This window comes from Podarcis erhardii (genome assembly GCF_964252035.2).
Source record: "Podarcis erhardii genome assembly, chromosome: 9".
NCBI classification, from domain to species: Eukaryota; Metazoa; Chordata; class Lepidosauria; order Squamata; family Lacertidae; genus Podarcis; species Podarcis erhardii.
This window is the reverse complement of record NC_138512.1, coordinates 20552856-20697034: the sequence shown is the minus strand read 5'-3', so window position 1 is coordinate 20697034 and position 144179 is coordinate 20552856. Positions and strand designations below refer to the sequence as shown.

Below are 144179 nucleotides of genomic sequence, written 5' to 3'. Positions count from 1 at the left end.
TAAGTTAGTTCTTGGTATGAGCTTTCATGTGCATGCACACTTCTTCAGATGAGTGTATCTGAAGAAGTGTGCATGCACACGAAAGCTCATACCAAGAACTAACTTAGTTGGTCTTTAAGGTGCTACTGGAAGGAATTTTTTTATTTTGTTTTGACTATGGCAGACCAACCCGGCTACCTACCTGTAACTTGTTTATATCATGTGAGTGTCTGAGAGCGTGAGACAGGAAGTCTCCATACTGTTGGGAAAGTTAGTTTCACTTCTGTGTGTGATGCTTTTTCTGTGCTGATGCTGAGAGAGCACAGACCTGCTGATGGATTCTTTGTATATAGACTGTAAAATAAAGTACAGTGGTACCTCGGGTTAAGTACTTAATTCATTCCAGAGGTCCATTCTTAACCTGAAACTGTTCTTAACCTGAAGCACCACTTTATTTATTTTTTTTATAATTTTTTTTATTGATTTTCAATTTTAAAAACAAACAAAACATCAACAAACAAAAACATACAAACAAGTGTAATTTCATATCCTCATTTTCATAAACCTTCTTTCCCCGACTTCCCCATACCTCACCCTCTCTGCATCCTTGTTTTACAGTTTTTCAGCAACCCCTTAGTCCAATTATATTTATAACTTATTCTTTCTCTATTTCATCTTAATTCATCAAGTAATTTCCGCTGCAATTCTGCATCTTCCTTTCCCTTGGCATTTTAGCATTCATCAATTTTACAACAGTTCTTAAGATAAACTTTAAATTTCTTCCAATCTTCCTCCACCGTCTCTTTTTCTTGGTCACGGATTCTGCCGGTCATTTCTGCCAATCCCACTGAAGCACCACTTTAGCTCATGTTGCCTCCTGCTGTCGCTGCGCCACCGGAGCATGATTTCTGTTCTCATCCTGAAGCAAAGTTCTTAACCTGAGGCACTGTTTATGGGTTAGCGCAGTCTGTAACCTGAAACGTATGTAACCTGAAGCGTATGTAACCTGAAGCGTATGTAACTCGAGGTACCACTGTAGTTTAGAGCTACTGATTGACTCTTTCTTCTGCTATCAGATGCAAGAAGACAAGCGTGCTCCTCTCAGGAGGGAGGAGTCACTTATCACCAGCTTCTCTGGACTGAGGAAGATTTACAGCCAGAGAGTGACCACCAGAGAGACGCCCCGGTGTCTTGGGAAGTTGGTGGTCTTCCTGGGCATTTCCCCCAACAATGAATTCATATAATCTTAGAACTGGAAGGCACCCCAAGTGTCATGTAGTCCAACGCCCTGCAATGCAGGAATCTCAGCTAAAGCATCCATAACAGATAGCCATCCAACCTCTGCTTTAAAAACTTTAAGGTAAGGAATGAGAGTCCCCAATCTCCTGAGGGAGACCGTTCCACTGTCAAACAGCTCTCACTGTCTGAAAGTTTTTCCATCTGTTTAGTCAGAATTTCCTTTCTTGTAACTTGAAGCCGTTGATTTGAGTCCTACTCTCCATAGGATTTAGTTCATAGGCCCACATAGGTATGCACTGTAAAGGGCATATACTGTAGTACAAAACCTCAAGGACCTACTCACTCATCATTATACAGTTCTATCATTTTGCAAACTTTGATATAAAGAATTGGGGGAGGGGAAGTTGAATAATTGGCTTGATCAAACAGATGGGGAATAGGCTGCTAGTTTTCTCTCCTTGGGCTTTTCCACACTTCTGCTCGTCGCATGCCTATGATGCACAGGTCTGAGCAGTGTTCAGTTTCTCACATGATTTCTAGGCAGTTTTGCACCTGCCCCACAGCTTTCCCCTGGAAAACACACTCTTTGCAGCTGAATCAGAACAAACAGCAGTCTCCATAAAACTGGATTGTTTTGATTCAGGGGTAAAAAGTGTGTTTTCCCTGGGTGAAAGCGGCAGGGCAAACTGAGGTGTGGATGAGACATCTCTCTCTCTCTCTCTCTCTCTCTCTCTCTCACACACACACACACACACACACACCCGGGAAGAGAGAGAGATGTTAAAGTGGTTTTCTTCCATGTCGTCTGGTAACAAGGCTGATTTTAGACACAACTTGCATATTTTTATTAAAAGTTCAATTTTTTCCCTTTCAAGCTGAGACAGGTTGATGGTGCCTGATTTAGGTATTTGAACTGTGAACGTGATATTGGACAGTATTCCAACAGCTGGAATGCTGTGGCATTTCATATTTAATGGTATTGACCATTTAATGTTTGATAGCCACTGACGATCAAAAGAATAACCAGATGCCAACAAGAACTCACATTTGGAGATAAGATTTCATATTCATAATATAAATTCAGATTTTAAAATTCACATTCAAAACCAGAATGGCAAAACTGGGGAGTCAGGCAATGTTTGAAGAGTCCTAGATCATTGTTTCAGCTCTAGAAAAGAAGTACACAGATTACCCTTCTGATGTTTTTCTAGGAGAACCTGTGGCTCTTCAAATGTTGTTGGACTCCAACTTTAATCATCAACCTCAGCTAGAATAGCAAAGAGTCAGGGATGATGGGATCTGTACTCTTAGCAACATCTGGAAGATCATGAGCTCCTCAATGCTGTTCTAAGATTTCAATCACAAACCTTCTTTCCCAGCCTTGTCACCTTAGATCCCTAAAATAGGAAAACCAGGAACTGAACCATAGGGCTTTATGATGCAAAACATGTGCTCTACAACCAGAAGACAAGTATGAAATGATGCTATGAAATTCTTTGCTCCTGTTTCTCCTTCCAAATAGGGAAGCTTTTGTGGCACAACACATTTTGTTTTTTGTTTCCCCATATTTCTACATTCAAAATGTTGTCACATTCTTGTATAAACTCTCTTCAGCAAATCCTTAGAGAACCAAACACCTTTTTGCAGTTGAAACCATGCCCAGAATTTCTTCCTCTTTATATTCAGAGCAATGTAATGTTTCCATTTCCCCAAGAATGCTGTACATAATTACACCTGGATTATTTGTATGCCATGAAGATTTTTATAAAGCTTCATTTGCTAGGGTTACCAACCAATGCCCTTGTGTATTTCATCCATCTACTCCCACTGTCCTGGAGCTATTCATAAAAGTGATGGCATTTCTCATGGCCTTTGTGATTCCTGATAGAACCACATTGTAGGAAGGTGAAGCTGGTGAGAATGGAAGAGGAATTTCTGGAGAGTCTTGGGGCCAAACAACACTTGACATGGAATGCAAAGCTTGCACTTGTGTCGAGAAGCAGCAGCAACAGCTACCTGAGATGCCCAGTCTTGATTATGACCATGGCAGGGGTGTGTTTAAGAAAAATCCTGGTCAGCTGCTGTTTGCTTGATTCAAACATATTTGGATATCCAACAAGGGTGTAAGGGATAGGACTAGATTTTGTTCAATACTCCAGGTTCAGTGTCATACTTGCAGATGTGAGGGTATTGGCGGCGAGCCTTTGGCTCGAGTGGTTGTTGTTGTTTAGTCGTTTAGTCGTGTCCGACTCTTCATGACCCCATGGACCAGAGCACACCAGGCACTCCTGTCTTCCACTGCCTCCTGAAGTTTGGTCAAACTCATGCTGGTAGCTTCAACAACACTGCCCAACCATCTCGTCCTCTGTCGTCCCCTTCTCCTTGTGCCCTCAATCTTTCCCAACATTGGGGTCTCTTCCAGGGAGTCTTCTCTTCTCATGAGGTGGCCAAAGTACTGGAGCCTCAGCTTCACGATCTGTCCTTCCAGTGAGCACTCAGGGCTGATTTCCTTCAGAATGGAGAGGTTTGATCTTCTTGCAGTCCATGGGACTCTCAAGAGTCTCCTCCAGCACCATAATACAAAAGCATCAATTTTTCGGCGATCAGCCTTCTTTATGGTCCAGAACCTTGTTTGGGGGATGGGAGGTGTGGCCATCACCTGCCCCTCCATACTAAAGGGTATTCTGTTAAAGCAGGCATGACCAAACTTGGCCCCCCAGCTGTTTGGGGACTAAAATTTCCATCACCCCTGACCACTGGTCCTGTTAGCTAGGGATGATGGGAGTTGTAGTCCCAAAACAGCTGGAGGGCCAAGTTTGGCCATGCCTGTGTGAAAGGAATCCCGGGGTTGTGGTTCCTGTCTGAAGCCCGGGTGGAGGCTAGGGCCATGGCACGACCTTCCGGTGACCCGGGGGGGGGGGAGCTCCGAGTTGATGTGCATCAACAAGGCTCCCCCTACTGGTGGTTAACCCTTGTGAGACTTCCTGCAGGTGGGCAGGAGTCAGATATAATCAGTTCAATTCCAGTGCCTAAGCCAATACCGCTCATATTCTGTAATAAATAAAGTTGTGGCCTAAATTTTGCCCATTTACCTAAAATATGGTGTCCACGTGTTATTATTCAACATAAGGGGGAGGCTTCGGGGTCTTGACACGCAATAGTAGTAGCCCTTGCAGCTGGCTGTGCAGGGCTCCAACTGCTGGGCACAGTGAAATTGTTTCACCTGTGCCTTGACGAAGGGGAGCCATTCCGGGCCACAACCACTACCCACCTGGAATACCAGTGCGTGGTCCCAATGTGAAAGGGCTGCCCACGGTTTCTGGTGTTTTTAAAAAAGGTAAAGCTAAAGGGACCCCTGACCATTAGGTCCAGTCGTGACCGACTCTGGGGTTGCGACACTCATCTCGCTTTATTCGCCAAGGGAGCCAGCGTACAGCTTCCGGGTCATGTGCCCAGCATGACTAAGCTGCTTCTGGCGAACCAGAGCAGTGCACGGAAACGCCGTTTACCTTCCCGCCGGAGCGGTACCTATTTATCTATTTGCACTTTGAAGTGCTTTCAAACTGCTAGGTTGGCAGGAGCAGGGACCGAGCAACGGGAGCTCACCCTGTCGCGGGGATTCGAACCACCGACCTTCTGATTGGCAAGTCCTAGGCTCTGTGGTTTAACCCACAGCACCACCCGCATCCCACAATGTTTTTTTTTAAATGCACAAAAATGACACAATGGAAAGCCACACGTTTCAAATGATGTAAAATGCCTCTCCAAAATGCCTCTTGTTCGACATAGAAGAAAAACTGCTTTAGTAGCACTCATTTGTGCATGTGATTCATGCAATCCATCTGGGGAAATGCACACAGAAGCCTTGTCTTGCACCCATCAGGCTCCACAATGGCCATTTTTTAAAGCTGCCTTTGAACAAAAGGCTTCAGACAACAACAGCTACTATTATTTATTGCAATTTGTTTCTATGAGCAAATTATCTGCGTTACACATTGTCTCATCTCCTTGTCAAATAGCACAATCCAATATACCCGGGGGGAATATAAGGAAGACCTAACCTAATTCTGAGCACATTTACTTGGAAGCGAAGCTCATTAATTTCATTAGACCTTACAATGAAAGGCTTATACCAGGCACTTGCATTGGAGATCAAAGCCCTGTCTGAGAAAAGAGAGTCGCCACTCATGCAAATGGCAAATGTAGCCTTAATAAGAATAAGAACACACAAATTATTCCCCAGTAACTTTTCAGGTAAACCTTGTTTTCTGGGTGTCTTGAATTCCTTTGGTGATGAGCTGAAATCCAGCAGAATAAAGGTTGTTCCCATTACTGCAATTGTTCCCAGGAAGAGGCCAACTGTTGCATCGTTCCTTGGTCCTGAGTTCCCTGGTCCTGAATGGGGTAACTGTGCCCCTGAAGGACCAGGTGCGCAGCCTGGGAGTCATTTTGGACTCACAGCTGTCCATGGAGGCGCAGGTTAATTCTGTGTCCAGGGCAGCTGTCTACCAGCTCCACCTGGTACACAGGCTAAGACCCTATCTGCCCGCGGACTGTCTTGCTAGAGTGGTGCATGCTCTAGTTATCTCCTGCTTGGACTACTGCAATGCGCTCTACGGGGGGGGGGGGTACCTTTGAAGGTGACCCGGAAACTGCAATTAATCCAGAATGCGGCAGCTAGACTGGTGACTAGGAGTGGCCGCCGGGACCACATAACACCGGTTCTGAGAGATCTGCATTGGCTCCTAGTACATTTCAGAGCACAATTCAAAGTATTGGTGCTGACCTTTAAAGCCCTAAACGGCCTCGGTCCTGTATACCTGAAGGAGCGTCTCCACCCCCATCGTTCAGCCCGGACACTGAGATCCAGCGGTGAAGGCCTTCTGGCAGTTCCCTCATTGCGAGAAGTGAGATTACAGGGAACCAGACAGAGGGCCTTCTCGGTAGTGGCGCCTGCCCTGTGGAACGCCCTCCCTTCAGATGTGAAGGAAATAAGCAGCTATCCTATCTTTAAAAGACATCTGAAGGCAGCCCTGTTCAGGGAAGTTTTTAATATTTAAAAAAAAAAATTATTATTATTATTATTATTATTATTATTATTATTATTCCTTTTCACTCAGCTATTTATGGAAGAGGAGCCCTGCTGGTGGAATAGCTGGCAACCCTTGTTGTTTTGTGAACAAATAAGCTATAAGGATTCCTGTACAATTGAAGGCTTGCTGAGATTCACTAAGCAGGCAAAGGTGAAATGGAAGGAATAAATTGATTCTACTCAATGCAGAATCAATTTTCTACATCGGTTTTCTTGTTAACCGAGTTTTTAGCAGCAAGAAAGCCGAAAGAAGAAAAAACGGAAATAGGAAATTTTAATCTGAGTTTATTACAGATATATTAAGCAGAGAACACTAAGCCTTTGAAAAAGTACCAAAAATAATTCCTTTTTTATACAGAAAAAAGCACCTCTCTTTCCTCCCCCAACATCGTTCCCACTTCATTATATAAAACACTTTGCATTGGATTATGCACCATTTTTGGTGGTGAAAGTACTGCCAAGCACACCAGGAGACATTTTCCTCTGATTAGTGTGATAGGGGAGGGTGGGGTGGGGAGAATATCTGTTTCCATAGCAAATACTAAACTTGCTGCACTGCTGTACCATTCTGTCAGTATTGGGATTATATAAGAACCTGAAGCATAAAGGTTGAGCAATACACTGGAATCATTAAACCCTGTCTGAGAATTGGAATAATGATGGCTTTTTGTCATTATGGAATTTAAGTTGCGCAAACCCCCTTCGTAAGGAGTTGACATCGCACGGTAAAGCTATTCCAGGCCTCAACTGCTTCAAATTACAGCTGTTGGTCGGGGTTCTTTATAGTAGTATTGTTTCAGTCTTCTATGGAAAAAAACCTCCCTGTATATTGAAAACTAGTATTTTGGGGGAGCAACCTAGCCTAGGTTACTGCCCCTTCCCTTGATACCAAGTTTCTCTCTCTCTCTGTCTCTCTCTCTCTCTCTCTCTCTCTCTCTCTCTCACTCACACACACACACACACACACACACACACATATCCCTGCTTTCTTTCAGTTTTCTTTTAAAAACTGCATTACTGTATTCAGACAGGCCATTCAAACCACATCTATGGTGCTGGTGCTGTCCATATTTCAAGTGCTGAAAAACTGTGGTAAACTGCTGCAACTCAGTGCATCATAAATCTGCCCTGCTTTTAAAAAAGGCTGGAAGACAGAACACCCTTTATGTCAGCAGATATTGGTCATAGTTCTTAAGTGCAAGTATTACCAACACAGCACCCACAGAGGCCTTCCTCAGTGCCCAGAGGGTCCCCATTCCCTTGGTTGTGGTGATCAGGACAGGTGAGTTTGAAAATATGCCCGCACGTCCCAAAAAAGTAGGCAACCCTTGCTTTAGTATGTTGGCTTTCATTTCTGGATGTAAATCGAGAAGCTTTTCAAAACAAAACAAAAAACTGTGCTGTGCATTGTTGAAAAGAAAAAGCATGTGCAAGTCACACACTTAACTACAGTGGTACCTCGGGTTAAGTACTTAATTCATTCCAGAGGTCCGTTCTTAACCTGAAACTAATCTTAACCTGAAGCACCACTTTAGCTAATGGGGCCTCCCGCTGCTGCCTCTGTGCCGCAGCACGATTTCTGTTCTCATCCTGAAGCAAAGTTCTTAACCCGAGGTACTATTTCTGGGTTAGCAGAGTCTGTAACCTGAAGCGTAGTTAACCTGAAACGTATGTAACCCGAGGTACCACTGTATATTACATAAGTAGAGTTGCCCTTTAACAGATTCGTGCCAGGAATTACCGTACTTTTCCGTGTATAAGACTATTTTTTTTCTTTAAAAATCATGCTAAAAAGTGGGGGTCGTCTTATACATGGGTAGTGCATAGGGTGAACGTTTGATTGGTTGCTGCCGAGGCTGTCAATGGCTATTGTGCATGTTATTGGTTGCTTCATCAATGGGTGGTGTTGATTGGCTGATGCTCCGGCAGTTGGGCGGGCAATTGGCAGCTTCTGCCGGCAATGAGACAGGCGGGAGGTGGATTATGTGACACGTGTGGGTGAGCGATTTTCGGCAATCCCCCCTAAAAAAGCTCAAGTAACCCTGAGTAATCCCCCCAAAAAAGCTCCACAACTCTGTGTCATCTCCCCCCCCTTTTCTTAAATCTGAGTCCCCCAAAATAGGGGGTGTCCTATACATGGGGGCATCTTATAGATGGAAAAATACGGTAAGCAGGTGAAGTGCAGCTGTAAGAAAAGTTTTGGATTAGACTGAATGGCTTGGCATGTAGGTTTCCAGAGATCAGCTTCTTATGTTGTTCACTTACTTCACTACATTCCTGGCAGCAGCACCTTAACTCTTTATGTACAATGTGTTACTATAAGTACTATAAGTAAGACAACACCTCGTTGGACTATATAACACATCACATGACGATCTGACCTATATAACACATAAAGTGATGCTCCATGGCTTGTTGTTCCTCCCAAACTGTAGTGACACTTGTGCTGTTGTATAATGCCTTTTTTGTGGGCTTTGAACAGGCTGTTTCCCTTGCACAAACCAGGGGTGCCAGTTCCTAGGGGCAGAGGTATGTTTGGCCCCCTCAGTATCTGCTGGCAGAGGACTGGGTTCCCTCAAGGTTGAGGGGGGCAGAGGAGGTCAAACGTGGAGCTGAGTGTGGTGCAGTTCAGTGATTGGCTCCTGGGCGCATGACATCGCACACGTCATACGTCGCGCACATGACATACATGCTGGGCCTCCCCCCCCCCCAAAAAAAATCTTGGCCACAATACAGCGCTTCTGTAGACAACTTACATGGACAATAGGCTATGTCCATTCTTTATTGACCAATTGCACTAATTAGTTTGTGCAGAGGTTATACAACATCGTGATTTGCTTGGGCAGCATTCATCTTCCCATTAACCATCCACCCACCCACCCCATGTTATTCAGTGCTTTTCCCTGTAACATTCCTAACTGCAAAACGTCTTTTTTGAAAAGTAAATTGGTTGTGCTAAGGGTGACAGGACACCTTAACCCATTTTCATTGTGCAAACTTAAAATTTCGGTGTGCATATGAGCCCCTCCTACAAAAGAATGATAGCCTGGAGGCCACCAAGTCTTCCATTCAAAGGTTTGTCTGCTGATTGCCAATAAAAATGTGAACATCGGCCAGCCTCTGACACTCACTCACTCATATGTACTTCGCCTCTCTGCCCAGTGTCCATAGATTTTGTGCCTGAAATTGCATTTCCTTCCACATGCATAAGCCCTTCCCTTCCTCACCTGAAACCATATTTCCCTCCTGCTTCCTGTTAAGGTCATGTTACCACAATAGGCACAATAACTACCAGCATTACTCTCAGCAGAGGTCAATAACTAAGCACAACAGCTCATTTTTTTAAGCAGAACTGTTTCTCAGTCAGAGTTGCACTGTGTCCCAGTCACTTCACACGTATGTGTGAAAGAACGAGAGAGTAGAAGCATAATGCGTTGCGACTGGAGAATACTTTGAAGCATCACAATGACCACACAAGACACAAAGTAGTCTGCTACCAACTTTTTGCTTCTTTAGAAACATCTCGCTTTTTAAAGGAAGCCCCCTCCCCTTCACCTCTTTTTAATAACATTTATCTACACCAAGGAAAATTTACTTTTATCTACAAACACTGGACGAACAGGACAATTGACTTAGCACAAAGCAAGATCTCCTACTACATTCTTGCTTGGTCACTGACATTAATGCAAATGTGTGTGTGTGTGTGTTTTGCCATGCCATCTAATTTGTGTGGAAAGCTGGAAACTGATAGAGTAGTAAGCCTCCCCCCCCCCATCACAATTTGGTAAAGTATTACTAATGAAATTCACAGCTGATGACAGTTAGTGGGGGACCCAGTACTCCACAAACAACATAATGTTTTGGTTAGACCAAGTCTTTTAAGGAACTGCTTGTATTTTCCTCTCTGTCATTTTTAGACCTTAAGTTCAGATTTCTGTTTCAGGTATGGTTAGTGCTGTTTAGGAAAAATAATAATATTTGCAGTTATTTTTGAGGCATTTTTATTATTTCAGTGTGCTATTGTGTTGTTGTGCTTGAAGGTTTTTTTTTTATAGCAAGAAACTATAGCCTTTTTAATGAAAAGGTGAGATAGAAATACACTTAATAATCCTTGGTGATGTCAGTCTAAGTCCATTGATTTCAATGGGCAGTGTGATTCCAATTTATGATTGATATTGGATTAGTGATGGTGGTGGTGACAACAGCGACGGGAAACAGAGTTGTGATAACACACTGCAGCAACGGAGGAATAAGAAGGCCGTCATTCCATAGCAACAAAACTGATCAGTAACTAAGGATGCAGCAAAAGCAAGCACGACATCACTTGAAGCCAGCCACAGTTATCTCTATTACTGCACCTTATCGTACCTTTAAGAAGCAGACAAATTTCCTCATATTCCCCACATATTTGGACAGCCCAATACATTTTGCCAGATGAAGAGAAAGAGAAGATGGTACCTCCCCCATTCCAGACACAGAACCAACTGAACTAGCAGCTGAATTTTATTTTAGACAACATCCCCTACCTGAGGGTAGCTGGCTAGCCTAGGGCGTGAAGAATAGGCCGCCTGCCTGCTTAAACTGCCCCGGACAGTGCCAAAACAGTCCTAAAGGCAAGCAAAATCTGGTGAGCTGCTAAGTTCTGATCCACATATTAGCCCGAGAACAGCAAATCAGTTTGCTTTTCTATAAGAATTCGGAATTCAGTTTGCAAATCAGTTTGCTTTTCTATAAGAAATTGGAATTCCTCCAGCATTCTTCCTCCTAATCCTTCATTATCTAGGCTGTGGCTTAAATGGTTACTTGTGGCTATAACAAGACCTTTCTGCAACACACTGAATTTCAAAAATATTCTGAGGGAGTTTTTTTTTTTTGAGGGGGGTGGCAGTGATTTTCTTTCTGGCTCCCTCATCACCTTTGGCTGCCCAGTTTCATTTGTCATTTTCACCTTTCTCCAGGCAAAGTTGGACGAAGAAGAACTTAAGTAATACAGGAAAGGTCTCCCCTGCCGTCCAGTCAGAAATAGAAAGTATCAGAAGTATCGCCAGAGAGACTCCCATTAGTCTCCATCACAGAACTATTAAGTCTGTGCAGCTCGTGGAATTCAGATGGTCTGCCTTTTCTGAACTTTCCCTCGCTTAGAAATGGATGTGCAGGACAATGTTGAAGGTCAAGACCGAAGCACACAGTGACTGAGAAAATAGGCAGGTAGCAAAAACCTGCATCACTATAGCTGCACCAGAGAAGCTGGGAGAGGATGGATGAAGTGCTCCTTGTGTAACCCCATCGACATTGCCTTTACATAAGCACTTGGAGACCTGATTGACCTTCTTACTTATATCCTGACTCCTGAATCAGCCGCCAGCAACATCTGTGGAAACCTTTTAAGGACCTGAGAGTTGAGGGTGCAGGGAGGGCGCTGAGAAATCGCCAAGAGCAGAGAAGTATTATAAAATATTTAGTGTTTCTAAATTAGTCTTGAGGGTGTTCCTGGGGCCAGGAAGGGACAAGATGAACTTACTGAAGTCACGATCTCAGCAATTCATATCTACTGGTTCTCCAAGTGACCCTATTTACCTCTAAAGTCACTATTTTTCTGGAAACTGACCTGGTTATGAGTCGGGGAGATTTTGGAGGCATCATTGTTGTTTTTCTATTTAAAAACATCATTTTAGTGTATGTACCAGAGTTGTCAGTTTTCAGGTTCCATTCACTTCCCATCTCTAGAGCAGGGGTAGCTAACCTCACCTCAGGGGCTTGATCTGCCCACCTACCCATTTGTTCTGCCCTTTCCAGACTCCACCAATTTTGGCAAAAAGAAAGAAAGAAAATAATAATAATAATAATAATAATAATAATAATAATAATAATAATAATAATTTATTATTTATATGCCACCCTTCCAATTGTGTTACCCCAGCAATGCCAGGCAGCTTCCAACAAATTAAAACACAGGAAGACATCAAACATTAAAAACCTCCCTATGTAGGGCTGCCTTCTAAAAGTCGTTTATTTCCTTGACATCTGGTGGGAGGGTGTTCCACAGGGCGGGTGCCACTACCGAGAAGGCCCTCTGCCTGATTCCCTGTAACCTCACTTCTCACAGTGAGGGAACTGCCAGAAGGCCCTTGGAGCTGGACCTCAGTGTCTGGGCTGAACGATGGGGATGGAGACGCTCCTTCGGGTATACTGGGCCGAGGCTGTTTAGGGCTTTAGAGGTCAGCACCAACACTTTGAATTGTGCTTGGAAGCATACTGGGAGCCAATGTAGATCCAATGTACTGTAAACACAACTGTGGGTTGGGTGAAAAGATTTAAATCTCTCCACTGGATGTAAACTGCCCTCTCCTCCCCCTCCCCCCCATCAAGAGATCAGTCATTGGTTGATAAGAGAACAGGTGATAAATGCCATCTGTATGCCTACCACATATGGAAATGGATCGCTAAGTGGGAGTGTCTGTCCTCTGTTAAACTGGGTCTCTGGCTCTTGCTAAATTATCTTGGATGTTACCAGTATAAATAGTAGTGCTCATCTTAGACTTGACCTCTTTAACATTCACTGCAGTTCCGAATAAAGTAGTTGCTTCCTTGTTCCAAGGCAACGGAGTCATGACCATGTTTACAACCACAGTAAAATGCACCGAATGCTAAACTGCTGGCAGGATGTCTTCTGTTTTACAGAGGATTTCAGGGACAGAACAGTCGGAGTTCAGTGCTGTCATGCTTTAAACTAGTCCGGCTTGTGTGTCTTTAATGGCGGCCTGATTTAATAGCAGGAATTTAAGAGACAAAAGTTCTTTTCTTGGCATGATGGAGGTGATTAATTTCAAGGAGCAGGGTGCTGTAAAAGACCCAGGAGTGAGACCGTTGAAAAGAAATGGCATCGTAGATAAGGCAGGTGGGAATCAGAGAGGACCTTAGCAGATAACTTCATTTGTAGGTGAATATTTGGGAGAATATGTGATGTATGAGCCAGAGACAACTGGAACCCTAAAACACAATTCAGCCTACGTCCCCACCTCCTTTTAGTATGCCTCTGTGGCCGTCTTTTCATGTTACATTAGACTTACTTTTTCGTCTTCATTTTTACCAGGCCCTCTTTCCTCCCAAAAAATAAATAAAAGGAAAGCAATGCAGCTCTCAGAAATAAACATTAAAAACAAAGATAACAACATGGATAAAACAACCTAAAATGCGTAATTAATATAGGTGTATAAAAAACAGATCTGACTCCATGCACTCCCAGTGCCCAGAAGTGGAGATTTTGAGTTATATCCAGTGTCAGTCCTACCCAGAGTAGACCTATTGAAGTTAAGTGATGTGAATAACTTGGATCCATTAATTTCGATAAGTTGACTCAGAAAAGGACATAGCTGAATTCAACTCTTTCTTCCCTTCTCTCCTTGTAGCAACTGCATGTAAGTGGGTGGTACTACTCACACCTAAATCTCTTTCTCTCTCTTTTGCCCATGGAGGACCTCCACCTGCTATATTGTGACCTTTCAGATATTTAAATAATCTCCAGATCTGAGATGATAGAAATGCATCTGCTCAACCTGCTCCTGTTATGCAAAACATTTCGCACATCTGGACCTCAAAAGCATCCTTAAATGAGATTGGCACTAGAGGGAGTAGTAGCTACAATTTTTATATCATTTAACTTTTAAATTTCCCCCTCATCCTTCTCTGTGTCACAGCTCGCTCTTGTTCTGTCACATGCACACATTCTCTGTCTCTCTGTCTGTCTGTCTGCCACTCATTCACACACACACCCCCCACCCCCACAATGTAACCAAGCTATCAGACTAGCAAACAAACCACAGATCTTTCCATTCAACGGATAGCCGCAGCTTCAATGCCACTTCTGACAGCTTAATTGCAGGCTTTAACTAAGCAACCTCTGGGCACTTGAAGTAAGTCCTGCAGCTAGGGCTGGATATTGACGTTTTTAATCTATAAGGATTTCTCACTATTGCACAAATATGGCAATCAGTTAATGAGTTGTGTGTCGTTGCTCTTTCTGGAATAGCCAGAATAAATTACTGTTATGTCTACGACACCATTTGCCTTGCAGCAGTGGTAAATTGAAATAACAATTAATGCGCAAGGGGAGCGATTTGGTTGGTCTTCTTTTAAAATATCAGCCTTTTGAAAAGCCAGGAAATGGAGAGCCTGGTCGATGTAGGGATGCCCCTAAAAATGGCACAAAGGTTCAAAGGGGAGGAGCTAAAAAAATCAAATCCTTCCCCTCGCTCAAATGAAAACTGGCTTCAACCCTGGACTGGTTGTAAATTAAGAAGAGAAGAAGAGTTTGGATTTGATATCCCGCTTTATCACTACCAGGAGGAGTCTCTAAGAGGCTAATAATCTCCTTTCCCCTCCTCCCCCACAACAAACACTCTGTGAGATGAGTGGGGCTGAGAGACTTCAAAGAAGTGTGACTCGCCCAAGGTCACCCAGCAGCTGCATGTGGAGGAGCGGAGACGCAAACCCGGTTCACCAGATTATGAGTCTACCGCTCTTAACCACTACACCACAGCAGGTTGGGGGGTTGACTGAGGGCAAACTGAGGTTGGTGGTGCCCCTATGGACCAGCCTCTATTGACTTCTGCTACTATCAACCTTCCTTTGGGGGGGGGGGAAGCCTTATCTTTAGGATGGGGGATAATTTCAATTCAGTTGGCATTCTTACTTCGTAAACCAATACACAAACTGGAACATAAAGGGTAAAGGTAAAGGACCCCTGACAGTTAAGTCCAGTCACAGACGACTCTGGGGTTGCAGCACTCATCTCACTTTACAGGACGAGGGAGCCGGCATTTGTCTGCAGACAGTTTTTCCGGGGCATGTGGCCAGCATGACTAAGCCGCTTCTGGTGCAACGGAACACCAAAATCAGAGCAGCGCACGGAAATGCCGTTTAACTTCCCGCCAGAGTGCTACCTATTTATCTACTTGCACAGGTGTGCTTTTGAACTGCTAGTTTGGCAGGAGCTGGGACTGAGCAACGGGAGCTCACCTCATCACGGGGATTCGAACCGGCGACCTTCTGATCGGCAAGCCCAAGAGGCTCAGTGGTTTAGACCACAGCGTCACACAGCTACCCTTTTAAACTCCCACTTCTGTGAATTTTGCAACGTAATTCTCCAGCCAAGTAATGAGTACAAACATGCACATACCGGAGGAAAGTGTGTGTGAAAATGCATTATCTTAGAGGAAGTTGCTCTGCAGAAATGTTATGTCGGGCAAAATTGCATACAAAAAAATAATAATCTGTGTATATTAGGAGAAATTCATACAAAGCAGCTGTTGAATTTTCAGGAGAAATGCTTTCATATTGCGAAGAATGAACTGTTTCTGTTGCATCACAGAACAGACGTCTATGCAAGTTTTGTCTCTGGTGACCACAGAATTTTATTTTTCAGTGCTGTTCACCCACTGGGTCTGTTTTACATAGTATGCCTTCATTAGCCCCTAACCCTGCCCCATGCTGCCCTTTGCTTATTTTCACTTTAAGCTGTTCTGCTTTGTTTAAAACTGTTGCTGGGAGGGAAATCCCTTTTCCTCCCCTATGACAGGAAAGTAATTGGCATGCCAAGGAAGATAGATGCAATGGCCAAGGGCAGGAACAGAAAAGATCCCACCATGGATGCTAAGAGGAAATGGACTGCGCTGCAGAACTAACACTATCAGGGCAACAAATTTCACCAGAGACCAACTCTGACATTAGTTTCTTGAGTTTCTCCCCAGTTGTGCAGCATGTCCGATTGACTAGAACTGGGGTAGCCAATGGGGTGCCTTCTAGAGATTACATTCCAACTCCCATTAGCCCCAGTCAGCATGACCGATGGTCAGAGATTATGGGAGTCCAATAACATCTGAGCAGAGCACTGTGTTGGCTGCTCCTGGACTAGAATGAATACTTGATTTTACAGTGACTCTTCCACTTCCAATCCTGCACAGATAATATTCATGTGAAATGTATCCTTATTGTTTGTGAAAAACCCTGTAGGCTGATGGCTTTCAACTGGTAGGTGGGTCATGACAGTGGCACTGCAAACGTTTTCTTTTGCGGTGATGTTGCTTAGATTTTTTAAGAGGAGGAGAAAGGAGGGAAGAAAAGAAAAAAACACCAAGAGAAGGGGAATAATAGTCGTTAAAGCGAGAGAGTACTTATGGCAACCAATGATAAGTGGATTCACCATTGGAACTTGGGGTTAAACATGGGCTCCAGATATGAAAAACTTGACACTTATAAAGGACTAAAGTTTCATGGCAACAACAGTGATTCTTGGATATCTGACAAGCCAGGCATTTAAAATATAGCCTTCCAAAATTCTGCATTCAGTTGATGAGTGGCACAATCAGAGAGGAGTGGATTTGGTCAAATATCCTTGGGGAGAACTTCCCACCATCTCCCAAGAAAATTATCTTCTGGGAAATTTCTGCTCACATTAGAAATGAATGAACCTCTACTTCACATTGGTGGATGAAGGAAGGAATGGACTAAGGAGGAAAGGATATGCAGTTGCACCCAAAATTCATGAATGCAGAAAATGGGGAGACCATTTCACTGAATATTCTTCAGAGAAGGCCTGAGATTCCCCAACAGTTCTGGAAGAGCTCAAAAAAAGAAAGAAAAAGAAAAACCAGCATAAAACATGGGAGGAGGGAGAATCTAAAATTCATTCACATTTTTTAAAGGCATGATTAAAGCATCCCACCCATTGAAAGAGTCCACAGTTGACTCAGAAATATTATCATTACCATTATTTATATTTACAAGCCAACTTCCAATCTGAAGGTTTTCAGGGTGGTCTACAACACTTAATTAAAATGCAACACCAGAAACACCATTAAGGCAATAAACAGCAGTTCTTTGGCTGTTGTTTGATGTAAAAGGAGCTCTTCATAGTTCCAAAGGGACTGTTCATAATGGATGTCAAACATCAGTTGCAACAAAGGGGGCATTTTGTTATAGGTTGCAATAGGGTGACGGATTTCCTAATTAAGCAATATAATTCATTACAGATGTGTCTCAAACACACACACACACCCCAAGAGCCTTGCTGGAGTTCCTGCGTTTCTCCTGGCTAAACTCCCTGTGAATTTAATTGGAGCCTCAGTTGCAGACAACAAATCAGGATGATGATCCCCGGGAAAAGAACAAAAGATGAATTATAGGGAAAAACCAAAGCCAGCTTTCATCGGAGAAAACTGAAGTGCCAGGCACATTAATTGAGACAAATACAAGCTGTGGCATCATCAAGCATTTTGAGTAGACAAGAGCGTTCAGGTAAGAGTGCCAAAAACATCCCCATATGTAACTTTCTTAACCAAGCTATGGACAAGTACAGAACTGAAGGCTTTCCTCAAAATTGCTAGAGGGGAAAACAAGAATAACTCTTTATGCAGCAGACGTGTGAAGTTGTTATCTATTTACATCCATAGTAGCCGTAGTCATAGGAGTAGTAACTCTGGCTGTTCAAAATGCTTTACACCAGGGGTCAGCAAACTTTTTCATCAGGGGGCCGGTCCACTGTCCCTCAGACCTTGTGGGGGGCCGGACTATATTTTGAAGGGAAAAAAATTAACGAATTCCTATACCCACAAATAACCCAGAGATGCATTTTAAATAAAAGGACACATTCTACTCATGTAAAAACACACTGATTCCCAGACTGACTGTCTGCGGGCCAGATTTAGAAGGTGATTGGGCCGGATCTGGCCCCCGGGCCTTAGTTTGCCTACCCATGCTTTACACACATTATTTTCTGGTGAGTCTTACGATGACTCTGCAGAGCAAGTGAACCTTTTCCATCCTCTTGTGGGGGAGCTTCTGTGGGGGACCACTTGCGTATAAGGGACAGGGCCAGAGACAAAAGTGGGTGGAGCAATGGATGTGGCTCCTGTCTCTGTTGAATAGGCAATACTACAGCAGAGGGAGGGAGGTTTCTGTGCAAACTCCTGTCTCCATCCAGACAAGCAAAAGGCATTCACCAATCCAGGAGACCTTGCAGCTAGACCAAAATGTGCAAGGGAGCTTGGGAGCAGGTCCAGTGAGGCCTTGGGCCTTGGGAGAGTCTGGGAGGGGCAGACAGAGATACCTGGAGATGGAGATTCCCCATCACTGCTGTGAAGTATGTTAGTACAGGTATGTCCCGACTTGCACGCATTGTATTTGTGTGTGATCGCGTATACACATGGTGCCAAGAAATCAATCAATCAATTCAAACCCGGAAATAGCAGGAGAGAGTGGGAGAGTCCTTGTGGCTCGCGAGGAGACTCTCCTGGGAGTCCAAAGAGGACATCAGTGAGGTCGGAGGAAGCTAAGGCACCATGGAGCTTTGTTTAGACTGCTCCATTTCCCTGCCTAACAGCTGGCACACAGGGTAGCACAGCAGCAGATGACAACAACACTTTCCCACATGTCCTCAAGCCTCCAGCCAGCCCCAGAGCTTCAACTGTAGATATTTTGGTCTGGATTGGAGAGAGAGCTGGAGAGCAGGGGGAAATAGGCATTTAGAGGCTTTTCAGAGGGTACTCCCAACTTTATGCCATTTCACTTATGGGTGTAGAGTCCCAGAATGTAGCCCTTGTTTAAGTGGGGGGCACACATGTACTGTTATTCTCATTTTACAGATGGTGGACTAAGGTGACTTATCTACTGAATTCAGGGTAGAGATGAGAGTTGAAGGTGGACCTGTTATACTTTAAGTCATGGACGGCTAACCTGTGGCTTTGCGAATGTTACTAGACTGCAGTCTGGCTAGTGTACAAGCTGGATACAGCATCTAGCTCTAGCAGGTACGTTCTGGTTACCCGTAATCCAAGTGATCAGGAGACAGCCCAAGGGAGAGAGAGAGAGAGAGAGACTGCACTTTGTGCCTTTAACATCAGTCTGACATGCAGAAACCACCAGGGGAAGCTTTTCATTGCATGGCTATCAATGTTATCACCGGCTCAAATGGCACTTAAAAGACTAACAGATAAATTGTGGTATCAGCTTTCTTGGTTGAAGTCAGCTTTTGGTGCATGGAAGTTTATTACCTAGCTTTTTAAAGGCGCCACAAAGCTCCTTGTTTTGCCCGCATACTGCCCACATGTTGGAGGAAGCTCAGAAGTGGGGAAGCGTTCTGAATGTGCAGAGTTCCACCGCATGGAGACAGTCTGTGTGTATTCAGTAGACTTATCCGCTTCTGACCTTTTTCCTGATGCAGGGGCAGCGTGGAGGTGGGGCCAGCAGTGTGAGTGCAGTCTCACTCTTCCTTAATCAATCCTCTTTCTTTCCAACTACAATTGGAAAGCAAATGACTCACCATTCTACAGTTATACAGATGTCCTGGCCAACATGTTAGAATGTGATGCTGATAACGCCAAGGCTGCAGGTTTGATCCTCCTAAGGGACAGCTGCATATTCTTGCACTGCAGGTGATTGGACTAGAATCTGTGGTGTCCAAGCTTTTTTCAAAGAGGGCCAGATTTGAGGAAGTGAAGGGCCGTGAGGGCCAACCAAAGGGCCGACCAAAGTTGTTAAGGATTGAAGTTGTTGAGCTTTTTTATGATTTTACCCCAAAATAGTTGAGCTTTTTTGGGGGGATTGAAGTTGTTGAAGTTTTGGGGGGATTTTACCCCAGGAAATGAACTGCCACAGGGGCCAGATTAAACTGACTGGCGGGCTGGATTAGGCCCCCGAAACGGACTTTGGACATGCCTGGACTAGATGACCCTCAGGTCCCTTCCAACTCTATGATTCTGTGTGCAGCAGGACTGTGGATGGAGCGGTGGCCCTGGGGGAGAGATGTCAGGATCGCTCAGGAGGCTTGTCTTTCTTTGAAACTGGTAATTCTGATCCAAACAGAAGCTACATTATGATAACAAGGAACCATCAGGGTACGATGGATCTTTACCAAGGGAGTGTTCAGGAAATTTGCTAAGAACAGCAATCACTTCAGGGTGAGTGTGTGTGTTTCTTTTTCTTCCCCAAGATTCTGCATTGCAGTAGATTTTTGGCTTTGAAAATCCCGGGGAGGCGAACTTGCAACTGATGAGCATTCAGCATTAGATAACCTGCATGTGTCCTTTCAGAGCGACTCTGAATTGTTGTTAGCTTTTGTACTCCCGCTGGCTGGGCGACAAAGGCAGCGATGTCATTGTCAGATGTAGAAGAAAACGGAGAACAAAGTAAAGGCGGCAGGAAACGTAATTGAACAAAAGAGGCGTTTGACTAGAGAGGAATCAGGTATAAGTGGCTATCCATTTGCACAAATGAAGTAAAGGAGAAAGGAAAGGTAAACAAGGAAGTGGACCAGAATCCTTAGATATTTAAGCTTCCCCTCTTGCAGCCCCCCACCCTTCCATCTGGCCATGAAGCATGTCAGGCTTCTGGCAACAGCAAGAGAGGGCCATTGCTCTCATGAGCTTCTTTGAGCTTGCAAGAGACATCTGGTTGGCTAATGTAGGAATTAGACTGCTATGGCAGTCAGATGCAAAAGAGGGAGCTGCTGCATCTTTAATAGCTGTGTCAAATTTCAGCACCTTGCAACCCCATTCAACTCAGAGGAGGAGGAAGAAATTCCAGCAGCACGTTGGCATGCTTTTGAACTCCAAGGAGGAAGAAATTCCAGCAAGTTCTGAAGTTCCCTCTTCTACACAACATCGTATTGGGCCACAGTCTGAGAAAAGATATGATGCAAGAAAACAAAACAAAAAAGAATGCCTCCCAAGTTTATATGTTTAATGCTGTTATGTACTGAGTTGAATAGGATTCAGAATGCAGCAGTCTGATTGGTCCTAGAACAATGCAGCAGTATGATTGGTCTGCAGGAGCCACCCAATCTGGCTCCAGATGAAAGTGAATCCACAACCTGATTGGCCTACAGGAGAATTCCGGAATTAGCCAATCACGGTCAGCCCATTGTGTAAATAATGTATATAAAGCAGATACTTTGAGCGGACTTTCATTCCTCCTCACCACTATGAGCTGAATAAAGAGCATGAAATCTACTCTCGACTCTGAGTATATTTCAAATGTGCTCCAGATAAAGTTTTCCTTCTTCAGAGCAATCTAAAACCCATGCAAACACCATTACTAGGATTGTTCTGTAGCGTTGTAACATAAAGAGTAAGCAGGCTGTGAAGTATTTCTTTTGCTCTCCACTCCCTTTTTTGTTGCTTTCTGAGAAAGCATATTTGTAGTTCCTGACATAAGGGGCTTCATTAAGACTTAATAGGTTTGATTTATGCCAGCAATGGCTTTCTGTTTCACAGTTGTGAGTGAGAAAGCGGTGCAAGGTTTCACAGGCTGGTCTAAATTGCATTTGTTCATTAAGAGGTTTTCTAAAAGTTTTTGAGACATTCCAATTTTTAAAAGAAATTTCACTTTATCATACAAAATGAGCACAATAATATCAAACAGCAATCAACAGCACATTGTACAATGGTGACTCTTGGGGTTGGGAGAAATAATGAACAGCATATGCAAATGTAGCCAGTCGTACCTTGGAAGTCAAACGGAATCCGTTCTGGAAGTCCGTTTGACTTCCAAAACGTTCGAAAACCAAAGCGTGTAACCTCCTGCAGCCAATCAGAAGCCGCAGAAGCCCTGCTGGACATTTGGCTTCCAAAAATAGTTCACAAACCAGAACACTCACTTCCAGGTTTGCGATGTTCAAAAGCCAAAACATTCGGGAAATAAGGTGTTCGACTTCCAAGATACGACATTAATGGTCACATGGAAAACAAAATAGATTAGGATTGGCAATTTATGAAGTTCTTTCTACTCAGAAGAACAATACACAAGATTAAAATTAATTACGACTCGTTAAATTGGCCTACCTAAACACCACTAAGGGACACGGGTGGCACTGTGGATTAAACCACAGAGCCTAGGATTGCCAATCAGAAGGTCGGCGGTTCAAATCCCCGCGACAGGGTGAGCTCCTGTTGCTCGGTCCCAGCTCCTGCCAACCTAGCAGTTCGAAAGCACATCAAAGTACAAGCAGATAAATAGGTACCGCTCCGGCAGGAAGGTAAACGGCATTTCCGTGTGCTGCTCTGGTTAGCCAGAAGTGGCTTAGTCATGCTGGCCACATGACCCGGAAGCTGTACGCTGGCTCCCTCAGCCAATAAAGCGAGATGAGCGCTGCAACCCCAGAGTCGGTCACGACTGGACCTAATGGTCAGTGGTCCCTTTACCTTTACCTTTACCTTTACCTTTAAACTCCACTAGCCCTCAGGTTAAAGCTCACTACGTTATCCCACCCAAGGCCTTTTAGTCTAAGAGAAGGACACACCTACCAATCCAGAGAAGTCCAACAACATCTGGAAAGCTGCAGGAACAGCTTTCATATGCACACTCATCCCAGGTTGACAATGCAAATATATTCCTACCAACTTCAGAGTCTGAGAAAGATCTGTTTTTCTTTGTAGGTTCAGAAACAGATTTCTCTTTGTATCTCTCTCCTGCTGACTCCATTTCCATTTGCCAGAACACACCAAATCTGCACTCGGTTGGAAACCTAATTGTGTTGTGTTTCTCTCCCTGTTTCCTTATAATCAGTCAAATATGTACAGCTGGTTTTTTATCAGTGATAAATTTATTGTCACTTCCACAAGGTCCCTATTTTATTTTATTTTGTTTTATTAAATCTGATTTCAGTGTAGCCCCAGTAGGCTGTGAAAATGGTAGGATTTTCTGGGAGAGCAGAGAGTGTGCAAAAACTGGTAAAAGATAGTGATTTTCAGCTTTCTGACGATCCCTGGCAAGGGATTTGTCAGATTCCCCAAAGAGCAGCATAAAATGAAATGGATGGATGGATGGATGGCATCCATCCTCAGGTGGCAGGATCCACAGGGATAGCAGATCCCGATGTGAATCTTCATTCTCTCCTTATTCCTGATTTGACTCTTCACTCATCTCTCCTTCTGTATGTACGTATGTATGTATGTATGTCAGAGCTGCCTCTAGGTCCCAGCTCACAGAGGACCAACGCCCGGTTGATGTAATGTACAAGAGTCTTTATTGAAGTTTAGTTTCCATTTCAAACCCCAGAGCGTGCAGCCCTACGTCTTGGCCCTAGACCGGCGAAGTCCCCTCTGAGTCACTACCCCTTCCGCACCAGCTTAAGATCCTAGCCCGGCTCCACCTCCTGCGCTGTTCCTTCCTCCTCTGGGTCCTTCTGCCCCCTGGGGTTTCCTCCCTCCTGGACTCTTCTGATGCTGACCCCCCTGAGTCTTGCCCTTCCTTCCGGCGGGCTTTAGGACCTCGCTCCCTATCCGGGCTACCTGCTGTGCCGCTCGCCTGTACATTTGAACTTGGCGCGCGCGCCCAGCCGGTGACTTTCCTCTTGACCGTTTCCCCGCTCTCCGATGGAGGCGTGGCCAATCCTGACTCATCTCCTCCCTCTGGTGGTGAGAAGACTGGTCCCGATGCCTGGGACTCCTCCCCCCCACTGCGCTCTGGTGGGGACGCTGGTCCTGATTTCCAACTGCTGCTCAGGGAGTCCCCGCTGGCCCCTTCCTTCTGGGGTTTCCCTCTTGGCACCCCCCTTGCCCTGGCCATCGGCGCTCCTCTCTGTGAATCTTCCAATTCGCTGGAGAGACTCGTGGAATCTCTCTGACCACTGTCACTGCCTACACCTCCCTCGGATTCCTCCTCCTCACTCTCCATTTGCTCCTTCTCCTGTGTCTCTGCTCCTGAACCCCTGACAATGTATGTATGTATGTATGTTGTTTGGTAATTTAATGTTGTGAACTGCCCTGAAATCTATGGGTATAAGGCGGTATACAGATTATTGAATATTACGTGGATTATTGAATATTATTTTATTTGATATAAGTTGTTTATTTTAAGGTTATATTTTTATTATATTTTTGTATTGGATCAGATAGTTACAAGGTGTGCAATCTTTGTTGTTTCTTCAGCTGGTAAACCCTCTTGTGCACAGAAATACAGAAAGGTGGTATACAAATTAAAAGTGAAGTGCAACGAAATGAAATTGTAATAATAATAATAATTTTGTAGTTCGCCTCAGGTGCCAAAATATCTTGGGCTGGCTCTGGGTGCACAGAACATCAATTTCATACTGGGGATTCTGGGGCTTCTCATCAGAAGAAAAGACACTCGGCTGTAGACTAATCTACATTGGTGAGTTATAACTTTAAAAATGTGTTATAAAAATGTGACACCAGTGCAGCAATCCATCGCCAATAGAAACTGCACTGAGAGCTATATTTTTAATAGCGTTTTTTATAGCGTGTTTCAGATCAGTGTAGATCCAGCCATCACAACTTGCCAGGGCTGGTTTAGCTACAGGTCAGCATGAAGATTCAGAAACGAGCAGTAAAGTTGAATCCTTATTCATGGAAGTGGAATACAAACAGAAAAACCTGCAGACAAGACTGGCCTGCAGTAAAATAGTTACCAGAACTGACGATCTGGGCCTCCCACTTCCCTCTGCATCTCCTAATTGTCCGGATGTTTTCCAAGCAGTCTTAAACTCCTTTGAGGAAAGGGCCCCTGTGCTCTCCATGCTCTTTGTTCTGCTACATGCTAGGCCCTCTGTGACTTTAGAGACAAGGAAGGAGGGGAGCTGAATATTACCCTTCTCTGCCTGAAAGTTGAGTTTTGGGGATCTTGGGGCAGGGGAAGAGAGAGGGTGCAACAACTTACAGAGCTGAAGTCAGCACAATCATGCTTCCAGCATGCTTCAGGCACCGCTGGGTTTGCAACCGTTCATCTATGTGTGCACCCCTGCTCAGACACTCACAGCACCTTCTGCTTTCTCTTTAAAGATTAAAAAAAGGGGGATAGATTTTCTAGCTGTAAAGATAGACTTGAAAGCAGACAGGCAATGGTTGCTGAATTCTCAGAAGTCAGAGGAGCAATAATAACTGCAGAAGCTAAGCTTTTTAGTAGTGGGGTCCAAGGCTTCAGTGCTCTTCATAACCCTTTGCCCATCTCCATGACTACAAAATGCAGAACAAATGCATTCATAATAATACAAGAAATTATAATTTCACATCCACTCTGTGTCCGTCTGTTCCATATTTAATGCTGCGTTGCCCTGCCAACAAGGGTATACTTTTATTGTTTCATTTAAATAACATGTAGCCAAAATGATTGCCACATTAAGCATGACTCATCCACAAAGGCAGGGCCAGCTCTGTAATGTAGCAAAGTGAAGTGGCCACCTCAGATGATCAATTGCAATATTATTAGGATTTCTTTACCATAGGATCCCAGGGTGGGTTTAAAGAATATAAAAATATAATATTTCAAACAGATATTGGACATCAGCAAATGGTAGAAAATTTGCTTTTGCATTGTTGTTTTTAACCAAAAATAATAATTTTGGCATACAGTGGTACCTCGGGTTAAGAACTTAATTCGTTCTGGAAGTCCATTCTTAACCTGAAACTGTTCTTAACCTGAAGCACCACTTTAGCTAATGGGGCCTCCCGCTGCTGCCACGCCACCACCGCACGATTTTTGTTCTCATCCTGAAGCAAAGTTCTTAACTTGAGGTACTATTTCTGGGTTAGTGGAGTCTGTAACCTGAAGCGTCTGTAACCTGAAGTGTCTGTAACCTAAGGTACCACTGTATTTGTGCACGTATGTGAACCTAAAGGTATTTTCTTTGATGCCTTTCAAGCATTTTCATCCCCAGCTCTCCTACACACAATATTAAATAGTGGTGCTGTAGTAAAATTAAATAATAAATACCCCATGTCTGTTCTGGGTTTTCTCCAACTCTCCTGAGCAGATTGGGGACAGGGGTGGGGGAGGGAAAGTTCCTTTGCAGAAGCGAAAGTTCTTGCACAACTGGTACAACTGTCCGCTTTCATGGTAAGGCGTTGCATCCCTTTCACAACAGCATATCAGAGTCCATTCATTTGGTAATTCATTGCCTTACCTAGGCAGCTAGAAATGCTAGCCATTTAGGTTACTCCTCTGTTGCTTAAAAAAAAAAAAGTTTCAGGGGCTTCAGATCTCACCAGAAATTGTACGAGAGCACACAAGCTCTCACATGACTTTGGGCAAGATCTCACCCAAAACTGTCACAAATCAGTGCCGATAGTGGTGCCACGTCTCCACCAGCAATGGATGCAGCCGGGTTTATGGCGGCTACAGGAGCAGGCAGGCGGGGGTAGCAGAGGCAGCAGAGACAGGGCAAAGCAACACTTCCTGTTTCCTCATTGTGGGAATGTTCAGGGAAGCAGGAGAGGATATATTGGTTATTCATATCCTTCCTAACTTGCGCTGGCAAGTTCCTTTACTTAGCAGAGTTTCACATTTCCCTTTTAAACGCACAGCGGGTAGCTGGTTGCAGGCTTGTGTAAGCCTCTCAATACAGTGGTACCTCGGGTTAAGTACTTAATTCGTTCCAGAGGTCCGTTCTTAACCTGAAACTGTTCTTAACCTGAAGCACCACTTTAGCTAATGGGGCCTCCTGCTGCTGCTGCGCCGCCAGAGCACTATTTTTGTTCTCATCCTGAAGCAAAGTTCTTAACCCGAGGTACTATTTCTGGGTTAGCGGAGTCTGTAACCTGAAACGTATGTAACCCGAGGTACTACTATATCAAGTTCCTTGTAAGTTCCTTTATATCCCTCTTAAAAGAATCAACACGACATAAAGTATATAAAAGTAGTTTACTCACATTCAGTTCACAGATGGATCCCTGAAGGCAGACTTAGTTACAAAGTACATACATGTGGAGCTATCCCATATGGGGATAACCCCAGTGTCCTCTGGAAGCCAACAGAGCATCTCTAGCGAAAAGCTGCTCCAACGACAGAGGAAGTCATAAAGAGGGAAAGTGCTGTGTGCCTTGTCCCTTTTGTTACCTCTAGTCACATGCAAAGGAAGTATGTCCCAGCCAAGAGGAAACAGGAAGTTTTTGACTGGCTAGACCAAACATTCCCCCGCATGTCCACTCTAGGAAAACAAGGAATGTTGTACTTGACTGCTACTTATGTATCACATCCCACAGTCACAAGCACTGAAATGGAACACACCTCCTTTGCAGAGCCCTACCAGGCAGGTTGTGAGATGAGCCCCCTCCCTCAGAGCCCCCACTTGCAGAAGTGATTCCTCATCCAGCTGTGAATGTGTGTGGACGCTTGCATACCCTCTAACATTTCTCTGTTGAAAATATGGATGTCCTGTTTAATAATAATAACAATTTTACTATTTATACCCCACCCATCTGACTGGGTTGTGAGAGCCACTCTGGGCAGCTTCCAACATATATAAAAACATAATAATACATTAAACATTAAACAACTTCTCTATACAGGGCTGCCTTCAGGTGTCTTCTAAAGGTTGTATGGTTTAGGGCTGCCATATTCCGGGGATCAAAAACCCAGACATCCACACACACACCATCAGGACATACACCCCACCATCCCTCATCTCCCCCGTTTGCCCCCTCCCTGCCGCTAACCCCTTCCTTGCCCTTTTGCCCCCCACTTCCTTCCCCTCTCTTACCTTTGCTGCCTTCAGCCTTCTGCTCACAATGGAAGGCTGAGCAGCCCTGGGGACATTGCGCAAGGCTTGGTGACGGCCGGGAGTGGCCCAGGGCCCAGCATGGCCCCAGGAAAGCCATGCCAGGTTTCGCAGCCACCGGGAGCAGTGCAGGGCCTAGCACGGCCGCAGGAAGGCTGCTTCAGGTCACCCAAAGCCCGCTTCCTGTTCCGGGGCACAGCGCCTTCTGAGCATGTGAATTAAAAAAAACATAAACATAAAAAAAACCAAACCCAGACATTTATTCCAAAATGCAAAAATCCACCCGGATGCAGGTGCTGCCCCCCACAAACCGGACATGTCCGGGAAATCCCAGACATATGGTCACCCTAGTATAGTTACTTTTCTCCTTTGTTCAGGGGCTGCATAACTCCATACCCTCCAACATTTTTCCAATGAAAATGGGGACGTCCTAAGGAAAAGCGGGACATTCCGGGATCAAACCAGAAAATGGGACAGGTTCTGTAAATCCGGAACTGTCCCTGGAAAATAGGGAGACTTGGAGGGTCTGTGATTCTACTGGTCCTTGCCTATCTTCCAACTTTCTTACTTCCCGTCTCTCTTTTGCTTCTCCATCTCAGTTTGGTTTGACTCTCTTTAAGAATGTTCCAGCAGTGCCCCTTTTGCAGCCTTTTGTTTTACCTCCCCACGGCCACACCTGCATCTCATTTTTGCGGCACAATCACTAAAATAAGGCATAGCATTAGTTGGTTGACATCTGTCATCATCCCTGGGCTTCTTTGCTCATCATTATATTTCTTAGGTAATTGCTTCAGAATATTTCTGCTCCCAGAATAGTCCTGCTATTCATATTTGTTCCTGAATGCTGCGTACCGATTTAGAAGGGTCTATTTTCAGCTCGCATTACTTTGTCATCATGTGTCAGCCATGTCAGGATCCCCCTCAAAAGATAAGGCTTCTGAATGATTCAGTGCATGGTGGTGGTAGAGGAGGAGTGGGACTGGAAAAGAACTCAGCCCCTTTAATTACCCCCGTTTTTTTGGGGGGGGGGAGTGTATACAGTTCTGAATTTCCTGAAATGACAATCCTTGCTGTCACTAAGTCATTCCTTGGTAGTTGCAAACAAATATGAAACTTATGTGATATTTCTTGGCCTGTTGCATCTCAGCAAGAATATGTGGGATGACTTTGGAAGCCGTGGGGAGTGGAGAGGGTGAGCTGAAGAAGCAAGGTTGCCTTCCTCTATTCTTCTTCCCCAGAAAGATTCAGGGCAAGCAAAAGGAAGGACTTCTTCACACCATGCCTAGCTAAACAACAGCATTTGATCCTACAGGATATAGTGATGGTCGCCAACTTAGATGGCTTTAAAACATGATTAGACAGATTCACTAAGGATCAGGCTAGCGATGGCTACTACATAAAACACTCTAGCTTGCAAAATATCAACAGAAGCCAAATGTGTTTTGACATTGGCGTTTCCTCTGTGGTTTCTGTTGTGTCTATGTAAATGTTACTTGGCATGAAAGCAAATGTAAATGTACAAATACGAAAACAAATTAGATAGATAGGCAGAAAAGGTGTACCCCAACCATTCTGAAATTGGAGGCAAACTAGAAATTATATGTGTGTGTGTGTAGTTAGATAAATAGATAGATGAGAGAGAGAGAGAGAGAGAGAGATGATAGATGATAGATAGATAGATGGTAGATAGATAGATAGATAGATAGATGATAGATAGATGATAGATAGAGATGATAGATAGATAATGATGATAGATAGATATAGATAGATATAGATAGATGATAGATAGATAGATAGATACATAGATAGATAGATAGATAGATAGATAGATGATAGATAGATGATAGATGATAGATGATAGATAGATAGATAGATAGATAGATAGATAGATAGATAGATAGATATAGATAGATAGATGATAGATATAGATAGATGATAGATAGATAGATAGATAGATAGATAGATGATAGATAGATAGATAGATAGATAGATAGATGATAGATAGATGATAGAGATAGATAGATAGATAGATAGATAGATGATAGATAGATAGATAGATAGATAGATAGATAGATATAGATGATAGATAGATAGATGATAGATAGATAGATAGATAGATAGATAGATAGATAGATAGAGGTAGGTAGGTAGGTAGGTAGGTAGGTAGGTAGGTAGGTAGATACATAGATATAGATACACACACATACACACATCAAAAGCAACACCACTTGCAAATGCAAAATATAATGGTTAAGATATGGTTGAACATTTAAAACGACACTCTGGTTTAAAATAGACAAGTATTCAAATTTAAAGTTCTGTAAGATAGTTCAGAAGTCAAATCCTGCTGATTTTAGTGGTGCTTTTGCGCAGTTCCAGGTTCCTTTTTGCTCTCTATTAATAATATATATTTTCCTACCTGATTCTAGCCTGGTTTTCTCCAAAGTACATTCCACTGATTTCAACGGGACTCACTTCTGAGCAAGTTTGCATTGGATTGCATCCTTAGTAATAATTCAAAAATTCCTGAGGACCTTGTTCAGAGGCATTCTATACAAAACAAAAATGAGCATGGAATGGCTTTTGAGGGAAAGGTACTGTACTGCTGTTTTATCAGCCCCACTGCAGAAAACAAATACCCACTACTGGAAAAGGACTGACAAGAAGGAAGAAATTAAGAGAAATGAGGTGTCTGCCTACCTGTGAAAACCGCTATTAGGAAAACTGACCCAGAAGGATAACCCGATGGAACTGTTGCCTTGATTTGAGTTTATTTACTGTAAACTGAATCACAGTCTGTAGTGCCCATTTCCTGCCATAGGGTTTTATCTCGTACATATGACCTTGTCTCCACTAAATACAAAATTATGGGCAATATGTTGTTTGGTCTAGCTATAAACAGCTGACTTCTATGACTTCTTGTTCTACCAAGTTAAGTCTTCATGCTAGGAGTATATCATGTTCCGTGAAAATGTACACATCAGCCACCCTCTCTGTCCAACTCCTGCTTTTGAATCACTTTTTTGGTAGGGCTGGGAAAGAGACCCTCAGAAAGATGTGAGGCTGTGCTTGGGGGACCTGCCAAATTTCACTAGGAAGAAACTCCGCCCCCCCAAAAAACCCTATTCCTCTTAGAAATAGGGAAATATCACTGCTTCCCCATCCTTAAGGACGACACTAGTGCCATTGTGACATCAGGAGCCATTCTACCAATCCCCACCCTCATCTCTGACCTATTTGCATGCCTACAAGGCTACACACCTCAGACAGAAGCTGTGCACGTGTTAGCAGCTTAAAATGTAGCAAGCCCCCCCCCCATGGCATTTCAAATAACATTTGCACATTGCTGTACACATCAGTAGTTTGATGTGTTTGCAGTTTGCCCGCAATCTGTCCAAACCACTGGGTGGAGACAAGGTGTGGATGTATTTGTGTTGTTTTCATTGTCATATCAGATCAAAGCTGGTTTGAGGGGAAAGGCGTGAAGATGCAGTATTTCTCAAGGAACTACAGGAAATATGGGACTTGCAGCTAACTTGGTGCGCACGCTGCTTCACAAACTAGCAGCAGGAGTGCGCCGGAGGCAGAGTAAACAGGGGTGTGTATACAGCCTTAGGGTAAAGCAGGTGTAACGTTAAGCATGCTTTTGATCATATGCTTCTGAGTGGCCAGATCTTCTTCTTCTACTTTTTAAAAATGTAGATTTTCTTGATTTACAAATGTATGTGCAATGTCTCTCTCTCATTTTTTCCCCCTTCCATGTAACATTTTTACAAATCAGTTTCATTTGTTGAGACATTAGGAAGAAAAGGAGGAAAGAGGTGGGGGGAAGGATGGGTGGAGTCGGGTGACGATGTTCCTATTTTACTTAATATATGTAGAGTTTACACATTGCTTGTGCAGGTTCTTTGCTGTTCACTTGTGTTCCTTTGGTGGTGAGAGAGGTTGGGGTTGGACTAGGGTGTGGTTGTTCATTTGTGGTTGGCTGTGGTGGTCTTTGTTTTCATGTGTGAGTGGGGTGAGTGGGTGTTTTGGATCAGGTTAGCCATATTGATTTGTATGCTGTGGGTGGATTTTTGTCATTGTCTTGTTGGGCTGTGTGTGTGATAAAGGGGAGCCATACTGGGGTGAAGGCGTCTTCTTTTATTTGTTCCCGTGTCAATTTCAGTTTATTGGTTAGTTTTTCTAGTAAGGCTGTTTCCCATACTATTTGGTACCATTGGTCCATGCTTACTCCTGACAGGTCTCTCCAGTGTCTGGCTATGATGTTTCTGGCTGCTGAAAGTAGGTGGATTACGGGTTCTTTTTTTTTACGCAGGGTCCCCTGATCCACAGCTCACATCTCCCACCCACCCACACCCTGGCATCCTAGGTTTGTTAGCTTTTAATGGGGCATATATATTATCTATCATTTTCACTTTATCACCGTGTGTCAAATTATAAGAGGATATACTGCTGGTATTTTTAACTCCACAGCAGTTTGCAAATATTGATCCTATTATAAGGATCTACATGTATTTAGCCAGGTTAGGTTCTTCCTTGAGCCTCTCTAATATCAGGAACAATGCCGAAGTCTAGGTATGAGGCAGTGGTGTGTTGTCACTGAACTAGGGGGACCAGGCTGATCCCCTAAATATTCCTGGTAAATTAGAGTATTAAAGTAGTAAAGCTAGGTGCCTCCTTCCCAAGGCCTGGGAAGCTTCTGTCCATCTTAGGAGGGAAGTGTGATTCTCCGACAGGGTCCAAGAGCCCTTCTGCCACCTTCCCAAAGTTTTGGGAATGAGGCAGGAGGGCTCCAGCATTCTTTTTTTTAAAAAAAAAAATATTTTAATTAAGCAATATCAACATAACAAATTGTCAAACCATATAATCCCATACATTATTTTTTCCCTTTTTTCCAACCCCCCCCCTTCAATCCCTTCCTCCCCCCTCCCCCCAAGGACTTCCCTCAGCTCCTCTCTCTGATTTCTCTGCACATATTATTCTCTGCATGTTATAAAATTGTACATATCCTTACCTTATCTATCTATCTATCTATCTATCTATCTATCATGTTCTCAACCAATAAATTTGTGTATGTTTATTCAAAACCTGCCAAGGAGTCCAGTTCATTTTGTTGTCTTTTTAGATCATTTGTAAAAAGCTCCCATTCTTCCTTAAAGTCACCATTGTCCTTGTCCCGCAGTTTGTATGTCAGTTTGGCCAATTCTGCATAGCTCATCCATTTTTCTTGCCACTGTTCTTTCCCTGGGATTTCCTCATTCTTCCATCCTTGTGCTATCAAGACTCTTGCCGCTGTTGTAGCATACATAAATAAGTTCTTTGTTTTTCTTGGCAGGTCTTGTCCTACAATCCCTAACAAGGTGTGCTCCAGCAGCCTTCCCAAAGCCTGGGAAGCTTCTGCCCAGTTTAGTGAGGAGGCAAGATGCTCACATGCATGACATCATGATGTTGCCCCCACCCCCAATTACCCTTGCAAGCTGGCACCTCTGGCCTTACTGTTCCCCTACACACACACACACACCATGATCACTGCAGATGGTGACAGCAGCCACGAAATTAAAAGACGCCTGCTTCTTGGGAGAAAAGCAATGACAAACCTAGACAGCATCTTAAAAAGCAGAGACATCACCTTGACAACAAAGGTCCGTATAGTTAAAGCTATGGTTTTCCCAGTAGTGATGTATGGAAGTGAGAGCTGGACCATCAAGAAGGCTGATTGCTGAAGAATTGATAGTTTTGAATTATGGTGCTGGAGGAGACTCTTGAGAGTCCCATGGACTGCAAGAAGATCAAACCTAAGGAAATCAGCCCTGGGTGCTCACTGGAAGGACAGATCGTGAAGCTGAGACTCCAATACTTTGGCCACCTCATGAGAAGAGAAGACTCCCTGGAAAAGACCCTGATGTTGGGAAAGATGGAGGGCACAAGGAGAAGGGGACGACAGAGGACGAGATGGTTGGATAGTGTTCTCGAAGCTACCAGCATGAGTTTGACCAAACTGTGGGAGGCAGTGGAAGACAGGAGTGCCTGGCGTGCTCTGGTCCATGGGGTCATGAAGAGTCGGACACGACTAAACGACTAAACAACAACAACACACACACAAAATCACCACACTCCACTGGTATGAGGAATTCTTCCAGATTCTTTTCTGTCCAGTTCCTATTCTAAGACAGCAAGTTATTCAACTGGGCTGTTAAAAATCACATCAAATTTCATGCTTACATTTATTTCAATTGAGCCATGCCATCTCAATTGACATTCACAGCTCTCATGATTTCCAATGGGCCTTCAGATAAAGACTCATTGTTTTCAACGGGCATTCTTGCCATTTGCTGTAGTATGTCCCCTGTCTGTGCGGTGCTGAATATGGTATATTTTCGAGAGCGAAGTGTGAAAAGGGCATTGTGGGGCAGTTGAGTTTACTGAGAAGGGCACAGGATGTGACAGATGGGCAGAGAAGCAAAAGGACCCATGTCCTCATACTCAAGAAGGAAACCGAGTTAACTGGAAATGACACTTTACTGGTGCGGAAGTTTGAGTTCACTGGTGGGGAATTCATGAGGGCTGGCAGGGAATTTTCTCCACTACTTAATATATTTTATATATTTTTAAAATTCTTATAGATTCTTTGAAAACTGAACCGTGACTAAAACATTCTATTTTAGCTAGAAACTTAAGAACAGGGGGAAATGTTATTTGACACCACATGATGCACACTAATAATGCCCACTGATGAAAGTGTGGTTTAACGAAATATGGTATGTCACTATGATGTCCAAGCTTACAGGATTTGTACAGCTTAAGATATAGGAAAGAGAACCATTTGAAACATGTTGGTCCTCCTCTATTACTTATATAAAACAAAGGTTTTACTGGGAGCTTTCTCACTACTGAAGCAATATAGTAGATAAAAGAATGTATTATGGTAACATAAGAGAAGATATATGTTTCTGTTTTCTAGGGACAGTCCTGGATTTACAGAAGCTGTCCTGGTTTTTTATTTGATCCTGGAATGTCCTGCTTGGCCTTAGGACGTCCATATTTTCATCAGGGCAATGCTGGAGGGTATGGTAAGACGTCCCTATTTTCATTGGGAAAATGTTGGAGGATATGGAGTTATGCGACCCCTGAGCCAAGGAAATAAATAACTATATAACCTTTAGAAGACATCTAAAGGCAGCCCTGTATAGGGAAGTTATATTAATGTTTAATGTTTTATTATGTTTTTCTATATGTTGGAAGCTGCCCAGAGTGGCTGGGACAACCCAGTCAGATGGGCAGGGTAATAATAATAATAATAATAATAATAATAATAATAATAATAATGGAATGGGACATCCCAATTTTCATTGCAGAAATGTTGGAGGGTATGGGAAATTGGTGAACATAGCTCCAGGAAGAATTTTAGCAGAGAACAGCATGGGAGAAAGGATTAAATCCCCCTTCCCACCTGTGCCACAGTTTCAGTTTAGTTCAAGACTACTTCGAAGGGAGGAGGAGACATGGGACTCATCTATACAGCTGCAAATAAAACGTTTTAAATGTGTTGTAAAGTGCAATAGGATTGCCCAGCGTGCACTGGTCCATGGGGTCACGAGGAGTCGGACACGACTAAATGGCTAAACAACAACAACCAAGTACAATATACAAATGAGACACTAGATGGCAACAGTGAGCTATGCAAAATTAAACTTGTTTTTTTAAAAAAAAAATTTTCAAAGAATAGCATTTTCACAGCGTTCTTTTATATGTGTGTAGATTCCACCATGGTCTAATAAGCATGATTTTTTAAAAAAATGCTTAAGGCCATACCTGGTGTGACCCTAAATAAAGGCTAAAAGAATGGAATGGAATAACTGAGAATGCTGGAACAGTAGCAAAAGAGATAAGGAAAACTATAGGCATCTGTAGCAGTCAATGTGGTGGGACAAAGCTGCCAGCTCCCTTCCCAACACATTCATGAAGGACTGGATTGGGGCAGTGTAATGAACACACTGGTGGGTCAATCTGGTGGGTCCACCTGGTACTCTTGACTGTGCAGCCACAACCTCACTCTACTCCAGTCACAATGATAAGAGTCACAATGTCCAACCCAAATTTTGTTTGTTTGTTTGCTGACAAGTCTGTGCCTTCACTGCAATATTCAATCTGCTTCCATCGTTTTGTGCTTCTCCCGCCACTAGAGGACATAATAAGCATTATAAAACAGGGGACATTTGACAAAGCATCGCCTCTGACAGGAATAACTTCAGCAACACTAATCACTGTTTTGCTTCAAATGTGAGGTATTATTTCTCCATTCTTTGCTCTGTAAATCAGGCTGAAAAGGTGTACCCCAATCATTCTGAAACTGGAGGCAAACTAGAAATTGTGTGTGTGTGTGTGTGGATAGATAAATAGATAGATGAGAGAGAGAGAGAGAGAGAGAGAGAGAGAAAGAGAGAGAGATGATAGATAGATAGATGATAGATAGATAGATAGATAGATAGATAGATAGATAGATAATGATGATAGATGATAGATAGATGATAGATAGATAGATAGATAGATAGATAGATAGATGATAGATGATGATAGATAGATGATAGATAGATGATAGATGATAGATAGATAGATAGATAGATAGATAGATAGATAGATGATAGATAGATAATGATAGAGATGATAGATAGATAGATAGATAGATAGATAGATAGATAGATAGATAGATGATAGATAGATAGATAGATAGATAGATGATATATAGATAGATGATAGATAGATGATAGATTAGATAGATAGATGATAGATAGATAGATAGATAGATAGATAGATAGATAGATAGATGATAGATAGATACATGATAGATAGATAGATAGATAGATAGATAGATAGATAGATAGATAGACAGATAGATAGATAGATAGATAGATAGATAGATAGATAGATGATAGATATAGATATAGATAGATGATAGATGATAGATAGACAGACAGATAAATGATAGATGCAATAGCCTATGTTGCATACCAGAAAAACAAAGTCAAATAATGTGTTCACTTTGAATGTTTACACATTTTTTGTGTGTGGATGCAACTTTACTAAACAAGGTATACTCCCTCCCTTCACTTCTCCCAATTTACATTTCCTGATCTTGATTCTGCTTCCACCAACCAAATCTCTATAGTCAATGCATGTAAGAATTTATTTTTTTAATGTACACAACCAGTGTGTCCCACTGAAATAAATGAAGCTGGTGTCTGGTTCATGCACACATGGTGACCACTTAATAATTTGCAGGTGAGAATGGGCAATCACAGTTGGCATACCACAGACAGATATTCTTTAATGTCCTCTCTCAGACACAGTGCTCAGTTCATTTACAGTCACTTGCTAGTCATCAAATGCATAGAAATGAAGTGGTATATGTACATGTGTGTACCAGAGTTAACTATATTAGTACATGTTAGCAAAAACTATTTGGGTATCAAAGTGGAAGGGTTAATAGGTGAAAAGGCGTGGGAATCTATATGGCATAATCCATCTCTAAAAACAATTTTGGCTCACCCCCAGGAAATTACCCTTAAAATGATCTTTCAGTAGCATTAGAATCCCACATGCCTTGCAACTCCACCCTTAAATCTAAAGAATGAATTTCTTTCCTGTTCACAGCAGCTAGCCTACTTATTGCCCAACGATGGAAGGACACCTCTAATATACCAACAGAGGCTTGGGTTAATAATATCTGGAGTATTGCTGTATCAGAACGCCTCGCATACCATTGGCGACTAATCAAAGGCATCTCCAAAAAATATACCTTTGATACAATCTGGTCTCCCTTTTTCTCTTTCATTGAAGAAAGGCAGGATATTTTAATGCCATCATCACCAGAGAGGTGTCTGTGGAGGGGATATATTCATTGAAAATGTTACCTTTTGTTTCCTTTCCTCTTTTAAAAAAGGAACCTACCTGTTAAGTCTGGCTCCAGAGGTCCTTCTCTAAACATCCTTGCCACTCTGTAGGCTTTCTTAATAATAATTACCATCATTTATATGCCACCAGGGTTGCCTGGAGAGCCATGTGTGTTGTTGTTGTTTTTTTAAAAAAAAGATTGCCCAGGATTTAAACTGATTTTATATATATTGCTTTTTTATTTTCACTGTTGCTATGATAACTGCTTTTGTTTCTGAAGTTTCTGATCTGTTTTATATTTGTTTTATGGTTCTCTTTTGTAGGCTATCTTGAAAACCTAGAAGAAAAAGAAGAAGAAGAAGAAATTAAGGGTATCAAAGCAGAAGGGTCGATATTCTGTCAACTGAAAAAGGTAGGTGTAGATGATATGACATGCTACTGGACAAAAAAATTACACAAATTTGCCACAGTTTTACCTGAAGCAAAATAATCTGAGGGGTAAATTGGTAGTTCCTGTTTCAGCAAAATATTTGAAGCAATTTCCAGAGAAACTGGTTTTGGTAAGCTTAGGAACAAATGGGAGGGGTCTGAGTATCTTGACACATGACTGTGCCCATGTCTGCAAGCTTCCAGTCAAGAGGTTTGTCTAAGCTCACAAGATGCCTCCCAGATGGAAGAGAGAATCAGAGAACTTAACTGTCATCTTGTCTCCTTGATGGCCTAACTCTGAGAGAGGCATAGACTATGGCCCTATTGCCTGAAGTGTCAATTCAGCTTTATTTTATAATTCTTGATTCGTTTCACACATAATGCATTCCTTCTCTTTCCCTCTCACATAAGCCCCCTTATGTGAGAGAGCCACTATTTAAATGATACAAAGAGTTATTTTTAACCTGAATTGGCTGCTTTCAAGGCACTCTAAAATTAGACCTATTTGTAGGGATAATGCACGTCTGCCGAGCAATGAAAGCGGACAGAACCTGGAAGTAGAAAAAGGCAACGGAAGTCTCTTTTGCTAGATCAATGTTTTTCAAACTGTGTTTTGGAGAATGCTGGAGTTATTTAGAACCTTCTCAATGTTCTTCTGTGAGAAGACACACCACTATGGGGCATAGATTGCCACAGCAGAGTGTTGGATAAGTTGTTGGACATACCCTGAATTTTTAAAAATATAATTTAAAATATAATTTCCATTTAACATTATACATTCACATCATCTTTTTCCATTATACCTTCTTGGCTCTTAGAGCCTATCGAATTCCTTCCCTCCCGCCTCATGGCTTTCAAAATTAACCTTTATATCTTTGCAATCTATACATTTTCCAATTCTAATTACACTCACTACAGAAAATCTTTAAAAATTAAATAAATAAATATGGAAAGATAGAAAATTTCTCCTCACATGTCTTCAGACAACCCTGCTAGCAATGTTAATTGCTTACAATGATCTTTCAGATATCATATAAATTTACTCCAGTCTTTTTGGAAATACTTGATCTTGCTGGTTTCGGATTTTTCCTGTCAGCTTCGCCCGTTCTGCAACTCTTCTTCTGCCACTCTTCTTTCGTTGGTACTTTTAAAATTATTATTGGCTTAAAAAAAATTATACAGACAGCAAAACAAAGAAGTCTAAATTAACATTGCCTTCTATCGATAAGAAATAATAATAACTATTACAATAATGAAAATACTAAAAGTACATTTACTTCCCCTTTTAAACTTCTGTTCTGGTTACAATATATTACTATTCTATAAGAATCTATTATGAAGAAGAAGAGTTTGGATTTGATATCCCGCTTTATCACTACCCGAAGGAGTCTCAAAGCGGCTAACAATCTCCTTTCCCTTCCTCCCCCACAACAAACACTCTGTGAGGTGAGTGGGGCTGAGAGACTTCAGAGAAGTGTGACTGACCCAAGGTCACCCAGCAGCTGCATGTGGAGGAGCGGAGACGCAAACCCGGTTCACCAGATTACAAGTCCACCACTCCTAACCACTACACCACTGCTGTCCCAGATATTATTTTATTTCCCAAATTCAACCTAACCCTCCCCTCCTCCCCACTGCTTCCCTTCACCTGTGTGAGATCTTCCCATCATAGTATTTATTTTCTAGTTGCTTTGATAAAATAGAATAACATGAAAACTGTTAAATTATAATTACTTCTTTTGTCCTTACACGCTTAACAATTGCCTATTAAGAGTTCTGCTTTAACACCGTATTTCTTCATGTATTCCCCTATGCATTCCCATTCTGTATAGAATTTTTGATTGGAGCAGCCCCTGATTGCTGCAGTCGTTTTTGCCATCTTTCGTTGGTACTTCTTGTTGTTTCCATTTTGGGGCTAAAAGAATTCTTGCCTCAGTTGTTGCATAGGACGTACACTGAATTTACATGGGAAGGATCAGGCCAATGGCCCATCTAGGTCAGCATCCTGTTCTCAAATGGCGAACCAGATTCCAAATGGGATGCTCGTGAGCAGAACCTGAGCTCAAGAGCAGTCTCTGTTGGGAAACTATGTACGTGCAGCTACTCACACAGAGTCAATGAAGGTTTGGCAGACAGCCAGAAGGTCACGTGAAGGAGTAAGTCTGCCTGGTTATAACAGAGACATGGAGACCGCTCCCTGATTGGTCAAGCTCTCTCAAGGGAGTGATAATTAATGGCCTACTAACTGGTAGTTCGTGAGTTCAGAAATTCAGTGCTTCAGTGTGTCAGTGTAGGAGTTGTGAGTCGTGTCAGAGAGAGCTAGCTAAAGATCTGTGTTCTGTTCCTGTAAATAGTCCACTGTATATAATAAACACCTAACTACAAGTTCCTGATTCCTGCTTCATCTATCCTGTTTGCAGCCAAGTCGCCAATTGCTTCCGTGGATTCTGCGTTGACTCTGCTAGGTCTGGCTAAGGTCCTGCAACTAGTCAGAAAGTTGCGAAACACCAAATAGGTTTTACCAATAGTCTCTCCATCACAACACAATTAAAATAATCAAATACAATACATAACAACCAAGAGGTCAAAAAACCCCTAGAGTTCTATAGTGGCAGGCATCAACAGCCAGCCCAAGACATGGTGAACAGAGATGTTTTCAGCCTGCACCTGAATTGCCCTTGTTGGTGCATGCCTTATTTTCAGAGGAAGACTATTCTAGAATTGTCTTGAATTATTTTCTTCATCACAACCTTGATGGCAGAAAATGAGGAGGATTGAAAGAACCTTTTATTGAGGATGAAAGAGGAGAGCGCAAAATATGGTCTGAAACTGAACATCAAAAAACAAAGATCATGGCCACTGGTCCCATCACCTCCTGGCAAATAGATGGGGAGGAAATGGAGGCAGTGAGAGATTTTACTTTCTTGGGCTCCATGATCACTGCAGATGGTGACAGCAGCCACGAAATTGAAAGACGCCTGCTTCTTGGGAGAAAAGCAATGACAAACCTAGACAGCATCTTAAAAAGCAGAGACATCGCCTTGCCAACAAAGGTCTGTATAGTAAAAGCTATGGTTTTCCCAGTAGTGATGTATGGAAGTGAAAGCTGGACCATAAAGAAGGCTGATTGCTGAAGAATTGATGCTTTTGTATTATGGTGCTGGAGGAGACTCTTGAGAGTCCCATGGACTGCAAGAAGATCAAACCAAACCATTCTTAAGGAAATCAGCCCTGAGTGCTCACTGGAAGGACAGATCGTGAAGCTGAGGCTCCAGTACTTTGGCCACCTCATGAGAAGAGAAGACTCCCTGGAAAAGACCCTGATGTTGGGAAAGATGGAGGGCACAAGGAGAAGGGAATGACAGAGGACGAGATGGTTGGACAGTGTTCTCGAAGCTACCAGCATGAGTTTGACCAAACTGCGGGAGGCAGTGGAAGACAGGAGTGTCTGGCGTGCTCTGGTCAATGGGGTCACGAAGAGTCAGACATGACTAAATGACTAAACAACAACAACATTTTCTTCATAGGTTTCATCATGCTGGATTTTATATGGAAGACGGTAAATCCATTAATTTTATAAATGTACTTCAGGCAGCCTTGGCTTGCTTGATCTTTTGTTTTTAAGCAATGAGAGGTTCAAAGGAGGAGGCACTTGTAATGATTGCCCACCTAGGTCGTACATATTTCTACCCACAATGTTAACCAGGCCAGTGCTGTTCAGCCTGATTTCAATTGCAAAATATCTTAGTAAGGAAACAACTGTCAAGCAAGATTTAATAAACAGGCTCCTTGGTGACTGTGGTTATAAATCTGAAAGACAGCTTGCCTTTGAGAGAGGAACCCTTAAATATTCTACCAAAACTGGGACCTAAAATAAGATTTACATTTATTTATGTGTTTTTTTTGTTGAAAGAGAGGCTGGAGAAATCTTCCCGGGAAGAAAGAAGCATTAATGAGTCAGTCAAGAATGAAACTTATCTAGTAGTTTAGAACTTGACCTATTTAAGCTTTCTGGCTGGATGAATGAAAAAAAGCACTATAACTGCAAACTTCAAACAAGAAGTAGCAAGATAGCAGCTAATTAAATGACTACAATAGATGGATAAAGATGCAAACTCCTGCTGAGATGGCAGCTGGCAGTGGGGAAGGAGAGAGAGCCCAGGATACAGGCAGTAAAACTATCAGTGCAATCCTAGGCATGTCTGAGTTGCGTGGGGCTCACTCCTAGGCAAGTGTGCATAAGATTGCAAGCTAACTAATCTTAAAGTACACAGTGTGGATATGACAGGTGTGTTAAAATGGTGGGCACTATTTTCTCAATAGGCAAATTTTGAAGAGCAAAATATAGGACACACTTGCCAACATCTACTTTTAACTATGGATCGCTATGGCGCCTTTCATTTTACATACCCATGAAAAAGAGGACGCGTCCTAGAAAAAGAGGACATATGGCAACCTGCCTGTGAATACTTTACTGCAGGGACGGCCAACTTCCAAGAAACTGCAATCTACTCACACAATTAAAACTGGCAGTGATCCACCCCTTTTGGGGGGGTTCAGGTCAAAGTTGTTCAGCTTTTTTGAGGAAGGAACGTCACGTTTTGGGAGGGTTGAGGTCAACGTTGTTGAGCTTTCTTTAGGGAACAAAATCAGGAATCTGGAAGAATGGAGAATTTTAAAAAGTCGCTCACCAAGAGAACGCTAATGATACACCAAGCCTCTCAACGAGAGCTCCGTCTTTTGGTATAGTGATCTAGAGGGTGGGGCCAGGGGCCAGGGCCGGTTGGAGGAGCTGGCGGTTGGCCGCAATCTACCAGAGCCTTCCAGGGATTGACCAGTAGATCACGAATGACCTGTTGGAAAATGTGTGAGTTTGTGTGTGTGTGTGTGTGTGTGTGTGTGTGTGTGTGTGTGTCACATACTAGTGAGAGACAAATGAATAGAGAAATGTGGTCATTTAGATGGCTCTATAGTCAAGAAGAAGGGTGAATGTCAGTGGCAGTTACTCCACCTTTGCCCAGACCTCTCCCTCTCTATATCCAATGAGACCATGTTTGTAGGTGTTCTCGATGTTTTTAGGTGCTCTAAATGTTTTCAAGTGATATTAAAACAGTTTAAATATATATTTATTTTAAATTGTATTGTTTTAACATTTTTATGTTTGGTGCCCTCTTTGGGCTCTTTGAGAGGAACATCAAAGTACAAATTAAAGGAATGAATGAATGAAACAATTCAGCCTCTTGCCTCTTAATGTGAAATGAACTATGTTAACAGGCATGCAAATAGTTCCAAGGTGAGGGTCAGCCTTGGAATAATGGCTGCTGCCATCACAAAAGTGCTGATATCAAAACAAAACATAGTATTCTTCTAGGAAACAGAGGTGGCACAGTTCTGTCCCAGAAGAATGGATTACAGGTTCCTCAAACACTCTTTGTTGACAGGCCTAAGGTTTCCCAGCCCTGCATTAAGGGGAGCAGGAGACCTTCAAATGGCTGAGGTTGGTGGAGCTTGAGGACTGAAGGAGCTGGAGGGCCACAGGACGCATGTGCAAGAATACAGAGCATATAGAGAATACAGGGCTAGAGTGGGGATTTAAGAAGGAGCACCATGTGGCCAGATTGTGGTGATGAGAAAGATGAATGAATGGTGTGACAGGGTTCCACAGAGGTGAAGGAAGTGAGAAGAGACAATGGGAGTCTGCAAAGGAACGAAATTGCGGTAATGAAGGTGAGAGATGAACAGTGGCTGAACCAGAGTTTCCATCAACAGGGTGGAGAGAGTGTGCTGTAGCTTTGGAGTGTTGTAAATGGAAAAGCAACATGACTTGGCAATTGCCTGGGAACTGAAGGGAGAGAAGAGAGTCAGGAATAAAGCCAAGGCTTTAAGAATATATAACAGAATGGAGTGCCGCATTTTCAATGGATATGAAGAACATAAGGTGAGAAGGGCCCGAGAGAAAAGATGAGATGTGGACTTAAACATATCGACTCTGAGAGTAGAATTGATAAAGAAATCAAGTTTTATCTGCCATGCTGTATTAACACCTCTCAAGCATCAGCATGCGCTGCTGAAAGGGAGAGCAAATCAGCCATTTTACTCATAAATAACTACCATGATTATCTGACAGAGCAGTAGTTTGGAGAGGAGCTGGCTAGATCTCTAGTAGATCTGTAGTAAAGTGCTTCATTTAGAATTGCTATTTGTGTCTCTGTTATGACTGAAAATGGTGCAAAGTGTAGGAATCCACATCCTGAGATTGGCTGGTCACAAAAGTGTTCCAATCACTGCATTGGCAAAGATCAAGGTGTTGGTTTCAATCTGTTAGCACATTCCCCCTATTCTAAGGGCATTGGGTTTTTAAGGGTCCAGGGTGTCGCTGTTTGCTCATCCTTCAACTGTTAAGCAAGGACAGCAGGGTTTGGATCGATCATTCCTTGCCCTGATCTGGATGCACAGGCAAAGAGGAAAGTATCAGCACCATGGATAGCTCCTAAAACTGATGATAGACCTCCAAGGTCCTAGTAACTACACATGTTTGGAAGCCACCAATGCAGGGAGTAGCTTCCAGGTGCGTGACTGGGAGATCAGAAGAAAATAAAGAAAGAGTTTAACACCCTTGCTCTTGTCACTTTTCTGCTCCTAATCGTCCCATCCCCAAGGTACATTTGCTTACAAAAGTGATGGCTGGGAGTTGAAAAATGTAAATAGACTTCCGCTACTTCAGAATATCTATTCAGTGGCCTGTGACCACGTGGCCCTTGTCTAGAAGGGAATGGGCCAAAAAGGATGATGCAAGCAAAGAATAGTGTTTTCTGGCTCAAAGTGATGAACGTCTACAAAATATAGTTGCTAAATTCCACACATCAGGGCTTTTGTTTCTGACCCATGGCAGAACCTGGACCACAGCGATGGGTAATCTGTAGCCCTCCAGATGTTGTCAAACTCAACTCCAAATGGTCAGGTATTATAGACACTGTGTAGATCAACAGCATCTGGAGGGCAAGGGGCTCAGCCAAACTTGCTGTACTGAGTCATTTTGAAGATGAAATATAGGTCCTTTCTAGTTCTGGTTCCAAACTTATTATCTTGGACATTCTGAGCTGAACGTTTGAACTAAACTCTAAGCATCACAACAGGTTGCTTCAGCAAAACAGGGAGAGAATAGAATCCTTACAAAGAATGTAAACAAGATTATTTGAAGGCTACTCCTATGGTGGTGGTTGTTTTAAGATTTATATTTCAAAAACTTGTCATTGTAGCAGCAGCTAAAATGGAATATTTTATAAAATAAAGGAGGGAAATTAAATAATCAAAATAATAACACTGGATGCGGCAAGCAAGCTGTCTCCAGTCCTGTCAGTATTACTTTAGATGATGTCATTCCAGACAGAATGTAGCTATCACTGGGGGAAATAGAAGGTTTGCTTATATTTGTGTCGCTTAAACTTTGCTGTTGGTAGGCATTACTTAGATGTGCAGCTTTTAACCTCTGTTTTGAATAGGTATAAAGAGGTGATGTTGGAAAGCTTACAGGAGCTCTATGCATTCATCAAAACATGTACTTTCCGGCTAAAGTTGTGTATATAAAATGGTTGTTTATCATTCTTGTCATCAATTTGAATGCATCTCTCTGTTTCAAAAGGTTGGCTGTGAGTGTTAACATGTATAAGGGTGCATGGAAGTTGCTGTGCTCCAGAATTAAGTGATGGGTTATGGGAATGCAACTCTGTTGTGTCAAATGAAGAGGCGACCCCTCTTTGTTCAGCTTAATTGCTTGCTTTAAAAGCCATTGGCAGCTGAGAACCTGAAAGTCACACCCACCAGGCAGGATGATGGGGGGGGGGATCTGCTTCCTGTATGTGTCTGTGTGCCATAGGAAAAACAGTTTGTGTTTAGGCAGTGAGAGAAGACAACCCAAGTTTTACAAACAGTGGGCAAGAAGCAAATTTGGGAAGTTGTTTGTTGTTTAGTCATTTAGTCATGTCCGACTCTTGGTTACCCCATGGACCAGAGCACGCCAGGCACTCCTGTCTTCCACTGCCTCCCGCAGTTTGGTCAAACTCATGCTGGTAGCTTCAACAACACTGTCCAACCATCTCGTCCTCTGTCGTCCCCTTCTCCTTGTGCCCTCCATCTTTCCCAACATCGGGGTCTCTCCCAGGGAGTCTTCTCTTCTCATGAGGTGGCCAAAGTACTGGAGCCTCAGCTTCACGATCTGTCCTTCCAGTGAGCACTCAGGGCTGATTTCCTTAAGAATGGTTTGGTTTGATCTTCTTGCAGTCCATGGGACTCTCAAGAGTCTCCTCCAGCACCAGAATTCAACAGCATCAGTTCTTCGGCGATCAGCCTTCTTTATGGTCCAGCTCTCACTTCCATACATCGCTACTGGGAAAACCATAGCTTTAACTATACGGACCTTTGTTGGCAAGGTGATGTCTCTGCTTTTTAAGATGCTTTTTAAGATGCTGTCTAGGTTTGTCACTGTCACTGCCTTGCCGTGGCAAAGGGGCTTGAATAACTCGGAGAAGCTATGAGCTATGCCGTGCAGGGCCACCCAAGATGGACATGTCATAGTGGAGAGTTTTGACCAAACATGATCCACCTGGAGCAGGAACCGGAAAGCCACTCCAGTATCCCTGCCAAGAAAACTCCATGGACAAAGACAACAGGCATATAAAATTTGGGAAGAGTTGCAAGTAAATGCTGTTGCTTTTGGGGAAACAAATGCTGCTGCCTCCAGACTGAGATGATATACCTCTGAACTGCTGGCAGCCACAAATGGGTTTCACTCAGATCATCCCTGCAGACTTTCCATAAGCATCAAATTAGCCACTGTGAGAACAGGATGCTGGACCTGATTGCCTTAATCCAGCAGAGCTCTTTTTATGCTCTTCACTAGCATTGTCTCTCACAGTCTTGGCTTGTCCCCCCAGCTCAGCCTCTATATGCAAAATAAACAGCTCTCACATAGCAGTACAAGCTTGCCAAGGGGACTGTCCCCGCTAAAGTGTGCCCCAAAATGTCTTGTTAGTCGAGGAAGTGGAGAATGCAGTAAATAAACCAGTCAGTATATGCTGTGGTTGATGATTTATGTGTTAATACTGAATTGGGGGGATCGAGCCAACCTCACATAAAGACATTATTATTATTATTATTATTATTATTATTATTATTATTCCCCACTTTCCCCCCTCAATTGAACCCAAGGCAGTTTACAGAAAAAATAAGAAGAGGTAAAACACAGAAAAATAACAATTAAAAAAACAATTAAACATTGATCAAATATATACATATACCTATATTCTATTTAAAACATATATATAATTACAATAGGAACAGCATGGCACCAGCCCTTTCATTAACAGCAGTCACTCCCCCAAAGCCTGCTGGTACAAGAAATTCTTCAACTGTAAAGGAAGGACAACAAGGAGGGAGCCAGTCTGACTTCTCTAGGGACAGGGTTCCAAAATCTGGAAGCAGTGTAACTTTGGAATATACTTGGGTCTGCATATTCAGTAAATATGTTGCAGTAAACCTTGCAGTGGATCAATTGGATGGCACTTTGGTTCAACAGACCTCTTTTTGTTTCTGGCTCATGCCCAATTCTACTCAAATAGGTCATATTTATTGGTGAGCAACAGTGTAGCGCTGTTTGCCGGCACCCAGGGCAGGAGTGTGTGTGCTTGCACCCATAGGCGCCGACTCCATGGGGCCTGAGGGGGCCCAAGCCCCCTCAAAAATTCGTTTGGGGGGCTCCGCCCCCCCAATAATTTAAAAAAATTATTAGTTATATTATGCTTTGTAAAATCACAAAATTATGTTGGTATTTTTTATTTTCCTTGTTTGACGATAGTTACCTTTTAAAATACATTCAGTAATGAGTTAAAACAAAGCCACTCCCGATCTAGAGAGGGGGTGGGGTTGCGGGCTCTCGACCCATCAACAATCTCGCGGGGCTGGCGTCAGCCCCGCGAGAAGCGGGGATTCCCCCCAGCTCATTAATATTCACCGCCCACGGCGGCAGCCGATCGGCTGCCGCAAAGGGCGGGCCCTCACAGGTTCACTTAAGGTCGGGGCAGCCAGGGGCTCACCCCTTTCGTTCCCCCAGCAGCAGCGGTTTGGAGGTCTTGGGCCCCCCCAATATTTTTTATAAGTCGGTATGGGCCCCCGCCCCCCCCCGATATTTTTTATAAGTCGGCGCCCCTGCTTGCACCCCCCCCAGCAGGGCAGAGGGCGCTAAGCTAGCCCCCACCGCTTCCGCTGCCTGGCAGCAGCAGGCCTTAAAGGATACTCTTCACCCTCCGCAGGAGCAGGGCAGGGCATTGCACTCACCCAGACTCACTGCTGATGGGTAGGCGGTCTCACTCTGGTGCCCGGTTCACCCGCCCCCCCCCATTCTGCACCCGGGGCCATGGCCCCCCTGAGTCCCCACGCTACAGCAGTGGCTGTGAGCCCCCCCTCCTTTCCACATTATTATTACTAAAGTGGGTGACCTGGAAACTACAACTAATCCAGAATGCGGCAGCTAGACTGGTGACTGGGAGCAGCCGCCGAGACCACATAACACTGGTCCTGAAAGACCTACACTGGCTCCCAGTACGTTTCCAAGCACCATTCAAAATGTTGGTGCTGACCTTTAAAGCCCTAAACGGCCTCGGTCCAGTATACCTGAAGGAGCATCTCCATCCCCATCATTCTACCTGGACACTGAGGTCCAGCGCCGAGGGCCTTCTGGTGGTTCCCAGCCGGTTCCCAGCTTCCCTAAACAGGGCTGCCTTCAGATGTCTTCCAAATGTCAGGTAGTTGTTTATCTCTTTGACATCTGATGGGAGGGCGCCACTACCGAGAAGGCCTTCTGCCTGGTTCCCTATAGCTTTGCTTCTCTCAGTGAGGGAACCGCCAGAAGGCCTTTGGCGCTAGACCTCAGTATCTGGGCAGAACTATAGGGGTGGAGACGCTCCTTCAGGTATACTGGGCCGAGGCCGATTAGTGCTTTAAAGGTCAACACCAACACTTTGAATTGTGCTCGGAAACGTACTGGGAGCCAATGTAGGTCTTTCAAGACCGGTGTTATGTGGTTTCGGTGGCTGCCCTCAGTCACGAGTCTAGCTGCCGCATTCTGGATTAGTTGTAGTTTCCGGCTCACCTTCAAAGGTAGCCCCATGTAGAGCCCCACAAAGGCTCCAGGCTAGTCTCCCTGGGAAGAACATTCCACAAGTGAGGAGCCATCACAGAAAAGGCCTGTTATTGTGTTGCCACCCTCCAGACCTCTCATGGACATGGCACACAAAGAAGGACCTCAGGTGATGATTGCAGGGCCTGGGTAGGTTCATATGGTGAGATGCAGTACTTGAGGTATTGTCCTTCTGAACCATTTAAGGTTTTATGGGTAAAAATCATCACTTCCCATGGGCGTAGTGATTCCCTCGAGATGGAAAAGATTAGCCAAGCCTGCGAATTCTGGAGGGAGCTCAGTGTCAGAACACTGGAGTCTATTTTGCTTCACAGCTAAATTTGCAAAAGCAGCTGTGGTAAAAACAGATGCAAAGCAGTCTAAAATTAATGGACTGCTTTTCAAGGGTAGTCTTTCTGGGGGGAAATAAAAAACCCAAATCCTTATGTTTTTCATCCTGCCTCTCATATTACAAATTCTGGTGACAGTCAGGATTGAAAACATCAGGATTTGAATTTTTAAAGATTACCCTTGCAAAAGAGTAATAGGATTCAGAATGTATCTAGGGCATTTTAACTTAGGTCTTATGTCATAATGTATCACACCTCTGAAAGCCTGTCCATCTCATCCTCTCAAAGTGTTTTTCAGGTGTGGATAGAAGAGGCATTGTCTGAAAGTTGAGAATGGGAAGAAGGTAAAGGTCTGGATTTTGAGAATTCTCAGTCTTTCGCTTTGCCAAGAGCACCTCAAGTGCTATTTTTCTTGAAAAAGAGGTGTCAGAATTCAACCCAAATGCCTCCCTTGTTCTCTTATAATGGCAACGGCGCCCACCAGAGAGGTGCCAAAACTGAGCACCACTGAGTTCAGGCTGGAAAAAAAGCCCTGGCCCTCCCCCACTAAGATTTGCTTTGGAAATTGCACTGTTTTCCTCTTTTAAGGGAAACACCAACCCCTTTTATGATATCGGCAGCCATTATACCAACCACTCACCTCCTCTCAAACTTATTTGCATGCCTAGCAATCAGCATACTTCATGTTAAAGAATGGAGCTAGCAAGTAACACATTCTGCAAGGCTTCGACAATTAGGGTGGGTGAAATATACTCGGAGTCGAGAGTGGATTTCATGCTCTTTATTCAGCTCATAGTGGTGAGGAGGAATGGAAGTTCCCCCAGAATGTCTGCTTTATATGCATCATTTACACAATGGGCCCCACGTGATTGGCTAATTCAGGGATTCACCTGTAGGCCAATCAGGTTGTGGATTCACTTCCACCTGGAGCTGGATTGGGTGGCTCCTGTGGACCAATCAGACTGCTGCATTCTGGACCCTATTGTTCTAGGACCAATCAGACTGCTTCATTCTGAATCCTATTGTTCTAGGACCAATCAGACTGCTGCCTTTTGGATCCTATTCAACTCAGTACATAACAGTGGGCATCTTGTGAGACAGATGGCCACAGAGCTGGGTTGAATAGGACTGAACTGAAAAAGAAGAAGGAAGGATGCAGATGAGGCAAGAATGGAAGAGGGCCCCAGTGGACTGAAATAGTGGACAGTGGGAAGGAAACTGAGGCCAAGCTGCCTGGGAACAGAAGCCGGGCCGCATCTTATCTCCATTATCTATAGTTACCTTTATTATTTTCTGCCATCTTCTTCCAACAAGCTTTTAAATGGAGGTTTTAACCCTGGTCTTTCATCTGCATTGGACTAGAAAATGCGTTTGTGTTTTTACTGCTGATGTTTTTACTGTTAATTGCTTTGGGATGCATGATGCCAAACAATTCGCAAATGAAATAAATAATACAAATAATTCATGCTTTAGTGGAGTACTATGAAGTCAGGTCAATCTTTTAAATGCCAGGAATAGTTGGCTATTTTAGCATAACACCTAGAAATGGCAGGGGAAGGGAGAGGATGTGAAAATATTTTGTCGGGTCTGGTGGGGTGAAAACAAAGAATGTGGAAGAAAATCTTTCTGATACAATTTCATAGTTCCTAGCTTTACGGTGCAAGCCAGTGCATGTCAGTTCTGAAGTAAGCCCCAATGAGTTCAATGGGACTTACTCCACTGTAAGTATGTATAGGATTGTGGCCCAAGTTGCACTGCTGTCATTTTGGCAGCCCCTATCAGGGGCAAGAATTACTCAGCTCAGGAGGGTGACTAGAAAGAAGCAAAGCCAGAGTTTTGAATCCTGCAAAGATGCAGTGATCAGCCTTATCTGTCGGTTGAACTTTGGGCTGATTGGAGCCGTTAATATTTCTTGCAGCGGTTCCATCACAGAACACAAGTATGCCTGGCACACAGTTTGGGGATTCCTATGAGAAGATTAATCAGGAGGATGTCCTGACCATGTTGATGTTGGGAGGCAATTCTCAGGGCCACCTGGTGACATTTAAGAGAGAAAGCATTGAGACCAAATGTGTGTTCTGCCTCTGTCCCTGCTCTCCATTCTCCTGAGAGTTGCATCTCGGTTGGGATTACCAATTTCTTCCATATCTCTCCACTCCCAAAATGGCATATCCATTTGTCCAGGAACTAACATGACTAATTTCTCTTTCACACACATTTCATACGGTGCTATTTGTCTAGAAAAAGAGGTGCCAGAACTCACCATGAATGCCTCCCTTGTTTCCTCATAATGGCAATAGCGTCCACCTAAGAATTGCCAGCACTGAGTCCCAGAAAGTTCCAGCTGAAAAAAATTAACTCTGATTTTATAATTTGTAATCTCTGGCTAAGACAAAACGGCCTCGGCCCAGTATACCTGAAGGAGCGTCTCCACCCCCATCGTTCTGCCCGGACGCTGAGGTCCAGTGCCGAGGGCCTTCTGGCGGTTCCCTCATTGCGAGAAGCAAAGCTACAGGGAACCAGGCAGAGGGCTTTCTCGGTAGTGGTGCCCGCCCTGTGGAATGCCCTCCCACCGGATATCAAAGAGATAAACAACTACCTGACATTCAGAAGACATCTGAAGGCAGCCCTGTTCAGGGAAGTTTTTAATGTGTGACATTTTAGTGTATTTTTGGTCTTTGTTGGAAGCCAACCAGAGTGGCTGGGGAAACCCAGCCAGATGGGCAGGGTACAAATAATAAATTATTATTATTATTATTATTCATCTTCTTTTATGGATATTTTTAGTGATGCTAAATAATGCCTCCTTTCCTTAGTGCTTTGGAGGGGAGGGGTTGATGCTCCTTTAAACAATATTATTTATTTAAACTGCCCTCAGTTACCATTCCTTCCCCCATCATTCCACAGCCAAATCTGATTTCATTTCCTCCACTGCGGACAATTGCCTTCAACTGGGTGATATTCTGTGAATTCTGATTGGGTGGGATAGTCCATGTGACCATAATTCTTAAAAAGAGTAGAGGAGGGAAAACAGGACCAAAATGGCAGAGAGGGTTACAGTGGCATTGAGCAGATTTGGGGCAGAGGGAGGGTGAATATCCAAACACCGTTGCACAGGAGGAATTCTACATCAAAACTGCAGCATTAAAAGCTAAAACTCAAGTGAATATTTAGCACAGATCTAGGAAATTTGCATAGGAGCATTGATCGTGAACTAGTTTCAAGCTGAGAGGCAGTATCCTGAGACAACTCAGACAGAGATATTGGTTTACTCATACTGCTGTTTCCTGAAGACATTTTCAGATTGCGGCACATTATTTTCCTTCTCCTTCTGAGGGACTCTGTCCTGTAAGGAAGACAAACTGTAATAATACTTTCTGCCTAAGGGATTTGTTCTACCATCGTATGGAGCTACCAAATAATTTTAGCCCACCAGAGTTCATATCCATAGCCAACTTTTATGTCCACATTACAGATAAAGAAGGGAAATTACAATAAAAGGAGGCTGTACAATCATTGCTTATTTCAATTTACAGGAAGGAAGATATATTAATACTATATTTTCACACCCAGTTTTAAGGCTACTATGTTTTCTTGATCAGCTGTGCCTCACAGCTCCATCCACTGCTAGAGGACTTGGAGAAGCCAAGTGTAATTGACGCTTCATTCCAAAACTGGTCATTTCTTTGACCAAAGCAGACTCCTAATTTGACCTTCTGCATCTGGATTTAACTCTGAACTGATGCCTTTGGAAACAACAGGATATGGCAAGTATCACATATTTCAAATTCACAAACTCAGTACAGTTTGTGCACAGTTTGTACACAGTTTGTACACTTTCAGGAGGTGATGGAACAAAGTCAGTGTGGTGCAGGAAGAGTCCCAAATGTCAAACAGAGAGACCTAGATCTATGATGGACTGGGCGAAGGGAGGAGGCAATGAGTTTTCTTCTCTCTTTAATTCTTTTAAAGCTTCACCTGGCATCTACAGGTCATGACCCCACACCCCAAAAACTGCATACTCTGTTCACATACTGTTTCCACTGTTTCCAAGTGGCCAGACCAGGAAGTGAGACAATGAAATGACCAAAGGGAGCTTGTTTGAAATTAACATGCATTCCGGCGAGGACATCAAATTTCTCCTAATTAGCTTGCATATAGAGAGGATAGAACACATCTTAAAAGAACACCCATCACACCTCCCTTAAAAGCTCTGAACAGAAAATGAACTTCTTAAAAATAATTGGGAGAGGGCAGAGAAGAATGCAATTAGTGCCCTCACATTAGAGACTCCACCTCAATTAATACAAAACTAGAATTATCAGTCTGGTTTGGCGGCAACAAAAAGCCCCGAAGAACAATGTGCCACCTTAAAGACTGTTAAATGTATTGTGGGATAAGCTTTCAAGAGTCAGATCTCACTTAAACTAAAGCAGGGATGGGAAATCTATACTCCTGGGGGTGTCCTTATCCCCAGTCATCTTAAATAGATATCACTTGCCAAAATGGCTTCTAAGCAGGTAAATAGATAAGGGTAAATGACCCCTGGACGGTTAAGTCCAGTCAAAGGCGACTATGGGGTGCGGTACTCATCTCACTTCAGGCCGAGGGAGCCAGAGTTTGTCCACAGACAGCTTTCCGGGTGCGGTGCTCATCTCACTTCAGGCCGAGGGAGCCAGAGTTTGTCCACAGACAGCTTTCCGGGTCATGTGACCAGCATGACTAAACCACTTCTGGCACAACGGGACACCATGATGGAAGCCAGAGAACACGGAAACACTGTTTACCTTCCCACCGCAGTGGTACCTATTTATCTACTTGCACTGGTGTGCTTTTGAACTGCTAGGTTGGCAGGAGCTGGGACAGAGCAATGGGAGCTCACCGCCGTTGCATGGATTCAAACCGTTGACCTTCCGATCAGCAAGCCCCAGAGGCTCAGTGGTTTAGACCACAGCGCCACTCGTGTCCCTCATGGTGGTCTGGGGAGGGGTATACATACAGAGAGAGAACCAGAAGGCCGGATCACATTATTATGTGATCAGTTTCATTCTGAAGAACTTCATTGCCCAATGTTGTGACCTGCCAAGTGTAAGGCACCATGACCCACCAGTCATAATGACGTCCTATGTTCCTGAAAGCTCCTCTTCCCAGTTTTACAGTTCCCAACTAAAAATGAAAAACTGGAGGCTTATGGAGCCATTGGTGAACCACCGCACACGGCTAGTGTGTTGCTTTTACCCTGTGCATCACAGGATATGCAGGCTTGCTGCAGAACAATATGAAATGATAGTAACTCATGCATCTAATTTGTGGACAATTGGCACTCAATGGGACATGGATGTTGTGAAAGGAAACAACAGCCCATAGCCACAAATCTATCAAGCAGGCAGGGTATCATCTATATTGAACACTAATTAGCATCAGGGTGAGAGAGAACATATTGATCCTGAAGCAAACAACAGCGAGGGGTGTTCAGTAGCATTTCTAATTGTTTGGCTTACCATTTTTCATGCTGGCTGGCCTTGAGTGTACCAAAGAAACTTCTTTGTTTCTTTATTTGTAAGATTTCTACCCTGCCCTACTGGATCATGCCAGAGACCCATCTAGAAAAGCACTCTGATCTCACAGAGGCCAACAAGAGGCCCATGGGAAGCCCATATGCAGGACACAAGTGAAGTGTAACTGCACACTCACATAATTGTGTCCTCTGGTATACAGAGGCATACTGCCTCCAACTAAGTATTAGCTCATTTCCTGTGCTCCTATGACATCAGAACACATAGCAAATTGCACTACACATTAAAGGTAAAGGTAAAGGGACCCCTGACCATTAGGTCCAGTCGTGGCCGACTCTGGGGTTGCGACACTCATCTCGCTTTACTGACCGAGGGAGCCGGCGTACAGCTTCAGGGTCATGTGGCCAGCATGACTAAGCCGCTTCTGGTGAACCAGACCAGCGCATGGAAACGCCGTTTACCTTCCCGCCGGAGCGGTACCTATTTATCTACTTGCACTTTGACATGCTTTCGAACTGCTAGGTTGGCAGGAGCAGGGACTGAGCAACGGGAGCTCACCCCGTCGCAGGGATTCGAACCGCCAGCCTTCTGATCGGCAAGTCCTAGGCTCTGTGGTTTAACCCACAGCGCCACCCGTGTCCCGCACTACACATTACAGAGGCAGAAATCAATATTGGGCTGCTACATTCGGTAGTAGCATGGAGCATGCACAGAATAATAATAATAATAATAATAATAATAATAATAATAATAATAATAATAGAAGAAGTAAAAAACATCGAAGTATAAAGCATCATTTTCAAATTTCCACATATTGTTTTAAGGCAAAGAATGTATAAATGAGGGATGTGGAGAGAGAATGAAAACAACAATAACAGGAAATGTATTTTTTTCAGAACGATGTTGAAAATGCACATTTAGTGGTTTCAACTGCAGGCATAGAATTAGCTTAATTTGTTTTGCTTTTAGCTGATTAATGGACCGAGCTGCATCTTGACAATAATATTAGGATGCTCGCCAGCTTCTGTGCCACTTCAATAAATTATACAGCACTTTAACATTCATCATCTCACTGATGAAGCCCATCCTCTTACCTGTCCATCTGCAACATCTTAGTGATAAATCAGTGGGGTGTAGGATTTAACATGACTACAAAAAGGAGCTCTGAGTCCCATGGTTACAGAAGTTTGAGCAAAAAATGTATCCTTATGAAGAGAAAAGAGATACTGCAAGAAGACAAATTGCACCCCTAGACGGATCCTATCGTTGTAGGCTTTGTCTCTGTCCTGATGCTGATCTCCAGAGCAGATGTTGGTGGTGATTTTCCATAGGACAGAATAGCACCAATTCCCTTACATGGGGAAAAATAAAAGGATGTACTCTGAACAGAACTGCACAACTTGTGTCTCCCCAAGCCAAAAACATGCACACACCAGAAGGGGCCCTTTGATACAAGCTCCCTGGAACTGCAGACTCACAAAGTGCCCCTATTTTCCAAGGACAGTCCTGGATTTACAGAAGCTGTCCCCGTTTCTGATTTGATCCCAGAATGTCCCACTTTTCCTTAGGATGTCCCTATTTTCATGGGAGAAATGTTGCAGGATATGGAATAGGACATCCCTAGGGCTTTTATCCCAGCCAGAACTCACCAGAACTCAGTCCCAGCACCTCTCGGGTGGGCACCATTGCCATTCTAAGAGAAAGAGGGATGTGTTCATGGTGAGTTCCAGCACCTCTTTTTCTGGGAAAAAAAAAGAGCCCTGGGGCTGTATCTAGACACATCGAAGAAGTATTACACGCATTGTAAATTTAAACAGAGAAAACAGGTAGGGACAAACAGGACTCCATTGCGCCATCTGATGGCACAATGTTATATTGCATATACAACGCATATAAATTGCTTTTTCTTTGCCAATCTAGCTGTCCTGGGTGTCCCTATTTTCATCAGAGAAATGTTGGAGGGTATGGCCATAGGATGTCCTTTTCATTGGAGAAATGTTGAAGGGTATGGAACTGCCGCAGTGAGGGGGTGGACTCATTTGGGGAGAAGGTCCCATGGAAGATGTCTTGACCAAGGGCCCTCCAGAATCTGGAGCCGACACTGGTTAAGAACTCTCACAATATAGTATTTTATTGACATCAGCAGCATACATTGGAATATAATAGGAACAGTTTTGCACAACCTCTCCCTTTTCAAGATGGATTTCTTTTTTTTTTTTTTCAAAAGACACAGATGTTCATAATACAGGTAAGGTAACAATTAAGCTGCACAATACCAAAAACAAGTTTACAGTTATTTTCACCACTCTAGATTTTTGTGGTTCAGGTCAGGTGACCGAGACTGAATGTATACATTCAGATTCAATCATTAGCTGGGTTATTTTATCATCATTGTTATTATTTACTCATTAATCCTCTAGGCACATTGCTTTACCATGCAATCCTACACTCGGATCAACTCAAACATTTGTCCCACTGAGTTCAATGGGCCTTACTCACCAGTAAACAGGTATAGGATTGCACATGTACAGTGCAAATCTATACATGTCCACACAAAAGTAAACCCCATTTGGTTCAACGGGACTTATAGGAAAGTGCGTATAGAATTGCAGCTTGTGATGAATGGACTGGGACACTTTTGGACTTGATGACTCAGATGAATGTGCTGTGTCCATTTCAAACAGCCCCCAAACTCCATTTTAAGAATCATCCCAGCTTGAAACTAGCACAACCAAACTAGACTGTGCAGAAGTTCGATTTCCTCTGTATAATTCAGTGCTGGGTGGACCTGTCACATCTTTCTTCTTGATCAAGTTATTTCTAGAATGTGGTTGTGTATTGTCTGCCTACCAGTCTCTGTGTTTTCTCCCTTTTAAATGGAAAACAGCCTTGGTTAGCAAGCTGAGATTCAGGTATCCAACTTAATGTCATGTCTTAAGCTGCTCTGATTGGCTTTTCACAAGCCCTAGAATCTTCACACACTTGAATAGGCATGAAGAAGAAGAAAAAGAAGAGTTTGGTTTTGATATCCCGCCTTTCACTCCCCTTCAGGAGTCTCAAAGCGGCTAACATTCTCCTTTCCCTTCCTCCCCGACAACAAACACTCTGTGAAGTGAGTGAGGCTGAGAGACTTCAGAGAAGTGTGACTAGCCCAAGGTCACCCAGCAGCTGCATGTGGAGGAGCGGGGAAGTGAAACCGGTTCACCAGATTACGACTCCACCGCTCTTAACCACTACACCACTCTGACTCTCTTTACATGACAGTAAACAGGGCTCTCTTTTTGCTAATTGTGAAGATTTTCCTTGTCATGAAGCAAGATTCAAGTGCCTGAGAAATTCAGAGTTCATATCCAGATAAAGTTTGGAGTTTGGTGACGCCATGGGGTACAATGGTACCTCGGTTTATGAACAACCCTGTTTACGAATTATTCGGTTTACAAACTCCGCAAAACCAGAAGTAGTATTCTGGTTTGCGAACTTTACCTCGGTCTACAAATGGAAGTTGAATGGTGGAAGGGCACCAGCAGCAAGAGCCCTCATTAGGGAAAGTGTGCCTCGGTTTAAGAACAGATTTGGTTTAAGAACGGACTTCAGGAACGGATTAAGTTCATAAACCGAGGTACCACTGTAATTTCTTGCAGGGCTGGGCCTACCATCCTCCAGAGTGAGATTTGTCAATGTGGCTGCTGAAAGTGCTATAAAATGGCAAATATTAGAAACCTCAGCTGTGGCCTTCCGTTTTTGATAACTCCTCTTTAACTCTGCCACAGTTCCAGGTCTACTTTCTCCACCCCGTCTAACATTTCAGCATCTAGTTTTGTGTGTATAACATCACTGGAACTTCCAGTTCATGGCTGTTTCAACATACAGCTTCTTGTGTACAAGATCCCAAATTCAGTTACTGGCATCTCCCGTTGAAGAGGCCTGATCTAAGGGGTTAAGATAAGATGGCAGATTCCGGAAATGGTAGAGTGAACCAAACCACTATAGGTAATCATTGCCACTTTGAATGGTCTCCCACACTAAACAACAACACCTTACATATACAAAACTATCACAGCAGGGAGAATGTTGCGACACAGCCCATTCCTACGGTGCTAATTCTCTAGCTGTGCAAGGTGCTTTTTTCTATGCAGGGCGCACACCAAAATGTGGCCTTCTCTGCCTGCAATGCAGTGCATCTTTCCCATCGTGCCACAGATTCTGCTGCACATGTAAACCAGACTTCAGATAGTAGAGCAGGGAATGGCTTCGGCCTGAGCCCATCAAGAGCCGCTGGAGCCAGTCCACATCAATGTGCTACTTGAGGCATTGGTCTGAGTTAGTGTTAAGAAGCACCTTTTACCTCTATTTAAAATACACATTGAGTTGTTTTTTTTGCTATTGATTCCAGCAGGCATGTAACTGGGCATAGGATGGCTCTTTTCTTCTGACAGTCAACACAATCCACCCTGTGGAACACCCTCCCATCAGATGTCAAGTAAATAAGCAGCTATCCCATTTTTAAAGGACATCTGAAGGCAGCCCTGTACAGGGAAGTTTTTAATATTTAATGCAGTATTGTTTTTAATACTCGATTGGGAGCCGCCCAGAGTGGCTGGGGAAACTCAGCCAGATGGGCAGGGGTATAAATAATAAATTATTATTATTATTATTATTATTATTATTATTATTATTATTATTTAAAAAATTAGTATTATTATCATGCCACCTGTGCAGGTTCAATGGGAATAAATGGGTGAATTGTATTAAAATGCTACAGTACTCTCGCCCAGGAGTTGTTCCTAATGAACATGGTACAAATATCTAGTTGCACACATTTGCAACTTGTTCATACAAGTTGTTTACTGGCTTTAAAACTAAATCCATGATAGTGTAGGTGAACCACATTTGTGATGTACTGGTGATATGCAGAAATCCCGCAGGTTGTGTGGATCACGCTGAACGTTTTTGCTGGGCGGGGGGGAAGAGGGGAGGTAAAAGTGTTTTCTATGGACAGGATTCAACCAATGAGTCCTGTCAATGGAAGTCCTACAGAAGGGTTTCTGCTAGGACAAGGGGCCTTTTCCACCTTGACTCATCCTGCACCCCTCAAAATTGACTCAAGGGTCAAGAGAACCACTGGAACAGCAAACAGGGAAAGGGGTGGGAGATTGTTCCATCTGGCAAGCCAAAATGTTTTCCCTGATGGAAGGATCACCTTAGGGCAATGTTGAATTCCTCCTTCCATCTTCAGTATAACAACCGTTTAACAGTGTGGGATATAACAAGGAAACATTGGCTGTGCCTGTCCTCAATGGACTACCACCACAGCAAGATGGAAGCAACACCAGCTGATGTCTAAGAATGAGACCAAACACTTTGAATAACTATAAACTAAGTCCTATTTTTAAAAGTTTTTTTAGTGCTTCAAAACCCTGCAAAACCATTAAAGATTATCTACAGAAATATTGTAAAATTAAGGAATGTTAGAAAGATGTTGGAATGAAGCTACATGGCTTTAGCAGAAATGTTATAAAGAATTAAGTATAATAGATTGTAATTGGATTAAAGGAAAAAATAATGTTAGAATTTGTTAAGTTAAATGATAGGACAGAAGTTTGAGGAAGATGGAAAGGATTTGCTGAAACAATTAATCAAAGTGGAATACAAAAAAACGGGGGGGTGAGGAGGTCGCTGAAACAAGTAAAAGAAAGTTAATAACATTGAAAGTATAGGTTGTGTTTCTTTTTCTTTTTTTAAAATTGTTTTTGTTGTATTTTTGTTATGTATATGTAATATTTTTGTTTTTGTATTGTATGGTTTTGTTATGTTTAATTCTTTTTCTTTTTCCTTTCTGTAACTTTCAAAACTTTAATAAATATTATAAAATAAAAAAAACAACCTGCAAAACCAGTTGGGCCAGAGGCAACAAGGAGAGAAAAGAAACCACAAATGCCTCTGTCATACTACTGTCAGCTCCTAAAACGCTCTTGTCTCCAATATTTCCAACCCTAGATTTGAAAGAAACAGCAGCAACAACAAAATCACCCCAGACAATAAGATTGTCTCTCTTCCAATTCAACCTAAACAATGAAGCACATACATAGTCATCTTTTCCCTTCTGAAAATACATTATTCATGGTTCCTCTTGCCATGAAAGTGAATAAGCTCCGAGCTGCTGGGGAGGGAGACTCTGACATTAATTGGCGCAGTGATGAGGTTTATAAGCTCCTTCAGCTGAAATGTGGAAGAAAGGAAAATATTCATGATTTCCAAGCTCCCTGGTTTCTTATGTTCTCACATAAGAGGACAACAAGCTGTCATAATTAAGAGTCAACAAGCCAAGCTACAATATTTTAACACGTAAAGTGACTGAGTTTGTGAGTCCTGTTGAGCAATTCATGCAGATTTCTGCCTTCTCCATCAATCTCCATTCCACCTCTTTTTTTTTAATAATAATAAAAAAAACCAATAAACATGCTTATAAATAACAGTGACTTGAAAAGAAACACCTTTTGTTCTGTATGACAACCACAGTTATACAGTCCTTGTTTCTTTGTAGAATAAAACAGTGGCTTTTGATAAGTCACTCCAGAAGACAATGTGGATACAGAATTTTGTTAAGTGTATAGCAAGCATGCTGAAACCAGATAATCGAAAACAAGTTAAAAAAAAAATCAGAGTAGATCAACAAACTAATCAAAGTTAATTATAGCAGTACACATAATACACATTAGTTCTCTTGTCTCATTATCCTCCACTTCTCAATGCCTGCAAGACATTTGATGTTGCAAATAGAAGTGTGGGGGGTGGGGAACAAAAGGAACCAATTGCAAATGAGCTTTGCTTGCTAAGATGTACAACTTGTGGGTGTGCACACAATTTGTAACTCTACGTATTGGGAGAAAGATAGTTGTACTTAGGTGCATTGAAACCAGTGGGGGAACTAACTCAGTGCTCATTCCTTTCAATAGGATTTAAGCATGGCAAACCTTCTTGGGCTCCAGGCCTGCTAAAGACTATGAGTTGGATCTTGCCCTCTTGAAATGTTTGGGATAGGTGCTGCTGCTTGGAGGAAACTTTCCTTCCATGAACTTCCTTAAGTTAATTTAGGAGCCAGTCTTGGTCTGAGGTGTTTCCTCCCTCTCTCACCTGTCCTCCCCTCACATCGTTTTGGAAGACACCCACCCACCTACCCCCAGCTGCAGGGAGAAAGAAGGGATGGGAGATTTGTCTTCAATTCAATCAACTTATTTTAGGGTCCAAGCCAATGGCCCTAATCCAACTCCTATTAGTAAGGACTAAGCCCCATTAAAAGCAACCATCCTTGAGTTAGTCACTACTATCTTGTTCCATTGATTTCAAGGGGAGTAAGTCCTAACTAGCAATCTACAGCTGGACTGAGAGCACTGTTGATGAAACATCCTACATTGGGCTGATCCCAGATATTTAGGCCCAGTTCTGTAGGCAGAGGGAGGATTCACTAGGTAATTCTGGTTGTGATGAAATTAATTAATTCATTTATTGTTGTTGTATTTCTACTCCCAAGAAGAGGTGCTAGTGAGATTTTTCCCCCTCAAGTGCTGAAATAACTTGGCCACACTTGGGCTGGATCTACATTGATCCGTAAAAACATTATTAAAAATAATGTTATATAAAGCTTGGTGCATTTTTCCATTGCTGATGGATCACTGCTCTGTAGCACCCTCAGGCGTCACATTTCTAACATTATACCCAATGGGTGTAGATGAGTCCTTAGATTCTATGCAACGTGACTTGCTCTGGCCAGGACATTTGCTGTGAAGGCAGCAAAGTGTATTTGTCAGGGCCCTGGTGATAGCCCCTACCCCTTGTGGAAGCTGCTCTCAAGAAGCATCATGAGAAGGCACCATTTGTGAGAACCAGCAGTGCCCTGTTGTGTGCTCTTTGTGCAGCTGGAATTGGAAAAACCACACAAAACATGCTAAGCACATACACTGGAGGCTGGTCCACTTGTCAAAGAGGTACTGAGTCACCAACCTCACTTTGTTCTCAGCCAGCCCTCTACCTACTTACTAGAGGCTGGGGGCGGATACTGTCTTTCAGCTTCCTTCTCCTTCTCCTTTCCCATGCCTCAAAAGGGAGGGAAATGGGGACAAAAGATGAATTAGTTAGCCCTGTCTGTTGATGTGCCTCCACCTACTGTTGGTCTCCCTACCTTCTGCCCTAACATTCCCATTGAGCACAGGGCATCACTGATCCTATACTGAACGCCTATGTGAAAGTACCAGTCCTCACAAAAGATGCCTTTTTATGGATGGAACCCACTGGATGACCCCTTCATGTTCCCAAGGGACTCTTGATAACAAGGAGCTCTAGTTTATATAAGTCATATGTTTGATTAAAAAAAAAAATTCACAGTTTCACACTGCCCTTTGAAGAATCTATGTCTGGATTTGAGAAGTTTTCTGAAGCCACCTTCACAGAATTGCATCTGTTCTTGATGCATTTGCTGATTTACAAAGGAAAAGAAGCTAATTTACAAAGGAAAGCTAATTTACCAATTAAAAAGGAGGATTCTCTCATTGCCTTCTTCAAAAGGATTGAAGACACAATTCGACTTCAAATTTTACATTCCAATAGACCGATTTGCTTTGAAAATCCTTATAATGCAAGAACACAGAAAGATGTCCCCCAAAAGTAAATCAAATTACATATTACAAAGCAACACAATAGAAAATATTTTTTAAAGCATATCTGTTGCATCAGCAGATTCAGTACTGGAAACCAAACATGCTCAGCTGGCGGTGCTTATACATCAACCAAAAAAATACATTTTGCTTCTCAGAGACTTAAGCTCGAAACACTTAAAAAAACACTGTATAAAAATGATAAGGATGATTGTTACTTCTTGACTTGGAATAGAATTATCTTTATCTGTGTTTTTTGGATGTAAGCACACAGGTGTTTAGAGGTATTTATATGATCCCTTGTAAAATTACAGATTAAAAGGGGAAAGATTTGAAAATAGCCTCAGAAACTTTCTTAAAGAGGGAAAGGAAATCTTGCTCTGTATTCAAATCTATAAGGGGCTACTTCCATTCTCAAGTTGTACAATCCCAGGGAGATATTGGTTGTCCTATTACTTTGCCACTTCCTGGACACTACTGTGTTTGATCCCAGAGTTGGGAGGTGGGGAACTGTAAGGAATCTGGGGCTTCACTCATGATTTCCCAGCATTTTTTTAAAATGGCCATTGGTGAAGAATGACAGCATGAAAGGACAATCACCATTCAAATGAAGAAAGAAGTACAAGAGGGAGGGCACATGTCAGATGAGGGAAGAATGTAGATTGGTGATGAAAGCAACAACAGCAATATTGCAGGCTTCTGAGGCACCCAGAAAATCTGTGTCTCCTATGACTAGAAACTACTTCAATGAAGCCCAGGTCATCTCAAACAGAGGGGAAGCAAGCAATTTTGCATGCTTTATTGGAGTAACCAGTAAACAAGTTGTATTTGTGGGTTGTGACTCTGCCTGGATAGCTGAAAGAAGGAGATTTGATTGTGAGTTATTAACTACAGTGGGCCCAGCTATTTGTGGGGCTGAAGACAGATATGGTGCAAGAAGTGTGAAGAAGTCAAGAAATATGGCACCCATGGTGGGAGCATGGAGTGTAAGAGGCTGGGGCCTACTTCACATGAACAAACTATTCTTTTTCCACACACAGCCATGTACTTGAGTGCCTGGCCATGTAAAGAAACTTCAGTGTGAACCTGCTGCTTACTCAAGGACAGCTGCAGCCATTTTGATGAGTGAATATAAGCAATTAGTTGACTCTCAAGAGAGGCCTGCACAACTCGTGACCCACCAAGCCAAACACAGCCCACCAGTCATGCACTGTGGCCTGCCAGATAGCTGCCAGCATACTACAAAAAATGATAATTTATCAAGCCCCTGGTAGCCCACTAACCATGGCTAGCAGACTATATACAGCTTGTTTGCTTAGTCATTGTACAGGCCCAACTCCCAAGATGGCATGGAGGAAATGAACAATGTGATTTCATAAAGGCAGAGAAACAATAATGTAACCCAGCCAAAAAGCTTTTACTATATACTGCTCGTAGGTCTTTGAAATCTTTGAATCCTTGTGGTGTACTTTCAGCACAGTCCAAAATTCACAAGGCATGACAGAGAAAAAGGCCTCTGTGAGTGCCATCTGTAATGCATTGATTTCCTCTGATTTCCCCAGTCTTTGCTTCATAAATGTACTACATGACTCAAAATAAATACAAAACATTCCAACTGGACAGCTACAATATTGAAATTCCCAGAATATGGAGGTGGACACAGACACATATTTTACCGTGAATCTGCACCTGAATGATTCAAACAAGTTTGCCTCAGAGTGAGAGGACTCATTTAAGGACAATTTGATCACCTGTATGGGCTCAGGCTTAACTCCAATTACCACCCGCCCCCTCTCAGAATCTAACTTAGATATGGGGCAATAATAAAGCCATTAATTCATTTCACTAGTTCCACCATCCATGGAATTCTAATAACATTGGGCTTACCAGTTGTAGAGTCTGTTAAGCAAGAAAGGTGTCATTTAAAGATAGTATTCTAGCTAGCTGCCATGCCATCTGTACCACAGTCGGAGTTGCTGTCATGAAGGTCACCCAGTCACACCTTTAGCTCTGCCTATTTTATTGTGCTGTTCCTTTTGACTGTTCTTCTGTTTGGCTACTACTTCTGAAATGAGGCACCTCCTATACTCACAGAGATGCCCCACATGTTTTAAAACCCTGGAAGATCAGGATTCACAAATGCATGGGGAGCCTCCATTAGAACAGGAGACCCCCCCCCCATTTCAGAAGTAGAATTATTATTATTATTTATTATTATTTATACCCCACCCACACAATAAAAGATCAGACACAAAAAACTTCCCTAAACAGGGCTGGCTTCAGGTGTCTTCTAAAAGTCAGATAGTTGTTTATTTCCTTGACATCTGATGGGAAGGCGTTCCACATTGCGGGTGCCACTACCGAGAAGGTCCACTGCCTGGTTCCCTGTAACCTTACTTCTCACAGTGGGGGAACCGCCAGAAGGCCCTCGGAGCTAGAACTCAGTGTCTGGGCTGAACGATGGAGGTGGAGATGCTCCTTCAGGTATATTGGGCCAAGGCCGTAAGAATGCAAGTAACTTTAATATCAGACCAAGCACCCATCTAGTCTAGCATCCTGTTCTTTCAGGTGTGGTTGGCCACTATAAGAACTGCAGAGAATGTGAATTGAAACAAGTTTTCCTCCCTTTCTCATGAAAAAACTAGAAGTTGGGGTCCTCCAATGAAGCTGAAAGTTGGAAGATTCAGGACAGAGAAGTGTGACAACACTCTTCTCTGTCCTGAATCTTCCAACTTTCAGCTTCATTGGAGGACCCCAACTTCTAGTTTTTTTATGGGAAAGGGAGGAAAACTTGTTTCAATTCACATTCTCTGCACTATGCATAATCGAAAACAGTCAAGAGTCACGCAGTGATGGGCAGTGCTTCTTCATGGCACTGTAGAAGGCTCTTTTTAGAACTGTATGAAACCAGGTGAACTATAAGAAGAAAACTTGGAAACAGGCTTCTTTTTAAGGGATTTTGTCCATATATCTTGAGAAAACATGGGCAATAACAGCTGTCTGCTTTTAAAGGCACTGAAGACACTACTAGAGAGAACGCAGAAGTACAGTGGTACCTCGGGTTACAAACTTAATTCATTCCAGAGGTCCGTTCTTAACCCGAAACCTTTCTTAACCTGAGGCGCACTTTCGCTAATGGCGCCTCCCACTGCCACTGCACCACTGGCCTGTGATTTCCTTTCTCATCCCGGGGCAAAGTTCGCAACCCGGAGCAACTACTTCCGGGCTAGCGGAGTTCGTAACGTGAAGCATTTGTAACCCAAGGTACCACTGTAGTGTTCTAGGGGTGACCCTAGCAGGTTATTCATTCACCTGAACCTTCACAGCTTGCATTACAGACAGACATACCAAAATGTTGAAGGAAGTATTCATAGTTACTTCCCGTGCCAATGTGCTGGCCTACCCCTCTTGTAACATATTGGCTGTCTGCCTTTTGGTGAAATATTGAATCCAGGGAGTGGGGAGACTCGTGGACAGATAAAGAAGAAATGCACAAATGAGGAGAGACATGAGGAGAGATACAATTTTGATGGAAACAATACTTTCCGAGCTTGATCTTTCTTTTCTTTTCAGAGTTGTGTCAAGAAAAACACAAACGGTTCTCCAAAGCAATCCTGTAGGACTAGCTCACAGAAGTCGTAAATGTTTGCTCCAGTGCAATGTTATCATGATGTTGCCGCAGTGCTGCCAAAATTTAACATTTGTAGTTTGTAACTGTCACTAATCCACATTCTAAATATTTATGGGTTGGTGCTGCAGGTTGTACAATTCAGCTAAACCAGTAAAGTGCTTAAAACACGGTACTCTCAGAGTTGGCTCATTTCTTATGTTCTGACACTGGTATGGGAATCGCTTTGCCATGACCCAGTTCCATGGTCAGACAGAGGCTGTTCAACATTCATGTGGGAAACATAGGTTCCTACATACAAATGTCACAGAAGTACCTAGGTTAAAATCCACAGGAAGCAGCCCCAGTGCCACAGTGGAGACACCTGAAGTTACTGTGACTAAGGCCACTGAAACAGGAACAACAACCAGGCCCTGGTTCAATATTCACGTATTCATACTAAGATGTACTAGAAATGTAAGCTAAAAACATCAAAGCAAGTGAAGAGGAGAAACATCCTGGCAAGGGAGGGAAGGAAAAACAAAAATATCATGGAAAGTAGAGGGGCAAATCCATCCATTTGGTACTCCTTTTCTATAAAACAACTGTTGAAGGGTAAACATTAAGTGAACTTGAACCTAACATAGCTTAAATGGAAGAATGATGCTTAAATGATTTATGGAGGATGCACATGAAATGCAGGGCAATGCAACTAGCAAGTTGATTTAAATGAGACGAGTTCCAGTTTAATTAGACAGGTTATACAATCCAATTCAAGCCTAGCACTATTGTGTCCCATTCATATTAGTGAAACTGACTTAAATTGGGCTTGGTCGTGACCCTAATTTGCCAGCCAAAAAGATTTTGTGCAAGTGTTTTACCTTAAGACCCACCCAAGCTTAGTTCAAAAACATAATTGCCTGTGCATTTTGTTTAGTGGAAATTATCTACCCCCTTATTTGCATAGCTCTTTTCTCCTAAAGCTTCCCCACGTACAACATTTTTTTTTTGCTTTGCTTTCCACTACATGAATGCATGTTTATTTTTCAGGGTGTGTCTTTACCAGCGAAGGTATGAATAACCTCCAATTCACAGCCATCTCAACTCACAGGAGAGAATACTGTCCTGCAGCTATGCCATGAAAACATCAGCTTCTACTTACTGGTGCACACTTTCGGGAAAGCCAGACCACATTTATTGTATACATGTATCAGTATATCACTATAATATATTTGCTGTTCTTCCCAATGGCCCCATGCATTTTTGTTCAAACAGAACACCATTTCAAAAAGGCCTGGAAGACAGTGTCCATACTCCCTGCCCCTCCATTTTGCTGCGTTAATTTACCTAATAATACCTGCCCTTTACCATGGGAAAACGAGCACAGAGCTTTTTCTCTCTCTTTTTTTTATAAAATAAGCATTAAAGGTTCCTTTTTTAAAAAATAGCTTTAAAAGAAGAAACTCTGCATTCAAATGTGTGTAGAATAAATTTCAGGAAAAAACCTACTACATAGCAGCAAGACTACATTAGACTTTTCGATTTCTCCATCGTGTCCTTGGATAGATACACCACCCAGTAGACCATATTAAATGCTCCAAAGGTGACGGGGAACAAAATGCGTGCATATTTGTCTATCTTACTGGTGCCAGAGCTTGAGGGTGGGGGAGGAGGAGGAGGAGGAGCGACGACTGACGACTTTGAAGGCGCCCCCAAAGTATTTGCTGTAGTCTGAATCTGCTCCAGTCTAGATCCAAGTAAACGATGAATGGTTGGAGATCCAGCCGTGGCTTGCTGGGGTATATATCCTGTTAAAACTGGGGTAGAGGGAGGAGCTGAAGGAGTAGCTCTTGCAGAAGCCAGTGTTTCAGATATGCTAATTCGGCTGAAGGGGTTCGGACTTGATGCTGAGGGAGATCGGGGCATAACGTCCGAAGGCCCCTGAGTTACCGTTGAAGGTGGCATGGAACTGTTCCCTGTATCAATTCTCCTGACGCTCTCCGTGTCCGCCTGTACGGTGGTATTAGTTCTTTTTCTCACATTTGAATTCGAGTCCGTACTCTGCAATATGAAAAAGAACAACATCAGAAAATATCGTGAGCAGATGAAATCGCGAGCAGGATTTGAAATATGAGCAGCAGTAGAAAATTTGGTAATATATGAAATCGAAGAGAATGTCCTAGGCGAAAAGTTTTTTTAAATGCAATATGTAAATGGGATGGGATTAAGAACAGCACGGAGGGGAAAGCAGGAGGTCAAATTTTAAAGAGAAATGTATAACAAATTTGGGATTTGGAATTTATATCTAAAGATTTTAAAGTTTAATAAAAAAATGACACAAAAAGAACATCTGCAGCTTTAGAAAGAATTTTGCATGAGCAAAATCCTGAAATTTAGGAATGTGGCTAGGGCATTCAGTGCAAATTTGTTGGTCAACATGAAATCTCTTATTCCCATTACATAGCAACATATTCATATGGTCAGTTAGACAATCACAGTTAGAAAACTATCTCACTGAATTTTCATTGTGATTTGGCAATGTAGACACTAGACAGCTATTTTGGTTGGGTTGCTGACGATTGAGAAGCTATTCGGCATATTACATAAAGTTATATCACGGTAGAATTCCAGACTGTAGCACTTCATACTGCAGAGTACAGGGAGTTATATGCTCCCTTACATAAAGACCTTCTAAAATGTAATAAATCAGTCGATCAAGGTCATGCTAAAACTTTCAGCCTGAAGAGCTACTTCATAGAGTAGACAGAGGTTACATACAATTGATAAACCTCTCAATGTAATGTGAGGGAACATTCCAATGTGTAGTCAGAAGTGGTACAGTCCATTATTCTGCACTTCTTTCTACAACCTCATTCTTGTAATATGTTGACCCTGACAACAGGGACAATATCCATGGGAAAGATCCATGTAATGCAAGCCACATTGATATTTCTGGAAATAACCCAGGTACTCAGCTGTGTCCTAGCACAACTCTATGCCCATTTTAATCAAGCCCCGGGTGGGAAATGTTTTCAGCACACTGTAGTTTGCATAGTTCATGCGGACTGAATTTCAAATCTGGATGTAAAGCTTGTTCATAGAGATTGAACGTGCCAATCTTTCCTCTGGCAGCGCTTGTATGCTTAGCCCAGTGTGAAATGGTGCAGTGTGACTGACCTTAATACTCACAGCTATGGCTAAATGTGGCTCCAATTTTCAGGGAGTAAAATAAAAATAAAAATCTTAATTGAATAAACGCCAATGATGTAACTCATTTGAGCATTCTTTCTTCCTGACAAAATAAATCTCGACCCAAAGTAATGCTCTCTCTTGCAGTACCAAAGAACATAAGAATTTGATAAGTCTGTGAAATTTCTTGAACACTGTGGCTATCTTTTTGTATCCAGCATTGCTTCTGATGATAAATGGTTTTACAGCAGAATTCTGTATGTGCCTACTCAGAATTAAGTGTCTCTGAGTTGAAAGGAACTTACTTTCAGGTAAATGGGTACAGGTTTGTAGTCTTTGACGGGACATGGGTGGCGCTATGGGTTAAACCACAGAGTCTAAGGCTTGCCGATCAGAAGGTCAGCAGTTCGAATCCCCATGACGAGGTGAGCTCCTGTTCCTCAGTCCCTACTCCTGCCCACCTAGCAGTTTGAAAGCACATCAAAGTGCAAGTAGATAAATAGGTACCGCTCTGGCGGGAAGGTAAACAGCATTTCCGTGCACTGCTCTGGTTCGCCAGAAGCAGCTTAGTCATGCTGGCCACATGACTTGGAAGCTGTACGCCAGCTCCCTCGGCCAATAAAGCGAGATGAGCACCGCAACCCCAGAGTCCTAATGGTCAGGGGTCCCTTTACCTTTACCTTGTAGTCTTTGGTTGCAGCCATGCATACATTTAAGTCCATACGCACTGCCCAGGCCTGCAGCCACAGCAGGCGCTGTGATTCTCCATCGGTTTGACTTCACCCCCAGAGGTGCACTCCATTGTCTTGTGAGACAAAAGGATGCCACCAGCCCTCTGCACGTACAAACATGCAGTTTGATGTATAAATCCACCTCCATTTTTCCAATGCACTGATTTGTTAAGGCATTCGTGGGCATTTTAACCAGGAAAAGGAGCTGTAAACGCTCTCGTTGTGAGCTGAGTGTTGATACAGTTGTGTCTGGAAGCAGGTGCTGCAGGTAATGGTTTCGCAATGGGACAGGGAATGACAGTGGCTAGAGCAGGGGGGGCAATATGATGCTCTCTCCAGATGCTGTTAGACTACAACTCCCATCACCCACTGATCATTAGCCATCCTGGCTGGGGCTGATGGGAGCTGGAGTCCATCAACATCCCAAGTACCACATTGGTTATGCCTTGGCTTGAGTAAGTGGAATGGGGAGGGGAAATAAGCATAGGCAACGTTGAGGAGAGTTAAAAGAATGGCATGCCTGCAGAATGGCATACACTTAGTAGAGTCCCTTTGTTACACGTACAACCTAACATGTGGCAGGAAATACACGTACACAACTGAGCTTCACAATTCTTTTATCTCGAAAAGGGGGGGAAGAGCAATGTATCATGTGGACGTACACACAGGTTGTGTAATTGTGCATAGAAGTTTATAACACTCTGAGAGCAGAGCATTCACTGCTACTTAAGAAATTCTTGACAATACAGTGGTACCTCAGGTTACATACGCTTCAGGTTACAGACTCTGCTAACCCAGAAACAGTACCTCGGGTTAAGTACTTTGCTTCAGGATGAGAACAGAAATCGTGCTCCAGCAGCACGGCAGCAGCAGCAGGAGGCCCCATTAGCTAAAGTGGTGCTTCAGGTTAAGAACAGCTTCAGGTTAAGAATGGACCGCCAGAACAAATTAAGTACTTAACCCGAGGTACCACTGTAAAGCCTTTAATCCTTCAAACATGCAGAGAAATCCAATGGCACTGTTCACATCTTTGAAAACACAGAGTAATTAAATGGTAAGAAAACTTGGTTAGGCCATCGAGCGCTCTACATGATGGCACAATGGGGGTGGGGATATGTTAGGAAGGAAACATAATTTGTTTCCCGCACAAATCATTTACATTTGAAGAGGAACCCAAAAATATGATTGTGTGCAGCCACAATAATGTATAATAAACAGGAAGAACTCTTGCATGTGGTCTTTTGAACCCTGCTGCTATTTAGCCTACTGCCAGCTATTCTGCCACTTGAGAATGGACTGCATGAAGAGACAGAAGAAGAATAACAGTGAAAAATAAAACCGTTAAAAGATAAAGGTTTGTTTCTAGGACCTCTGCCTGATATGTTATTATTGTTTATTTACTAGAGTGGTGATTATGCAGGGTTGGGGTGTTGTTTTGATGAACAGGATGGTGTGTTTTTTTTATGAACAGGGTAACCTTTGATACTGTTCCCCACAGAAACTGATACAAAATACATTGAAATGCAAATGCTTTCCTTTCGAAATGGAATCCGAAGCACCTTATTGTGAAAAAAAAGAGAGTTTAATTTTCCTCAGAGGTGTTCTCTGTTATGCATTCAGCTGACATTTTGTTCCTGGCCTTTACTTCAGGTAGACCAAAAACTTGCAGTATTAAGCAGAATTTACTTCTCAGATCGCCCCTTCCAGAAGCATTTAGTCATTACCTATCCAACACAATGTTCTTTGTTTTGAAAAGGGGTGGGTGTGTGTGTGTGTGTGTGTGTGTGTGTGTGTGTGTGTGTTTGACAGCCAGAAACAGCAGAGTTTTAACTTTTTTGATTTCTCCCAAGGGCTCGCACAAGATGCTCTTTTCATCAATACAGTCACTTGTGGAAATCTTACCAGCTCTATTTGGCACAAAGGTATGATAACTAGCCAAACTTCCTTGCAGGCATGTATAAATATTGTAATTAATGCTGCAGCCGTCTCTTTCCAAATGGAAGCACATTTAATTGACCGTGTGTAATGCAATGGAGTATGCCGTTGGCATAATTTGCTGCAAATCTGTCTAATCTATTGTTAAACATTATGGCAGCTCTGTTCAATAAGATTGTGTGTCTCACCTTATGGTTCAAAATCCATCTTGATACAATAAGGGGCGGCGAGGGGTGGGGGGGGAGAGGAGCTACTAATCTCTGTTTGCAAAAACAACTCACAGATCCTCCGCTGCTTCCTCTTCACCAACTAAACTCTCTAGGTGTGACCGCTTGTTATCAAGCAAACGTGGTGCTCAAGTACAAGCCAATCCATGCTCTTTGATTTTTAACAAGGTTTGCCCATTAGAAACAGCTGTTCACCTGCAGTGCAAATTTTGAAGAAGAAGAAAATCCTCTGAGCCACCATAATCCTCCACTTGAGCCAGAAAAAGAAGTATTATATTGTTTTGCTCGGATTAGCAGCTTATGACAAGCAAGCCAATTTTGCACTCCAGTGAAGTCAGATTGCAAATTTAGCATGAGCTGAAACTGTGCATCCCGGCAAAAGCTGAGATTACAAAAGCGGAGATTTGCAGCAGGTAGCTCACCTGCCTATTAATCAGCACCACAAAAATTACAAACAAAAATTACAAACAATGGAACCAAATGAACAAGTAAAAAGCATATCACAGTAGATTTAGAGAGCAAGACACAGAATTCCAGAATATCATGGAGATGGTATATCTAAATGCTTCCTCATATGTGATGGCTTACAATGTGTAGGAAATATTTTACATGGAGGAGCATGAAACATAAAACCATAGATTTAGAGGTATCTCCTCCAACCTTCTGTTCAGTGCAGAAAACCCAAAGCTGAATCATGCCCAACTGATGACTAGCCTGCTTTGAAGTCCTTCAGCAAGGGAAAGCCTCCTCTCAACCCTCTAAATCAGGGTTTCCCAGACTTGTGTCTCCAGCTGTTTTTGGACTACAACTCCCATGACCCTTAGCTAGCCAGTGGTCAGGGATGATGGAAACTGTAGTCCCAAAACGGCTGGAGACACAAGTTTGGGAAACCCTGCTCTAAATCAAAGATGAGTGTTGTCATCCAAAAACATCTGGAGGGCCACTGCTTCCCCATCTCTCCTCTAAGTAATCGGTTCCATTGCTGAACTGCTCTAACCACCAAAAGGTTTCTCCTAATGTTCAACTGAAATGTCCCCTCCAGTATATGGGACACTGATTCCCCCCCCCCCATGTTTGAGTAATGGCTTCAAGTTACAAGAAAGGAGATTGTCAGGAAAAACTTTCTGACAATAAGAGCTGTTCAACGGTTTGGAGGTTTTTAAGCAGAGGTTGGCTGGCCATCTGTCATGGATGCTTTAGATGAGATTCCTGCATTGCAGGGGTTGGACTAGATGACCCCTGGGGTCCCTTCCAACTCTACAGTTCTATGATTCTATGACATCCAATTATATGAAGATATGGAGTAAATCTTTAGCTCTTATAATGCTGGAGATCAATGGTGATGAGGATCCTATACATAACTTAAAAATTAAGCACTATACCAACACTAAAAGAAGACAACTCTGCCCACAGACATGCAATCCAATATATGTATTATGATCATTAGCTCTCACACATTGAAATAAATGGGACTTAAGCATGCTCAGCTTGGGCTGGATTATACTCCATGCATTAAGAGGGCATCTCTTGCAGGCATAGCTTGCAGGCTTCTGGGCAGAATCTGCCCAAGGTTTAGACACTTAAGCGGCCTAGAGAAACATTGCAGGAATGCAAGGCTGCTTCAGGTATGTATCTGCCCCACAAGCTGAACAACTGCAGAATTTAATATTTGGGATCTTCCTAGCAGCCAACACTCTTATTCTTCATTCTAGAATCTACCCTGCCCTCCCAGTCTACTTTAAGTCCTTCTGGGAAAGACTAACCCAGCCTTTCCCAACCTGGTGTCTTCCAGATGTTGTTGGACTCATACCTGACCATTGGTCATGTTGCCTGGGGTAATGGAGCAACATCTGGAGGGCTACAAGCTGGAGAAGACTGGACTAGCCTATAATTATTCTAAAATGGTAACTTGTTTGTTTTTTTATATATATAATATTTATTCAAATTTTGAAAATTACAAAAAGGAATAACAAAGAAAAATAACAAGACATAAAAAATACAAACAAACAATTAAAAAAAAACAGATCAGACCTTTACATAGCTTTCTTTCCTTTACTTATTTCCTTGACCGCCTCACACCTCCCTTTTTTGTATTCCAGTTCAGTTAGATGTTTCAGCAAATCCTTTCCAGCTTTGTTTTTATCCTAATAATTTATCTTAATATACTGTAATTCTCGTCTTTCACCAATTAATAAATCAATTTTAACCTAATCCTTTATATCATTTCTGCTAAAACCACATTACTTCATTCCAACAACCTTCTAACATTCCTTAATTTTACAATGTTTCTGTAAATAAACTTTGAATTTTTTCCAATCTTCTTCCACCAACTCTTCACCTTGGTCTCGGATTCTGCCAGTCATTTCTGCCAGTTCCATATAGTGCATGGCTTTCATCTGCCATTCTTCCTGGGTGGGTAAATCTTGTGCCTTCCAATACTTCGCGATGAGTATTCTTGCTGCTGTTGTTGCATACATAAAAAAAGTTCTGTCCTTCTTTGGCACCAATTGGCCAACCATGCCCAGGAGAAAGGCCTCTGGTTTCTTCTGAACTAAAATGGTAACTTGAATGAAGGAATGGCACTGTTGCCATAGTTAGAGTGACACCACATTCAGTGTTTTGCTCTCCGCCAGAAGCAACATGCACTGAACTGGCATGGAGATGGGGGTGGGAATGCACAATACAATGGCATCATGTTATTGTGGGAGATTAGTAGCCAAACCTAGCGTGCATATTCTTGCTAGTTAGCATGAGAAGGGGCTAATACAACAGAACTGCATTGGTGATACTCAGGTACTCAAACCATAGAAATACAATTGGGAGGGAGGGCTTTGTGTGATGTTATTTCCCCTCTGCTGCTGGAAAGGAAGACGAAAATGGTATTTCCTGTTCCTCTCTCTCTTCTGTTGACCAGCAATGGATGCAAGACATGCCTCCACTTGCTCCAACTTTAGGTACATGCCAAAAGCTGTGTCTTTACCTTTACCTATACTGTAAGTATTTTCCCTGCATAGTTTTTGCTGCTACGATTGCAATATTATAAGTGAGTAATTCATCTTTTTAAACTTACTTCCCAAGTTGTTGCCTGGTTCTTTGTTAAGCAGGGTGAGATAGGGAGAGCCACAGCTCACTCCATAGCTGGACTTGCTCAAAACAAGGTTTTACAGTCTAATTTCTATGCTTTTAATTTTGCTGCCAAGGGTGGGGTATTAAAGCTCTGCTCGGCCCCCACAAATGGGCACCTGGAGGGATAAATCACAATTAATATCCTCTCCTGCTCATTAAATCCCATCCCACAGTTATGTGTTTCTTTTACTAGACCTTATTTTTGTAAAGTGCCTAAAGGTTTTCTTACAATCAGGCAGCGTATGCATTTTATTAAATAAATAAAATAGATAAAAACCAGCAGGGAGATGGGTGGAATACTGATAGCAGACACATATCCTCCAAAAGAACTAGTTAGGTTCCCACTTGGGATTTTTCATGAAAATCATTATTATATTCTTCATGCTCCTGAGTTAGGTTCTTCTTGTTTTTATTCCATTAAATTGTATATTTAAAGATGTATGGATTTTCTTTTAAAAAAACAAAACAAATTCTTGTGATAAAGCATTTCCTTGCGAATCAGGTCAAGGCAAAATGTTTCCTTTTCTGGTAATCTCCTAATCTTTATTAGCATAATATTTAACCCTTGTCATGTACCCCTGGAGAGTACAGCTTAGAAACTAGGTCAGCTTCCAGCAAACCCTCTTCTAACATTCGGTGTCTGCTTCAAAGTAAATGATAGGATTCCCCCCCCCAAAAAAAAAAAACTAAACTAAAAGTTAGTGGCAATTCAAACTTTGGTGGCTTGGGCAGGGCAATTTGACGTGGGGAGGCCGGGGTGGGACTGGCATGCACGTCCCCATGCTCCCTGCTCATGTCTTCATTCAGGCAAAACTAAAGGGTTAATTCCATTAGCACTGAAGTCAACTAGCCAAAAGGGATAAGGCTGGAGGTGTTGCTTAGCAACCAAGAAGAAGGGCATAAATTTGCTGAGGTACCATGTGTCCTGATTAGTTCTGTAGTTCAGAGGGAGTTTTCCCCCCTTGTATTGGTTGAATGTCTCCCTCTGATGTACAAAGTCTGAAATAAGAAAGACAAGTCCTCTCTGTTCCTTTCTTCTCAAATTATACCAGTGTCCTCAGTACTGGTGCTGACCTTTAAAGCCCTAAACGGCCGCGATTCTGTATACCTGAAGGCGTGTCTCCACCCCCATCGTTCAGCCCAGACACTGAGGTCCAGCACCGAGGACCTTCTGGTAGTCCCCTCACTGTGAGAAGTGAGGTTACAGGGAACCAGACAGAGGGCTTTCTTGGTAGTGGCGCCCGCCCTGTGGAACACCCTCCCTTCAGATGTGAAGGAAATAAGTAGCTATCTTATCTTTAAAAGACAACTGAAGGCAGCCCTGTTTAGGGAAGTTTTCAATGTTTAATGCTGTACAGTGGAACTTTGGGTTACGTTACCGGCATCCCTGGAAGTGTTTCGCTGCATGCGCAGAAGCGGTCTACCACTGCACGTGCATGCACAGAAGCAAAAAACCGCTTCTGCACATGTGCAGAAGTGCTAAACCGTGCCATGTGCAGAAGCGGCACCTCCAGTAGCGAAAACTTCAGGATACGGCTGGACCTCCAGAACGGACCCCGTTCACAACCAGAGGTACCACTGTGTTGTGTTTTTAATATTAGATTAGGAGCCCCCCAGAGTGGCTGGGGAAACCCAGCCAGATGGGTGGGATATAAATAATATATTATTATTATTATTATTATTATTATTATTATTATTATTATTATTATTTGCTATCAGGTTTTAATTTCTCTCCAGTCTCCACCTGCATCATTTAAGTGACTTTGCTAACACTATTTACTCTCAGACTGTACATTATGACTCACCAAGCCAGACTCACATGGCCAATCAACCTTCTATTGCGGCTTGTGAGATACTTGACAAACTTCCCTTTCTGAAGTCCAAGCAAGGCCAAAAAAACTCCTCAACCCCTAGGAGACTCATTGAGCATCTCTGTAGCATCCCTCTAGGACAGGGGTAGCTAATGTGGTGCCTTTCAGATGTTTTGCACTGCATCTTTCATCGGCCCCAGCCAGCATGCTTAATGAGAAGAGATAACAGGAATCCTGAATACTGCGAATAATTCAGAAAAGTTTTTTAGGTGAACACTCAGTTCTTCTTTGGCTTCTTTGGCTTCCTTGATTTCACCCTAGATAAACAGAGTACATGCCCTGGAATCGAATTATAAAATAATACCCCATATTCCCTGCAGATGCACATTGCAGGAGATGATGAGTAGTGATAGGCCTTTTGGAATAACTTGCTCAGCAATTCTGATCTTCTCATTAAGGATTCTCAATAAGCTTCGGAGGAACTCCAGGGTTCCACAGAACATAATTTGAAAACCACTGGGGAAGCCGCAAAAGATTGAGGGGGGTGTGTGTGTGTGTGCTGTGTGTGTTACAAGACTGTTGGAAGGGGCAAAACAACCTTCCTCAAGGTCAAACCCCTTGTCACAAGGGAGGGCATCCATCTATCAGCCTCACACACAGTAGTCCATACAATCCAAAGCATGGTGTTTATAAGTAGCAAGTAGCAAAAATGTACTAACCCTCCAGATAGCAAGTACAATGGTACCTCGGGTTACATACGCTTCAGGTTACAGACTCCGCTAACCCAAAAATAGTGCTTCAGGTTAAGAACTTTGCTTCAGGATGAGAACAGAAATCGTGCTCTGGCGGCGCAGCAGCAGCAGGAGGCTCCATTAGGTAAAGTGGTGCTTCAGGTTAAGAACAGTTTCAGGTTAAGTACGAACATCCGGAATGAATTAAGTACTTAACCCGAGGTACCACTGTGAGTGCTTTTCCTTCTTAGAAACTAAATTTAGGGAGGGCTGGAACTCAGTGGCTCAGCATCTGCTTGCATACAGAGGCTTCTATCGCAGGTACCATCAGTTATGAATGGGAGCGACCCAGATCTCCAAGTGTCCCTCTTTTCCAGGGACAGTCACAGATTTACAGTAGCCATCCCTGTTTCTCATTTGATCCAGGGCAGCTGTCTACCAGCTCCACCTGCTACACAGGCTGAGACCCTACCTGCCCGCAGACTGTCTTGCCAGAGTAGTGCATGCTCTGGTTATCTCTTGCTTGGACTACTGCAATGTGCTCTATGTGGGGCTACCTTTGAAGGTGACCCGGAAACTGCAATTAATCCAGAATGCAGCAGCTAGACTGGTGACTGGGAGTGGTCGCCGGAACCACATAACACCTATATTGAAAGACCTACATTGCCTCCCAGTACGTTTCCGAGCACAATTCAAAGTGTTGGTGCTGACCTTTAAAGCCCTAAATGGCCTCGGTCCTGTATACCTGAAGGAGCGTCTCCACCCCCATCGTTCAGCCCAGACGCTGAGGGCCTTCTGGCGGTTCCCTCATTGCGAGAAGTGAGGTTACAGGGAACCAGACAGAGGGCTTTCTTGGTAGTGTCGCCCGCCCTGTGTAATGCCCTCCCTTCAGATGTGAAGGAAATAAGTAGCTATCTTATCTTTAAAAGACAACTGAAGGCAGCCCTGTTTAGGGAAGTTTTTAATATTTAATGCTGTATTGTTTTTAACACTTGATTTGAAGCCGCCCAGAGTGGCTGGGGAAACTCAGCTAGAAGGCCGGGGTATAAATAACAAATTATTATTATTATTATTATTATTATTATTATTATTATTATTATTATTATCCCAGAATGTCCCGCTTTTTCTTAGGATGTCCCTATTTTCATCAGAGAATTGTTAGAGAGTATGGAGTTATGCGACCCCCCAAGCCAATGAGATAAGTAACAATACAACCTTTAGAAGACCTCTTAAGTTTCCTGTGTTCCTACAAATGGATTAACAAGCCTAATTTGAAATGTCACCATAAGTGACCTTCAGACCAATCTTGTTGGATCCGTATTTCCTATCACAAATCTTCTGAGGCATCTTCTCCCAAGCTACACTCCACCGGTGTATTTTCTTTTCAATTATCTTCAAACTGCATACTATAAATATGAACTCCTGCAAGCCAATTACTTCTTATGACTTCACCCCAGCAAAGAAACTCTGAACCTAGAAGCAATCAGAGGCGAAATGAACTCTTATGTGTAACTCATTTTTATTTCAGATGAAATAAAGTTTGTTGCTGGAGTGGAGAATAGGGCCCATGAATTTTGCATGATTTTCCAGTTTGTGGAAACCAATTATTCACTTGTTGCCTCAAAAATATGGGTAACGAAAGAAAAACAATTTAGATAAAGCAGCACGACAAGCTTTTTTTTTTAATGCTATTATTTTATGAGAAGCTGGGGACAGATAAAAGAGGGGGAACCTGGGGGGTAATGCAAGAAAGGGTGATTGCTTTTGCAGTGCCCATAAGGAAGGGGCTAGTAAAACCAATGTAGGGCAGTGTTTGTGCATATACAATGAAGTAACCAAAGTTAAATTAGCTTACGAAGGGACATGTGAAACTTATAGCCTTTGGAGGCCTGTTAGGAGAAGCTATTGCATTGGGTTAACCAAGAAAAAAAAATAATTACTTATGCTTTAGGCCAAATGTTGGTACTTGTGGTGGAAAGAGTGGGGGCAGGGAAAAGTTTAATTACAGAAGTACAAGTAAATCTCAGAAGCAACCAGAAGGTTTAAAATTATTTCCAAGTCCCATCAAACTCTTTCATTACATTTGCATTCATATCACATGAGACTGGCCATTGATGGCTCCAAGAGGGTGCCATTGCGTCCTGCTTTACAGATGACAATCCTTTAACTGTAGGAGTCCTCTATCTGAAGGGCTGCCTGGCCCAAGTCCAGTTTAAAAACGAGGAGCCATAAGAAAGCAGAACAAAGGCTTTGAAGTTGCCCAACAATAGCACCTGAATAGGCATGTGGGCATCTTAAAAAGCAGAGACATCACCTTGCCAACAAAGGTCTGTATAGTTAAAGCTATGGTTTTCCTAGTAGTGATGTATGGAAGTGAGAGCTGGACCATAAAGAAGGCTGATCGCTGAAGAATTGATGCTTTTGAATTATGGTGCTGGAGGAGACTCTTGAGAGTCCCATGGACTGCAAGAAGATCAAACCTCTCCATTCTGAAGGCAATCAACCCTGAGTGCTCACTGGAAGGACAGATCCTGAAGCTGAGGCTCCAGTGCTTTGGCCACCTCATGAGAAGAGAAGACTCCCTGGAAAGACCCTGATGCTGGGAAAGATGGAGGGCACAAGGAGAAGGGGACGACAGAGGACGAGATGGCTGGACAGTGTTCTCGAAGCTACCAACATGAGTTTGACCAAACTGCGGGAGGCAGTGGAAGACAGGAGTGCCTGGCGTGCTCTGGTCCATGGGGTCATGAAGAGTTGGACACGACGAAATGACTAAACAACAACAACAGGCATGCGGGCCACCTTTCCCCCAGTCTCCTCCACTATGGTGAGATGTGTTCTTATTTAAATTATAGTAATTATATCTGGGGGATGCAGGTGGCACTGTGGGTTAAACCACAGACCCTAGGACTTGCCGATCAGAAGGTCGGCGGTTCGAATCCCCGCAACAGGGTGAGCTCCCGTTGCTCGGTCCCTGCTCCTGCCAACCTAGCAGTTCGAAAGCACGTCAAAGTGCAAGTAGATAAATAGGTACCACTCCAGCGGGAAGGTAAACAGCGTTTCCATGTGCTGCTCTGGTTCGCCAGAAGCGGCTTAGTCATGCTGGCCACATGACCCGGAAGCTGTACGCCGGCTCCTTCGGCTAATAAAGCGAGATGAGCGCCGCAACCCCAGAGTCAGTCACGACTGGACCTAATGGTCAGGGGTCCCTTTACTTTTTGTTAAGTTGTGGGTTGACATAGCCGACGACACAGCGATTTCTCCAAGTAGCTCTTTATTTCGTAAGCTGGAATAGAACTGACTGCAAACAGCTCAGCCGGCCTGCTTTTATAGGCAGCCGGCTGTCAACATTGTAACAACAACAGCCCAGAGTTCCCGCCTAAAATAACTGACGCGGACCTGAGGGAAAACTATGTACAGTATCCCCCTGTTGGCCCAGGGTGAAACTTCACTACATAACACCCCTCCCCACCGAGATAAGGCGTTAGTTACAATCGTAATGGTTTCCTTATATACAGCACTACGCGTAATGGTTCAATTAGGCACAAAAGCATATCGGTTACATTTCCCATACTTAGACCAACAGTGATACCTGTCCAACAACATAGTCCTTTAAATAAGTTGGGCGCTTGGGAACTCTGCCAGACCGCCGGGGACTGGTAGCCAAGTCCGGAGGGCCACACAGTTCTTGCTGAGGCTGTGGTGCGACCCTAGGTGGCATTGGAACCAAATCCCCTGAATCCGCTGCTGTGGGTGGAGCCTCCGCAAGTGGAGTGGTCTGAGTCTGTGGTAAGTCTGGCAGACCCTCTGAAGCGGCTTGGTTCGGCTCCACGCTGGCAGTTTGCGAGGGAGGTGTAGGTGGGGCCTCGCCATCTGTACGTGTCTCTTCTGGAGCCGCAAGCGCAGTTGGGGGCACCTCGGTAGTGTCCAAGTCCCCAACCCTGCGCCTAAGCTGGTCTATGTGCCGTCGCCACAAGCGTCCGTCTTCGAGTGCCACCTGGTACGAGCGAGGTCCAGTGACTCCCACTACTGTGGCTGGCACCCAAGGAATGTCCCCCACATAGTTCCGGGCAAAGACCTGGTTTCCTGGGACAAATGACCGTGGCGCGTTGGCACAGCCTGGGGGTTCAGCCACGGCAAAGTCCGGGTGTAGCCGGTCGAGCGGTGACCTGAGGCGGCGGCCCATAAGCAGTTCAGCAGGACTCCTCCCTGTGGCCGCATGAGGGGTGATGTGTTGCACGAACAAGTATTCGGCGACCCGCTCATGCCAGTCTCCCCGGTCCAGGCGCGCCAGTGCCTCTTTTGCTGAGCGCACCATTCTTTCCGCTTGCCCGTTGCTGGATGGATGAAAGGGTGCCGTTAGGGCATGGCGGATGCCCAGTCCCAAAAGATACCGCTCAAACGTGCCTGATGTGAACTGTGGTCCGTTGTCAGAGACAAGGACATCAGGACACCCATGCGTTGCAAACAGGCCTCGCAGCACCCGGATGACAGCTTCGGTAGTGGTGGAGGGCATCAGGGCGACCTCCAGCCATTTGGAATAGGCGTCCACCACTACCATAAAGGTCTGGCCGTGAAAGGGGCCAGCCAGATCGATGTGCACCCTCGACCAGGGCGTCTTTGGCGTCTCCCAGGTGTGTCCCTTAGCTGCCGGTGGTGCAGGCCTCGACTCTTGGCACGCTTGACAGGCGGACACCCAGGCAGTGATGGCATCGTCCATATTAGGCCACCAGACGTAACACCGAGCCAACGCCTTCATTTTGACAATTCCCGGGTGGCCAACGTGCAGAGCCTCCAGGACGCGCTGACGGAGTCCCTGGGGAATCACGACGCGGTCTCCCCACAGCAGACAGCCGCGATGAGCTGAGAGTTCATGTTGTCTGGTTGCGAAGGGCTGGAACTCCGATGCAAAAGGCCCTTGTGGCCACCCCCTCCACACCCAGTTGAGCACCCGGCTGATGGTGCGATCCTGGGCAGACGCGGAGGCCACAGTGGCAGCTGATACAGGCGCTGCCGGAAGATCCTCAATCAGAAGGAGCGATGAAGCTGGAGCCGGGTCTTCCACAAATGCTGGAAGAGGGCAACGGCTGAGGGCGTCGGCATGGCCCATCGATTTCCCCGGGCGATGGATGAGCCGGTAGTGGTAGGCAGCCAGGAAAACAGTCCATCGCAGCATGCGTGGCGAGAGGACCGGTGGAGTTGGACGATCACCGGCGAGGAGGCCCAGGAGTGGCTTGTGGTCAGTGATGAGGTCAAAAGTCCTGCCATAGAGGTATTCATGGAACCTCTTCACTCCAGCCACAAGTGCCAATGCCTCCTTGTCGAGCTGGCTGTAATTCCGTTCCGTCAGAGATAGTGTCCTGGAAAAGTAGGCGAGTGGTGCTTCTCTTCCATCTGGAAAACGGTGACTAAGGACAGCACCGATGCCAAAAGGTGAGGCGTCGCAGGCAAGGACCAGCGGCCTGGATTCACTGTACTGTACCAGCACACTGTCTGATGAAAGGAGAGCCTTAACCGCGTTGAAGGCCGCCGTCTCCCGATGACCCCAGGCCCAAGGCGTCTTTGTACTAAGGAGTCGGTGAAGAGGCTCAGCCACTGTGGCTTTGTGGGGCAGGAACATGTTATAAAAGTTCAGCAGCCCCAGGAATGCCTGCAACTCCGTCTTGTTCTTTGGGGTGGGGGCCTGCTGGATAGCGCGGATCTTGGATGTGGTCGGGTGAAGGCCGGAGGCATCGATAAGATAGCCCAGGAACTCTACCTGTGGAACGGCGATCTGGCACTTCTCCCTCTTTACCTTGAGCCCGGCCTCTTGGAACCTGGTCAGCACGGCACGGAGGCGCTCGAACAGCTGCTGGTGTGAGTCTGCAGACACCAAGACGTCATCAAAATATGGTACCACGCCCGGAAGCCCTTGCAGGAGACGCTCCATAAGGCTTTGGAAAATGCCAGGAGCCACACTCACCCCGAACTGCAACCGGCGGCAACGGAATGCCCCCCGGTGGGTGACGATCGTCTGAGCTTCAGCAGTGGCATCATCGACTGGCAGTTGTTGATAGGCTTGGGCAAGGTCCAGCTTAGCGAAGACCTTACCCTCACCCAGGGAATGCAGCAGGTGTTGGACAACAGGAACCGGATAAGCGTGCTGCTGAAGTGCCTTGTTGATCGTGCACTTGTAGTCAGCGCAGATTCTCACCGACCCATCTGGCTTGACAGGCGTGACGATGGGGGTTTCCCACTTGGCGTGGTCAACCGGCTCCAAAACTCCTTGGGCGATCAGTTTGTCCAGTTGTTCGTCCACCTTAGCCTTGAGAGCAAAGGGAACCCGGCGTGGCTTTAGCTTGATGGGGGCGACTTGTGGATCAAGGCTAAAGGAGATGGGCGTACCTGTATATTGCCCCAAGGTGCCATCAAAAACCTCGGCAAAGTCTTTGACCAGACCCTCAGTCTCTGCGTTAGAGATGCAGTTGATGCCGGTGACTTCCAGGCCGAGGGCATCAAACCAGTCTAGCCCTAGGAGGCTTGGCCGCTGACCTTCGACCACCACCAACCGGAGCAGGCCCGAAAAATCCTTGAAGGCGATCCGGAACCGGCCAACGCCTACCACGGGAATGTCATTTCCCTGGTAGTCTCTCAGGTGTACGCGGTGAGAGTCGAGTTGCCTTTTGGACACTCTGGGTACCAGTCTTTTGATGGTGCTCCACGACACGATGGACAGGGCAGACCCGGTGTCGATCTCCATGTCACATGGAGCTCCTTCAATGAGCACCGTGACGTTCAGCTTGCGTCGCGTAGGCGAGTCGGTTTGGCCAATCGTGGTTCCAGACGGGCAGCGGCAGTTGGTGAGAGCGAAACAACTTCCCTTGGCAGACTGGAGTGAAGGCTTGGACTTGTGAGTCGATGAAGGGGGGGTGTCAGACGGAGCCGATCGGCAGACCTTAGCGATGTGGCCCCTTCTGGAACACTTCCTACAGATGGCGTCTCTGAATCGACACTTGGCACGGGAATGGTTGCCTCCGCAGCCGGCACATTCCGGTTGGCCCTTGGACTTCTGTTGGAACTTCCTGTGCTCCCGCTTTGTCTGGTGCACGTCATCGCCTTCACTGGAGGATGCCTCATGACTGCTGGCCTCTTCATGATGCACCGGAACTGGCTCCCTAGCAAGACGCGGGCTGCTGCACTTGCGGATCTCCTGGGCGGAGCGTTCAGCAGCTTCTGAGGCCACAGCCTCCTCAATGGCTTTCTGCAGCGTGAGGTCTGGCTTGGCGAGGAGACGCCGTTGCAGATGGATGTCCCGGACCCCGCAGACGATTCGATCCATCAGGGCATCGTCTAAGTCTCGGAACTCACAGTGCATTGCAGCCTGTCGCAGGGCGGTGGTGTAGTTGTTGATTGACTCCCCCTCTGCCTGGTTCCGGTGGTAGAACGCATGGCGGGCAGCAATCTTGGACGGCTTTGGTGCGTAGTGGTTGCGGAGCTTCTCTTGGATCGTGTCCCATGGTGTTGCCTGGACTGCTTCGGGCGCAACCAATGCTCGGGCCGTCTCAAACACCTCAGGCCCACAGAGGCTGAGGAATAGGCCCCGCTTACGATCCTTTGATACTGCTGTCAGCTCGTTGGCTTGGAGGTAGCAGTCGAACCGAGCGAGGTAGGAATCCCATGATTCAGAGGCTGGCGCAAACGGCGGTAGAGGCACAAGTGCAGCCATGATTCCGATGCCGGCGTGAAGGGCGATGGATGGAACACAGTGCTCTAGCCAGAACAGTCAGCTCTGAATTGGTTCTGTCCAGTGATTTCGCTCAGTGATTTCGCTCTGTGATTCAGCTCAGTTCAGAGGCTGGCCGCATCTGGCTGTGCTCTGATGTCCATCCATCCCACCTTCGTCGCCAGTGTTAAGTTGTGGGTTGACATAGCCGACGACACAGCGATTTCTCCAAGTAGCTCTTTATTTCGTAAGCTGGAATAGAACTGACTGCAAACAGCTCAGCCGGCCTGCTTTTATAGGCAGCCGGCTGTCAACATTGTAACAACAACAGCCCAGAGTTCCCGCCTAAAATAACTGACGCGGACCTGAGGGAAAACTATGTACAGTATCCCCCTGTTGGCCCAGGGTGAAACTTCACTACATAACACTTTTACCTTTAATTATATCTGGATTGACATCTATACATACACATTTTCATATTATATGCAAATCCATGTCCTTTTCGCTTCCTATTTACTTATGTACTTCTTCTTTTCTGCTGATGTTTTAATATGGGGCAGTCAAAGCGCTTTTCCTTTTCCTTTCCTGCTCCCCTCTTCCTTTTTTAAAAGCTTGCCACCACATCAAGCATCATCTTGCCTGGCTGCAGCAATCTTGTGGCTTTCCTGGGAATAAAATACCCTTGGGAATGATGCTATATTATCATGCCCAGGAGTATTCTTGGGGAGATGGACTGATCCCAAGGGGAGACTTTGAACACTAACTGTGGGGGCTGGGAGTGAAGAAGAAGGAGACTAGAGCTCCATGACATGTTGGATTTATCAGCCGTGTTGCGTCTCTCTTCTTGGCTGATTGGCAAAGGAACCTTTTCCGCTTGGGATGGATCTTAAACCCTTGTTCCTCACTCCTGAGCTGAGCATGTGCTGGATATGGCAGCTGTTCTGTTGCTGTAATATTTTGAGTTCGAGTGTAAAGTACAGGCAGCAGCCTGATGCCCAGCCTTGACGGCCAGTTCAGATGGTGTGATAGCACTTTGATGATGTGGCTTTATCTCAGGGTCAGCCTAAATGAGGTGAGGCTTCATTTTACACACCAATGTCTCATGTGGATGTCTGCTTCCGATAACAGTTTAATGGAGGGTAATTTCCTTCAGATGCGTCAAATGAAAATAAAAGCCTCTGCATTTCCTGTTCGTTTTATCGCACCCTTAAAACATGGCACTAAACAAGGACTGTATACAATTCCATCTCTGCCTGCAGGATCCAATCCACTTTCCTTGGACTGGGCCAGGGAAACTTTTTGTGAATATGCAGCCCAAAGAATGATCTCGGAAAGGATTTTCCAAAATGTTGTTGACACATGGTAGGCACCAATTTGAAAGATAGAATTGTGAGAAGCCTCAAAGCTTTCTAGCTTTGAAAATCCTGGTTAAAAGTGTACAGAAGAGTCACACCATGAGTCCCAGGATCATAGGTTGGAGTCAGTCCCAGAAACCAACCCCACAACAAGTCCAGATCCAATCTGTAAAGTAATCATGGCGGTGCAATGTAGACTGAGACCACAGCATGCAAAGAAGGGAAGTTTAATTGTTCCTTTTCCTACTATGATTTCCCCCAGAATCAGCCTGACACCAAGTAGTGAAAGGTAAGTGGACGTTCCCATTGGTGCCCATGGGAGCTTTTTTCCATTTGCTACTTAGAGCATGGAGGCAACTGGGAGGGTGGGAATGATGGTACAGGAGATAATAAATAAACCTTTCTCCGCCACAAGCAGTGATCCTGATCTGAATAAGGGCCCCAAAAGCTTACTTTTAAGTTTAAATATGCTACATGGAGCTGCCTACTCTTTAACATATATAATTTTGACCTTCAGACCTCCTTGCCTATCTAGGAAAATGGCAACAAGGAAGTAAAGCAAAGAGGTCTGGTTTTAAGGGGAGAAAAAGAGTGTATAGGGGTATCTCAGTTTTCAAACTTCTCCACTGACGAACATTTCGGTTTTTGAACACCATAAACCCAGAAGTACATGCTTCGGTTTTCGAACACGCCTCAGAAGTCGAAGATGCCACACAGCTTCCACTGAGTGCAAGATCCTGAGGCCTAGCTTTCGGCTGTTGAGTTTTTGGTTTTCGAATGTTTCAGAACTCAAACTGTCTTCCGGAATGGATTACGTTCGAAAACCGAGGTACCACTGTAATTGCTACTGGTGTTGCAGATGCACTGCTTTCTGCCTTAGTAACACTGAAATGTTACTGTAGTAACACTTAGTAACACTAAGTAACACTGAAATGTAAGACTGAAGGGAAATGACAAAGAAGTCAGTTTAAGTAAGGGTGCAGTCTAGGCTGTGGACAAAAGTAATAGTCTCAAAGGAAGCTAGAGGACAATGGAGAGCAAGATGGGTTAAACCACCCTAGAATGGAAGCTTACTATGCACTTCAACCCTGACCCAGCTTTGAATGCACTTTCGGTCAACATTTCACTAGTCACGTTTTAATGCATATTAAATAGGCTAAATACCGTGGGTGCCTCTTCTGCACAGTTTTCCTTCTGCATAGGAGTCACTGGAACTTCAGGAGCAGATCTCGCAGCCTTCCTTTTGGCTTTTTCCATCTGAATGTTAGTGAAATAGTTGACAGCTGCAAACTCAATCAGCGCAGAGAAGACAAAGGCGAAGCACACGGCAATGAACCAGTCCATGGCAGTGGCGTAGGAGACTTTGGGCAAAGAATGCCGCGCACTGATGCTCAGAGTTGTCATGGTCAAAACCGTTGTTATCCCTGTAAAAAGAAAAGAAGCAAAGCAACGCTGCTGCATTTGAGAATCATATCAATTTTTTAAAAAATAAATCACTCCAATATATTTGGGGCCATAGCCAAATACAAAATGGCGCAAGTTGAAATAGTTTGGAAGCTTTTCAACACTCTCTTTACCAAAGGGGGGGTGTGCATTTGAGGATTTCGTTAAAAAGCATTGAGACAAATGAGACCCCAGCTGAAATTAAAGTGGGGAGGGTGAAACACTGCATGAGTGAGGTATTGACTGACTGATTGATTGATTGATTGATTGATTGACTGATTGATTGATTGACTGATTGATTGATTGCAATCATATCCCTTTTCCCTGTCCAAGGAACTCAGGGTAGTGTCAGGGCTGGTTCCAGATGTCGGTCAGCACACAGGAAGCAGAGACTATTAGTGCAGTTAATTCTTTCTTCAAGAATATGCCATATAACTTAGCAACACTCCCAGCAGCACTTGCTCTGCTAGTTTCCAGGACTGGCGGTCCTCACCTTCCACTTCCTCTAAGGCTCCTCCTCTGCCGGATGTTTTCCAAGCAGTCTCAAACTTCACCTGGGCACCTGTAATCTCTGCTCCACTCTACACATCGCCTTGCATATCCTTGGAGACTAGTGGAGAGGGGAGCTTGTCGCAGTAGGAGAGGCAGGCTCCAGGGATTTTTTCTGCAGCCTCTTGCCCCCACCCCCTCTGCTTTAGTCTCTGAGTCAGAACAGTTCCCGGTCACCAACTCTCCTTGCTCACTCTATCCTGCTGCCTCTCAGCCTCCAATCCTTCCTCCCACTCTTCTCCCTCTGACCTCCGTCAATTTCCTGGCTCTGAGCCTTCCTCCTCTGGGGTTTCCCATGGGGGTCTCCCGCCTGATGCTTCCTACCACTCTTTATCATCCAGCCACTCCATGACAGGTGGCATACATGGTTCTCCCCCTCCTCAGTTAATCCCCGCAACAGCCCTGCAAAGTAGGTTTGGCTGAGAGGCAATGAGAGGTCAACCAACAAGCCTCTAGGTAGGTTTGGCTGAGAGGTCACCCAACGAGCTTCATGGTCAAGGGCAGATTCGAACCCTCTGCCTCCCAGGTACTAGTCCAGCACTCACTGGAGAGTCAGTGTGGTGTAGTGGTTAAGAGTGGTAGTCTCATAATCTGGTGAACTGGGTTCGCATCTCTGCTCCTCCACATGCAGCTGCTGGGTGACCTTGGGCTAGTCACACTTCTCTGAAGTCTCTCAGCCCCACTCACCTCACAGAGTGTTTGTTGTGGGGGAGGAAGGGAAAGGAGAATGTTAGCCGCTTTGATACTCCTTCGGGTAGTGATAAAGCGGGATATCAAATCCAAACTCTTTTTCTTCTTCTTCTAGCCACAATGCCACACTGACTGCTCATGTCTAAGTTACTCCAGTGTGGTGAAACTCTCCTTTAACAGCACCATAACTATTTTAGATTAATGCAGAAGTTAAAACTATGGCCTCACCCATTCCATATTTTTATTCCTAGCTACTAGAGATAGCCAGGATCCATGAGACATCATGGGAATTAACATGGTGGCTGCCATTACACACACACCCTAATATCATCTGAATACAGTTGCATGCACTCATTATAAGCACTGAAAACAAATTCATAATTTTACATTAAAATGGAGTCATTACTTCGGTGAAAGAATGCTTAGAACTCTGATTGTGGTCAAAAAAGTTTTCATGCTTGGAAATTGATAAGGGTCTTGGTGGACCAGTCAACTGATGATTTTTCCGCCTGTTTTAGCAATTGAAACCTGCTGTGCTATGTGCTATATGATTTTCCATTGTATTTTTAAAGACATACCACCACAGATTGAAACCCTGGGTCCAATACATCTTGTTATTGCTTTTTTAAAAATCTTGCTTAGTTGTGGTCTACCTGACCCCAATAGCAATTAAAGTGTTTTATCCAAGGAGTGTGTGTGTGTGTGTGTGTTAAAAAGTACTAAAGGCAAAAACCTATTTTTTGCAAACCTAAAAGGCTCCACTGAAGCTCAGAGCTCTAAATGACAGTGATTCCACTGCAAATTCTGTTTATGGCTCTCTCTCTCTCTCTTTCTCCACCAGAAGGCAGAGAGGAAGAATGAACTCAATATTGCTTTAAAATAACATGAGAGACTATACATTTTAATAAAGCAGCCAAGGAGACAGCGGTATGTGATCAAATACAGCAGTACAGTGTTCCTCCTGACAGTTCTGTAATATAGCTCTAATGATATGGAACAATCCACTTACAGCTCTTGGACTGAGGCTGCAGCTTGAATTAGTACAGAGCATAAGCACCTCGGGGAAAGGCTCTCTGTGTTCTGCAATGCTATGTGCATGTGTGTGCATGCACACATGTGCTCATTACAGCAAAAGGAAAGCTGTATATGGAAAGTTTGTATTTAGACTGTACACTTTCAAAACTGTATCTGTGTCACAATGCACACTTGAGACATTATTATTATTTATTTATACCCCGCCCATGTGGCTGGGTTTCCCCAGCCACTCTGGGCATCTGACAGCACATCTAAAAACATATTTAATGTGGATTCAGGATCACCTGAAGTGTGGGTTTGGTATGCACATTCACATCTGCCTTGTGATGCAGAAGAGAATAAAGAAATTAAGAGAAGTATCAAAAGCAAGAGTATGGGGAAGCAGAGAGGAGGTGACCTCAACATTTGCTAGACCTACACTGAAAAGATCTACACTGGAAAGATCTACACTGGCTCCCAGTGGGCGGGGTATAAATAATAAATTATTATAGACTACAGTACATTGAAATGAGGCTGAGCCCAAGGGATCTTGGGTAGAAAACTCTCATTTCGAAGCAACTTTCCTTACTCAAGATTGGTGCCTCTAACAATGGCAGGCCAGATACCTCATAAAATAAAGATCGGATACTGTAAGGGGCACACACTACATCAGCAAGCCAGGTTTCAGCAGTCGACAACATCAACTATCTGGCCAAACTGGGGGCACTAAGAAACAATGCAGGGTCGCTGAGGACCATTGGCAATGCACGATAACTGTCCTTCCTCTCCCCTCCCCCCCCCCCCGCCCTGAGGTGTGAACAGAGATATGGAGGAAGAGGTTGGGGTCTTTGGCATGAGGCTTGGGGACAGCTGAGATCTTGGCTGAAGGCAGGCTGGGTGAGATACCTTGGACTCCAGTGCTGTATGGCTGTGGGGAACAAGCCCCTCTTGAGCTGACCATGCTGACTAAAGGTTTTAAATATGTGTAACTAAACAGTATTTATGAAGACACATCCTAACTCTCATGTGAACACAGGCCCTGGGTGAGCGCCTGGAACCCCCTGGAATCTTGCCACAGCTTAGCAGAGTTTGGGGGTGGCATCCAACCTTGCTGTGTCCAGCAGGGCAAAAGTTTGGAGACTTGGCCTCAGATCCATGAGGGATCACCCCAAAGAGTTGCTTCCCTTCTGGCAGCCTCCAAGAGGCAGCCACTTTCCAGATCTCATGCTGTTGGGCAGTACAGGCAGAAAGCACAGTATAGGGGAATTGTGTTGCATCATGTAGACAAGGATTGTATCCTACTGGAAGACAATTCCTTTATTTGGGAACTTACACATTTTATTTTGAAGGGGCCTTTCAGATTAAAATAGTAATTCCAAACATAACAAAAGACTACTGCTAATCCTTCTGATTCTCTCTGGGTATATACACAGAAGCACAGCAGAGAAGTGCTCCCCGGATATTTAATTGTTAAGTATTATCCTATCGTGTATTTCATTAAAAACTCAAGTCTTTTTAAAGAGAGTATCAGATTGCCTAATTGGCATATGAATGCTAATATATTTATGTTGTAGCCTAAACTGTGACTGTTCTTATTCCTCGCATAATCCAAATAGAACTGGTGACATCGATATTAATGGGAACAATTCACTTGCTGCTTGGAGGGGAAATGGCAGGATTATCACTTGGCACTTTTTAAGGAAGCTCTTTATCTGTTAAATCTTTCCACAGGAATGAGATTCAACTGGGAATATGGAAAGAGAGCATACCCTCCAACATTTCTCCAAAGAAAATAGGGACATCCTATCCCATAATAATAATTTTATTATTTATACCTCACCCATCTGACTGGGTTGCCCCAGCCATTCTGGGCAGCTTCCAACACATATAAAAACATAATAAAGCATTAAACATTAAAAAAAAACCTTCCCAGGTGTCTTCTGAAGGTTGTATAGTTACTTATCTCCTTGGCTCGCGGTCACATAACTATATCCTCCAACATTTCTCCAATGAAAATAGGGACATCCTATTTTGGCATGTCCAAAGTCCATTTCAGTGGCCTAATCCTGTCCTGGGGTAAAATCCTTAAAAAAGCTCAGCAACTTCAATCCTAAAAAAAGCTCAATAACTTTGGTCAGCCCTCATGCATGTTCACTTCATCAAATCTGGCCCTTTTAGAAAAGGTTTGGGCACCCCTGTCTAAGGAAAAGTGGGACATTCCAGGATCCGATTAGAAACCGAGACGGCTTCTGTAAATCTGGGACTGTCCCTGGAAAATAGAGACACTTGATTAGTCTGCTTCTGGTGAGTAGAATGGCATAATAGTCACCTCAGACAGAGAAATGTCTTAGCTGGCCCTTGCCCCTCCTCTAGTCTCACACCTAGAACATCTCACTGTTTCATAAGCATTTTTTGCAAGGGAGGGGGAAGATGAAACCCTGAACCACTGTTCATGTTTATTTTACATGAAACTGGCTCACATTAGCTATCCCTGGCTCTTGGCATCAGCTGTACTTATAAGAGCTTCCCATTGAAAACTTTTCACCCAGACAAAAGCTGCTGGGTCTCTGTAAACATTAAAAATATAAAGAGCTTCTTCATGCCTGCTTGAAGATGGAGAAATGTAATCTGAATGGCTGCGCAAGACCCTGCTTCTCATATAATCAAATCTAACAAGACAAAGGCAGGCCGCTGGGAGCCTGAAGCTCCTTTGATGGGAAAGAGAACAAACAAAGCAGAAAACACTGAACTGTACTTCTTGGAACGATGGAATTTTCCAAACTTGCTAAAGACTGCTAGCTAGAAAAAAAAAATCCACAGAAACTCTAAAGTATTTTTTTCAGCATTTTCACCTTTGAGCACAAAGACCAGCAAATGATGGCTTATTGCTACAAATGTATCCCTTCAGGGTGCGTTCAAATGGGGACTTAATACCACCAATGGTTTATTGGCAACTAGGTTTTCTGGTCCCATCACGTCCTTGCAAATAGAAGGGGAAGAAATGGAGGCAGTGGGAGATGGTGCAGCAGTCATGGTGCTGCAGATGGTGACAGCAGTCATGAAATTAAAAGATGCCTGCTTCTTGGGAGAAAAGCGATGACAAACCTAGACAGCATCTTAAAAAGCAGACATCACCTTGCTGACAAAGGTCCATATGCTATGGTTTTCCCAGTAGAGATGTATGGAAGTGAGAGCTGGACCATAAAGAAGGCTGATCACCAAAGAATTTATGCTTTTGAATTATGGTGCTGGAGGAGATTCTTGAGAGTCCCATGGACTGCAAGAAGATCAAACCTATCCATTCTGAAGGAAATCAGCCCTGGACAGATCGTGAAGCTGAGGCTCCAATACTTTGGCCACCTCATGAGAAGAGAAGACTCCCTGGAAAAGACCCTGATGTTGGGAAAGATGGAGGGCACAAGGAGAAGGGGACGACAGAAAACGAGATGTTTGGACAGCGTTCTCAAAGCTACTAACATGAGTTTGGCCAAACTGCGGGAGGCAGTGGAAGACAGGAATGCCTGGCGTGCTCTGGTCCATGGGGTCACGAAGAGTCGGACACGACTAAATGACTAAACAACAACAAGGTTTTTTAACTGATTGGATTTTCCATGGAAAGGGTGTCTAGATTAAAGCTGCAATACCTGGTTTCCTGGGAGTAAGCCTCATTGAGTTAGGTGGGACTTCCAAGTAGACACTTCTAGGCTTGTTAGGTAAATAAGGGAAAAAATACAGGCTGGCATTTGGATGACATTTTGTGGACCTGAAGAAGCTTGCCTGCAGGAGCAGCACCCATCCTACAACAAACAGTTTTCTGGCAACACACACAGTACAGCAAACGCATTGCTAAATGCTCATCAGCCTTACTTATACAGGACAGTCAAAGGCAACAATGTTATTTAAGTTACCATGGATCATTTGCAACCTTCTGAACTCCACTTGGTATTGGTAAGCCAACCCCCTTCGTAATTGACAGCCACCCATCACAGCCCATTACAGCATAGACATCATCACCTGCCTGCTAGGTGCACATACAAAAACTATCCCACTAAAGATAGTCATGTCAGCCATGGGGGTGGGGGGAGGGAATCAAAAATTCTTCCAATTTAGAATCCTGTCTCCCAGGTCATTTGTGTGGGGTGTCTGTGTGTGAGGGAGAGTCTCCAACCAACCCTCTAAATCAGGGTTTCCTGAACTTGTGTCTCCAGCTTTTTTGGGACTACAACTCCCATCATCCCTAGCTAGCAGGACCAGTGGTCAGGGATGATGGGAACTGTAGTTCAAAAACAGCTAGACACCCATGTTTCGGAAACACTGATTGAGTCATATTAGGAGTTCAGGGCAACTCAGAAACTTTTGTGACCTTTTGGTTAGCCTAATAAAGGCATTGCCCGAATATGGATTTCTGAATCCATCCCGCCATTCTTTTTTTATGCATGAATTTAATAATCTGCACTTTCGTAAAAATCAAGCAAGGTGGAGTACAACATATAAGGACAAAATCAACAGCAGAGCCATAAAAACATTGATGAAATATCAACGTCATCTCTGACAAAACCTATTTATCAGGCTTTAATTTATTATGGGAACCTGTCTGAGCAGAGACAACATAGGATTAGGTGGGGATAAATCTATGCACCGCAAGCAAAAATGGATCTATATCAAAGCACTTTCAATTCTGTAAAACCTATTACCTTTCTACAGCCTCAACAAGAAAAGGCGCCACTGAAGTTTTCTTTTGCGATTTCTTGCTGGGATGAAACGGAGGAGGGCTAAGTAATACATACATATTCAGATTTCTCTTTCAGATGGAAAGTCTGCCCCTGCCGGGCCTAATTTTAACCTCTTTTATTCATCTCTCTCTGAAATGTACTGCTTAATAGGTCTTTTGGTTCAATGGTCTCCACTTGATTAATCCTTCTCCAATGCATGGCAATGCTGAGGTTTAGAAAGATAGCTTCTTTAGAAAATTGCTTCAGCCGTATCTGTATTCTCCTCTCCTTTGTCAGAAACCCAGATTTCCCCCTCAGCTCCCTGTGCGCTGCCTCCATGCCGTTTGTCTCCTCTTGCTTTCAGTGTCAATTGGAGCATCCTCTTTCAAATTGCATTTTAATGTGCTTCATTCTAATATCGCGTAATCGATTTTCCTAATTGCTTTTTCAATTCACTCTTGCCAAGCCAGGAGGAGAAAGGGGCCTGTATCAGCGAAGCTGACATTACAGATTCAGAGCCTGAGGGCATGCTCCTTACTTGGCCAAATCTCTCATTCAAATCAGTTGGGCTCCTCAAGAAGACTAAAAAGACATACAAAGTCAGCGGTGAGACTTACCAAAAACAGTTCTGGCAGGAACAGACTCCTTATTGATCCAAAATGAAACTTGGGAGAGGATCACAGTCATGATGCATGGGATGTATGTTTGTATCATAAAATAACCCATTTTTCGTCTGAGGTGGAAGTGTACTGTCATAACGACATATTCACCTTAAAGGGGGGGAAAGCCAAAAGTGATTAAAAAAAAAAACTTTCCGTACACCCAGATTTATTTATTTATTTTAACATATTCTCCAGCTACTCAAATTGCATTCAGTTCATTTGACTCTGAAAACATGAAGTTTCACTAAAGTGAAAGAAGTTTCAGCCTAGCTAAGACAGCAGTGGGAGCGCACATGAGTCACTCCAAGCTCCACATAGGAAGAACAGGATATATAATAATAAACAAAAGCCATACTGAGTCCAGGGAAAGTAAGTAGATCTTAAAATACTATCCAGGAGGTGGGATGTAAAACATGAAATAATAGGGACTGTTTGACATCCCTCATACTTTCACGTACCATAAAGATATGTAGGTATACGCTGGAGGGAGGGGGGAATAAGTATAAGTAAAATATTAGCTGCCTGTTCTGATACTGCAGCATCTGGAAAACATATAATTGCTACTTCAGGATTATATTTTCAACAGATGCACCAAGAAAATGTCTTCCTTTCATTGATTTTTTTAGCCAATGAATACCAAACATAGTTGTTATTCACCAGGTGAAGATCTCCCGTTTAAACCCCATTGAAATGAATGAGGACGGCACAGAAGCATCTCCCTGGGCTTGTGTAGTTGAGTACCCATACATTTCAGTGGGGCCTGCAATGGAAAATTTTCCATAATAGTGGCTGTATGGAAAGTATGCTTGGGACCTTGGGACCAGTCCAATGCTCAAAGCAGGAGGGGGGAAATGAAGTGAGGTGGTTATAGGTCCATCTGAATAGAAATGGAATGGCTCTGTATCCTACTTGGAGTCAGGCTTAAAGGTAAAGGGACCCCTGACCATTAGGTCCAGTCGTGACCGACTCTGGGGTTGCGGCGCTCATCTCGCTTTATTGGCCAAGGAAGCCGGCGTACAGCTTCCAGGTCATGTGGCCAATATGACTAAGCCGCTTCTGGCAAACCAGAGCAGCGCACGGAAATGCCGTTTACCTTCCCGCTGGAGCGGTACCTATTTATCTACTTGCACTTTGACGTGCTTTCGAACTGCTAGGTTGGCAGGAGCAGGGACCGAGCAACGGGAGCTCACCCTGTCGCGGCAATTCGAACCGCCGACCTTCTGATCGGCAAGTCCTAGGCTCTGTGGTTTAACCCAGTGTTTCCCAACCTTGTGCCTCCAGCTGTTTTTGGACTACAATTCCCATCATCCCTTGCCACTGGTCTTGCTAGTCAGGGATGATGGGAGTTGTAGTTCAAAAACAGCTGGCGGCACAAGGTTGGGAAACACTGGTTTAACCCACAGCGCCACCTGCGTCCCTAGGAGTCAGGCTTAGGGCCTACCCAAAAATGCTGCACAAGAGCAAATGAGTTTCAAAGCCAAGACAGTAAAGAGCTAAGGATTATCAAACATATTGCAGGCTTGCATGCCTCCTCCCATGCTCATGTCCTAGTCTACAGAGCCAAACATAGTTGACCAGATGTGTTGTAGCTGGCCACCTGCCTGTCACTGTTTTTCCATCCCTGTTTCTTCAGTCTAGGGCATGCATTAAGAACAGGAGGTTTATTAAGCCTGTGGTGGGTCAGGTCTGTTCCAAAGTGCAACTGTGTGCAGGATAGAACCGAATCAATCTTCTTCATTCCACACCGTGAAAAGAAATTGCCTGCCAAAACCCAAAGCATGATCAAAATGCTCAATTAATTGCCTCACTTCCGCCCATCTTCTCCTCCCACGTACCACCCACCCACTTAAAGGAAAGCTATAAACAACCTGAGCCTTCTGGTGGAAATTCTGGTATGAAACCATCATTCTGGATTTGGGCTGCTGTTCAAACGCAATTTTAAAAGAAGTGGAAGGAAATGTAAAGGTATCTTGCTGGGAAGTCCATTACACTCCAGGATCTAGTTGTTTTATAATTACATACTGAGATTTTTTGCCAAGATCATGGAGACACCTTCTTAAGGAGCAATCTAAGAATCTTGGCCTGATATTCCATTATAGATCAGTGATATCTCACTTACAGATAATATCCAATACATTAGGAAAATATTGCTTCATCTTGTTATCAATAACGACACTCGGAAATCTGTCGCCTACATCTGCTCCCTCTGTTGCTTAATTCTGTCGTGATCTCTGCGAGAGCATGTTTCAAACTGCACCAGTAATAGAGCGTTTAGCAATACAATCATATAACCAACCAACAGCCATCATTTTTTAAAAAATGAAAAACAAAAACACCCACAGATCTTAAGCACTGCCACTTCTCACACTGCTGCCTGTTGCTATTTTTTATCACTACACAAAAATATTTTTAAAAAATTAAAAAAACAACCCAGCAGTAATAGCTGTTATGTTTAATGTGTTTGCTCCAGCAGCAATTCTAATAGGGATTTAGTTTGACAATCTGCATGCAATTTGTAGCATGATAAATCACAAAGATCAACACTTGCCAGCAGCACAGCTATGAAAATATGTCGGTAGCTACAATCTTGCATTTTCAAGCATTTTCACTTTGCTTTCTGAAGAGAGACAGAACAGCATGCAGCAACAGGCTATCTGCTTTAGTGTAAGCCTGGAGATAAATGGTCTAGGATTTGTCATATGCTTATTACGCCTCTTAAGCTACACTGAGATTTCCAAAGCATCTTTGGCTAAAACGAAATTAAATGGCTAACTCCACCCCTTAAGTTGATGATCACCAACTAGATTCTTACCTGTAATGGATTTAACAGTATCAGTGGATGCTGTGTGCCCAAGCAGGTCATACTGAACTAAACTAGAAGACTCTTCAGGAACTTCCACTGAATTCTTAGGTCCTTTTGTCCAGGTATAAATCATTTCACTCTTTGGATATGCATCTGGGGGGGGGGGAGGAAATACATACAATTAAAATGTTGGGTCTTGTCCTATGGATGCCAACAGGCCTTTGGATCACTTCAGGGTTGTTGTTTTTTTACTTTGATTAGCCAGTCACCTTAATAATTATATTTTTATTTTTATTTTACTAGGGAGTGAACCGCTGCTCAGCTCTGCTTGCCAGACCCACCACTGCCATTCGCCCCATATTAACCCCTAGAGCTTCCTCTTCCCACCCCATACAATTACTAAGCTAATTTTTCACCTTCCCAACCCCATTTATAATAATTTATAATAATAATTTATTATTTATACCCCGCCCATCTGGCTGGGCTTCCCCAGCCACTCTGGGCGGCTTCCAAAAAAATATATTAAAATACTGTAATACATCAAACGTTAAAAGCTTCCCTAAGCAGGGCTGCCTTCAGATGTCTTCTAAAAGTCTGGTAGTTGTTGTTCTCTTTGACATCTGGTGGGAGGGCATTCCACAGGGAGGGCGCCACTACCGAGAAGGCCCTCTGCCTGGTTCCCTGTAATTTCTGAAGCAGTTTCTCTCTTCAATTCTGCAATGACTCCACTTTACAGCCATTTTCACTTTCACCCCTATATCCATGCCTCCTTCTCCTCTCCCTCCTTCTGTGCAACTTCCTCTTGAACACAAACTACCCTATTGGTAAACTCCTGAATCTTCCTCAAGCCACACATAGCAATTAGCTTCATTTTCACCTTCCATTCAGTTGTGAAACCACCACCCCATTCCATTCTGCATTTCTCCCATTCCCTTGCCCCCTTTCCCCTCTTTTTTTTTGCAACACCCCATTTTTACCTGCATCCCACATTTCCTCCCCCTTCCTCACTTTTCTCAGCTCTTCTTTACACCCAGATCGCCCCCTCAGCCATCTTTGTGCACACACCCCATTGTGAGATATGTTACTGGATCTTTAAGATGAAACAGAATTTAAAAAGCAAGTCTGCCATTGAACTTGTTCACTTAGAGAAGGTTAAGTTCAGTTGATGGGTGTTGTACACATATGGGTGTCTTCTTGTTAATGAAATATATATATTCTAAATTACTACATTGCACCTGGAACGTTGAAGAAAACACATGGTCCAGGAGTGAAATACATTGTACTGTGGAATATTAGAGGGCTCCACAACCTTTATCTCTGTCACATGAGCTGCGGAGAAATGGATGAGGGAGAGCTTTGAGTACAGTGAGAAGGGAGAGATACTTAAAGGGGGGGCGGCTATTTTAAACAATAGCAGAAGTTTGAGTTAGGCAGGGATGAAGAAACACTGATATGGTGGTTTTAAATAGCAGCACAGCTTTGAGTAAAGCAGGGATAGAGAAACACTGAGGGGTGGTTGTTTTTAACACACACACAAAGTTTTAACAAGGAGAAATGGCAGAAGTGGGTACCACACAGTAGCCAACACCAAGAAGCAAAACAGCAGAGCTTTTCCCAACTCCCTTCTCCCTTGTTTTAAGCTGCCATTTCTCAGCCAGTCCAGTGATATCCCCTGCTATTAATTTCAATTGACCTAAGCCATGCAGCTCTGGATATTATCTGACCAGTTTCATACATAAGACGTTAAGTAGAGAAGGTCTGTGTGACTTACAACTCCCAAATTTCAGAGGACAGGCGTGACCATCCATTGGGAAATCAACCAATCTCATGGGGCACTCAGCACTTATGGTGAGCCTATAAGGAACAAAATGGAGTTAGCCCCAGAATGATGTGTTGCCTCTCTCACGCAAAGTAAAATAAAAGAACGGAAAGATAGATAAATCAACTACCTCATTGTATAAAGGATGGTACCATTTCTCATGATTCTGAATAGTTTATTTGGGGCTGTCATATTATGTGAGACAGATTTTTTCCCATTCCGGAAGAAAGTGTCTGGTGTCCACACTTTGGTAACCATCAAGTTGTTAAGTCTTAGAATTTCGATGGGACCATCATATCTTAATCTTTTGTCGACCCACGTCTGACGAAAGAAAACATCCATCGTGTATTCCTACAGTAATTTGGAAGAGACACAAACTTAATATGTTTTATAAGCATATCCTTTCCATGAATATCCCTCAAGGACAAATTAGTCACTGGTAACTGTAAACTCCCTGAACACATTTCTATCAATTAAACAGAACTATGTACTCCTTTAATACTTTAATTTTCCACATTAGTCATATAAATAAATTGCTATACATATTAAATCAATCAAAAATAATTACTATAATCTGATAGAATGGCAAGAAGCACGCAATTAAACTTGTACTCTAGCACAGAACTGGAAACAGAATGATTAATTCATTAACATATGTTAATGGTTTTCATGTCCACGCTATTTTTTTTAAACAGATGGACAAATTAAAATATGCAGTGGGCCACATGATTAATTATATCAGCCAAAATCAAAGGAATATTATCTAATTTCAACAAATAAAACACAGATGGGATGATCCAAATGGGAAGTAGCATGTCACAAAATGATCATGCAGCCCTTTATTTGGACACCACTTATGTACACACATCTTTCCAATGGCCTTCATAAATGTGTTCACAGGACTAAAAAATGTGTGTGTGTGTGTGTAGATAAAGATCTATAGGTGCATGCATATGGCTTAATGCAGAACCCTATGTGAACTGCAAAGGTCACATGGACATCTAGAGCAAAGAGGCTCCAGAGCAAATGCGTACAAACCTCAGCAGAGAGGGCAAGTCCATATGGAAAAGGATATGCACACGAAGCTGATGTTTTCAGCTGAAATCAAGTCCCAAATAAATGTGACTAGGTCTGAAACCTTAGCGAACCAATTGTGAAATCACTGGGCACTTGAAAAACATGCACTGGAAGATGCACAGATTGAGCAAGAGCAAGGCATAGACTAGAGTCACGACTAAGCATTTGCTGTGACTTCCAAGCAGGAGGAGAGAAAATGTGTGGAAGATGGAACTGGGTGTGAAACTCAACTACCTGAGAACCTCAGCTTGCACTTACAGTGGTACCTTGGTTCTCAAACGCCTTGGTACTCAAACGCCTTGGTTCCAAACACCGAAAACCCAGAAGTAAGTATTCCAGTTTTCGAATGTTTTGTGGAAGTTGAGCATCCAATGCAGCTGTCAGCTGTTGTTTCTGAGGCGTCTGCACCAATCAGAAGCTGCGCCTTGGTTTTCAAACATTTTGGAAGTCAAAAGGACTTCCGGAATGGATTAAGTTTGGCGCTTTTGTTTTTGCTATTTATTTTGCGTTTTTTGTTTTTGAGGCTTTTTCAGTTAATTTGTTTTTGTGACTGTGTGGAACCCAGTTCATCTACTCATTGATTGATTGATTGATTGATTGATTGATTGTGTGACTGTGGAAATGGATAAAAGCCCCCCCTCCAAACAATGACTATCATCAGTGCAGGTAAGAACAAATTTTAATTTTAATTTTTATCATCTACAATACTTTCTTATTTATTTTATAGTACAGTACATTGATTATTGCTTTCATTTTATGGATCAATGGTCTCATTAGATAGCAAAATTCATGGTAAATTACTGTTTTAGGGTTGTTTTTAAAAGTCTGGAATGGATTAATCCATTTTGCATTACTTTCTATGGGAAAGCGCTCCTTGGTTTTGGAATGCTTTGGTTTTGGAACGGACTTCCGGAACGGATTAAGTTTGAGAAGCAAGGTACCGCTGTATTTGTTTATCTATTGGGAGGATTTATAGTCCTTACTGTTGGAATGAGAACAAGCAATACCTGATGAAACATCAGAAGATTAATAAGATTTCTAGTAACTGTGGGCACAGCCTTATAGCTCTGCATTAACTTCTTGCCCCTCCCTGTGACTTAAAGGAGTAGTATAAATTGTGCAAAATGAGGCAACTCAGGGAAATGGACCTCTTTTGCTTAATATGTACAGTTCATAGACTTCAGACTTCCATGGCTCAGACTAAGTCTTTGATGCCAGTATCCAATGCCTCTGTTCCTGCCATTGTTGTCCTTCAAATCCAACAAGGTTATATTGGGGTGACTATTCTCCAAAGAACTGGCTATATCATTTCCATAGCTGGTGTAAATCTGCTGAAAGTGATTTAAACAAAAACCAAAAAAACTCACACACATTGGTCTAAATCCAGCCTGCATGGGAGGACCAGAATCAAGGCTGCCACATCTAAAAATAGCCTGAAAATTAGGCTGCTGCTAATCTTCCCTACTTTGCATGATTGACAGTAGTGCACAAAGGCATCTGAATTAGTCGTTCACTCATTACTGGGGTTCATTTCCTCACCGCCACCTCAACCCTACAAAATCAAAAAAAGCGAGTGATACCTACCATCTCTACATCAGAAACAGGTCCAAAACTGGTGACATAGATATCTGTTTTGACTTCGGTTACAGGACCTAATATATATAAAAAGGAAGTGAGCAAGGAAAATTGGAATGTTTCAGGTTTAAATGCAGGAAAGATTGTACTTGCAAAAAAAAAAGCCACATCTTATGCAATTGTCACTTTGACGATTCATTTGACTAATCGGAGGAAAATGCGCAGGCAGCATGTTCTTCCAACCAAGCCTGCTGAACTTGGAAATTCTTGCATAATGTTGATTTTCATGCCATCTCTTGACTTACATAAGTACACTGGTACAATTCAGAAATGCTTTTGTAATGCGTTGTCTCGGATTGACACGGGCAAGAAAATACATGCACATGAAGATCTGGAAAAAGCTCTTTTTTATATAGAGAAAAGTGGTCTGGACCTTCAAACTATGTTTCAAATTGGGTTAATGGGAAATATACAACTGCATTCGCAAACTCTGTTCACATATAACAGCAAACCATGGTTTGACACTAGAGGAGCAAACCCTATACTCAGTTGCTGCCTTGTTCAAACTCCCTATCCATCTTTCACTTTTGTGCTCCATCTGCTGCAGACCATGCCATTTGCCACAGACCATATTTTGCAGTTACATCCAAGCTGGCAAACTATGGTTTGTGCTTGCTTTGCAAATCAGTGTAACACCGTAAGATCAAATACTATTTTACAGTCCCATTCTGCAACGTAGGTACATGCCATAGTTTGCCAGTTTGGATGCAATGGCAAACTGGTTTACCAACAATCAGGAAGTAATCAATTGATAAGGAAGTGTAGAGGGAGGAGGACAAGGTAAAGGTGTGGGCACAGAGTTCATTCCTGCATGTGAACCTATCCAGAGTGTGATCCAACTAACTACACAAGAAATAGAAAACATTAAGAAGTTAGAATTCGCAATGCAATCCTACCACACCTCACTCAGAATACACACAGGTCCCACTATCCACCTGCTCATTATGCGAAAATTCGCTTATCTAAACACAAATTATGCCGAAACCTTGCTGCACACATGGCTGATTCAGATATCCAAACTGCCAGAGTTTGCCCACTTCCTTAATTTTTTGTGCTTTGCTGGCTAGGGGCTGCCATTTTAAGGCAAAAACCATGGAGAGAGGGAGTGGGGAGAAAGATACGGACAAATCACCAAGCAGGATAATTCAGACAAATCAGGGAACAGGAGACATTAGACAAAATCAGATTTGTCCTCTGCCTCTCTTTTGCTAGTTGGCTGCAGGAAGAGAGCTCATGGAATTAGAAACGTTCCCATAAGAAATAATGGCTCATCAGCTCATTATGTGAATGCTCACTTAACAAATTATTTCCTGGGAATGCATTGTGTTCAGATGGTGGGACCTGCATTTATTTATGAGAATACTGTGGCTCCCAAGCATTTTTTTTGGGGGGGGGAGTTGCCCTCCAAGTCATTTGAGTTTAACATCCTTGACCACAATTAATGTCCAGGCTAATCAGTTCACAGCAAAGGAAGGAGCAAAGTGGCCGTGCGTGCAGTCAAAATGCTCATACATATTTTGTCTTAATAAGCCAAGTTATGGTTTATTAAGCCAAGTTACATAGCCAGCATGTTCACATACTGAGCTGGAAAACAAGTCACCAGCATCTATTGTCCATTATAGCCTCTTAATACCATACGCCCCATTTTAGTTTTTCAAACGATTATAGCAAACAAAATAGCAACAGTGTCCATAATACAGTGGTGCCCCGCAAGACGAATGCCTCACAAGACGAAAAACCCGCTAGACGAAAGGGTTTTCCGTTTTGGAGGCGCTTCGCAAAATGAATTTCCCTATGGGCTTGCTTCGCAAGACGAAATGTCTTGCAAGTTTTTCCGACTTTTCCCCTCCCCCCCTTTTTTCTAAGCCGCTAAGCAGCTTATCCGCTTATCCGCTAAGCTGATAAGCCGCTAAAAGCCGCTAATAGCGCTAATCCGCTAAGCTGTCAATGGGCTTGCTTCGCAAGACGAAAAAACCGCTAGACGAAGAGAATCGCAGAACGGATTATTTTCGTCTTGCGAGGCACCACTGTATTTCTACAAAACAATTATTCCTTATTAGATTTTTTAGGTTTATTTGAAAGGCACAATCTATTGGTGCTTGTTTGAGCACATCCTTCTGTCCCCTTAAACTATTATCCATAACACATTTATTACTTCAACCCCCCTGAAAGGCATACAGACTTACACTTAGGCAAGTCTGTGATTGGAAGGAATTGTTTAGCTAGGGAGGTGGGAACCTCCACCATGCTCTCTCCAGGTTCAAAATAGTATCATGGGGGCAACTTTTGATCCAATCTATCAGAGCTTTTCTTATGTTAGACTTTAGAAGGTGGACAGTGATAATAATATAAATATAATATAAATGGGTTCTGCTGCAAAACTGTGTATCTTAAAAAAGACCTCAGGCATATACAATATTTATTTATTTTTATTTTTTGGGTTGGTTGGTTGGTTGGTTAGTTAGCTAGAATACATACACACCCCTTCATCAATAGATTCAGGGCAGTTCACAACATAAATGCCTAATGCAGGAATCTCAATGCTATCAGTGATGGGCCTACATTTTGGGGGCCCTGAAGCTTGAACCATCATGGAAGCCCTTTCACAACCAGCAATGAGGTCTGGGCATAGCTGTCAACCGTCCCTTATTTGGCAGGAAAGTCCCTTATCCCAGCGCTGTGTCCCACTGCTGTCCCTTATTGATGATGTCCCTTAAATTTCCCAGGTTTCAAAAGAAGCAGCTCCTCTCCCTCCCTCCCTGCCGGCCAGGGAGGAGGGAGGCTCCAACTGTGTTGCTTGGCTGTGTTGCTCACCCAATAAGGAGTCTAAGAACGACTGGGGAGGTGGAGCTTGCATTGCCTGGGGACCGCATTGCCTGGGGACTAGCCTTTGCTCAGCGCTTCCCAGCAGAGAGGTGACGGTGGTTTTCCTTGCTGCATCCCCTTTGCCGGGTTGCTGCGCTGTGGGAACCACCGCTTGAGGCTTCGTTTGGCTGTTGGCTGGGCTTTCTGCCTTTGGCTTGGAGGGGCTCAGAAGTCGAACATACCTGTGCTCGGAAAATCCCTTATTTTGGCTGCTGATCCCTTATTTTCGAGGCTGCTGGTCCCTTATTTTCAAATCTGTAAGTTGACAGCTTTGGGTCTGGGTAGCCACTATTATCTTCTGCAATAGGCTTGTTCCACGGCAGATCAGCACACCTTTACAACATCTGTGCTACTGACTCTCAAACTTTGGGATGGTTGAAATATATACAACAAATATATACAACTCAGATTGAGTCATGTGACTCTAATTGGGTCATGGTGTGGACTAAAGATGCTTCTGGCACCCCACCAGGATTAGCGGCCCTGAAGCTTAACCTTCATTAGTTTCATTGTTGATTCGTCCCTGATGGTTATTCTCTTTGGCTATACCAAAGAGGAAGAAGTTCCATATATTTCGAAGCCTTCAAACTTCCAGGCTGTTGGGTTTATTGGGCTCTTTTAAACAACTCTTGCAGCCTAGCAGGCACAATGTGACAACATTGTGAAGATTTTGTTGAAAGGTAAAGCGCATTTGCCTTGTGCCTAACATTGTTATGTGCGCAAATGTCACCTAGTGTCAAAATGCAGAAAGGAAGCATAAACAATGAGAAAAGTGAAATTATTATTTCCCATTGGCCCGACATGGAGGGTTCAAGCTGCTAACTGAATACAGAACAAAAGCATGTAAAATTACCTCACTTCACAGTTTGTAAATTACACCTAAGAGTTCAGTTCGGAAGAAGATGAATGCAGGAATCACTAGAAGCTTTTCCCAACAAAGCAGCAATATACAAGCCATGTTCGGATCACAGTCACCTCAATCAGCTCCTGCAATTTTCTAGTTCAAAAGTCTTCACCCTCTATCTCTTTTTTCTGACTTTCCATTTTTAATTCCTAAGTCATCAAGATTGTGCAGCTGCTTGAAATCAACTCCTGAAAGTCCCCACATCTTCCTGTTGGAATGACAGCTTTTTGGAACATGACTTTATTCGCTTAGCACAGGGTTGACAAACCTCTGACCTATGGGCCAGGCCTCCCTACTTCACCTTCAAGGCCATTTTGGACTCACTGTACATCTGGTTTGGATAATAATAATAATAATAATAATAATAATAATAATAATAATAATAATTTATTATTTATACCCCGCCCATCTGGCTGGGCCTCCCCAGCCACTCTGGGCGGCTTCCATAGAAACAAAAAATACAGTAAAATACAAGGATGTCCTTGTCGTAAACTTATTGTTTATTGCAGGGCATTTGGTTCCATGTGTGTAAAGCTTTTGCATTGCTGGGTTCTCTTTTACACACCTGAAGATCTTGTATCAGCGGTCAAGCTAACATGCCAAAGCACACAGAATTAATGCTTCAACTGTCACTGGAAATCCATCGGACTGCTTTTGTTTGATTCAAAGCCAGCAGACCTGATGGGATACCTGCCGAAGTCTTCAAAGTGGGCAGAAATGAACTGACACAACAACTTCACAAGCTCATCGAAAAAATCTGGGAGAGAGAGGAGATCCCAGCAGACTTTAGGGATGCCAAAATTATCAACCTTTTTTTAAAAAAGGTGATAGAATGGATTGCGGAAACTATAGAGGCATCTCTTTATTAACTGCGGCCTGCAAAATTCTTGTAAGGATCTTAGCAAACCATCTCCTAACTATATCTGAGGCTATCCTTCCTGAATCCCAAAATGGTTTTTGACTTTCTAGGGGGGCAGTGGACATGATTTTCACTGCTTGACAGATTCAAGAAAAATGCAGAGAGCAAAACCATCCCCTGTATATGGCATTTATCAACCTGACTAAGGCCTTTGACACTGTAAATCGTAATGCCCTGTGGACTGTCCTTCTGAAAATCGGCTGCCCAGATAAATTTGTGAATATCCTTCAGCTCCTCCATGATAATATGATAGAAACAATTGCAGATAACAATGGCTCTCAAAGTGAACCATTCACAGTGGGAGCAAGTGTTAAGCAGGGTTGCGTTATCGCCCCAACTCTATTAATTGTTTTCATTGCCGTGATCCTACACATTGTCAAAGGGAAACTCCCCACCAGGGCAGAAATCATAGATCAATAGATGGAAAGCTCTTTAACTTGAGTAGGCTGGAAACAAAGAGTAAGTTACCATAACTTCCATCTTAGAGCTTCAATATGCTGATGACAATGTAGTGTGTGCACACTCAGAGGATGACTTCCAAACCATTCTAAATATCTTCGCAGAAGCCTATCATTCAGCATCCAAAAAAACCCAAAGTGCGGCACCAACAAGGACAAAACAATCCCTCTGCAGTGCCACAAATCCAACTCAATGGTGTAACGTTGAAGAGTGTCAATCACTTTTCCTACCTGGGCAGTTATCTTGACACAAGGGCCAACATTGATTCCAAAATTCAGCATCGCCTGAGCTCAGCAAGTGCAGCTTTCTCCCAATTGAAGTGCAGAGTGTTTGAGTACCAGGACATTCTCAGGGAAACCAAAGTGCTTGTTTACAAAACTATTGTACTACCAGCCTTACTGTATGCTTGTGAAACATGGACCACTTATAAACACCATCACCAACTCCTCAAAAGATTCCATCAACAGTGTCTCTGGAAAAAAATTCATATCACTTGGGAAGACAGGCAAACTAATGCTAGTGTACTGGAAGAAGCAAAGATCACCAGCGTCAAAGCAATGATTCTTCAACATCAACTGCTTGTGTTGTTCGCATGCCTGATTATCGTCTTCCAAAGCAACTACTCTATTCCAAGCATAAAAATGGAAAGCATAATGCTGGTGGTCAACAAAAGAGGCTTAAAGACTTTCTCAAGACAAATCTTTAAAAATGTATATAAACACCAACAAGTGGGAAACGCTGGCCTGTGAGTGCTCCTATTGGGGAACAGCCTTTACCAAAGGTGTCGTAGACTTTGAAGATGCTCAAACTCAGGACAAAAGGAAGAAACGTGCTAAGAGGAAGGCACGTTTGGCAAACCCTCACCTTGATCAACTCCTGCCCGGGAACCTATGTCCCCACTGTGGAAGGATGTGTGGATCCAGAATTGACCTCCACAGTCACTTATGGACTCATTGTTAAAACCGTGTTTATGGAAGACAATCTTTCTTGGCTATGAGTGATGGCCAAAAAAGAAGAAGACATGTGCAATGGTAGAGGCCTGGCCGGAAAGATTAAAACTCACCACTGCTACACAGGAGACAGAATGAAGAAAAGGAAATACAAATTTGCTCTACCCCATAGCTTGACCAAATGTGGCTAGGAGCTAGGTGGAGTCATAAGGTAAAGGTAAAGGGACTCCTGACCATCAGGTCCAGTTGTGGCCAACTCTGGGGTTGCGGCACTCATCTCGCTTTATTGGCCGAGGGAGCTGGCGTACAGCTTCTGGGTCATGTGGCCAGCATGACTAAGCCGCTTCTGGAGAACAAGAGCAGCACATGGAAACACCATTTACCTTCCTGCCAGAGCGGTACCTATTTATCTACTTGCACTTTGACATGCTTCCGAACTGCTAGGATGGCAGGAGCAGGGACCGAGCAACGGGAGCTCAGCCCATCGCAGGGATTCAAACCGCGACCTTCTGATCGGCAAGTCCTAGGCTCTGTGGTTTAACCCACAGCGCCACCTGCGTCCCTCAAAGTGGAGTCATAGAACTTAACAAAGTGTAGACTTGCATTTTGACTTGAAATGTCCGTTTTGAGCTTCTCAGAAGTATGTAAAGGCAAGAAGTGGGTGGGGAGCGCTGGCCCGCAATGGCACCCGCCAGAGAGGTGCCGGAACTGCGCTCCAGTGCACATCAACTGAAAAAACACTGATTAAAGCCTTTATAGATACATTTTTTTAAAGCCCACATTCCTTCTATTGCTTCCCTCCCTCTGCTTCCTGCACTACCGATTGTTAGTTCTTTTTGGCAGAGACCTGCTCTCTCTCTTTTTTAATGTGTTGTTCTCTGGAATTTCATGTGTCATAAAAGCACTATGAAAATTAAGCAATAATAAACTTTTAACTACCCAGTGCATGCAACTTTTAACTACCCAGTGCATCCACATACAGTGGTACCTCGGGTTACATACGCTTCAGCTTACAGATGCTTCAGGTTACAGACTCCGCTAACCCAGAAATAGTACCTCAGGTTAAGAAGTTTGCTTCAGGATAAGAACAGAAATCGTGCTCTGGCGGCGCTGCAGCAGCAGGAGGCCCCATTAGCTAAAGTGGTGCTTCAGGTTAAGAACAGTTTCAGGTTAAGTACGGACCTCCGGAACGAATCAAGTACTTAACCCGAGGTACCACTGTATAGTAAACAACCAGCAATGGGAAACATCCAGAGTAAGATCTACTAACTGAACCTCAAGCTAATCCTAAGGGAGTACATATACTCTGAAGCGTGAGACCAAAAGCAGTGAGAGAAATTTTTAGGAATTCAAAGACTAATTTAACACCATTTCAGACAGTACAGAACACCCTGGGTGCCAGCTTGCGTGCTGAAGTGTAAGACACAAACATGAAATGCCAGCCACGACCTGCTTATCCTTAATACCTAAATTTATTTTGGTTTAGAACTTAACATACCCAGGCAAAGTGGCACAACAAGGTGCTACTGAGGGAAATTGTTTTATTACCACATTGAAAAGGAAAAGAAAACATCTGCGCTTAATACAGATGAACATTCAGGTGCTAAGATATACATTATATATATTACACAAGAGCAAGCTAATGCCGGGTTGGAGAAAATGAAAAACTGCTTCTTGGTGGACCTTCTAAAAAAATCCCCGTTTGCATTCTAGGAACTATTTATAGATTCAGTGGTGAGCATTTTTAATGTCAGCTAAATAGTAGGGGAGCTTTACACACACTGCAATGGGCACTGTCAAGTATGAATCACCGCTCAGAGGAACAAACATTCCAAAGAATGGAAAGCAACTGAGTGCAAAATCCAATTATTACTCAGTTTCACATCAGACAGGGAGAGTGTCCAGTGGCTGCCCCACCCCCCATCTCACGTCGGCTGCCGAGCCTCACTCTGTGCCACTCACTTTCAGCTGAGATGATAACAGGCAAACTGGGAACAGAAGAACGGAAAAGGGAGAGTTTCGGTGTGGAAAAGCACGACCATTTGGAGCAGGCAGATCAGTAACTTCCCAGCAAATTATGTCTTTAAATTGATAATAAATATTTATGAATATAAAATGCTTTTATAGTTGCACTTCTCCCTCTCCTACTCAGATATCTAGGCTGGTTGCTCAAGAGCAGCAACAGACTTCCAATACATTAGTATTCCAAGTCTTCTTTGCCTGCACTAGCTCCTCAGCTTCTCAGCCCAATTCAAGGGGCGGCCTTGAAAGCCCGCAAGAGCCTTTCTCCTGCGCACCTTACGGAGCATTTCTAATATGCTGCTTCCTGTTCTTTAAGAACTGGTGTCGCCTTGTGATGCGTAAGGATTATATAACCCATCTGAATCGCTTTGAACTCTTGAAAGCACTAAGTAACACTTAGCATTTATAATTCTTTGAATGTGACCTTGGACCATGTCCCATTGCTGGCGCTAGGCACAAAGTCGGGACTTCTCTAAGATGGTATGGTGGTTATTCTTTTTTCATAATGCATTTAATGCACACAAAAATATTTATATCCTGCTTCCCCAGTTCGTCTCCAGGATGCCCAGGGTGGTGAACACCATCAGAATTTAATAATAATAATAATAATAATAATAATAATAATAATAATAATAATAAATTTTATTTATAGCACACACATACAGAGATGCAAGCTTACAGAAAGAGCAAGTTTTTTTGTTTTTTTTTTAAGATAAATTTTTAGCATTCAGTAACCAGAAAGGCTTGCCACCACACACACACATATAAAATTCACTTTGTGCAAAATACCAACACAGACTTGGGAAAGAGAGTGCAACCAACTGGGTGCTGCCACAGAGACGGCCTTTTCCTGAATCCCCCCCAACAACATGTACGGCAGACAAATGGAGGGAAGAAGAAGAGGAGGAGTTTGGATTTGATATCCCGCTTTATCACTACCCGAAGGAGTCTCAAAGCGGCTAACATTCTCCTTTCCCTTCCTCCCCCACAACAAACACTCTGTGAGGTGAGTGGGGCTGAGAGACTTCAGAGAAGTGGGACTGGCCCAAGGTCACCCAGCAGCTGCATGTGGAGGAGCGGAGATGCGAACCCTGTTCCCCAGATTACGAGTCTATCATTCTTAACCACTACACCACACTGGGGAATCAAGCAGAGCTCCTCAAAAGTTCTGTGTGGGCAGACAGGCTCATAGAGTTGGAGCTAGTAATGACCGGTGCCAATTTGTGCTGGCAGGATGGGAGGCAGGAAGGTCAGCAGTGGGTGGCACCACAGCCAATAACAGGCAGAGCCACCCTCTGACTGGTTGCATGTAAGAAACGAGGCAGCCTGGGGCTTACTGAGGGTACACTGAAATTGGTGAGTCAATACCTCGTTTGCCCTAATGAAGCCACTTCTATTCCTGGAAGTATTTTGGTCCCAACTATTTAGGGTGTAAGTATGGTGCTCTCCAATCTCCCCCTTTTTTAGTTTAAGTTTTTTATCTTTCAGTTCGCTGTTAGTGTTTCTATGGGATTTTGAACCTGTGCATCGATTTGAGCATGGTTTATACAGTGGTACCTCGGGTTAAGTACTTAATTCGTTCCAGAGGTCTGTACTTAACCTGAAACTGTTCCTAACCTGAAGCACCACTTTAGCTAATGGGGCCTCCTGCTGCTGCTGCACTGCCAGAGCACGATTTCTGTTCTCATCTTGAAGCAAAGTTCTTAACCTGAAGCACTATTTGTGGGTTAGCGGAGTCTGCAACCTGAAGCTTATGTAACCTGAAGTGTATGTAACCCGAGGTACCACTGTATACAAAAGGAACTAACCTACACACACACACATGCAACTAGAAGAGCAAATGTTCGCCACAGCCACAAAACTATGAAGTCAGCGTATATTTGCCGCTCGTTTTGTATAACTGTACACCCTACTCACAGAAAAAATGATGTTTTGGTCTGCGTAGCTGCAATAATGGACTTGAAATGGTTTCTCCACACACGTTCAAGCCGATATATCTGTAGCCACACTACCTAGAAATTTGGTTGTGCATTTTTTAAAAAGACAACTGCAGTTCTCAGCAGGTTGCAGTCAAACTGTATGCTTCTACGGCAGTTCTTCAGAATCACAGAAGCTCTGTAGCCCTGCTGCTGAGTAGTTTATGCAGTACCAAATAGATCTACTTTATTGGTATGGTTTTGAAGCTGTGGCCCTGCATGTTCCTTAGGGAGGGAGGTCATAAGAAACCTTATGCCATTATTGTATGCCATTATTGGTTTTTCTTTTCTGCAGTGAGTAGTCTCAGACAAGTGTGTGGTGTTTAATATGATGGAAAGGCAGATATCAACCTCTCTGCCAAGTTCCCCTCGCAAGCTGAGACCGTGCTCAAAGACCTGTCCAGAATCCCATGAAACAAGGATAGCCAGCATGGAGTTGGATTGCAGATGTTGTTGGACTACAATCCCTGACCATTGGCCTGATGGGAGTTCATCTGTAAAGCAACTCATTGGCCACCACATGCAGAGGTTACACAACAGGTATGTGCTGGGACACCTCAATAAACAAACAAAATATGATGTCTACATAGAAAGCACCCCCAGAGGAAAAGAAGTTTGAAAACATTGCTGTAGGGGAGATATACTGAAGATTGCAACCACATCTATGACATCTTCCTGATTCAAAGGTCATTTGAAGAAATTATGAGGTAATTTGCTTTTCACTGTTATTCAACACTCAGCCTATCAGCTAAAGATGCCAACAAGGTATCAACTGGGGCCAATTTCGTGAGCAGGACACCTGTCCACTGGGGACAGTGCTAAGAATACCATCTAATTTTGCCAAGGTCACTGAGCAATAGACAGATGGTAATAATTTCAGTCACTACCAACTTGGGAAAGAAATCAAGAAAGACAATGTATAGGTAAATACTAGGCCCATATCTTTTTAGCAGTCATCTGAGTCATCCAGTTTTGCCATTTGGACAGCTGCCTGGAAAACTGATCAGCCTCACTTCATGGCTTAAATGACACTGACAATTTTGTTTTTCAGGTAAGCAAAACAAAAGTATGAAGCCAATTGTACGGATGGCTTCTTGGAACACTTGTTGTATGAAAATTATCTCCGAAGAATCATAGAAAACCACATTCTTTGCATTTCCAATTTTTCTCTTGTTTTCCGACAGGCTGGCTACCAAGGCTTAAGTCAAAGCTTGCACTGAATACAGGTGGGGAGGATTTCACATGGGGGTTCCATTCCCAGCCCCCCCACACATTGACGGAGTGCATATAAGTGCGCCCCACCCCATTATACCCCTTCTGCTCCACCTCCATTCCTTCTACAGTTCCACCCTCTTCTGGGTCCAAAAGGACCCCTGTGTTGGTGACTAAATGTCATATATGACATTAGCTATAGGGCAGGTAAAAATATGACTGGGTCAAAGGTGGGCTAGAGGCTTCATCAGGTGATGAATAGCACACACAAAACATTTTGCAAGCACTAGCAAGCATTATTAAAGGATTCAGGTGGTGCTGTGGGTTAAACCACAGAGCCTAGGACTTGCCGATCAGAAGGTTGGTGGTTCAAATCCCCGCAACGGGGTGAGCTCCCATTGCTTGGTCCCTGCTCCTGCCAACCTAGCGGTTTGAAAGCACAAAGTGCAAGTAGATAAAATAGGTACCGCTCTGGCGGGAAGGTAAACGGCGTTTCCGTCAGCTGTTCTGGTTCGCCAGAAGCGGCTTAGTCATGCTGGCCACATGACCCGGAAGCTGTACGCCGGCTCCCTCAGCCAATAAAGCGAGATGAGTGCCACAACCCCAGAGTCGGTCACGACTGGACCTAATGGTCAGGGGTCCCTTTACCTTTTTAACAAGTATTATTATTATTATTATTACCCATTCTTCATTCTAACATCCCAGAGCGAGTGACAGCAATTCAAAATACAACATTTTAAAAAGTTTAAAACAATCAGCATCAAATGATATAGTCGCTTCCCAGTTCACAAGCTCCTGAACCAGCCCTCATTATATTTATCATTAACTGCACCCACGTACACACCCCTGCTGCAATTATCTGTCTGGTTACTGGCGAAGGAACTTAAGATCAAATCATATATTTTTTAATAAACAAAAAAAAGGGTTAGAACTCCTGCAGAGAAATGTCTTTTGATCCAGGGTAAATGCAGTCACGTTTTCCAAAGGGTGAAGTTCTTTGGAGTATTATAATTATTACATTTTCTCTGAGCTGTCAAAGCACTCCGTGTATAATCATCACAGTAATGGTTAAAAGAAGCCTTTAAGGTAGGTCAGTATATTTAAACCCATATTACAGATCAGGACTGGGGGCAAAACTCCCAGTACACACAATAATGACTTACCATCTCCAAAATAATAAATATATAAGAAGCTTGAGGCTTCATTTGGCTGCTGGCTGGGCTTTCTGCCTTTGGCTCAGAGGGGCTCAGAAGTTGAACATAGCTGTGCCCAAAAAATCCCTTATTTTGGCTGCTGGTCCCTTATTTTCAAATCTGTAAGTTGACAGCTATGGTCCCAAGCTCCACCCACTGCTACAGGAGCCCAAGAAGCTTGCAAAGCCACCGAGGGAAAAAGCAGGGAGCAGGGAGTTAAGTGGAACTGAATACCAGTCAGCAGAAAATAGGATAAACACCCCTCCACCTAGACTTGGCACTTTCCAAAAGTGTTTTTCATTTTCAAATAAAAGAACACAGAGGCTTGGTTAGGCTCATTTGTGCCTAACACCTAGATTGCTCTTATGAGATACGGGTTTCAGTGCCGGATTTACGTATAAGCTAAACAAGCTGTAGCTTAGGGCCCCACTCTCTTGGGGACCCCCAAAACAATTAAAGGGAAAAAACGTGGATGTACATTTCCAAAATATAAGATAAAAATGAATAAAATAAAAACTACATAAGGCAACGGTGCTTTGTGTTGTGTAGGCTCCTGTGATGTACGTAAGTAATGGGCCCTGCCTGCTAGCCTGCTCCCTAAAATATGACTGGTTTGCTCATTTCTATATATAGGGTGCCTACCTTCTGCGTGGACTGGTTGCATGGCAACATGTGCAAATACCTATTAGGTCCATAAATTACCATATAGTATATATTCAACACAGAAAACAGTGACAGTTTGTTGTTGACAAAGGACAGCTATATTTCGGCATTTGTCCTGTGTTCAGTGCAATCCTATGCATGCCTACTCAGAAGGAAGCTCTGTTGTGTTCAATGGGGCTTAGCAAGCCTAGGCATACCACAATGTGAGTTCCGCTAAAAACAACAGAGTGTTCTCTAGAGAAAACATTTCTGCTTCTGAGTAAACACAAACAGAATTTCACTGTGTATCATTTTCTTCCAGTTTTCTTTCCTACTTATCACAAGGGATCGTGTGGGTGTCAAATGTAGCCAGGGAAGGGATCGTTCCCTGGCAGGTGAACTGTGTGCTCATTGGCTAAGTAGGTTTCTCTGGTAAAGCAGGGCTAAATCCACATCCTTTTTGCCTTCTCTACACCATACACTTAAAGTACATCCAACATGCATTACTTTCCCCGAAGAATGCTGGGAACTGTAGTCTACCCCCTAGGTAAAGGTAAAGGAACCCCTGACCATTAGGTCCAGTCGTGGCCGACTCTGGGGTTGCGGCACTCATCTCGCTTTATTGGCCGAGGGAGCCAGCGTACAGCTTCCAGGTCATGTGGCCAGCAATGACTAAGCCGCTTCTGGCGAACCACAGTAGCACACAGAAATGCCGTTTACCTTCCCACCAGAGCGGTACCTATTTATCTACTTGCACTTTGACGTGCTTTGGAACTGCTAGGTTGGCAGGAGCAGGGACCGAGCAACCTGAGCTCACCCCATTGCGGGGATTTGAACCGCCGACCTTCTGATCGGCAAGCCCTAGGCTCAGTGGTTTAACCCACAGCGCCACCCGTGTCCCTAGGCTACCCCCCCTTACAGAACTGCAATTCCCAGCACCCTTAACAAACTACGTTTCCCAGGATTTGGGGTGAGGGAGCCATGTGCTTTAAATGTGCACTGAGTGTGCTTTAAAGTGCACATTCAGCTTTTCTTGTTAAGGTTGCTTTCATGTACCAGTCCCCCATCCTTTTTTTGTCCCAAATCCTTCACTTAGAAATTACTGAGCGCTTTGTGTGTGTGGCTATAAGCATCACTGCAGTCCCCCCTGATTATTTCCTTCTGAAAGAACAGCAAACTCTAGTGATAAGTGGGAGTGGATAAGCTATGCTGTTGCATTAAATTAGTAACAATTAAAATGGCATGTTAAAGATTAAGGCGACCATCTGGGTAATACTTACAAGCTTGCAAATCCCATTGAAGAGAAGGCAAACTTGTAAGTCGTGTCAGGGCTACATCCTTTAATCAGTATCTGTGAGGAACAGCCACCAAATCCAACCTGAGAACACTTAACACTTAAATAAACCATAAAAAACCTAATTATAGTTATAGAATAACCAATCCATAATCACTCTTGGCATGTATATATCAAACTTCAAGCGGGCAAAGTGCATTGCATGCAACGTCTTCGTAGTTCTTACAACAACCCCAGAAGGTTGGTCTGTATCATCATCATCATCATCATCATCATCATCATCATATTGTAGAGGTTTGTACTCAAGGGGATAGTGGCTTGTCTAGTAAATTGACAGCTCAGGTGAAACTTTTGGTATGACAGTAGGACAGGGATATGGAACCTGTGTCCCTCCAAAAGTTGATGAACTCCAATTCCCATCTTCCCTAGCACTGACCTGTTAGGATTCTTTCCCCGTGTCGCAGTCATGGGATTGGTTATATCACATGATGGTGCATGTTTTCATTCCACGTTGTGGGAAGTGACAGAGACAGGATGTTTGTATTACTGCGTTTCTGTGATGTAGGACATTTGTCCTTTGTTCTTTCTCTTTGCTGTCTGATGCTGAAGAGGAAGGAGCTGAGTTACAATGCTCCGAGTGTGTATATGTAAAGAAACGTAGATTAGCCAAAATGTTGGGCTACTGAGTCTGTACGCTGGCTGCCTATACTCTGCTCATCCTGAAGTGTGCTGATGCCTCTAAGGCATCAGTCACTGTAGTGTTCGGGCTGGAGGAAGATTTTTAATCTCCCGAACGAACGACCAGGAGGGAGAGAACATGCCAGTCGGGCATGTGTCTCTGCCAGACTCATACTCATGTGTAAGAGTCTGAGGGGAACTGGGCTCCAATATCACCTGAAAGGCCACAAGTTTTCCATCCTTTGGGAAAGCATTGGGAAGTATGGATACAGCACAAGAAGTTGTACTATGCAGTGATTTGGTAACCTTTCTAGAACTGAGCAATGGGGAATGTATGGAGCCAAATAAGCAGGTGCGATTAGAACACTGGTTTACTATGAGCTTGAACAACCAATAAATACAGTGGTACCTCAGGTTAAGTACTTAATTCGCTCCGAAGGTCCGTACTTAACCTGAAACTGTTCTTAACCTGAAGCACCACATTAGTTAATGGGGCCTCCTGCTGCCGCTCTGCCACCGGAGCACGATTTCTGTTCTCATCCTGAAGCAAAGTTCTTAACCTGAAGCACTATTTCTGGGTTAGCGGAGTCTGAAGCGTATGTAACCTCAAGCGTATGTAACCTGCAGTACCACTGTAGTGAGAAACAAGGTCAGAGGCCTAAATTGATATAGCCCACGGCCACAAAATGGCTACCCCATTTGCTCCTCACAAATCCATTCCTGAAGTGTTGGGTACATTTTTCTGAATTGCTCACTGCACTTTTTGTTACAATAATAACCGTGACATTTCTGCTTCTTTCTGCCATTACTAAGGACTGGCCTTCCTTCTGTTAGGGAGATTGGTCCAAGATGGTTGGCTGGCAATTGTTTTCCTTACTGAGAGCTCATTGATTTTGTTAGCCATCAGTTTTGAGATGGTGGCATGTCTCAGCTATGGAGAAGGAATTGAGCACCTCACGCAAACATAATCCAAAGGGAGTGAGAGAGAGAAAATTGAAGATGGTAGAACCACCAAGTCTTGCTGGGCTTTTTATAGCCCTCCCTTTCATTCAGGAATGCATTGGGGAAACCACGAGCAGACTCATGCCCCACCAGCAAACCCCTCTCTCTGTTTATGGAGAGGAAGATCAACAGAATGCTATCACCCCTGGGATGCCCATCCAGGAACCAAAGAATTACATTCTGAAAGTTAACAGTGACATTGTAAATTTGAACAGCTGTGGTTTAAGGCCCTTAAGAAAATAGGAAGCTGCCCTATACCAAGTCAACCCAATGGTCTATCTAACTCAGTATCATCTACTCTAGACTGAATAGCTGTAGTTCTCCAATATTTCAGGCAGGAGTCTATCCCAGTTGTTCTGCATGTAATGCAGTTGCTTTGCTACTGAACTATAGCCCTCCCCTGCTTCTAAGGTAGAGATATGGCTGATCAGTGAATTACTGCTGAGACGCCAGGCTTTCAAGGACCAATCAATACATCTGAGCACATGGAGCCTATAAATATGAGTCGTCCCTCCCCCCCAAGCAAAAATTGGTGGGTTCAACTCCCACTGACTTTAATGACCGCTCCTACTACAAAGCAAACACAGGGTCTGAGAAACTATTAAAGAACTTTTGCTCAGTTTGTGAGTAATCTGAAAATGAGCTAATATATTAATATAGACACTTTAGCGTGTTAATTCATGAAGAGCTTTGTTATTGCCTCATCTGTCTTGGCTCTCCCAACTCCAAATATATGGCAAATCCTGAAGACTTTGGGGCATTTTGCTTGTTTCCCAGATTCATATTCCCCCTGTACATTCATGATGAGAAGCTCAGAGTGTTTTAGAATTAAAGATAATAAAGCATCGCTGATGTATCAAACTGCTGCTAGCATGATAGCCGAAATACAATAAAATGTTTTTTATTTTTTAAAAAATACATAGAGGCTGTAAATCCTGCAGTCAGTAGAAAAAGAAAATTCCAAGTTCACAATGCATAAGTTCATTATTCATAAATGCCTTCCTAAATCAAAGAGTATGTACCTATTCTTTTTATAGAGATAAAGCTCTTTCGGACAGTCGGTATACGTGCCTTGTCCAAGGTTCTGAAAGGTTTTTCCAAAGCCTTGCTATTCAGAAGATCAGCAGGAGATGGACAGCTCCATTTCCCCCAATTCTTAACTAGGAGGAGCTGGCAGGGGAAGGCTCCATAAACGGAGCTATTTCTGCAGGTCCCTGCACCAGGCACAGAATCAGCCATGTGAGGACCCAGTATCGTCTTCCATGCAAGGAAAGATTAACCCATTGGCAGGAATCTATCAGCAAACTATTCCACTTAAATTATTTGAGTGAGACTCACGCTTTCTAACTTACAGCTATACTTCATGATCATATAATGTAATTGGCAAGAGTCTGGCTTGCTTTTGCACGTTGGAATAATGTAGTGTCAAGTTTTCTGCTAATGAACAAGTGCTGTGCATCATCCTAAATTGTCTCAGTGAAATATGCCATATACATATACATATACATATATTTGAGGCAAACCAAGATAACAACTTCTTCCAAAGCAACATTGTTAAGCCAAAGATTTTGATGACAAGAAGTCTTTCCTTTTATCTCATCTTCTCTCTTTTTTCTAAATACAACCATTTCCTTAATACTGGGTGAAATATAGCTGGTGGCCAATAAATGTTGTTTCCCACGGTTAACCAGAGTTAATGATTTGCTGTGAATGTACAGATCTCACCTGCCTTGTGTGTAGAAGCAACAAACCCAAATCCCTGGCTTAATGTTACCTTCAAACTGGGTATCATAATTTGTTTCACTCCAAACAAACCCTGAAGAATAAATCAAGAGCAAACTCTGGCTACAGATTTAGGTTTGATTGGAATGAAACAAATTATGATGCTAAGCCAGGGATCACGGTTTGTTTCTCCCACACACCAGTGGGAAGGATCAAAGCATGCAGGGATTGGCATGGCTTACTGTGATGTACAAACCAGGACCATGTTTCTGTATTTCAGTAAAGTGTTGTAATGAAGGAGTGATATAAATGAGTTTGTTCCAGATGTTGCAAAGAACCAGTGTGACTCTTTTTAGCACAAGCCAATGCTGATTTTAAACAATTACTATTGAGTGATAAATTGACGACTATTAAGAAACAGCAGCTAGCAGATTACAAACATAAAATAGCAAGTGGTATGCGATTACAAAATATAGGCTATCAAATATTGATAATTAAATATGAAACATAGTTTTTTTTTAATATCTCACATCAAGTCTCAAATTCTTATTTTTTTTCTCCTTTAAATTACCAAACTAGTCATGCTTCATGACTGGCATTTGTTTCACGTTATTATATAAGTCATTTATAACATATACAGTTGAAGGAGAAGCCAGAAATTATGTATGTTTCTGAAAGAGACCTACAGCAAATTGAATTCCTTTCTTACTGAGATCAGAAGCTATGATTGACAACATTTTACAGGAGTCACATGAATTTATCTTTATCATATGGCATACATCAGCTTATATTCTGGCTAGTTATCCAATAGCTTTTTCCTTAAGCATAGCTTTAAACACAAGCCTAAATCCCTCCTTGGGATCCTGAAAATCACAGATTCAGAACTCTTGGGAAAAAACTCTTGAGGGAAAAAAAGACCAAGAAAACATGATATTAAAAAAGGAAAGAAAAATACACAGGGCCAATAAACACTGTCAGCTCACATTGATAATACAATATCAAGCAGTACTTCCATCCAAGATTGAACTTATAAGTCGATAAAAGCCCTCCAAATGTCCAAACAGGTATCCAACTATAGTAGAACTGTAATTGCACAACAGCATGAAAATCCCAATCACTTACTATCCATCAACATTACAAAAATATTTCAGGTAACAGCGCAAAGAAAACACAACTTAGTTACATTTTGAGATCCTATCTAGCTATAAATTATAAGCTGGTCCAAAGTGCTTGTTAGGAGCACATGGGTGAGTCACCTACGCCAAAAAAGCAAACAAAGAGTGGTTCAAGAGCTGTCTTACACTCAATGCCCATTCCATCACAATACACTTCCTGCCAGATGAATAATTGGTGATCTTAAGGAATATCTATGTCCTGAGAGACAATGACTGTTTTCCTGCTTCATTTCCCTTTTAACAATAGAGAAGGAAGGTCCAGCTTCAAAGTTAACTTCCACACTGGCTGGTCACTGCAAGTAACAGTAATGACTGCTCACCTTGCCCGTCGAGAGGGGCAGCGTTTGTGACCCACTGTGGGCTCCCTGGGCTCCTGGAGACACACCTTGGCTGGCTGGCTGGCTGTTGCTCCATCCCCTGGGATGGCTGCTGAGGCTGCAGGGTTCCTGCCTGGCCCTGGTTTGAATTAGCCAATAGGCGGTGACCAGAGGGGCAGGGCCAGGGGCCAGGTAAGGAGGCTCCTGCCGACACAGCCCTCACAGTTGGTGCAGAGCATCACCTACCCTAAAGGTAAAGGTAAAGGGACCCCTGACCATTAGGTCCAGTTGTGGCCGACTCTGGGATTGCGGAGCTCATCTCACTTTATTGGCCAAGGGAGCCGGCGTACAGCTTCTGGGTCATTTGGCCAGCATGACTAAGCCACTTTTGGCAAACCAGAGCAGCGCATAGAAACGCCATTTACCTTCCCACCGGAGTGGTACCTATTTATCTACTTGCACTTTGACGTGCTTTCGAACTGCTAGGTTGGCAGGAGCAGGGACCGAGCAATGGGAGCTCACCCCGTCGCAGGGATTCAAACTGTCGACCTTCTGGTGGGCAAGTCCTAGGCTCTGTGGTTTAACCCACAGTGCCACCCATTTCCCTTATCACCCACCCTACCCTCCCTCTAGCTGTTTTAAGGTTGTTGCAGGTTAACCTTTTCCTTTTCAGGTCCGTGGGCATTGCTGCAGTCGCATGATGGTTGCTGTTTCCGTTTCCCAGATTCTGCAGGTTTTGCCTTCCCCATAGCAATTGTCACAACTTTGGTGGTTTTGGGCCTTGGGCGGTATTCTTTAGTCCATCAACGGAATGGAGGGGTAGCGTGGTTACACACTCCTCGCGCAGTGGTGTTAGCAGGGCCCCATTAGAGGGGTTTTCACAGGGAGTCACTGGCCACGAGTGCTCAGTGTATGGTCAAACTCCCAGAACTGGAGGGGGGCAGCTGCATAAACGTCCATTTTGCAGTCTCCCCCATATTTCCTGCCTTGCCCCTTTCCAGCCCCAGTCCCCAATTGGGGGTTGAGAAGGATACCCACCCAATGCCCAAGCCAAGGTTTCCTACATCTGAAATTTAATAAAGTTGTGGCCTAATTTTAATCCTACTGCGTTGTGTCTTGTTTTTCCTGGCCCTGGCTCCCGGGGCAACCCATTGCTCTGACTGATCAAGAGGTCTGAAGTAAAATTCACCTCTAAAGCATGGAGGAAGAGAGGGGGGATGGAGAGAGGATTGGAGAGGAGAAGACCTGTCATGGTTCCAATCCTGTTGTAATTGAATGGACAGTCATACTTCCAAAATTTTAAGTTCCAGCCCAGCAAATTATTATCAATGAAGAGTCAAAAGAGAAGTTAGTTTTTTTAATCATCTGGTTTCTTTTCTGTATTGTCTGTCTTTTAATGCCTCTGTCTCTCTATATTTCCCAGTTAAAATACCTCCTTTGGGTATGAACTCATAGAAGAAGCAGAGGGTGGATAACCAGGAGCGGCTGAAACTCACAGTGCCTGGGGGTTGGGCTGATGGCTGTTAGAACCATTCATACGCCCACTTTGAAAAAGCAGGGTGGTACAAATCCCCTTCTCTAGATGAGCAAGCTGATAGCACTTCCTACTCATTTTTCAGCCTTTTACCCTACAAATGCTAAGAAGTGTACTGATGGGGACTAATTTTAAGAGTCTAAGGCAATGTTGCAATTGATGAAATCTCTACTGAAGCCAAGATGGTTTCAGATTTCTTTGAATCTGGGTACATGCCATCTTTAGGAAATCAACAGAAAGCCAACAATATCTCCACATTCCAGGAAACCTCTATGACAAAATTACTGATAAGGAAATATTTATCGGGTTGGGGGGCGGGGAGTTTGGAAAACATCCAGGCTTCAGCAGACACTTACACGTCATTCTGCTCTAACCTAGAAAGCAGAATGTTACATGGTGATTTGTTGTAATAAACCGGTCGGATTTTATTTATAATTCACAAGGGGCACAGCCCAGCCAAGCTGACACATTTAAGGCCCATTAATTTCAGCAGGAAATCCACGTGACTTAAAATTTGGCCGGATCCTACCCAAGCTGTTTATCAGCAGAAGTCGGCCCATTCTGTTTCAGCCTGTACATTTTTCATGCCAGTGCAATTTTAATAGGGGTTAGGGTGCAGGTGGTGCTGTGGGTTAAACCACAGAGCCTAGGACTTGCCAATCAGAAGGTCGGCAATTCAAATCCCCGCAACGGGGTGAGCTCCCATTGCTCAGTCCCTGCTCCTGCCAACCAAGCAGTTTGAAAGCACGTCAAAGTGCAAGCAGATAAATAGGTACCGCTCTGGTGGTAAGGTAAATGGCATTTCCGTGTGCTGCTGTGGTTCGCCAGAAGCGGCTTAGTCATGCTGGCCACATGACCCGGAAGCTGTACACCGGCTCCCTCGGTCAGTAAAGTGAGATGAGCGCCACAACCCCAGAGTCGTCCGCGACTGGACCTAACGGTCAGGGGTCCCTTTACCTTTAGGATGGAGATTGAAACTAAGCTAACTGGACACAGGCAGAAGTATGATAGAGGTATAATGTTGGAGTCCAATGGAGGAGAGGAGAGAGAGAGAGAGAGAGAGAGAGAGAGAGAGAGAGAGAGAGAGAGAGATGGGGAGTGGAAAAGTTGCTTCACTGGTAGTCTCTCCCAGCCCCCTCAATAAAGTGCTTTCAACTTTTCTTTTTAAAAAAGCAACACATATAGGTCTTAAGCCCTTGCAGATAAGTGTCTCTTTGATGTTGGGTGTGGCCATGGTCACATGCTGGCAGCTTCTAGGAGTCACAGGTGAAAGCTGAGTGCAGGGTGTGGACCACAGGTGGGCAAACTTCCCCAGAAGGAGCACAATGTGTCCCCAACAAGAGATACTACCCCTCCTCTAACACTAAATAAAAGGTTGAAATGAAATGAAACTAAAAAGAAGGTTTAAGCAGAGGCTTCTAAACTGAGGCTGGATGGCCATCTGTCATGGATGCTTTAGCTGAGATTTCTGAATTGCACGCACTTGGACTAGATGACCCTTGTGGACCCTTCCAGCTCTACAATTCTATGATTCTGTAATTTTATGAATAATAACAACTGCCACACAGGTGCTTTCACAGAATCTGTGACATGTCAACCCAGCTTCTGTGAAATCTGTACAGAATTTAACCAGAGCTAAATGTGCTGAAGAACATGATTCAGCAGGAACATTAAATATTCCATTGCTTGTCAACCTGGAACACAACTTTAACATTAAATGTTCTCTTCTCATTGAATCTTGCCATGCTCTCTGACATTTGTTTACTTATGTGTTCACTGGTGAATTACATGATTTCCAAAAAAAGAAAAGAAAAAAGTGAAATACTTTTGGCATAAAAGTTTGTCAGCAAAAAAGCAAAAAACAAATGAAGAAAAAGAATATTTTAATGATTAATCAGCTGCTGCTATTCTGAGTTCTGTCAAAGAAACAAACCTTTGCACAGTGTGATACAATCACGATTAAATCATAATATGAGTTCTTTCTAGCAGAAAGGTACCTTTACTACAAAAATCGACAATACAGGGCTAGATACTATCTCCCCAAATCAGAGTCTTTTATTCAATCTGCTTCTTAGGACTTTAAAAAAACTGTTCACCTTTTTGAGTTTGGACAAAGAAGCAACAAAAATGGCCCAACACCCAACTTGGCTTTCAAAGGTTTTCTTTCTAGGGCTTTCATTGAATTTTCCTTCCATTCCAAATGTGAACATAAAGTAAACCCTATCTTATGCATGGTAGTTCTCCAACATTCCTAGTTTACAGGGTTGCTTCATTCATTTACATGGCAGCAACCCCAGGTCTGCTGCTGGATCTTCATTCAACAAGAAACAGCTGCCCCATTCCACACCTGAAGTGGTCTTCCACTGTTTCATCTTGGTCCATTATGTCCATCCATCATTCTGCTATCAAAACTTTCCACCTTCCTCATCACTCAAGACCATATAAAGCCCATCCTTAAATTCCTGCTTTGGCTTCCTGTTCGTAATGAGATTTTGCACAAGTGTCTTGTTCTTACCTTTAGAGTCCTCATCTCTCTGTGCTTGTATCCCAACAAACCTTCACTTATCCAAATTCACCACCCTTAGCTGTCCAAATGCTCCCTGAAACTCCTCTATCTTTTCTCCCTGGCTGCCTAGGATCCACTCCTAGAATACACCTAGGAAGCCAACTACCTTCACTTCCTCCAGATCCCTCCTCAAAACTCTTCTTTTTCTGCAAAGCCTTTGGAATAAACCCCTACTCACAATACCCTACTACTGCATCTAAGACTGCCGTCCTGTGCACACCCGGCCGGCAATAAGGCTTAGTGGGACAGATTTCAAGGAGACATGCCTAGGATTGCATTGTCAGTCACATGTACCTAAAATAAGTACATGCACCTGAAATAATTGCACATCCTTCTCCTACCTAAATTTCCTTCCTCTGCCTCTGCTGTTCCGCTTGGGTCTCTTTCAAGGTTGTAAGCCCCTTGGAGTAGGGCCTACCAAGCCTACAGAGTACAGAGACAGTGTTATAACCCGGGCTTGCCATCAAACATACACCTTCACCTCTCAAGCAGACATACCTGTATGAGGCAAAGTGTTTCCAAACACATGCTTGTATCATTAAACACATTTCTCCTTAAGGTGTAAGCCTATAACTGTAATTGTTGAAGCAGCCCAAATATCTACTATCTGCCCCATGTTGGACCGGGGTGGGCAACCTTTTCTCCTTTTAAGGGTCACCATCTTTCCGGGGGGGTTGCACTGTGGTCTAAACCACTGTGCCTCTTGGGCTTGCTGATCAGAAGGTTGGCAGTTCGAATCCCCGCGATGGGGTGAACTCCTGTTGCTTGGTCCCAGCTCCTGCCAACCTACATAGCAGTTTGAAAGCATGTCAGTGCGAGTAGATAAATTGGTACCACTGTGGTGGGAAGGTAAATGGCGTTTCCGTGTGCTGCTCTGGTTTCGGTGTTCCATTGCGCCAGAAGAGGCTTAGTCATGCTGGCCACATGACCCAGAAAAACTGTCTGCGGACAAACACCAGCTCCCTCGGCCTGTAAAGCAAGATGAGCGCTGCAACCCCAGAGTCGTCTGCGACTGGACTTAATTGTCAGGGGTCTTTTACCTTTACCTTTTTATCTTTCAGGGGCTGTAAGCCAGCTGTGGGTGGGATCAAAGCCAGCAGTGAGTAGGGTTAGGAACTGAAAATGGATCAAACCACCCCTTTACCCCCTCTCTCTGCCACCCACTTTTCTCTCTTTCTGCCAGCCCGCCTCCACCCCATGTCTAGCAGGTCACTGGTGAGGAACTGGTCACTCTTCGCACAGGTTTGAACAAATTGCTTGCAGGGGGGTTTTGACAGAGAACGCCCATGCACCATACTTTACAGAGAGCACTCCTCTATATGGAACCACCTTCCACTGCATAGGAGACAACTCCTAGGAGCTAAGGTCCCTTTGCCCACCACCCAATAATTTTTTTGAGGGGGGGCGGGGCGGCCCCCAAAGTTAATGGACATTGCCATAAAATTGGTGTGCGTGCATCACTTCCTATGATTGATTATGTGGGATGGGCCTTACCTGCCACTCCAATATTTTATTCAAGATGGCACCCCTGCTGCCCAGTGTGACCCAATTTAAGTATATATTTAAGTGAAGGCAGAACTTGTCCATCCGCAATTATCACTAGGAGAGTAGACAAGCAAGTAGACAAGTCACCTGGTCACAGTCTTCCCCACTCTTATTTCTAAAATGGACTCTATGCATATATATCAGCCCATGAAAATTATATGCGAATCTCTGTCCTTTATAATTATTTTTATGTTATGCCTTTACTCTTTTTCTTGATGTTGTTGGTGATGGCTGCCCTACTTTGAAATTAGGCAGACCGTCATGCATGCAATCTTTTTGTCACAGGAATCCCACCCCAATCTAGAGTCATCTCAGTGTGAATCCTGTGTAGTAATACTCTTATTTATCTGAACCACTAATTCTCCAACCATCAAATGGCCCCTGAGGGTACCTCTCAATTATATAACTTTATGTGCCTCAGATAGATAATGTGACATGTAATCATTTATGGGACCCTAAAATTGGCATTCATTCCAGAAAGATTAACAGCCTCTTTCTCAGCTGACTATGAAATCTGCACAAGATGTAAAATAGATGAGATCATGCATTTTAGCAGGCCAGCTATAGTTTGTGGGACACATCATTGTGGAGCCAGAAGCTGATACATCTGTTCATTCAACACTTCCGTAGCTGATTCTCAGTCATGTAGGGACTCTAGCTGCTTATTAATGCAAATGTTTGCTTCACTTTAGAGACAAAAAAGTTATCATTTTGAGAGGGGTTGTGTGTGTGTGTGTGTGTGTGTGTGTGTGTGTGTAAAGGAACTCTGGATGCTTAAGTCTAGTTGAATTTGACTTTGGGGTGCAGCGCTAATCTCTGCTTTCAGGCCAAGGGAGCTGGTGTTTGTCCTCAGACAGCTTTCCGGGTCATGTGGCCAGCATGACTAAACCGCTTCTGGCGCGACTGGACTTAACTCTGTGTGTACACCATTTTTAGCCTTCTAAACATTTTAAAGATACATGGCCGGGGGATGGACTAGCAGGAAGCAATTCATTTTAGTTCTTGGGTTGGTAGAACATCATATAACTCAAAGACCTTAAACTCTTTAAGCACCATGTATGCTGTTTAATAAGCAAACATGCATGTTTGAAGCGATTAAATAGTTGGGATGAGAGAAAATATTCTAAACATTACCTGTAGTTGTCTGATTTTGTTCCAGATACAGTGGTACCTCGGGTTAAGTGCTTAATTCGTTCTGGAGGTCCGTTCTTAACCTGAAACTGTTCTTAACCTGAAGCACCACTTTAGCTAATGGGGCCTCCTGCTGCCGCTGTGCCGCCAGAGCACGATTTCTATTCTTATCCTGAAGCAAAGTTCTTAACCCGAGGTAATATTTCTGGGTTAGCGGAGCCTATAACCTGAAGCGTATGTAACCTGAAGCGTATGTAACCCGAGGTACCACTGTTTAGGGGAAATAACTGTTTTAGGGTTGCGGTCTTAAACTCATTTACTTGACAGCAACCCCCACTGATTATAATGAGACTTAGTTTTGAACAACATGCATAAGTTCATACTGTGCCTAAGCAGTTGGGTCCAGAATAATTTTTGATTCCTCCCCATCCCTTTGAATTGTAGTCTCCTATTCCATCAAGACTGGCCCTACCATTGGATAGTGTAGGGCAGCTTCCTCAGGTATCCAATCATGAGAGCCAGGGAGTGGCAGCAAGGCGCTGGGGGGGCAGAGATGTGTTTGCTCCCTGGCCTGGCCTGCACTCCCTAAGCTAATCTGTTGCTCTCTATGGAAGCATAATGCCCCATCGCCAGTGTTGGAAACAAGATCCAGGTACCAGTCTGGTCATCTTATTCATCTTATTCAGGCAGCAAAATATCTCAGACTAGTCCTGCATGCCATATCACAAACCACTTTCATAATCTCCCTCATTTTCAAAAGGACTTTGCCATGTGACATGGAGAGCTGCTGTTCAAGAACCACAAATCCAAAAGCTCTCTTTATGTCTAACTTGGGCCACGGTTCTTTGGAGCTGAGCCAGAAAAAAATGGCTGCCTTTAATCTTCTTGATACAGTTTTCTCTTGTAACTCAAAAGTTTCCAGAACCTCACGCCAACCAAAGTTGATCAAGTAAAAGCTATCATCTCACAAAAACACATGCAAAACATCTATATGATTTGTGATCAGACAATATCTGTGCGTGCACACTGGAGAGAAATGTATAAAAGAGACTAGAAATCCATCGTTGTGTCACTGCTTGAGTGTGATGTTTTCATAAGGTTAACTTCATCTATGCTTCGTGTTCTTCAACAGACCTCAGAGCAGCCCAACTCTACTGAAAAGATGTCTAAAATAAGCAGGAACTGATAGTGCCAAGTTGCTTCCCATTATGACTGCACTGGGTAACAGCATATCTGGAAATTACCGGCATAGATGCCAGCGTAGGTGTATCACATGTCTAAACTAAGCACTTAAAGAAAGAAGCACAATGTTTTCACAGAACAAGCCTCAGCAAAGTCTTTGCTCAGTGCTGGTTGCATAGTAGCCTCCGAAATAACTCCATCGCTCATCCTACATTTTGACACATGCCCGTTTCCAGCAACATGGAAGAGCTGTAGCCAGCCCTCAACACTTTGTCATGGAAGCAAAGGGGAGGCGGAGTGTTGCTTGATCCTGTGGGACTTTTTGCACCTCCTGGGTCACAAATCCAACCCACAAATCTGGCCATGGGTTGACTCAAAGTTCAGCCACCCAACCTGCTAAATCAGAAAAATGAACAAGTATAATTAACGCGGTGGCGAGGGCAGCAATTAAGCAAAGCCAGGATGAGTGGCTGCTACAAAAATCTGGAGGTCCCCATGTATTGGACTAGAGCTGAGGGGGCATAAATGCGAGCTAAAGAAGGGGGTGTTCCACTTTCTGCTGCTACCGCCTGCAAAGGATGGGGCTTTCAATGTGAACGTTGTTGCCAAGATCATCAGATGCAGGTGCAAGAATTCTTTTAAAAAACCAAAAAACCCTCCCATAGCCTCACTGCCGGAGTGTGCGGGTGTGTTTTTAATCAGAAGCAGCAGCTGCATTTGCTCTCCTTTGACAGAATGCCAAGCGATTGCTGCCCCCAAAGTGGCAGGATCCAGGCAACCAACTCTCAACTTCTCTCCTACCACCATGTACACAATCTGCAGATGAGGTTGGGCAGGGGGGTGGGGAGGAATGGGGGCCCAGCTGCTAAATCCCTGTTTTCTCTGCTTAATGTGGCGGAATCAGAGAGGGGCAGGGGAGAGGAGGTAGCCGAAAATGGCAGGGAGGAAGGTTCCCTGGCGCCGCCTTGCCACTGCTGGATCGCCAAGGATGTGAACTCAGAGGAGGAGACCAAACTTCCTCCCTACTCATGTTAAGCATGTAGCAGAATTTTGATTGACATGCTGCCGCCTGAAATCCAAAACAGGACCCAGGAAACTGGTCTGAGCAGCTGTGCTAGAGCCAGTGGGTGGCTGTGGCGTTTCTAAGCATCGAAGGAGCAGCTTTAGGTGCCACAATCTGGAATGTGGTTCTCTTTTTTTTGTAGGAGGGGGTATGTAAAGAATCAGAAGGCTCTCCCTCCCTTTTCTCCCCCCCTCCCTTCCCCATCCAAGTGATCAGATATAGCAGAGCTGGAGGAGGGAAATGGGTTCAACACGGTTTGTGGAAGGCACACAACAAGAAAAAATCAACCATCATCATTACTTTGTTTTTGTTTTGGTTTGGAAAGGCACAGAAGCATACCTAGGCGAATTTCCCCCACAGACAAGACACACAGGCAGACTCAGCACAGACAGCAGGGACCGTACACAGTAACCATACCCCCAAATCCAGGACGCAGCCTGTTGTCATAACCATCCAGGAGACGGTCCAGGATGCGCGTGAAATTCTCCGGCCATAATTTCTCCTCCTTTTTGAGCTGTCCCGGGAGCACGGTGAGGCTACAAGGGAGTGGGGGTGGAAGCACAAAAGCATTTTAGTGGGAAAGAGGCAAGAAGAAAGGAGAGGCGGGGAGAAGGAGAGAGGTGGCAGCTTTGATTTAGCCCTCGCCAACTCACCTTCTTCCTCTCTCTCTCTCTCCCCTTCCCAAATCCGGGGCATCAAGTAAGGGGTGCCAGGGAATTGGGCGGAGGGGTGGGATGGGGATGCTGCCCTGCTACTCACCAAGTCGTCAGGCACAGGAAGTGTAGGAAGGTGACAGACAGACCCCAAGGCATCGCGATCGCTGGCTCCTTGGCAGAAACCATCTTTGCTTGCCATACTTTAAGCCTGGTAGCACGTTCCCCCGTCACTAAACGCCTTGTCCAGAGATCACACAGCCGCGAAAAGGAGGAGAGGCGGGGTGGGGGGTGGAGAGAGAGAGAGAGAGAGAGAGAGAGAGAGAGAGAGAGAGAGAGAGAGACGGAGAAGAAGAGGAGCGGGGTGGAGTGGAGAGGAGGAGAGGGAGGGAAGCGAACCCACCACCACCGCCACCGGCGCACCCGCTCTTCCCAGCCACACGCTCGATGTGCCTGCTGCTTGCCTTGGAGAGCCAGCGAGGGAGCCTGGCAGACGCCAATCGACCAAAGCAGAGGAGGAGGTGAGGGGGCGAGCCTGGGCTGGGCTGGGGCCCCGATCCCCTGAGCCAAACCCCCGCCGCACCGATCCTACATCGCGTCGGTTTCTCCCGTTGCCAAACGCGTGGCGCGCTCAGACACAGGACGCGCGCGCAAGTTGCCTCCGCTCCCAAGTCCCTTTCCCTCCACTCCAGGGGGCAACAGGCTTCCAAACCCCACCTCTTCTTCTCCTTCTCCTTCTTTCTCCTGGCTGACTCCGCCCCGCTACTCCGCCCCAGGAGGATTTTTATTTTTTTATTTTATTTTGCAACATGGTTTCAGGGCCTCTCTTGTGGGTGTATGTTGTCCTTTCTCTCTCTAGCGAGACTTGGGGCGGCAGCGAGTCCTCCGTCAAGAGGCCCGCCCAGAACCTCGGGGCTCATATTCTCTGGAAATCTTAAGCGATGGCAATGACATATTATTGATCCCGCACTTCTGAGCGTGTGCAGAGCGCCTTTTCTTCCAAGTGCTACGCCCTCCCACTTGGGAACATAAGGAGATGGTTTACAGCGAGGAGACTATTCGTTCTTCTGCCTCAGTATTGTCAACTGGAGACAATGAGTCTCTCTCAACCCTGACTGGAAATGTCTGGGATTGAACCCGGAACCTTTTGCATTGTGCTCTGCCTCTGAGCTACGCCACCATCAAGTCCGAAGGACCAGTGGCGTAGCGTGGGGGGTGCAGGGGGGGCGGCCGCACCGGGCGCAACATCTGGGGGTTAGGGTTAGGGGTAGGGTTAGGGGGCGCAAATCCACGGGTTAGGGGGCGCAAATTACTTGCCTTGCCCCGGGTGCTGACAACCCACGCTACGCCACTGCGAAGGACTCCCTTTGCAAACCGGTTTAATTAAAGCTCCTCTTCTTCGCAACTGAAGACTTTCCAGAGATCCCATTTAGGCTTAAACATGAGTCTCCTTATTAAGTCTGTTCCCGTGGCCAAGTCATATGTCCTGAAACATAAGAAACACTCAGAAAAGTGTGGCTTTCAGCATATGCTTAGCAACTTCCCTTCACAAGCCATGGATACGAAATGATCAACTTTTATACACCTGGGATCAGTGGGAAAGACTTCCAAGCCCCACGCTTTAGACAGGCTTCAGACTCCTTAGAAAACGCAACCTGATCAGCAACAGCCACTACTGTACTAATCTTTCCTTCCTTAATGTGGATTAAAAACTGCTAGTAGTATCCCTCAAGAGCATTTTTTTTTTTCCTATGGGAGAGAAGAGAGCACACACATAGCAATTGGCAAGAAAAGTCATTTTGCAAATTCCAGCAAGGACCCTCATTCACACACACACACACACACACACACACACACACACACACACCTATCAACTGCCTGTGCAGACGCCTCTTTTTGCCTCCCCTTTCCTCCATCACAATGGCCCTCAGGGACCTTCACCCCCCTCTTCCTGTCATTATCCAGCCTCATTGCCTACGGGCAACGCTACCACTTTCACTTCTGCTTCGAAACCCCACATCCCAGAATGACGCAGACTTGCTGTCACAGTTTCTCTCTAGCTATTCTGCTGTGCATGCCTCTGTCTCTCTCCCATTCCTTCCCAGATGTCCTGGCCGTGATCATGGTGATGAAGTCTTCGTTTGTCTTGATTGTCTTTTGGAGGGAGAGAGAGAGGGAGGGGGGAGAGGGAGAGGGAGAGGGAGGCACACACACAAAAAGACAATGAAACCAGGGGAGAATAAAGAGCTGGGTTGAACACATGTGCGCTCCTTTGATAGGAGAGGCTGGGTGACAAGGCGATTTCTTCCTACAGAGATCCTGGCATAAAATTAAAGAGGAGGGGGCTAGAGGAAAGAGGAGCCCTCCCAGTGCACTGCGATGCTAAAAACAGTGCTCTCCCTACCAAATGCATATCATCTGGCTAATTATCCCTGGCCACTCAACAGAGAGATGTCAGCTTCAGAGAGGGTGGTAGTCAGATAAGTGCCTTTAGAACAGCATGATCAAGTCCAGGTTTTGGTGACCCAAATAATTTCCATCACACCAGCACCAAGGGATTAGGTGACTCTTCCCCAGATCCATTTTAGAAAGATTTCAGAGCTTGCTGGATTTCTTCTGGAAAATGGGCTTCATGCAAACAGTTTGAGCCAGCCAGACCCACAGCAGGGATTCTTGGATCCAAAGGCCGTCCTGTATTTAAAATGTTATTTAAATACAGGTGTGGAGGTTGAACTTGAATACTGTAGTACAATCCTGTGCATGTCTACTCAGAAGTAAGCTCCACTGAGCCGACTAAGGCTAACCTTCCAGGTAGGTCTGTAGAGAACTACAGCTTAAATGATTCATTTATCCCTGCATCACCAACCAGCACACATGAGCGTCTCATTACTTTTTTCTTTTCTTTTTTGCCTTTGAAACAGAATCTGATTATCTTCAATACTGTTGTAGCCTTGAATTCTTCCAGATTGCACTTCAGATCTTGTTCCTCTAAAGGTGCCCTCCTGAGTCCTTTGGATAAAGAACGCACAGAGAGACTCTGTGATGCTGTACTTAAAATTTACTTCACTTTATTGTTCATTCAGAGGGCTTCCATCTAGATAAGCAACTCTTTAAAACAAAGGCCTGCTTGAGTTTGAGAAGACTGCGGGTTTATTTGCTTTGGCTGCATTTCTTTCTTTCTTTCTTTCTTTCTTTCTTTCTTTCTTTCTTTCTTTCTTTTTCTTCTTCTTCTTCTTCTTCTTCTTCTTCTTCTTCTTCGTCTTCTGAAATTCAGCTAGGTCCCATCTAGATTTGGTCTCTTTGCATACAGTATTCTGCGTGAATTCTATTACTGCTATATGGAAGTGTATCAGTATTATTCAAAACAGGAAAATGAGATTTACAGTCTTATAGTCCTGGATGCACATTAGTTTGGGGATCAGCAACTGGAGGACCTATGGCCTCCCTGTTCCTGCTCCAATGAAGAGGGGTGTGGAGAGAGCAGTGACTGGCAACAGGAATGATTAGGAGTTCACTCTGGGGCCTCTGCTGCACATCAAAATGTTATGGTAGATCTTGGAAAAGTTCAGAAAATGGGCAACTAAAATGACCAAAGGGCTGGAAAAACTTCCCTGTGTGGAAAAGTCTGAAGATACAATATTTGGGGCTTATTAGTTTAGGGAAGGGAACGAATAATAGTGTATAAATTTACGCATGGATGGTATGGAGAAGTTGATAAGGAGGGGGTTTTTTGCTTCTCTCGTAATACCAGAAGGTGGGACCATCCAGTGAAACTGAATGTTGTAAGTTTTAAGACAGGCAAAGGAAGCAACCTTTTATTGAGCAGTCATCCTGCTATGCTTGCATCAGGGGTAACAGCCATGACTGTTAAATCAATCATTCATTCTGATTTGTCTGCAGGGAGGTTTAGACAATGTTGCCTCAAGCAAATGTTATCATCTCATGCTCCCCAGTGCGTTTTGCCATCACTTTCCTTATTGCGAAAAAAATGGCGGGTGGGTTTTGTTACGCAAGAGTTCCAAATCAACTTTCTTGTGCAACCTGCCAGTATGTGATTGAATAGGGAAAGAGTGGCAGTCTGGAAATGCTGTGAGTTATTTGGTCATTTGGTTGGATGAGCTGGGAGAGAGACCTTCTCAACAAACCGCAATCCTTCTCTCATCACAAAAGCAAAGTGAGTGCTCTGCTCTGCTGCGGTCCAGATGACTTGGTTCTGTTGTCTTGCCTACAACTTACCCTGATGCGCTCTCTCGCTCGCTCTCGCGCTCTCTCTCTCTCTCTCTCTCTCTCATGCACACACACACATACACCATTCAGGAATTAGAGAAAGCAGTGGCCTGCATTCTTGTGTACTTGTTTCAGATATTGACACCTGGATATTGCACCTACAGCTAACAGGAAGGTTCCACCTGTTCAAAGAATGTCTAATTTTGACTTCTTCTTCTTGTACCATCGTTTCTGTACCCAAAACAATAAACCAGTGTGACTGTTTTCCAGTGATAGATATCATAGCCAAAGATTTCCCCATAAATACAAAAAATAAAAATAAAATGTCCACTGGAAATAAACTCAAATACAACCAAATGGCATATAAAATTGTTATACTGGATTCTGTCATATAGAGAAAAATGCAACAGTAAATTCATCAAACACATGTGCACTTCACAAGGTGCAATAAAATAAAATAAAAAGATTTTAGTTAATTAATTACACACATTAAAAAAACCCAGAGCAGCATACAACAGAAGAATGCAATATGCCACATGAAATTCAGAATAACATAAAATCACATTCAAAACAAAACAAATTCCTTCCAGTAGCACCTTAAAGACCAACTAAGTCAGTTCTTGGTATGAGCTTTCGTGTGCATGCACACTTCTTCAGATACACTGAAACAGAAGTTTCCAGACCCTTCTATATAGTGAGAAGGTGGGGAGGGGTATTACTCAGAAGGGTGGTGGGAATGGGTGATTGGCAGATAGCTGTGATGAGCCTGTTGACGACTCTTAACGACTGCAATAGGTCTTACAGGAAAAAGCAAGGGGTGAAAAGGTGAAAAATGGCTTTGTCATGTATAATGAGATAAGAATCCAAGGTCTTTGTTCAGACCAGGTTTCTCCATGGTTTTAAGTTTGGTGATAAGTTGTAATTCAGCAGCTTCTCTTTCCAAACTTACAACTTATCACCAAACTTAAAACCAAACTTACAACTTATCACCAAACTTAAAACCATGGAGAAACCTGGTCTGAACAAAGACCTTGGATTCTTATCTCATTATACATGACAAAGCCATTTTTCACCTTTTCACCCCTTGCTTTTTTCCTGTAAGACCTATTGCAGTCGTTAAGAGTCGTCAACAGGCTCATCACAGCTATCTGCCAATCACCCATTCCCACCACCCTTCTGAGTAATACCCCTCCCCACCTTCTCACTATATAGAAGGGTCTGGAAACTTCTGTTTCAGTGTATCTGAAGAAGTGTGCATGCACACGAAAGCTCATACCAAGAACTGACTTAGTTGGTCTTTAAGGTGCTACTGGAAGGAATTTGTTTTGTTTTGACTATGGCAGACCAACACGGCTACCTATCTGTAAATAAAATCACATTGATCAATGTTGCATGTTGCTGGGGTCACATTTCAGAGAAAGACCATGGAAACAGAAAACTTTGAAGGAAGTTTAACACAGTTGGTGCTTATCTAAGGTCAGTAGGAAGGGATTTCCATAAGGCATGTGCTGCAACAGTGAATGTCTTGCTCCTAATGCCTTTGAAATGCACGAAGTCACCCATAGACTGTATAATGGGAGGAAGCAGTCAACTCTCCTTAAAGTGGCGCTAGATTAATTCAGCACTAAATATTGTATGGAGGTGTCCTGACTGATGATGTTAGAAGAACTTGCTACTGGCCTTGTGGTTGCTATGCCTGAAAAAGACTGTGAGAAGTTATGATAGCCATCTGCAAATATCTGAAGGGCTGTCATGTGGAAGAGGGAACAAGATTGTTTTCTCCTGCTCTGGAGGCTAGAAGACAAACCAATGGCTTCAAATTACAAGAAAGGAGATTCTGACCAAACATCAGGAGGAACTTTCTGACAGTAAGAGCTGTTCAGCATTGGAATGGACTCCCTCAGGAGATTGTGGGCTCTCCTTCACTTGAGGTTTTTAAGCAGAGGTTGGATGGTCATCAGTTATGGATGCTTTAGCTGAGATTCCTGCATTACAGGGGGTTGGACTAGATGAACCTTGGGGTACTTTCCAACTCTATGATTCTATGATTCTAAAAGCAGAGACATCACCTTGCCAACAAAGGTCCCTATAGTTAAAGCTATGGTTTTCCCAGTAGTGATGTATGGAAGTGAGAGCTGGACCATAAAAAAGGCTGATCGCCGAAGAATTGATGCTTTTGAATTATGGTGCGGAGGAGACTCTTGAGAGTCCCATGGACTGCAAGAAGATCAAACCTATCCATTCTTAAGGAAACCAGCCTTGAGTGCTCACTGGAAGGACAGATCCTGAAGCTGAGGCTCCAATACTACCTCATGAGAAGACTCCCTGGAAAAGACCCTGATGTTGGGAAAGATGGAGGGCACAAGGAGAAGGGGACGACAGAGGACGAGATGGTTGGACAGTGTTCTCGAAGCTACCAGCATGAGTTTAACCAAACTGTGGGAGGCAGTGGAAGACAAGAGTGCCTGGCGTGCTCTGGTCCATGGGGTCATGAAGAGTCGGACACGACTAAATGACTAAACAACAACAAAATGTTCACAGACTGACTTTTGAATGATCTGTTCTAGGACCTTCCCTGGTATCATTGTCAAGCACATCAGCTGGTAGTTACCCCGGGCTTCTTTCACCCCCTTTTTGAAGATAGGGACATTTGCCCAGTCTGCATGGACCTCCCCTGTTCCCCAAGAATCATCAAAGATTATAGACAGAGGCCCTGAGATTACATCCGCAAGCTCCTTTAGTACCAGGCCCTGGAGATTTTAATTCATTTATAATAGCTATGTGTTCCCTTACCACCTCTTTTCCTATCTTGGGCTGCAGTTCCTTCCTTACACTGTTTATTCTCTTATCACCAGGTTGGGCATCACTTTCCTTTTGGGTGAAGACCAAGGCAAAGTAGGTGATGAGCAGTTCCACTTTCTGTCTGTCACCCATTAGCAATTTTCCATCTTCTCCACGCAGAGGACCTATCACTTGCTTCTTCTTCCTCTTGCTTTGACCATAGCCAAAGAAACCTTTTAAAATTATTTTTAATCTCTCTTGCAAGCCTGAGCTCTTTCTCAGCTTTAGCCCACCTGACATTCACCCTGCAACTGTTGGCTACTCATGTATACTCCTCCTTTGTGATTTCCCCTTTCTTCCATTTCAGGTGACGTACATCAGTTTGCTTTCAGGCTCATGCTTCCTCCAAAGGCCGTGTGCTCTCTGTTTGCTCCACCTTTCAGTGTCCAAGTCTCTCTAATTCTAAATCAATCATAGGGTTCATATTTTCTGTTCTTCAGCCACACCCATGTATTTTAATGTACTGAAAACATATTTGGCAAAACTATTTTGCTGATGATGGACAGGAGAGAGTAGAGGTGATTATGGCATCCTTAGAAGGTGCTGTCATCTATGCATATCTCTGCATGTTATCCTTTGTTTATAACTCCCACTCTTCCTAGTTTATATGTCTGCAGTGCACTCAGAATACATGCTGGGCTGAGGGTTGTGGTAAATGTGTGGGGTTAAAACCTTGTTTCAGATCATGACTGCACTGTGCACCTCATGATCCTGCTGACTGAATGAACATAGTGTTGTGAGTTTTGGGATTTAGGGAGAGACTGTATCCCTGAGTGCCTTCTAATTCCTGAATTCAACAAGACACATTTCTTGGCAATGCCCTCTAAATATGGATCATTAAGGTAAGAAAGGAAGTGGTTCCGTGTCAGAGGAAAAATGGGTGGCGGCCTTCCTTCAACTAGCTGCTAGTTAGAAGGACAAAAGCCAGGGTTGAATTGTGTGAGCTAGAGGCTAGAGGCAGGCTGGGCACCTGAGAGACAGAGACATGCCTGATTTCCGCTGGGAGCCAAGGCTATGGGAAAAGCAAGACTTTCTTGGGGTGTTGATGCTGTGAGCCTCTCCATTGTAGGCTCAGGTTGTATATATGTGTAAATAAACCATATATCATAATGATACCACAGTCTCTGCTGTCCCTCATTCCGATGAAACTGAACCTTGGGTAAGACCCTGGAACCTCTGGGATCTTGCATTGCTCAGAGATTGGGGTGGCAGGCAACACTATCACAACACCCATGTATGGAAGTCCATCAGGACAAGGCTGAATGATAATGGCCTCCCCAAATTGTGAAGCACGGAGGGGAGAGAGGTTTGCTGAGTATACTTGAGGAGAGTGATAGAATTCTACAATTTGAGAGTGAAAGCGTCTCTGAACATTTTTCATTGGGGGTGGAGAAAGAGAGAGAACTCCTCTACTGCAAACACTTCAGCTCAGTTCATACTGAATGGAACTGTATTTCTAGTTCATTCTGGCGGATGAAGGAAGTGATATGTACTAAGGGCTGGAAGGAAGAAGGGGGGGTGGGCAGTGAAAGTGATGCCAGAACCAATCCTTCGAAATCATCCATCAGAGGTTGGTGGATTGATCCAACAGGTCAAGCCAACTGCTTCCTTCAACAATGTTAAATTAATATTAGATAGTATCAAAACTAGATTTGTGGATGCACCTGAAATTATACACTCGGTTTTGAAGCAGAGAATTTGCCACCTTCGAGAATATTCGCCTGGGAACTGAAATGCCTCAATAGTTTAGGCAGAGCCTGAAAAAGAAATGAGCCTCAGAGGCCCGATTGGCAATCGAACCAGTTGTGCCATCCTAAAGCTCATCCCCTCACCATGGAGGAAGCTAAAAAACTAGCCTGGCCAGGGAAAGTGGAAGGAACAGTTTTGGGAGTAGAGGTTTGTCAAGATAAAAAAAAACCTGAAAGCTTTTCTAAACTTTCAAAGCCTTGGAGTCCAAAGGATGGTACTGTTGTTTATGGGCCAGAAGCAGATTTGGACTAGGACTGGCTGCTTGGCTGCTGTCTGCTCAGTCTCTGTCTTTCAAACTAAAGGATTATTACACAACATGACATTTTTGTGCCTTCTTTCTATTCCATGGGAAATAGATTGTGCAAAGTTGTTCTGGAGATTTTACTAGTACTTGAGGTGGGTAGTTTTGGACTCTGGTCTTAAAAGAATTATGAGAGGGGCTCTTTAGATGATAATGTGCCTTCACTGACTTTAAATGTAGCTGGGGAGGAATCAATTTCAAGTTTCTCTCAGTTTTCCTCCCCATTCTGAAATAGAGTTCTCCACATTCCGGCATCAATGGGGGGGGGAGGGTTAAACACACACCTTTTTTTGCATGCAGTTTTTCCTAAGATGCATATTTTGCAATCAATTCTCCCTAATATAATGTTATTTCCCCTTGCATACGCCTTTATGAACACATTCCCTGAGTATAAGCATTTTTGCACACATTATTTGGTAAGAAAACTCCATGGCAAGCTTGGAGAACTGCGGACGTTGAAGGATTGCTGTGTTTCCGTTCACATATCGTTTCAGAAAATGCAGATCAGGTTAATTTTTTGCCTATAAATGTGCACCAACTCAGATTTCTTCCCCCATCCATAAATGCAGCCTTGCTGTGTTTTGGGTCCCTCCTGCTCATTCTGCTGAGTGGGGCCCTGGACCTCTGCCCCCCAAGTCTTGCTCCAATGGTACCTCTCAACACTGCTGGCAGTCATGTCAGATACAGCCTCTGTGCAAATCTAGACTTATCCTCAGCGGCAGGTAGCTTGACATCTGTCTCCACCTTGGATTTCTGTGAAAGTCCTGCTAGATGATATTTTGTTTGGCTTGTTTGTTTGAAAGAAAATGCAATACGCTTGGCAGTATCCAGAGCATTGGATCATTTCTTCTGCTAGTGCTCAGGGAAGCAAGAACAAATGAGAAACAGAAGGAAGCCGATGAAACAAAGGAGGCCTAAAGCAGTGTTTCCCAACCTTGGGTCTCCAGCTGTTTTTGGACTACAACTCCCATCATCCCTTGCTAGCAAGACCAATGGTCAGGGATGATGGGAATTGTAGTCCAACAGCAGCTGGGGACCCAAGGTTGGGAAACACTGCACTAGACAATTTGGCACTGAATTCCACACTTGGCACTGCCACATGTCTCCTCTTCTTCCCTCGCCTGTAACGTTTAATAATACAAAATGCACAGTCCAATGCAGTCTTAGGCATAGTTAATAGCATAAATGCAACTAACTTTGTGCTGGATTATGGCCATGAGGTGATATCATTGCATTGCAAGTTTCCTTGGCTCCATTCCAGTGTTTCCCAACCTTGGGTCTCCAGCTGCTGTTGGACTACAATTCCCATCATCCCTGACCATTGGTCTTGCTAGCAAGGGATGATGGGAGTTGTAGTCCAAAAACAGCTGGAGACCCAAGGTTGGGAAACACTGGCCTAAAGGATATG

General features: G+C 43.8%; 1 protein-coding gene and 1 long non-coding RNA gene across 2 annotated transcripts; both read right to left on the bottom strand.

Moving 5' to 3' along the window:
• Nucleotides 1-59870: 59870 nt before the first annotated feature.
• On the bottom strand, nt 59871-66393 carry LOC309350047. The gene is made up of 3 exons (XR_014160283.1): nt 63571-66393; nt 61065-63497; nt 59871-60597 (listed from the first exon to the last, which is right to left on the bottom strand). It is a non-coding gene; the product is annotated as an uncharacterized lncRNA (long non-coding RNA).
• A 2023-nt stretch (nt 66394-68416) lies between these two features.
• On the bottom strand, nt 68417-133875 carry GABRA4 (gamma-aminobutyric acid type A receptor subunit alpha4). The gene is made up of 9 exons (XM_081875828.1): nt 133760-133875; nt 133418-133536; nt 104599-104666; nt 102068-102288; nt 101890-101972; nt 100128-100271; nt 97271-97423; nt 89410-89669; nt 68417-69499 (listed from the first exon to the last, which is right to left on the bottom strand). Exons 1-9 carry the CDS (start codon nt 133840-133842, stop codon nt 68963-68965), a joined length of 1668 nt encoding a protein of 555 aa, XP_081731954.1. The 5' UTR covers nt 133843-133875; the 3' UTR covers nt 68417-68962.
• Nucleotides 133876-144179: the final 10304 nt, after the last annotated feature.

Bases quoted from the DNA above. Each gene is read 5' to 3' on its own strand.
- GABRA4 (XM_081875828.1), bottom strand. From the start codon at position 133,842: ATGGTTTCTGCCAAGGAGCCAGCGATCGCGATGCCTTGGGGTCTGTCT. The intron at 104,667-133,417 runs GTATGGTTACTG...TATATATATTAG, and splicing joins GCTGCGTCCTGGATTTGGGG to GTCCTGTAACCGAAGTCAAA. The intron at 97,424-100,127 runs GTAAGAATCTAG...CCCCCCTTTAAG, and splicing joins TACTGTTAAATCCATTACAG to GTGAATATGTCGTTATGACA.